This window comes from Trichomycterus rosablanca, chromosome 4, assembly GCF_030014385.1.
Source record: "Trichomycterus rosablanca isolate fTriRos1 chromosome 4, fTriRos1.hap1, whole genome shotgun sequence".
Taxonomy (NCBI): Eukaryota; Metazoa; Chordata; class Actinopteri; order Siluriformes; family Trichomycteridae; genus Trichomycterus; species Trichomycterus rosablanca.
Genome location: NC_085991.1, coordinates 21,249,196 through 21,373,713, shown reverse-complemented (window position 1 = coordinate 21,373,713; position 124,518 = coordinate 21,249,196). Strand labels below are relative to the sequence as shown.

Here is a 124,518-nt window from a genome sequence, read left to right as displayed (position 1 = left end):
TGGCTGCACTCGCCAGGTCGTTATTATTATATTACAATATTATAGCGGCGTTATGTGAGTGGCATTCAGCTCAGCCGATCAGAATGCAGCACCCGGTTTATACTGTACATGTGCGTTCGGATGTTCTGCACTGCAGTTAGTTTTGTATTATGACCCTCTAGTAGCAAGTGGCTAATGCTAGCGGTAAAGTGCGGCGATAACGAAAGTAAAAACACGACAATAAAGTAAAATATTTAAATAACTGAAAGACAATGAAATATCAGAATACGTGTAATCAAAATATACAGTGAGTGCACAGCCAGGGATTTTGGGAATCTGTGTAACCTGCTTAAGGAGGCCCACAATTTTTTTTGCACTGGGGCCCATGAGCTCCTACACTGTAACAAATTTCTGTAGTTTTTACAGTATTACTACTGTAGAATGATAAAATTCTTACTGTAGAACCTGTACACAGCATTTTACTGTAGATCTGCAAAGGATTATGGTCAAGATTCAGTGGTGAACGAATTCTACAGTAAGCATATTTCTGCTGTGAATCACAATACGGTAAGTTTAAGCGGGATTGTTCTTTTTCTGTCAGTTTAAACAATAATCCGTCTTTGGTAATAGTACAGTTTGCATTATATCTAACACAAATATTAGTTTTTTTTATCACTCAGACAGAAAGACATCTTTATATAATCAGTAACAGGTACAGAAATTAGAATTACTTGATAATAGTCACCTACTCTTTTAAAACGCTATTAAGACAGAAAGCAAGCTAGCTCGCTAAACATAGAACTAATCGGCCAGTTGATAAACAACTAGCTAATGGTCTAGCCAAAAGTGATACACTAGAGAGCCAGCGTGCATAACATTACCAAAACAGGTAAGAATTTTAAACAGCACATTTTTAATAGTAGAATGTGTTTATTAATGTAATATCTCTAATGGGAGGTTAGGAATTAACAAAACTGTCAGTCTCCAGTCTTGTATATAAATTTCTACAGCAGTAACAGTAATTCCTTGTTTTATCTTTACAGTGCAGGAAAGAAAACTTTAGCCCAAGATGTAGATTCCAGCAAATGTAAAACAAAGCACTTGCACATTTTTATGGTTTTGTTCAAAACAGCAGTGTTTACAAAAATATGAATGTATTTATTTAATTATCTATGTATTTTCAAAAACATGTTTTAAAATGTTGAAATTCAATAAATGATTTTTGTTACAAATGCAGTGTCTTAATTTTTACAATGTATAGTTATTTTTCGAATATTATTTGTGTTAAATGTGGTAATGTCTTTAAAGTAGTCTGATATTTGCTGTAATTAAAAGACTGCATTACTGCTGTAATAGGTTACAGTAATGTGAAATTACTGTAATAAGAGCTACCGTACTGTGATTATTACTGTAATAAATATTACAGTATTTTATAGTTACTGTAATTAAATTTGCAGTATGCGTACTGTAAAATTTATTACAGCAACTTACCGGCTAATTGCTGCCAGCAAGTTACTGTACATTTCACAGTGTCCTTTTTACAGTGTAGTTACGCCACTGGTGAACATCGTCCTAATTACTGATGTTAGATTTTTTAGTCACACCCATTGCTAACAGGTGCTGCAATCAATGATAACCAAATTAATCATATAAAGTAAATTATATGCTTATACCTCTAAGACCCATAAAGACATGATTTAATGAGTTTGGTGTGAAGAAACTCCAGTGGACTGTACCACTAAACAGAACCATTGATTGTGCTAGACATTCTTGTCCAACATCAGTGTCTGACTTTATTTCAGTAATAGGGCACAAATCCTTACATTGAAAGAAAGCTTAAACTGCTGAGAGAAAAAAAAATTATTTAATGGTTGAAAAAGGTCTGTCATTAATTTAATTGTGCAGGAACCTGGGCTAAAATGGGCAGCTCTGCTACTAAACCAGCACCTTAAAGCTTGACTGAATAGATCGTTGAAATCTTGAAGAATTTTTATTTAGTAAACTGATCTACTGAACAACTCGCTCATTTAGGTTTTTATGAATTCGTATATATATATATATATATATATATATATATATATATATATATATATATATACAGTATATATACAGTACAGGCCAAAAGTTTGGACACACCAGCCAAAAGTTTGGACACACCTTCTCTTCAATGTTTTTTCTTGATTATTTTTATTTTCTACATTGTAGATTAATACTGAAGACATCCAAACTATGAAGAATTATGTAGTGAACCAAAAAGTGTTGAACAAACCAGAATATGTTTTATATTTTACCAACTCTACCTCTGCACAACCCAACTGATGGTCTCAAACACATTAAAAAAGCAACAAATTCCAAAAATTCACTCTAGACAAGGCACAAACATTCATTGAAAACCATTCCAGGTGGAAACCTAATAAAGCTGGTTGAGAAAATTTCAAAGAGTGTGCAAATCTGTCATTAAAGCAAAAGATGGCTACTTTGAAGAATCTAAAATATAAAACATATTCTGGTTTGTTTAACACTTTTTTGTTTACTACATAATTCCATATGTGTTCCTTCATAGTTTGGATGTCTTTAGTATTAATCTAAATTTAAAATTTAAAAAAATTAAGAAAAACCACAGGAATGAGAAGGTGTGTCCAAACTTTTGGCCTGTACTGTATATATATATATATATATATATATATATATATATACTGTATATACTGTATATACTGTATATAATTTTTTTTTTTTTTTTTTTTTTTAATCACAGTCACTTGTACAGCAGTCAGGCAGAAATAATCAGTGTATATTACAGTGCAGCTGAAAACGTTGTGTTCCCACTGATTTACCTGAGCCAGCAAACGGTTCTTATCAGCGAGTTCATTTTCATCCAAAATAACCGACTCACGGAGTCGACTCGCTGGCAAACAAGACAGTACTCACATTATGACTGCCGCTACCTCAGCCGGTGTCTGTGAATGTTGCTTGGATATAAAACTAAGCGGATTTGAGATTATGACCAACAACTAGCCCACAAACACACCATAGTGTTCTGGTTTGGACTGGGGAGGTAGCAGTGCTGGTGTTGGTTTGGGACGAGTGGTTTATAATGACAATGTTACGGTTCTGTCACAGAGGCTAATCATTTACGGCAACGTGAAGAAACACACCAGCTAAACTACTGCTTTTATATACAAGGTAATTATACATTACAGTAAATTAATATTAATGTTAAGAATATGTTTCTTCATAATGTATGAATAGCGTTGTTTACATTTATCTGTATGACATAATTACTTGCTTTTGTTCAGCTAGCCGGCTAAAAGCCAAGTCATATGATACAGTGGCTGACTGTCGCTGTTTAGCACGTTAGCATTAGCTAACTTCAATGGTCCTGAATTTCTATACAGCCAGCGGGGTAGCTATAACAAATCATATATTCATAGGTTAACCAGTTTAATATTTATTGTATACTAAAGGCATATTAGATGATACTACGCAAATACAAATAACTAAATGATTCAGATCTACGAGAAAGTGAAAGTGTCAATACAATCGTCTGTCGCTAATGCCAACGTCTATTTTCCTGCTTAATTAACCTAATTAACATAATCCGGATTAATTGTTTAATCTACAAAACTTCATTTCATTACCGCTGTTTCAGTGTCTTGTGTTTATAGACCTTAATTTACATAAACAAACTGGTTTCCCACAGTGTTTCACTTGTAAAACAGTTCCTCACACAACTGCCAACTCATCATTTCTTTGACAATAATGAATGGTAAAATGAATGGTAGAGTCTGCATAGTATAGTGGAACCTTTTTTGGGGGACTTTCCTACTGGCTGGAAAAGAAATTACATACAGTCCCTGACACAAGTCTTGTCGCTTATCCAAGTTGTAGGAACAACAAATAATAACTTGACTTGTAGTTGATCAATTGAAATCAGAACTGGCTTATATGAAAGGCAAAGCCCTCTAGATTATGCTTATTATACCAAATGAAAGTTTTGTATCATTCATTGAGCTTTATCATTTAATTAGGACAGAAAGGTCAGATTTTGCTTGGACATAAGTCTTGTCGTATACAAAAATAATGTTGAAATTATACATATACTTTATTTTGAATACACAAACATGCTACAATAACATTAGAACATAAAGTCATGGTGCCTTGGAAAAAAATATTAATATCGTGTATGACTTCCATGGGCTTGGAGGACTGCATCCATAGGTCTTGGCAATGACTCAAATAACTTATTGATGAAGTCATCTGGAATGGCAAAGAAAGCAGTCTTGCAGGAGTCCCAGAGTTCATCAAGATTTTTTGGTTTCATTTTCCAAGCCTCCTCCTTCATCTTACCCCAGACATGCTCAATAATGTTCATGTCTGGTGACTGGGTTGGCCAATCCTGGAGCACCTTGATCTTCTTTGCTTTCAGGAACTTTGATGTGGATGCTGAAGTATGAGAAGGAGCACCATCCTGCTGCAGAATTTGCCCTCTCTTGTGGTTTGGAATGTAATGGGCAGCAAGAATGTCTTGATACTTCAGGCTGTTGATGTTGCCATCCACTCTGCAGAGCTCTCGGACACCCCCATACTGGATGTAAACCCAAACCATGATTTTTCCTCCACCAAACTTGACTGTTTTCTGGGTGAATCTTGGGTCCATGCGGGTTCCAACAGGTCTTCTGCAGTATTTGCGGCGATTGGGATGCAGTTCAATGGATGATTCATCAGAAAAATCAACCTTCTGCCACTTTTCCACTGTCCATCCTTTCTGCAAGCTGTGGGCCTTGGCAAATGTGACACGATTTTTTTGTTGTCTTCTGTTTAATTCTGGTTTCTGAGCACTAATTCGGCCATGAAGACCACTGCGTGAAAGAATTCGACAAACTGTTCTTGTAGATACAGCGTTTTCTGGTGACCAGTTCTCATGTAGCTCCGCTGCAGTTGAAAAAGGGCTGGCCCTAGACTGTCGAAGCAACAAACGGTCCTCTCGAACAGTTGTCTTAAGGGGTCTGCCTGACCTGGGCTTGTCATGAACGTCCCCAGTTTCTTGAAATCTTTTTCTTATTCTCTCCACTTGACATTTGGATACATTAAAGATGTCTGCCACCTCAGCAGCAGACTTGGTCTTCAAGGTCTTGATGATCAGCACTTTGGTTTGTGGTTGAATCTTTGGCATGTTGTCAGAGGTCAGGTTGCACTTCACATGAAAGTCTGGTGTGCTGGGGTTCTTTTTATACACACCTGGGAATGTGTTAATTACATTATTTGTCCCAGGTGAAGCTCTAATCTGTGATTGGTTGAATCATTTGAAGACACGACAAGACTTTTGTCCTTGCAAAAACAGATGTTATGGGCTTTACCAAGCTGTGGACATCAGGACACTTTTAAACTTGTTTCATTTTGCACCCAGTTATTAATGTGAAAGCCCTTGACATTAAAGTGAACCATTTATTGTAACAATTGATTGATTACAAATAAAGTTATATACCATGTTAAGTTACTATGTCCTTACGCGACAAGACTTCTGTCAGGGACTGTATGTACCACTGATGGCGTTATTATCTCAGTTATTTATGTATAACTTATTCTTCAGCCTTTCACTGACACACCATGTATCTGTTGTTTAATGCTGCATAGCCTTTTGGGAGTTTAGTTCTTTCATATAATTGCTGACACGATCCTGTCATTGGTCAGTATTTCTCTGCCCTGAATGGTTTTGAGGAAACATCCTTTCCTGTGCTGAGAATACACAGAAGTTGCCTCTATTAAACCTAGCCAAACATAACTGTTCCTCTTAAAGTCTTTCTATTTAAACAACTTAGATCTAGTTTTATGACTGATTACTTAGAGCCCTGAAATAGCGAGAGAGCTAATGACCTTATTTGGAGATATTAAAGCACTTTACAATGTTTAAAAATCATTAAAAAGCTCCATCCTCATTTTGTACATTTAAATTTATCATGAGTAACATGTACAATCACTTTTGTCTTCAGATTTTCGTAATGCAGAATTTGGAGTTTAGAGACCCTTTATACTCTCTTATACCCAGTGGTATAAAAACCTGAAAGCTATACTTGATTAAAAGTACAAATATCTTACTAGAAAGTCACCTCTTAGAATATTACTTGAGTAAAAGTTTTGAGGTATCAGATGTTTATTGTACTTAAGTATCAAAGATAATTTTTCTGATATTAAATGTAATTAAGTGGTGAAAGTTGTGCCAAATCATGATTACAATCACCTGTTGACATCACCTGTTTGAAATAACGTCATTATATCGTTTTTTTTTTTAAACCTTATTACTAGCCCTAATTTGCCCCGTCCCAACTGTTTTGGAATGTGTTGTAGGCCTGAAATGCATGTATATGTATATTAACAGTTTAAATGACAAAACATGAAATATCTTGGGTTCATATCTGCAGTGGAATAAAAGTCAATGTAAATGTAAGAAACACTGCATCTTTTTTATTTGCATTTTCTATACTGTCCCATTTTTTTTGTACGTTCAAGTCATAGATATATCCCAATAACCACTGAATTTTGGCGGAATTAATTTGAAGCAAAACTCAAGAGAATTTAACAAAACGTGTGTCTTTTTTTAAAGATGTGCATTTTCCTGAATACCATGAATCTTTCCTCTGTCAGTGTAATACAGAAGTTACCTGAAGAAACAATTGTCGGCAGATAAGTTATTAAATTATGGGCATGTGTACTGAATAAATTCCAACCAAATTTAGTGTAACGTTATATCTGTGATTCAAATGTAATCGAAAATGTACCGGGGAAAAAAGTATACATTTTATTTAGGAAATGTAGTGGAGTAAAAGTGAAAATTGACAGAAATTTAAAAACAGATACTTAAGTACTGTAACAAAGTATTATTACTTTGTTACATTACACCACTGGTTATACCCTTTTTATTCACTTTGATGACAGGTCCCACACTCCTTCCTCTGACTTTTTAACTCTCCAAAAGTAAAAAAAAATGTAGAAAAATACTGATTTGCACATTATTTCATATATTGACAGTGTGTGGCATTGTACTTGATTGCTGTGATACATCCGATTCAGATGTACAAACCAGTTATGCTGTTGTACTAAAAAATTGTAACAAAGTAAAAAAAAAAAAAGCATTTACATTTCAGTTTTAAGTTGTTTTTAGAATTAGTTGTGGGAGTTTGTCTTGGTCGATGCTTAGAGTTTGTATATCAATATTATATTGAAAATGAAAAGCAAACAAAGCAGAAATGAATCAGTCTGGTTTGGAGGTTCTAACATCTACAGTTTCATTCAGAATCAGCACAAACAAGCACAGCTCAAGTCTGATTTAAAGCACTGGGTGTGCCTACTCATAGACTGGTTTTAGTGTGTGTTTTTTAGATTTGTCTGCAGCTTTTTCCCCAACACTTGCTTGATATTTTACTGTAAGCTTTGATCACTAGTAGCAGTTGCAGTAGTAGTGACATTAGTAGTATCTCTAATTTCCTTCGGGATCAATAAAGTGTCTGTCTGTCTCTCTCTCTCTCTCTCTCTCTCTCTCTCTCTCTCTCTCTCTCTCTCACTATCATCTATCTATCCATCTATCCATCTATCCATCTATCCATCTATCCATCTATCCATCTATCCATCTAGTACACTTGGTAAAAGTTTGTGCCTTGTCTGGTTTGTTTAATATGTGTGCTCTTACTAAGACATTCCTTGTGTGTGTAACGTATGTGGCGAAATAAAATGATTCTGTTTCTGAACAGTAGTAGTATTTAAAAACAGGAGCACACGAAAAAATTTATGAGCACATATTTTATTTTTTGGATAGGTAGCATCATACATGGATTAGAAAATGATATTAACTGCATTATAAATGTATTTTATACTGCTTATGTGCTTTTAGTGCTTTTTTCTGAATTTTTAAAAATATTTTCTTTATTAAACATTAAACAAAATATCTTTTGAAATTGTTAGCCTGTGATATAGATTAGGGATGCACCGATCCGATATTAAGATCGGATATCGGTCCCGATATTACCAAAATGAGATGGATCGGATATCGGATAATCAGGCCGATCCATGGGTCCGATACGTTCACTTTAGTTAATTTGCGACGCATGCTAAGCCCATAAAGGACGTGCTGCTGACGTATGGCGTATAACACAAACAAAAAGAGCAACATGGAGCGAGCTAAAGAGTCAGCTGCATGGAGGTATTTCACGCTTGCTATGCTAACAAGTTCGAAGGCAACATGTTTATTACTCATGTTTAGCTGCTATATTTTATTTTGAATGACTGTTTGCACTAAATATTTACGGATACGTTTATTTGAAAAAGTTATTTAAGCTACTACTGTTTTTCTCATTGTCAGCAGCCACATTTTGGGTGTGTTCAAAAACCTAAGGAGCTGCCTTGCTGTCTTACTGTCTACATAAGCGGCTGCCTCAGTAGAGAGGATTCTAATAAGTCATCAACTCATAAATCAGGTTATTCGAACGCGCTACTTACACAGCGATTCCATCGGGTTTAGCATTTAGCATCTTGCCATTAAAAACAATGAACTGAGGTAGCACAGCGCTAACGTCAATATAACATTTCCCTTCATGTACCGATAACGGTTACATTTCCTGACAATCTCGAACTTGCAAATAAAAACACTCGGTATAAGTTTATACAAGTTAAAAATCAGTAATATTTTATTTACATTTGATAATAACTCCATTCGTTTCTCCGCCCCTTTCAGTTATGTTTATTTTTCTGCAATGAATGCTGGGATTGCTTTGGTCACCAAGGCAGCGTCGGATGTTTACTCGTTGAGTGAAAATAACACTGAAATATTAAGATGCCTGTTTATTATTTTATTGACAAATAAATAGCAGTTCAGTACATTTATATCTGTGTTAATTATATTTTGTTTTGCAAACTTAGTAATGTTTAAGTCAATCCTGATGCCTTAAGTCTTTCCCACATAATAAAGTATACGGTTTATTAATTCAACAATGGTATCGGATCGGTATCGGGTATCGACCGATATGCAAAGTATATGTATCGGATCGGTATTGGAACTGAAAATGTTGGATCGGTGCATCCCTAATATAGATTATTAATTCTATATAGTACGAACACTAAGTAAATGACACATACTTTGACAATACTGTTTACCCACTTTTGTTTGTCTGGAATGTCATAAATCTTAGTGTTACAGTGAGGGCAAAATTCCATTCCACTCTGTCCTTGATGCTAGCTAGATAGCTGCTTTTACAGAAGTGCACACTTGTCTTTAGTAAAATTATTAACTGGACCACACTGTTTTACAGATAGGAAGACAGTGTATATCTAGTTTGCACTTTTTCTTGTCTACACTCCTCCTCCCCCTTCCCCACATACGCAACCTTTTATCAGCAGCCTACTTACCAAGAAACATACTGTCTTATCTGTCACTAAAGCACTGACTCCGTGGCCCCATCCTCATTGGACATCGTGTGGGTGTTTTCTTGCTTGATTGGGTGTTTTTTTAATTTTCTGGCTGGACTCACTGGACACGTTTCAAGTAATGTTTTTTAAAAAAAGTGTTACATAAAGCTTATCCACTAATGAACAGTTTGTACCTGTTAGGGTCGATCGAAGGCCAAGTACAATCAATATTTGAGATAGTAAAAATGATGGCAGGAAAATAAAAGTGCTTAGTGTAAGAGGGCAAATAGGGTACATGATTTAAAATGCATTTGCAATAATAAAGTCATGAAGAACTGTTTGCACTCCTGGGAACCCCATTGCAGTGGAAGCGAGGAAGACAAGTGTGAGCAAGACAAGTCTTTATCCCTCAAGGCATCTTGGTCCTTTTTGTAAGTAAATCAAAAGCCCTAGAGCTGAAAATAGGCTCATGTTTAATTACTTATCAGTAGAAAAATGTAAATAAAAACAGATAGCAAAGATTCTTTTTGACATGTACATCAGTAAGTTTAAACTAATTATATTTTTATAATAATTAATGTTATATGTTCATTAAAACTGTTAGTAAATGGGCAGTTTTTTGTTATATCACCTTTTCATTTTAACAGCTTTCTTTAATATTTTGGGAACTGAGGACACCAATTGTTGTAGTTATGGTAGCTGTGAAAGTGCATTTTAACCCCCATTTTTGCTTAACACATCTACTGATTAATCTGGGGTCAGTCTGTTGTACATTATGTTTCATGATGCATTTCATGTTTTCAATGGAAGGCAGGTTTGGACTGTAGGTAGGCCATTTTAGCACTTGCAGTCGTACTTTGAAGCAACGCTGTTTTAGGACTTGCAGTATGTGGTTTGGCATTGTTTTGCTGTAACCAGCAGCTACATAACTGCATATATTGTTTCAAAATGCTTATATACCCCCAAGCATTAAAAACAGGCACAACTTTACTGCATGCTTAAATCTGTCACAATTTTTATGCAATCACCCTATTATAATTAGTTGAGCTGCTAGTGATTGTTTTAGATTACTTACATTGACTGTTGCATCTTGCAATCCCACATTTCCATGCAGTGGAAATGACTTTGTGTTGATGTTGTGTAACACATTGTCTATTAAAATGTTTTTTTTTAATTGTTATTATAAATATTTACTTAATATTCACTATTTAGTATTTGTTTTTTGTTTTTTGAGATGATGACTGCATTTTATTGTTATGATCAACATTAATTTAATGGCATTTTTGCATTTTAAAGTCTGCAGAAATGTCAGGTTTTTGGACTGTTTAAATATATACACTGATCAGCCATAACATACATTAATAAACACATTGTCCATTTTATATTTATTTTATACTATATAGAAGCACTTTGTAGTTGTACAATTACTGACTGTAGTCCATCTGTAAATGCAGCAAAACCAACAAAAACATTTTAGTATGCAGTGACAACTTTCTTTTTTTTAACAAATACCAAGTAAATGCTAAAGGATTTTTTAGTTTATCATGTTTATGTACCATGTGTATGACTAAATTAATTATGTAGTTTAAAAATAATGTTTTACGTGTAATTTTACTTGTATGAAACAACTACACAGATAATTGCAGATACAAAAAAATATTTTTCATACACATTAAATTTTTAATACATTAAAGTGCAGCTCTTGTTGAAAAAAGTGCCTGATCTGACTGACAATGCTATTTGTTTAGAATGCCAGCATTATTCTTTAACATATGAAGGCACTTCATCACTTTTTTGAATTTCATATGCACTTTGCTTAAGGGAAACATGTAGCTCTTGGTCAGTATACGATTATTGTGTACTATGGATAATGAATTATAAGCATAACGTTTGTATTTGCATGTGCGTCCAGACATGCCTCTATGAAATGTGTTCCTATACTCTTCTATTGTTTGTTTAAAATGTGATTCGCATGTTCTGGATCAGCCTCAATGGACTGTCAGACTGTAGATGCGGACCTAAGATGTAAAATTTGGTGTTAAATTGGTTGCTTTGGAGGCTTTTTTTTGTGTTTAACCATTTCAAACTGATGTTCTGAGACAAATTACACCTTTTGGGGATATTTAGCTACAAAACACTAGAACAACTCTTAAATTCAGCTGATAAGCTTTTACAACTTCTTTAACCCCTATTTAACCATTTAATAACTTTTTAATTATCCCTGTCATGAGTATTTTGATTATAATCCTACATTAAACCACATCATTTTAGGACTGGTGTGTTTAAGAGGTGATAAGCAGTTAAGAAGCTGAACTGCAAGGTCACTGGTTCAAGCCCCAGCACAGCCAAGTTGCCACTGGCTGGCCCCTGAGCAAGGCCCTTAACCATCAGTTGCTTGCATTGTTTTTGGTAGTTGGAGTCATTTTGGGAAAAATTTGTCTGCTAAAACGCTGTAAATGTATTAGTGCCTGGATAAAAATGTGCAAATGTGCATTTTAGGAGTATAACTTATTTTCATATTGCAATATTCCACCATTTATTACTATGAAAAAGGTCTGTAAATAAAAATGGCCTGGGTGTATGTTTGCCCCTAGACATTGGCTGTTGCGCAAAATAAAAGTAGGTTAGTCCTCAGAGCAAAGTCTGTTGAACAGCTCTCTAAATAAGGAATGTCCTAGTTTTAATAATTTATCCACGTAGTGCATAGTTGTTTTTTTTCTAACAGGCCAATCCAACATGGCTCAAGGTTTGACAAATGTTTGTGGTTTTGTTGCTTTAAAGCTACAGATCAAATACTCATTGTCGCTTGGTCTGATTGGACATTGAGGTCATCACTCTTTACTGTATTTTCTTCTTTTTTTCTCCCAATTTAGTTCCAATTATTCAATTCAATTAAAAATTAAGAGCTCGAGATCTCAGCAGTGGTGGGCTAGCGTTAGACTGTTGTGCCACTTGAGTTCCCCAGAATTAAATTTTTATTACCAAGGTCAATGTAAAAATGATATAACATAATAAAAAAATTCACTAAAACTAAGTTTTGTTCACTGTTCTCTCTTTTTATCACTATGCAGACACCATGAACTACGTGGGGCAACTGGCAGGCCAGGTGCTTGTGACGGTAAAAGAGTTGTATAAGGGCATTAACCAGGCTACTCTGTCAGGCTGCATCGATGTGGTGGTGGTACGGCAGAAGGACGGCACCTACCAGTGTTCCCCTTTCCATGTGCGCTTTGGCAAGCTTGGAGTGTTGCGCTCTAAGGAAAAAGTGGTAAGTAACAACCAGAACACTACATTTTAAAGCCCTGTTGGGACACAGCTAAAGTGGGTTGAAGAAATGTATGGTGCAAGTTCTGTTTTACTTTGCTTCCTTGTAGTCTTCGTATATTATTGTCTGTATCTTTAGTTGAACTCAAATCCCTGGACAAACATGTTAAGTAGTCTCACTAAAAGTAAAGGATCCCTTATCACCACTAGGTCAGCGAGTTGTAACATTATCTTTGCTGCAACTGCTGAAAAGATTTTGTTGTCAATTGTGAGGGTTTGACCCGAACCCCCTCTCGTTGCAGAATAGAGAAATAGAAAGCTTGCTTTTACCACATCCTTTCTAAACTGAAGCTGTTGTTTTTGTCTGTGTGTTTCCTAGTATAGTTATATTTATGGGCACATGCAAAGGCTCAAAAAGTACTTTGATGCACTTTAGTTCTTTTTAACGTTCTTTTTATAGATTTTGAAGGTTATTGAATAATGAGCTTGACTGTCTCCTGAATTACTGGTTTTGTACACCAGAATATGTCCAGTTAATATGGTTTTAGATTATTTGTCAAAAAAAGCATTTCAGAATATGTCCAGTTGATATGGCTTTGTTTTTACTGTTACTATCACTTTCACGTTTTAATCCCAAAGTACTTCTAATACCAAGTTACTATATTCCTGGTATTTGATGCTTGCAACACTCGGTGTGGCAAAATAATGGTAAAAAGTTTATAAAATATTGGTGAATTGGTAACATGTGAAGTGTTGTAAGGGAAAAACTGGGGCAGTATTTATTTCAACTTGGCACCCAAAGTTGAGTAACAAAACAAGTTTAGGTGGCTTAAGGGTAAAACAAACCTAGTTATAAAAAAAATTAGGACTCAATGCAAATAAAACACAGATTTCACCATATACAGGTTATACTATTATTAAATGTTTTATAGAATTCAAAAATGTGTGTAAAGGGCAAGCCAAAGACTAACAACATGGCTCATATGGTCCATAAAAGTTGTGACGAAGATTGGATTGGAAGCAGACAGCAAAACACTACTGACAGTTTACAGAACAGTAATCAGATCTCGTCTAGATTATGGGAGCGCAGTAAATAGTGGTTGTAGGAAATCATATATAAAACCAAGGACTCCGGCTAAACCTCTGAGCATTAAGAACATCACCAGTGCAAAATCTGTACATAGAAGCCAGTGAACCATCACTGCACAGTAGAAGAAGCAAACTGGCTCTACAGTGTTGTGAAAACCAGAGCAAATTAGGACAATGGAGCATAAGAAAAAGCAAAGATCCCACAAAGCAAAACCCAGCATAACCCACCCCTTTGAAATGAGAATCAGAAACGATCTTAACATAATAACAGGAAATAAATATAAACACAGTCTGATATGATACACAATTGAGTCACATTATTATGACCACTTCCTACTTTCGATGGTGGCAGCGCATAGCTCATGAAGGAAGTCACATTTCGTGAGCTGGCTTGGTGGGTATATAAGGGTATGTGAGATAGGCTGTGTGCACATATATTCGTTTTTGCTCTCATGGGTGAAACCATGGGTAAAATTGTTTTCCCTGGGGCGGATGGGATCCTCCAGCAAGACAATGCGACATGTCACATAGCTAGAAATATCCAACATTGGTTGTAAGAGCATGGCCAAGACTTCCAAGTACTACCCTGGCCACCTAACTCCCCACACTTGAACTCAATTGAGCATCTGTGGGACCACCTCGATTGTCATGTTCGCTGTATGGATCCTCCCCCATGCACCCTCCAGCAGCTGTGGGATGCACTGCAGTCAGCATGGATCCAGATACTTGTGATAACCTACCAGGACCTTATTTAGTCACTCCCAGCCCGTCTAGCTGCTGTTTGTGCTGCACACAGTGGTTACTTTAGATATTAGCTAGTGGTCATGATATTGTGACTGGACTGTACATAAAGTGCAGATTCCCAAATCATCAAACCATTTACATAGACAGAGCCAAAAGCAAAAACCAAGTAGCTGCAGCAGTGGTAGCAGGTAACATTCAGTATGGCTGGAACCTACCAGAACAGAGCACAATATTTAGAGCTGAAGCACAAGCAATCCTTACTGGAACACATAGAGAGACACAAGACATCAGCGGCCAATTATCTGCACCACACTCAAAAGCATGTTTCAAATAGTTAAGACCCAAGAATCAACCCACCCAATCATAGCAAACATTATGCAAAAAGTATACTTTAAAAGAACAGACATATGTTTTGCTGGGTACCTAGAGACTGTGAACTCAAGGGAAATGGAAAGCAGACACTACCACAAAAACCGTCTCATTCCCCCAACAGACCTAGATGGACTGCAGAATGGAATAAACAAAAAAAAGCAGATGGGAGCAATGTACTGTATATACACAAGATGCAAGACTGGACATACAGAACCTAAACATGCATCTAATCAAAGGAGAAAAAAGCACCAAAATGTCAGACTTTGAGCACCACTTAATACATACTATGGAAATGTTCCTCGTAAACCACCAGGAAGTCCTGAAATTCTTACTATCGTTGTTATAATAAAATAAAATATAAAAAGTGTACTAGCCAGGAAACAGCAATAGCCCAAAAAGCCAACACAAAGCAGGTCAGATACAGGCTAAGCTTAGTTCATATAGCATTCTGCACAATTCAGCAATAATGGCAGGATGTGTTTTCATTAAAAAACAAAGTGTTCCATTGTACAGACAGGAAAATCATTTCTCACTGCAGGACTGAAATGGTTTGAAACAGGTCATCTGTGTGTCCATGATAAATCCCTTTTAGTTTTCTGGTTCTATAATAAAGACCGGTTATATTTTTTTTAGTTGAACAGCAGAATGTGTAGGTGTTTTAGCATGTAGCTGACATCCTTGAAAAAGGAAGAAACTGAAACAACGGGGGCTGAATCAGTTCTATCTCCTCTCAATAAATGTGGTGCTAAAAAAAAGAAAGGGAGTGGTAACTATGGCAACAGGTTTCACCGGATAAGAAGTGGGAGTAGTAGCATCAAGGTTAAATATATAAAGAGGGAGAAAAATGTTGTGTGACTTTTCTTAATTTTTTTCCATTTTTTTGAGAGCCTTAAATAGAGCCTACATATTTGCTCTGTATACTCTTTACTTCTTGTTGAAGTGCCTTTATGTGCAGTCATACTGAGCGCTTATTACGGTGGTTTCTTTTATCTGTTTTATTAAATTTATTTGGATAACAGTTGACACATGTTGGATCATGCTTTTCTCTGGGCTAAAATTTCCTAATGGGTCGGGATGATGGATGGTCCTCGTCAAGACTCACTTCAGGCCATTCTTTATGGCATCGTTAACATTCTGGCCTTTTCTTTTTAGGCAAACGGGCCAGATTGCCTAGCAACCCTGTAACTGAAGATAAAAGGTGGTAGAAAGTGAGTCTGAGCTTGGGGTTAACAGAGACTGAGTGGATTGTGTGTAAAAGGCAAAGACATTTGTATTCACCAGAGGTATCCAGCTCTGTCATTATGCAGGATCAAGTGTGTGATATGATCCCGGCTCTTTGTGGGTGTGCTGGCAGTTGGCCAGCAGCTATAATCACATTCCTAAATAGCAAGTTGCTGTATGTCTTATTACAAATGCATGGTTTAACAGGGAAGAAATGGCTTGATATATAGAAGGTGTATAAACAAAACCTTGTGTTGCCTAATTTTTTGTGTGTGAGCGTGTAAATTTGTTTCTTTCATTTTCACTGCCTGCTTGTGCTTGTTGTAAATAGTCACTTCCCCCAGTTTTTAATCATATGTTGAATATTTTATACTGGTATACCCTTAATGGAAAGTTATACTGTTATACACATAATGGAAAATTACATGAAATATATATTTCTTCTCAAACGTTTGAGATCACGTTAAACTTGTAATTATAATATGAATGTTTACTATTTTTAAAAAAGCACATTTGTGAGTCTCAATAGGAGCCTCTGTTAAATGTAAATGGAATGTGACTTTCCTATAGGGCAGTGTTTGCTCAGCTGTAAAGGTCAGAGTACTGGAGTTTTAGAAGGTTGCTGGTTCAAGCACCACCATCACCACAGTAATGGTGGCTCTTTTTCATGGTATTCAGTCATAATAGTAAGAAGCTTTAAATAAATACATTTGCTGAATGTCGTAAAAATAAACAACATACAACAAATGCGTCTGTTCATGTGTTCATCTTTTGGAAAGCCTTTTATAACTATTTCTAACGCCGCAGTTAGTAGGAAATGAATAACTACAGCTGATGCTTAGTAGGAAGAGAATTGATAACCTGGAACCAGCAGACCTCATGCAATGTCAGTCAGTCAGTGGTATTTAGAAAAGAAATTTTAAAGCTTCAGTTTTAAAAATGGCAGTAATTGATGAGCAAGGATGAACTTTTTTTTTATTTTATTTCTTATTTTTTTTATAAATTTAGCACGTCCAATTTTTCATCCCATCTATCATCCTCTCATTAGTGCGGATTCCTGCTCCTGGTTGGGGCTGACGAGGCCGTTCCACGCCTCCTCCGAAACGTGCACAGCCAATCGACCGTCTTATCACCCACACTTGACGAGTGTAGCGTCGCAGAGTACTGTGCACGGAGGATCACACACTCCGCCACACCCCCTCCCGTCTCCATACAGGCGCCACCAACCAGCCAGCAGAGGGCGCGACCGCCCCGTTCCTGAGAGAGCATCCCCTACGGTCTCAAGTCCCGCCCCCCACCCGGACAACAGGCCAATTGTTGTCCATAGCCGCCCAGCCTCGACCGTGAAGGCAGAGCTGGATTCGAAACGACGCTCCTTCGAAATCCAGCTCTGGTTGCAGCGCATGTCTTTTACCGCTGCGCCACCTGAGCGGAGCAAGGATGAACTTTAAGGTGAAACAAACATTAGTTCAGAGGGGACAGCAGCCTAAAAGGCAACTCTTACAACATGTGTGTATGGGAGTTCGGGCAGCTACAGTGAATTTGAAAATGATTAAACATGTTTTGATGTAACCTTACATTTTCTTAGATTGACATAGAAATAAATGGGGAGCCAGTGGACCTACACATGAAGCTGGGAGACAATGGAGAAGCTTTCTTTGTGCAGGAAACGGAGGTGGAGAATGTAAGGGATTTTATTTGCAGGCAGTTCTTCACAATAACATTATTACACCATTATAACATAATTACACACCTTACTAAAGATAACATAAACTGACCTTGCTAAAGTGCTAATAATTTCTAATAAAAGCATTGAGGGCTTTTTTCATAGGGCTTTCTTTTTTTTTTTTTTTATTCAGGAGGTGGTCCCAGCTCACCTGGCCACTTCGCCAATCCCCACTGAGAGTCACATGTTCTGGCTTGGGGGTGACTGCGAACCGACTCAAGACTTTGACAAAGACACTCTGGATCTTGAGGAGCCTCCCGAACCACCTCTAGCCAGCACCAGCACAGCCAAAAAGAAAAAGAGACGCAGAAAAAAGCATAAAGGGGACCCTCGACGTGAGGAGCTGACTCCACCTGCCTCCACTGGCACCTCCACCAACACCTCTGCCAACACAGAGGAGATTTTTGAGATGGACCTGAGTTCTGATGAAGAAGCTGCTTCCAGTACACGGTAAATAGTTACTTTATGATTACCAGCTATTATTAGTCATCATACAGTGAAGGCGTACACTAAATTTTCAAAGTATGTGAACGTCTGACCATATGTTTGTTGGACCACACAGTGTTCTTGAGGACTTTTCATAAGATTTTAAAATATGGCTGTGGGAATTTATGCCCATGTAGTCAAACAAAAGTGTCAGAGTTTTTGTATAACTTAACACCCCTCCCAATATATTTTAGATCCTCTTCAATTAGCACAACAAAAGAACTTGAAGCCAGAGTACCAGCAATTCGTCATTCTCCAGAGACCTACCCTTTTTCTGATGGAGACTGGTTACCTTCAGAGAGGTAGCTATTCAATTTATTCATCATTATTTCTTACACATTAGCAAATACATGGTACTTTCACTCTAATAATGTGTTGTGCATGCTTGTCTCTGTGTTCGACTCATCTTGTTTGTTCTGTGTTAATTGATCTGTCTTTTGCAGTCACGCCATATCAGAGGCCTTTTCTCCAAAAAGCGACTCTGAACTAGTGATCAGACCCTCAGACAGCATGCTCAAAATGGAGTCTCACATGCAGTGGACATGGGGAGAGTTTCCAGAACCCACCCGGGTATGAATGAGCATAAATTCTAGCTGGTTTGCTTTGAAATTTTCATTTAATGTGCTTTAAGTTTCACCAGCCACATTCCCCTGGTATGGATTTATCTTTGTAGCGTCTGCAATTACTACAGCCACTGTAAATTCTTGCTTGTTTTTCATTTTATTTTAATTACCACTGCCTTATCATGGTCATGGTCACAGAGGGTTTATTTTCTGAGTATCACCATATGCAATGCAGAAATGCACCCCAGACCAAACGCCAATGCATTGCTAGGCCTTGGAGATTTCCCCACTCAGTCATAGCCAGTCATGTCTGTATGTAGATGCCCGACCGATTGATAACTCTGGATCCCAGCAGTAGTAAGCTTGCGTAATTCATTGCGCCACCTGAGTGCCTGCTTGCTTTTTTGTTTAGTTAAAATCCCAATAAACAAAACAATTGTCATAAATATTCATATAGCAATTTAATTGAATAGTTTTGTAATGTAAAGATATATTGTATATATTGATATATTGTATGGTTGTGTATTTTTATGACTAAGCATACTTTGCAATCTTTTATGTTCCAATTAATCACAAAAAGAAACAATTCAAAGAATCAAAGCGCAACACTGCTCTGAAATGTTCCTTACAAATGTAGGTAAATTTTACGGTATGTGAAGCTTAGCTCTATTATATTTCCCTAAATGCTCAGATAACCAAGAAGGAGAAGACTGAGCTGCCGAAGACTGTGACCATAACTCCATCAGAGACCACTCACTTCAGGGTGATTCTTAGCTCTGAGGCCATGGAGCCGGAAGCTGAGGAGAAATCCGGCCTGGAACCAGAACCTGTATGCAAAATTGTAAAGCCTGAGCCTCGCACCCCAGTCACACCTATCTCTCCCATAACTCCGTCTGACTGTATGACCACGTCCACCCCAACAGAGCCCCACACTGCTGTCCCTAACCCACAAGGTGGAGTCATTGGGGACGTCTGCCCCAAGACAGACTCCCCATCTAAAAAGAAAGGTAAGCTAAATAGTTTATCTTATCAGTAGTCCCTAATGTAATCATTGCATCATAAATGCAATCATGTAAACCCTAATGTAAACCCTAATGTAAACCTAATGTAAATGTAATGTAATGTAAATGTAATGTAATGCAAATTCTTTAAATAACATTTAATTGCATAAAAAGTTTTTCCTGTTTGGATTAGAACAGCAGTGCTTTTTCTAAATTAGTTTGTTCACCTAGCTGCCGCATGAAATGCCTTCTCAGAGCCATTTGGGACCTTTGCGATGAACTGTATCAGGGATTGTATTCCAAAATATTGTGAAATACCTTCCTATAACAGTGTAGTCTAAGTTTCAGTGGTGGTAGGCAGTGGTCAGGTGCCCTCAAAGTGTTAGTTAAATTGAACAGTGTTGGGAAGTAACCTTTGGCCATGAATTGATGGTTTAGTGCTCTGGGTTAATATTGGTCTGTTGTTTTTTTTTGGATGTGTGCCTAGAGCCAGCTAAACTTTGTGTTGCTATTTACTTCTCAGTAAGAGAGCTGCTTCTGCTCTTTTTACAGGAGTGCCAAAGAGGAGTCAGCACCAGGGTCCAGAGGACATCTACCTAGATGACCTGAATGTGCTTGAGCCTGATGTGGCAGCACGCTACTTTCCTAAGAGGTACACAGGCTAATAATAGGCCATGTGTGGATTTTTAAAATGTCATGTCATCTCTTTCCATTTTTTGATATGAGTTAAGCCTCGCTGTGTAACATTGTTGAGGAAAATGCTGAATCAGCCTTTTAAAGATGTTATTTCTTGCTGACTGCTTAACATGGATTATTCTTATGGTTTTTTAAGGACAGCACTTGTGGTTGTGTGTGTGTTTGTGTGTGCGCAGTGACTCAGACGCCAAGCACTGGATGGATTCAGGAATGCATTCAGGTTCTCAATCCCCCCAGTCGGTGGGCAGTGCAGCAGCTGACAGTGGAACAGAATGCCTGTCTGACTCTGCATCAGACCTGCCTGACGTCACACTCTCTTTGTGTGGAGGGCTAAATGAGAATGCAGAAATATCTAAAGGTACACATGCACATAATTTTAATTTGCTGCCACCTAAATTTGCTGACAAAGAAAGGTCAACATTTATCATTTTTGTGTCTCTTTTTTATTTCAAATTTCAGAAAAGTTTATGGAACACATCATCACCTACAATGAATTTGCTGAGAATCCAGCCTTAATAGACAATCCTAATTTAGTTGTGAAAATAGGAAACAGGTAAGTTTGATTTAAAAATACAATAATTTGATATTACTTTTTTTATATCAAGTACTTAATATTTAAACATGATTTCCCCCCACAGGTACTACAATTGGACATTGGCTGCTCCGTTAATTTTGAGCTTACAGGCTTTCCAGAAGAATTTACCTAAAACTACAGAGGAGGCCTGGGTTAAAGAAAAGATGCCAAAAAAGTCTGGCCGTTGGTGGTTTTGGCGAAAAAGGGCAGACAGCACTATCAAACAGGTAACACTGGTAAAACTATCCACACTCATTCAGTGTTCAGTTGCCTTATATTTAAATATGTCTTACAGGAGTGGACAAGTTATCAAATTAAAAGCTAGGGCAATCCTCCGACCTCCGACAATTTTCTAGACTTACATACATTAAAAAAAAGTACATACATAGTGTAATTTCATCCGAATGCATGATATGAGATCAGCTAAAATAAGTTAATTGCCGATTTAAAATGTATATTAAAAACATAAAAAAAAGATCAGTTTTACACTTAGTTTGAACATTTTGCTCTATTGATTCGAGGCTTGTTTAGAAGTGTAATTACTTATGTTCTTTTAGACACAATAAGTGTTGAATGTAGCAGATCTGTTCTGCGTGAATACCTAAGTGACTTTGATGAGTTAAATCATTCGGGACAGACAATTGGGTTGAAGTATCTCTAAAACATTAAAGGGTGCTTACAGGCAGCTGTGGTGAGTACCCACTGACAGTGGTCTGAGGAGGGATTGGGCAGGCCAGGACACAGGCTAGTCAGGGTGCCCATACTCCTGTTCACCATGGGAAGCACCTACAGTGGCCACTTTGGCATAGGAACTGGACATCAGAGCAATTGAAGAAGGCTGACTGGTTCAATTAATCCTGTTTTGGTCAAGATGATACATCCATTTAACTGATGGCACTTTGAGTGCATTGTAAAATGATTTACCTCACAACATACAAAAGCTGAAATTACTTGCTGGTTATGTTCTAATAGCCAATACCACAGAACGCTTCAGGTGTCTTCTCTCAAGAGTAAAAAATGATTATTTGGGAGTTTTAAGTTGTAGTTTTGTTTGTTTGTTTTATTTTTCTTACATGAATCAGAGGTCCTTTTTCACTGAATTTTTTAAAATCTATGTATGCTTTTTTTGCTTTCACTTTGAATGTAATACACACCCCCTCTGTCACTTGTGTAGTAGCCAACCACTTCTTTTCACATGCATGAGTAGGGTGCCATTGCCAACGACCAGCCAACAGAGTCCGCAATCGCAGCAGCAATAAAAAATCCCCTTAGCCCATCCACCTTCAGATACATCCAATCATGTCTGTGTAGGCGCCCAAACAGCCAATAACAGAGCTGAAATTTAAACTTGCTTAAATGTGGGCTTAAATGCTTACATTTCTTCAGCTGTGCCACCCGGGTTCGAAAACTGTTCCTATAAGTGCCAGATCTGAACGTTTGGGACTCAGTTGGGTCAGAAATAAAAGTATAAAAGTAGTATACAACTCTGTAGATCCTAATAAGTGCATTAATAGACCGCTATTAAATAGAGAGTTCTTAAGTGTTACTTTTTATATAGATATAAAAACAAAGATTTACAGGAAAGCCAATATGAAGCTGCTTGAACCAGGCTAGTTCTTTGCCCACCATAAGGTTGTAGTTTTTATAGTATGTGTCTGTAAAACATACTCTCAGATATTCCAGCATGCAGTTAATCTTTTGCGACTGTGGTCATTGTGTGAGCTACTTATGTTATTCAACCAGTAGAGTTGTTTTTGTAATACAGAACCAGTCCAAAAGGAGGAGCTCTTTAATTATCTCTAAAGCTTCTGTAGTTGCTCGTACATCACACTATCTGCTCTGTCATTTCCTTACATCCTACAGTTCTGTAATTACGACTTTATGGACTGTAGAGTTTTACAGGATTAGTGGGACCGTGATGATGGATAGAAACATCAGGCAGCTCATTACTCTCAAGTTCTTTCATCAATAACTAATGCAGAGGCTGTTGCATGCCTAAAAGCAAGACACTAGGGTCCCTGTACTCAATCACGCAGGTCGTAATGTCTCATTTTGTAATGAAGAAACCAGGCAGCAAATAGAGGAGATTTTTATTTGTCTGCAAGCAATCAGTCTCTATATTGGCAAGCCAGGTGTGTGATTGGGTAGTAAGAATCATTACAGCATGCTGTATTTCTCTGTTGCTGTTTTTGTCATGTAGTCGGAGAGCACTGAAAAACTGGAGATGAAGGAGGCACAACTGAAAGAGAGAGGAGCTTCTCTGGAAAGCCACACCTGCAAGTAAGTCATAACATCACTTCACGTCTGTGTAGGTTAAGGTACAAATTCCAATATTCTGGGTGTTCATAAGCCACACCCGAACTGACTGAGAGTGTAAATAAAAGGTATTTATTAGCATAAAACCAGATGGACCACAGTTGTGTTTGCTGTGAAAGTTCAGTCAGTAGTTCAACTACTAGTGTTGAGCAGTAATTGAATACAAGTAAAATATGGATTTTGAGTCCAGTATGTATCATATAATGTACTTTATAGTTATTAATACATAATTATCTGGTGACTAATTTTATAATTATGTTTTAATTAATACTATACTACAATAAAAAGTTGCATTAATGTTCTTTGGAATTACACAAGGGTGTCTCACACAAAAATACATTTTGTAAAACATATTTTCTTTTATTTAAGGAAAAATAAATTCAACTACCTTATAAAGAAATTGTGAAAAGTCGAGTTCACTAATTGGAATTAGTAAGTGAGGCTGTGCAAAAATAACAGGAAAATGGAATGTCCGATAACATGGCTGGATAGCCTGATATCGATGTGAAAAATTGAGACCTTCCATGCATATCTAAACAAAACCCAAATAATTCCAGCTATTTTCAGGTTTATTCAAGAGTAGCATTCAAGTTACGCACAAACATTTAGTGCAGTGTAAGGATGTATTCCCTGCATAACCAATAAGACAAATACAGTCAAAGCATCATGCAAACCCAAAGCTATGTATCCCCCTGCATTCCTTAGGGCGCATTCACATGAGAAGCGTTTTGCGCTATGCTCACTGCGAGCTATGGCGCAAACCCCCACTTTGCTCAGCGCTTGGCTTGAGCGGTGCGGTAAAACGTCATCAAAGTGCAAATATGAGACGAATATGCGTTTATGTGGAATAACCGTCAAATCCACTCTAAAAGCATCCATGTACATCTATGTTTAGCTATATTTTCTTCACTGTTTCACTTTTAAACTTGTGTTACAGCTCGGGTGCTGAGAAATTGTGAGAATCAGCTTTTTCGAGAGAGTGTAAAGTGCATATTATTAAAAGCTTAACGTTGTTCAATGTACTAAAAGAATGACATAGGAACACTAAACTTTTTTAAATCATTATTTGTCATAAGTTCTCTCCAGTAATTAAGTTCCTCGGTCATTGTCTTAATGCAGTAAGTCATGTTAAGCGTTGTTCATACTGCCTGAGTCTCATTTACCATGTCATATCAAATCATTCTTTTCATTGGAGGTGCCCTTTCTGTGTGGAGTTGGCATGTTCTCCTCTTGTCTGCATGGGTTTACTCCGGGTGCTCCGGTTTCCTTCCACAGTCATGCAAGTGAGCTGAATTGAAGATACAAAATTGTCCATGACTGTGTTCGATATAACCTTGTGGAAACTGATGAACCTTGTGTAATGAGTAACTACCGTTCCTGTCATGAATGTAACCAAAGTGTAAAACATGACGTTAAAATCCTAATAAACAAACAAACACATTGGAGGCGCTTTAAAAATCAGCTGCAAACTGGGTCACGGTTCAATCAGATGAACTTTAAGCGGCTCAGCAAGCACAAAAATTGAGCAGCACCGCCGCCAGGCTCCATAGAAAACGATAACACAGCCAGTGCAAAAGTGGTTTTGCCACTTCTCATGTGAATGCACCCTAATAAGACGGCTGCAAACATTGACATTTTAATTGAACATTCTGCTACATGAAGTGAATCACAGGCTCACGTATTGCCCTTTTCCATGGCATGATATTCTACAGAACAATTTGATACGCATCCTAATCCAGAACAATCCATCTTATATGAGACTTTTGCATAAGCAAGTACAGTACACAATGGCAGTAGAAGTAATGGCAGAGGATGCTCCACTGCAGTTGTTGTGGTCTTTCTGTTGCCCTGCTTAAGGTATATCTAGCATTTATGCAAACTGAGATTTCTTTTCTACCACTTGTGAATTTTACTGTGTATATAAACACATTTATAATCTTCACTCTGAAATTCATTTATTTGCATTGACACATTTACACTCTCTCACTGGGGTGTCTTAGTGGTCGAAATGTAGAAAAATTGCCAACAAACCTGATGCCTGTCATTCCCTGACTGTACGATTTACTGTGTTCAGAGTGGAGTCCAGAGAGTCATCTAGTGATGAGGAGGGCAAGGAAGTGAGTGCGGCCGCTGCCTCTCTGGAGCGTTCAGCTCAGTCTGAGCCGCAGCCCCCAACACAGCCCAGCACGCACTCCTACCGCAAGTCACTCCGTCTCTCTTCTGACCAGATTGTGAGTTTATTTTACTGTTAACACAAAATCTACAGTGGTCTGTGTGTGCATTATTTCTGCTCATATTTAGATATCTATTTATTTATATGTATTACAGTAACAAACCTGCTTTACATAAAAAGTTACATTCAGGCTGTTTGGACAAACCAGCACTCACAGTAATCTGGTTTGATATTGTAGCCTGACAAATCCTACTGCTTTTCCTGGGTAGACTGGTGAGATTAAATAAATCCTCCTCCAACTTTTTGTGTTTATATACTTACAGTGTATCACAAAAGTGAGTACACCCCTCACATTTCTGCAGATATTTAAGTATATCTTTTCATGGGACAACACTGACAAAATGACACTTTGACACAATGAAAAGTAGTCTGTGTGCAGCTTATATAACAGTGTAAATTTATTCTTCCCTCAAAATAACTCAATATACAGCCATTAATGTCTAAACCACCGGCAACAAAAGTGAGTACACCCCTAAGAGACTACACCCCTAAATGTCCAAATTGAGCACTGCTTGTCATTTTCCCTCCAAAATGTCATGTGATTTGATAGTGTTACTAGGTCTCAGGTGTGCATAGGGAGCAGATGTGTTCAATTTAGTAGTACAGCTCTCACACTCTCTCATACTGGTCACTGAAAGTTCCAACATGTCACCTCATGGCAAAGAACTCTCTGAGGATCTTAAAAGACGAATTGTTGTGCTACATGAAGATGGCCAAGGCTACAAGAAGATTGCCAACACCCTGAAACTGAGCTGCAGCACAGTGGCCAAGATCATCCAGCGTTTTAAAAGAGCAGGGTCCACTCAGAACAGACCTCGCGTTGGTCGTCCAAAGAAGCTGAGTGCACGTGCTCAGCGTCACATCCAACTGCTGTCTTTGAAAGATAGGCGCAGGAGTGTTGTCAGCATTGCTGCAGAGATTGAAAAGGTGGGGGGTCAGCCTGTCAGTGCTCAGACCATACGCCGCACACTACATCAAATTGGTCTGCATGGCTGTCACCCCAGAAGGAAGCCTCTTCTGAAGTCTCTACACAAGAAAGCCCGCAAACAGTTTGCTGAAGACATGTCAACAAAGGACATGGATTACTGGAACCATGTCCTATGGTCTGATGAGACCAAGATTAATTTGTTTGGTTCAGATGGTCTCAAGCATGTGTGGCGGCAATCAGGTGAGGAGTACAAAGATAAGTGTGTCATGCCTACAGTCAAGCATGGTGGTGGGAATGCCATGGTCTGGGGCTGCATGAGTGCAGCAGGTGTTGGGGAGTTACATTTCATTGAGGGACACATGAACTCCAATATGTACTGTGAAATACTGAAGCAGAGCATGATCCCCTCCCTCCGGAAACTGGGTCGCAGGGCAGTGTTCCAGCATGATAATGACCCCAAACACACCTCTAAGACGACCACTGCTTTATTGAAGAGGCTGAGGGTAAAGGTGATGGACTGGCCAAGCATGTCTCCAGACCTAAACCCAATAGAACATCTTTGGGGCATCCTCAAGCGGAAGGTGGAGGAGCGCAAAGTCTCGAATATCCGCCAGCTCCGTGATGTCGTCATGGAGGAGTGGAAAAGCATTCCAGTGGCAATCTGTGAAGCTCTGGTAAACTCCATGCCCAGGAGAGTTAAGGCAGTTCTGGGAAATAATGGTGGCCACACAAAATATTGACACTTCAGGAACTTTCACTAAGAGGTGTACTCACTTTTGTTGCCGGTGGTTTAGACATTAATGGCTGTATATTGAGTTATTTTGAGGGAAGAATAAATTTACACTGTTATATAAGCTGCACACAGACTACTTTTCATTGTGTCAAAGTGTCATTTTGTCAGTGTTGTCCCATGAAAAGATATACTTAAATATCTGCAGAAATGTGAGGGGTGTACTCACTTTTGTGATACACTGTACATTACCACAGTCTTTTGACTGTGCTTTAGTTAATATAAACAGAAAGCTGTGCATGAGCATACAAGTTCTGAATATGGCTTGGAGGGAGTGGCCCTGACAAAAAGACAGGCAAGGGAGGTAAAGGTGCTTAGATTCTTATCAAGAGTGACCAGGGTGGACAAAATGAAGAACAGGCCTCCTGTGCAAATCCACTGAAGTATGGGCAAATAATTAGGGGTCATGTTTCCGCCCGACACGAGCTTAAACCGGATGACGTTGTTAAAGGAAATTAATTGGAAAAAAAATGTGGACAGAAGGATATTCATATGATCCTAAGAACAACATAGCCAAAATATTGAGGTGGAAGGATCATGATAATGGACTAGTTCTCTAAAACCAGTACTGGGGAATCACATAGCTGAGGAAAACATGAATGATTACCAGAGCACATGAGCGGAGAGGCTTTTAGTTAATAAGACAAGGAACTTAATTTGTTAAGGAAAACGTTTTGCATAAATACGGGCAAAAATGCTAATATTTATAAGTATACAGTGGAAAGATGTGTGTACTTAAAGTTGATATTTACACTGGAAGAATATTAACTTACAAACACAAACTTGTTTTTCCTCCCACTGGTCTTGAATTGGCTGCTCTTGGGTTGTCACAGTGGATCATTATTTTCCCCATATCTGAATTGGTGTAGTTCTTAGGCCGGATGCTCTTCATGAGGCAACCCTCCTTATTTTATCCGGGCTTGGGACTGGCACTGAAAGTGCACTGACAAATACACCTAGCAATGGCTAGGATGTTTGTAGGAGTCATGTCTGGCTGGTAGCATTGCTAAGATTCAAGCCCCAGATATCAGGCATGGTGGGTTATTGTGATTTAACGCTAAATCCACCCGAGTCCCCTATGGTTACTGAAATGTATCATTAGTTATTACTAAAATATATCAGAACAAATAGAAATAAGCTTTGTTAATAATACATATTTTGTTTAATATCATTTATATTACAGTATCTTTCCATGTAAAACTAGGCTTAAAAAATGAAAACCGCTTCAACTTGTGTGGGTTATTCTTCATATGCTCAGTGATTAAGTAGAATCAATAAAGGAAGCGCATCTTAATCAAGCCTGTTCTTTGAAATTGGATTTTAAAAGCTATCCTAAAAGCTTCCATTATTTACACTAATGCAGCACAGCGTCTCATCTTGGATCGCATGCTTAATAGTTTATTTAAATTACAGCACCCTCTACTGGCTGTTCTGTTACCCAGCCCTACTTCAGTAATGAATTGCATTGTGCCAGCGGTAGAAGCGATAGGATCTAATGAGCACTTCTGTTTAACAGGCCAAACTAAAGCTGAAGGATGGTCCTAATGATGTTACCTTCAGCATAACCACCCAGTATCAGGGCACATGCCGCTGTGAAGGCACTATCTACCTGTGGGACTGGGACGACAAAGTCATCATCTCGGACATCGACGGCACAATCACAAAGTATGTACAATAATTCCAAGTCTCTGCTAGCTAACTTCTAAAACAAAACATTGAATTATTTGTCTCAGTTCAAGTCATAAAATGTTAGTGACTTATTCAGTATCAGCCAAACCTGACAAAATAGATTTGTAATGTTTTCAAAGTCTTATATCCAAAGCAAAAAGAGGCCTGAAATAAACCAAAACATGTACATGTGGTTGGTATCCCAAACCCCTTAATGCTGTTCTTAATCTATTTACCAGTCACTTTATTATATATATGAAATACCAGTATATCTGCTGACTTATGCATTTCTCCTATTATGTGGTAGTGGCCCACTGTATAAAATCATACAGACATGGGTCCCTCAGCTGATGCTCAGATTTAATAACAGAATGTGGAAATGTGATCTGAGTGACTGTGTCATGTTTGCTGGGGCCAGTGAGGCTTGTTAAAGTAAATCAAACCGCTTGTTTATGATTTTGAAGGGTATGGTAACTGCTTTTTTATAGCCGTGGTGAGCAGGAACACACTGACCACACAGGGTTTTTTTTCTGTCAGCCAGAAACAGAAATGTAAAGCATTAGGCCAAAAATATTGCCACCCTTGCACTGCTTTAAAAAAAAAAAAAGCACCACTTCTCCCATGGTTGAAATTACTAACTGTATTTAATATTTTTTACTTTTGGTTGCAACAGTAAAACACAAATTATCTGAAAAGATATAATAAGTACTCCAATTTTTTCTGGATTTTCCCCATTTTTCTTCCAATCTAGTCATTTCCAATTCCCAATTGTGAATCCACTGCCTCTTGCACAACTCCGATTTGATTAACGAGTGCCGGATCACCACACGCCCCCTATGACATGTGTCCAAACTGCATCCGCTTCTTATTACCTGCTACTGACGGGTTCCCACACAGAGCCATGCAATACGGCTCTTTGTTACCTGCATTCATGTAGGCGCCCAGGCCAGTCCTGGAGATCACATTTCATAGTGACAACAGGAAGAAACCCTGTCTAACCTTTCCTGCCTGCACCACCTGAGTGCCCACCCCTCTATCTTTTCTAAAAGTATCTGGTTGGACTCTGTTTTATAAGGAAACATGCAGTGATGTTTCAAAACACATATAATTGCAAACCATAATTTAAGAGGAGGTAACCATTAAAATATGTTTTTTTTTTTTAACATAGTGTTTATGTACTGAAGATATTTGACTTTATACTGAATCTGGAGAGGAAATCTTATTTTTGTCGGTCATTGATGGTTTACTGTCTAATAGTGGCTCACTCACTTACCCACAATGACTTGACAATTATCTATTGAGGCAAAGCCAGTCTTGAAAAGTGAAGCAAAAGCACAATTAAATGGATAATGACTTATGTAATGCTGCACTTGATTTTTGAGGGCACCCATGTCACTTTTATGAGCTTGTCTCAAGTGCGGCTACTTTTAATTGCCTTACACAGATATAATAAAGGTGTGTTGATGCAAAAAAACGACAGTCTCTCGCCTCTGGACTTCTGTTCTTTTAGAGCTGTGAGTGGGCAACATAGCAAAATTAGCAACGTGACCAGCGCTTATTATTTCTCAGGCATCCGCAGGGCATCAGCAAGGCCACGGATTTAAAGTAGCAGACGGGCATCACCATAACGAGCAAATTTATATCCAGCTCTACTGCACAGCCAACCAGGCTGGGTGGCAGATAAAACGTTAAAATCACAGAGAGCTTCCTCATTAGTAGATGACACAGCTTCAACCTCACTCAAACAGTTGGAAGATTTCTTAACTTTTTTAGCTTAAGAATTTCTTTACTGGGGAGGAGAGGATGCATTTGCTATATTTGGGAGTTGCTATATTTAAACACTAAAATGAATAATTTGGCTGCTTGTTAATCTGTGTGTGTGTATTTGTGTGCCTGTTTTTGCAACTTCAGATCAGACGTGTTTGGACAAATCCTGCCTCAACTGGGGAAGGACTGGACTCATCAAGGCATCGCCAAGCTGTACCACTCTGTGGCTGAGTAAGTGTATCAGAGAGACTTTTTGTCTGATTAGTCATTTAACAGCACAACAGCTCAGCAGGAATTTCTCATGGTTGTAGCTTTCTCTAAAGAACCACAATACCATACTGTCCACATGTATTATATTTTTAATCATGTTTGTGATTTGCAGGAATGGCTATAAGTTCCTGTACTGTTCGGCGAGGGCTATTGGCATGGCCAATATGACTCGCGGCTATCTGCAGTGGGTGAACGATGGTGGTACAATTCTGCCCCGTGGGCCCCTCATGCTTTCTCCAAGCAGCCTCTTCTCTGCCTTTCACAGGTACACCACCTACTCAGACAAAAATAATTAAAAAAACTAGGCGACAAATGGAGCAATAACAAAAGCTTTGTTCAAGTCAAGTTTGTCTTGGAGAATGTCAGTATTTAATACCAGTGAATATGATATACAATTATATTAAACACCAGAACAGCTTAAATGTGCCCATTTTGGGTGCTCGGGTTGCACAGCAGTCTAATACGGCTCACCCACCATGACGGAATCTACAGCTCTCCAGACCAACCGGCACAATTGGCCATTACCCAGTACTGTTAGGTCCAGACAAAACTATGAGGACTGTTAGGAAAGTTAGGAAGTTCCCTACAGTGGAAGTGGGAAATGTCTGTATCTTTAGAAGATATGTTACAATTAAACCCTGACCAAAATGTTCATGTAAGTACATCAAAGAGAAAACACTGCAAGATCATTGCAACATAAAATTTGAGTGTCTTTTTTGCTAATGAAATATGTCCAGCAACCATTAGATACAACGGAATGGTTTAAAAAGAAAAATAAATTTTGGAAATTGCCAAATCAGAGTCAAAATTTTTGTGCAGGTCAAATTAGAAGCTATATAAAATAAGTGGCACTAAAGGAGATTACTATTATTGTCAAGTGTTGTCAAGTCCTGGTGACCATATGCCTTGTATTAAATACAAGGTTTCGCATACTTTCCCAGCATAGTTGATAATGAAATAATCAATATGTTTATCAAAGACAGCAATGTAATAGTTGGTTTGCTGTTACCATAGGCAGATGGGCTTTTTGTATTTTATAAGCAATGGGTGCATAACTCAAGAAGTTTTTTCTTTCTGCAGCAGTACATTTATATACTTTATATTTTGCTAAGATGTATATGGTATGCTGTCCTTACTTTGTGCTCTTGCATTTACAGAGAAGTGATTGAAAAGAAGCCAGAGATTTTTAAGATTGAATGTCTTACTGACATCAAGAACCTGTTCCATTCCAACAAAAATCCCTTCTATGCTGCATTTGGAAACAGGACAAACGTGAGTCGAATTGTTCTGAACTATCTTCTTATATTTAATATCTGAGTTTAGCTGCTGTGGCAGGTAAAACATGAGGATTTATGCTTCACATGTGTTCTGCCAGGTATCCAGCAGTGTGATGACAGGAGGTTGTGGGTATTCTGTGTAAAATAAAAAATAAAATACAGCCTTAACCATGAACAAAACTGTCAAAATTTAACTCTGGTACACTGTCATATTCATATGATTTTTTTAAAGCCTGTCATGAAAATTTTATGCATTTCCCCTTAGTCATCTGGAGGTGGAGCTCAGTGTGGGCCTACATGAGTACAGTGCACGTAACTAACTGCAGAGGGCAGAATGCTCAGCTCACATATGGCACCAATTATGGCATGTTACAGCGCTATGTGATCGAATAGATATTTTAATGTATGTTGTAAGTCTTGTATTGTAAAGTACCTGGCAGTATTCAGGCTCAAATTTCAGAGAGGCCTGTCTGGGTGGAGGACATCATAATTTGCTGGCTCCTTTTACAGACATGATTACATCTGTTTTTTAAGCCGTGAACATCAGTGTTTCACTTTCTGACATGTTTATGTACTTGTTGGAAAGATTTTCCATAGCCTGTGGTGTAAGTCTGGTTCTTTTCTTGTAGGATGTGTTTGCCTATAAAGAGGTTGGCGTGCCTGTCTGCAGGATCTTCACGGTAAACCCTAAAGGAGAACTAATTCAGGAGCAAACCAAAGGCAACAAGACATCGTAAGCACATACTTAACTTAAATCTACAGAGCTTTATTCTAATTCATTTTAATTAATTCTAATTTTTTGTTCAAACCATGGCCACGAAAGAGGAAGAACTGTACAAAAAAACATTAATCTCTAAATACCACCAATGAACACCAAACCCTTTCATTTATTTTATTCACTTATTCATTCATTTTTTAACCAGTGCTTTACACATCCAGCCACTCAGAACACCACCTTACCCAAACCCACCCTCCCCTTCCCCAGCACATACCAACAAAGCTTTATCAATGTCAGACAGAAGTTTCCAAACTTAATTTCTATATACACAGATGGCTCGAAAACCCTCAGGTACACAGGTAAGGCAATACTACCACAACTTTGGAACTTCTAGAAAATGACAAACTAAAGCAAGAATGTGCTCTGACATAATGGCCTGTTTGAAATCACTGGAAACCCTGTCACCAGACCACCCAACCCTAAAAAACATCCTGAGGAAAATCCAGTATACAATTGCAATGTATACTTTTGCTAGATACCAGGACACTGGGGGCTCACAGAGAACAAACATACCTATCCTCAAGTCAAAGTTAAGTCAAAATTTATTGGTATAGCACTTTTTACAATAGACATTGTCTTAAAACAACTTTATAGAATCCAGGACTAACAGACCAAAAACCCCTGTTGAGCAAGCCAAGGGGCTATCCTGTCATGAAAAAAACCATAAGGGTTAAAAATAATAATAATAACTAAGTTCTTCATCTTGGTCAAGCTTATGCTGGGAATACTTATGGTAGGAATACAACCTAGGTCACCAGTCTATCCCAAGATAACTTGCACATGTATTTTCTAAGAGCAATGTGAGAGTTACCAATCCACATTCTGCATGTATCTGGATGTGGGATGAAATTATAGTACCTGGAGGAAACCCACATGGACACTGAAAGAACATGACAAATCTATTACAGACTGTGACCGGTGATAATAGTTGAACCCAGATCCCCAGGACCAATGCTGCTGTGTAGCACCCACTCTACCAGTGGTGGTTCAAATACTGGACTGCTGTAATGGTAATGCCAGACAGCTACTAAACTGGGTTCATCACTTGGCTTTGTCTTCATATAGTTTGATATGTTGTCTTTGCGTCTGCATGAGTCTAAATTAAACCTTCAAATAATTTTCCAGTATGTGGATTGACTGTGTATGCAAGGTGTTTCCATTATGTCCCCAGTGTGTCTAGGCTTTAGATTGCAGAGCAGAATGATGAAATGACAGAATGATACAATTAATAAATGAATACATAAATGTCCAAATCCTGTTTACACTTATTTGTTGAAGGTAGCTCTGGTGGTCTATTACACTTAGCAGGCCAGCAGGTTGTCTACACAGGCATGATTAGTTATATATACCGATTAGCCATAACATTAAAACCACCTCCTTGTTTCTACACATAATGTCCATTTTATCGGCTTCACTTACCATATAGAAGCACTTTGTAGTTCTGCAATTACTGACTGTAGTCAATCTGTTTCTCTGCATGCTTTGTTAACCCCCTTTCATGCTGCCCTTCAATGGTCAGGACTCTCCCAGGACTACTACAGAGTAGGTATTATTTGGGTGGTGGGTCATTCTCAGCACTGCAGTGACACTGACTTGGTGGTGGTGTGTTTGTGTGTTGTGCTGGTATGAGTGGATAAGACACAGCAGCACTGCTGGAGTTTTTAAACACCTCACTGTCACTGCTGGACTGAGAATAGTTCACCAACCAAAAATATCCAGCCAACAGTGCCCAGTGGGCAGCGTCCTGTGACCATTGATGAAGGTCTAGAAGATGACCAACTCAAACAGCAAAACAGCAGCAATAGATGAGCGATCGTCTCTGACTTTACATCTACAAAGTGAACCAACTAGGTGGGAGTGTCTAATAGAGTGGACAGTGAGTGGACACAGTATTTAACAACTCTAGCAACGCTGCTGTGTCTGATCCACTCATACCAGCACAACACACACTAACACACCACCACCATGTCAGTGTCACTGCAGTGCTGAGAATCATCCACCACTTAAATAATACCTGCTCTCTGGTGGTCCCGTGGTGGTCCTGACCATTGAAGCACAGGGTGAAAGCAATCTAAAAAAGCATGTAACAGAGTTGGATGGACTACAGTCAGTAATTGTAGAACTACAAAGTGCTTCTATATGGTAAGTGGAGCTGATAAAATGGACAGTGAGTGTAGAAACAAGGAGGTGGTTTTAATGTTATGGCTGATCAGTGTATTGGGTGCGGGGGTTAGATGGATTAGCGCGATGTCCAGGGTAGTCCCTGAACTAATATTTAGTGGCATAACAATTGTTTCCAAGATCTGTGTTGCATGGAGTCGACCAACTTCTGGCACCTCTGAACAGGTATTCCAGTCCAGGATGATTAGACTACATTCCACAGTTCTTCTGCATTTTTGGGTTTTGCCTAAAAAAAAAACGTGTTTCAGATATCAGAACACAAGTTCTCTATGGGATTGATGTCAGGGGATTGGGCTGTCCACTCTATTACCTCAATCTTGTTTGTCTGTAACCAAGATGTTTTGGGTCATTGTCAAGTTGAAACACCTATTTTACGGACATTTCTTCTTCGACATAGGGCAACATGATCTCCTCAAGTATTCTGATATATTTAAACTGATCCATGATCCCTCGTATGTGATAAATAGACGTAACACCACGGTATAAAAAAACATCCCCATATCATCATTTTGTACCACCATGCTTTACTGTCTTCACAGTGAACTTTGGCTTGAATTCAGAGCTCAAGGGTCGTCTGACATACTGTCTACGGCCACTAGACCCAAAAAGAACAATTTTGCTTTCATCAGTTCACAAAATGTTGAGCCATTTCTCTTTGGACCAGTCAATGTGTTCCTTGGCAGATTTGAACCCATTCAGGACACGTCTTTTTCTTAACAACGGGACTTTGCAGGAGTTCTTGCTGGTAAATTGGCTTCACTTAATCATCTTCTGTACTCACTGGTAACTTCAGATGTTCCTTGATCTTTCTGAAGGTGATCACTGGCTGAACCTTTGCCATTCTGGCTATTCTTTGATCCATTCAAACAGTAGTTCCACGCTTCCTTTTGCATCCTTCAGGTTTTGGTTGTCACTTCAAGGCATTTGAGATCATTTTAGCTGAGCAGCCAATAATTTGCTGCACTTCTCTGTATGTTTTTTCCCTCTACAATCAACTTTTTAATCAAATGACTCTGTTCATCAGAACAATGTCTGGAACAACCCATTTTACCCAGTATTTCAGAAGGAAATGCGCTATGACCAACATGTGCAACATTTGCCACCCTCCTACCTTAAATAAGGGCGAACATTGACACCCGTTCTTCTGCAGAATGAATGCCGTCACCAGTTGAACTTCTCACTGCTATTATTTTGAACAACCCACTTTCAATCAATGCTTCGATTACTCAGAATAAGCAGCATGCATGTGTTAATTGTTGGGTTTGTTTTGTTTTCATTACTCTACTACACTATCAAGTAAATTATTTGTAGAAATATATTTTCTACTAAAAACGGTGGTTTATCAGGTTAATGATGTGTGACTGCTATTTTTTTGAACACCACTGTATATGACTGCCTCTTGTACTCACAAAGTAAATCAAGCACAAAAAATTTTCCTCTAAATATTTGACTGTTTAGTTAAAACACACTGAATGAGTTTGTGTGTGTTCTGTCATCTTGCTGTCTCTGTGCAGGTACAGCCGGTTGAGTGAACTGGTGGAGCATGTGTTTCCCTTGCTGAATAAAGAACAGAGTTCAGCGTTCAGCTTTCCCGAGTTCAGCACCTTTTGTTTTTGGAGACAACCCATCCCTAAGATCAGTCCTGAAGACTTGCTCTTGTAGGCCAGCCTTAACCTGTTTCAAAAAAAAAAAAAAAAAAGGAACTGTTTCTTTCTGTACAAACTCAAATTTTTGGTAAAATAATTTACCAGATTAAGTGAATTAACGTTCTTTGAAGGTAAAGCATTGCAAGAAAGTTCTCACACCCATAGCTGCAACTTGATACCATTTTTTCATCAATATCTGAGCCATGCTGTGTACCATTTGGAATAATTGTATGGGATATCTGTTCTAATATGAACAGTACAGTACAGTAGTTAAGCTGTTGAAGCAGATCTAAAGGTCACATTGAACCTCTGGGTGGGCTGCACACATCAGGGGGATAATTAGCCTGTCTGAGTGCTAATTTGCTTCTCTGGTTTGTAATAGATGTTCTTTCTAATTTATATGATGAATGCTTTTCTTAAAAGCATCTAACCTGGCCCCATTAATTATGCGGACATACCCGTGTTAATTACTTTCATACCATTAGTTGTGGTCTGTTTAATTTTTTGGCAGGCCAGTCCTTACACCGTGTAGGTCTTTATCAATACTGTGGTGGTCCAGCGTAGGCCAGTGTTTAGTCTTGAGGCCTATGTGGTCACCGGCCACACTATGGGTGCAGTAATACAGCATGTTTAGTAGAGAACAGAAAATGAAGCGTGTGAGGAAACATAGGATTACAAAAGAAATTAATAATAGTATTTATTTAATGCTAATATATTTATCTGTTTATAATAATGAACTATTATGGCATAAGAATGAATAATATTACTGCCTCTAAAACGTGGTGAATGAAGTCCTGGCTGCCTGTGTAATGCTAAAAAATGAGGCATGATCAGAAATACCTGACTTGTCTTTTGGTGCTGCTATTGAAGTAAGTGCTAATCAGCTGCGTTGCTGAATATGCTGTTTTTTTTTTTTTATCCCTGCACAGCTTCGGCCTGATGATACACTCAGGCTTTCAGCTCCAGCGTTTAGGCCCACCACATTAAGGAAAGCTTGCATCTGTTTTCCAGGTGTTTTCCACTCATTAAGAATTTCTTTGTCATGCTGCTTTTGCAATGCCTTACCGATCGCACTTTCAGCAGCAAGCCAAAAGAACACCGGGGATCCTCTTGCACTTGACGAAAGGACTGCATCATCATTGGAAGCTATTCAGCGGTCCTCAGTTCTTATTTTCATGATAGTAATAAGAGATAATGTGCACATTTTACTGTTGATTTGGTATAGCTGGTAAATTAGACCTTTTTTGATAGGCTGAAAGTATATTAGTCACATTAACCAGTAAATACATTTATTGCGTATGTTTAGTAAAGTTCTAGTAAGGGTATTATAGTCTTGACAGGCAGGCTAAAAAAATGTGTTGATAGTGTGCTGGTAAAGACCGTCTGTAGTTATAGAGGTATTTTGTAACAGTAATACCATCAAAGCATGTACAAATTGTAATGTGTTTTTTTAGTAGAATGCAGCTAATTTCCAATAGGAATCAGCCTTTTTTATTAGACATCTGCTAATTGAGGTGTCTGTTGTCAATAGAATATTAAGACAAGCCGGTCTTTGCCTGACTAACTGCGTATCGTGTTTGTTTCTAGGTTCTCTTCTAAGTTGTTTTAGGTTCACTGTACGTTGAAGAGGCTTGCACACACTCCGCACAAAAAACGAGTACTTTATTTCCAGAAGAACATGTACAGGTTTAACATTTTTTGGAGGAAATACAATAGGCGTGGTTTGGCTGTTTGATTAGTTAGAGCACATTTTGTCTTTATGATGTGTAGTGAGTAATCTGTCTGTTAATGATTAACAAAGTGATTCCATTCTTTCTATGAAAGTAAAACTTCTTGTGTGGGATGGACACACTCATTTAGGAGGGTTGTTAAAAGATTAAAAAAAGACCTTTATAATTACTGTTCATTACTCTTGATTTGGTGTTTATTTTATATGTTTTTATTTGCTGATGCTGAAGTTTGTTTTGGTGTTTATGTAAAGATTGAAGTTACCGTGTAAGACCATATAAATACCTTTTAACATATACTTACTGTATGAATTTATGGAGACTGTTTTGGAAAATGTTTATAAAACCAAAAAACTATTAAAATGCATTTATTACAAAGTGATTTGCTAATCTACTCATTTCTTCCATCTTTACTAAGATTTTATGTGAAGAATGAAGGGTTTTAATCGACAAAATGCAGAGAAAAAAGGCACATCAGTGACTGGAAAAAAATGAAATGCATTTTGTACATTGTGAAAATCAGTACATGTTTTTGGTGATTAATACCACAAGTCAAACTTTTTTTTTAAGTACAGTGTTTTCACATAGCCTTTATATCTGTGTCTTATCCAGTTGTACAAGAAATGTTGCAATAAATAAGATGGACTATCCAAACAATAGTTCATAGTGTCTTGTGTAAAAAGAATAAGAGGGTTGGAAGAACATTTTCACTTTCAGCCTCTGTAAGAAGTCAGCTCTTGGCTTGATCCTTGCTATCCGTCATTTCAAGAAGCTAGTTTAGAAATGCTTGAAATTCTAGCATTCTAACCCCTTACTACTTATCACTGTAGTTATCTGTAAATACAGGTGTTGTACTTGGTGTTCGCCAGTGTACTAGAGGTTTTTTCTGCCATGATTTGCTGTGCAAATATTAACAAACATTTGTTATTTCTGGGACAGACTGGATCTTTTATTCGGAGCTCGATCTAAGAATTTTCACACAAACCATAACTTGTACCATGAATGTGTTTCTACTGTCATTTCTCCTGCATTGTAGTGTGCTGCTGTATTACAAAATATGTCCGACCACTAAATAGTGGTGAAAAGAGTAGCCAAAAGTACTCCTCCAAATAACTACTACTCAAAGTAAAAAGCCTTAAGTAGTATGTTAATGTAAATAAATGCTACCATCGTGCATATTAATATCTATTAAATTATAAAGAACGGTAAACCTGCATATTCTTGCTGCATATGACTTATGAAACAGGGGCGGTGGTAGGATAGTGGTTAAAGTACTGGACTAGTGATTAGAAGGTTGGTGGTTCAAGCCCCACCACTGCCCAGCTGCCAGTCAGGCATCTGCTTAAATGTCATAAATGTTAGCAGTGCTTCATAGTCAAAAGTTTTAGATTTTTTTTATATATTATTTATGCATTTTCTGCACTTTTTTCTCCCTTTTAGCGCATCCAATTGCCTGATTGCATCATGCTTCCTCTCCACCAATGCCGATCCCTGCTCTGATTGAGGAGAACGAAGCTACGATGTATTCGAGATCCCAGCTCTGGTTCCAGCGTGTGTTTTTACCGCTGCGCCACCTGAGCCGCCATGATTTTTAGATTTAACTGAATTTAAACCTCAACATCATTAGCTTAGCAAATAAATGTTGTGCATGATGGGGGATTTTGAAGCACAGACCTAATCCCAAATGACTTCCTCTTTAGTATTCAAGCACTCTACATGGCGTAAACACAACATGCGTAAAGTAATTCATCACAACGGCGGGATGAACAAAGCTGAAGAGTAAAATCATTTTCCTGCTTTTACAAATTTATTCACGTAGGAGTAAATAGTCATCGCAAAAGTAACTTCAGTAGCTATTTGTGTATTGTTACCACCATCATTGGTTGTAACTCATATAAAACCTTTGAATTACGGTTTACTAGCTTGTAATGATTCACTGTAATCTGATCAGAAGTCCAAAACATATAATAGTCGATTCATTTTAAAGTATATGTAATATCTATAAATCAGCTTTTTACATAAAAACAAGATACAGAGAAATTGTGTAACAAGTAAATATCTTGGTGCACTGCTTTCTTGGATTGAGAACGTCGTCTGGCACCTTAGCTGTTTGCTGCAATTGTTTCTCAAGGCAAGCCAAAGCTAAGCAATGTTTTCCTTAGTGTTTTTGGCTTGTGTATGTGTCCTCTGTAGTGTGTGTTTTCTGTCTGGATGTTATCTGTGAGCCTGAGGCGAGTACAGAAATACGGCGCTGAACGTGGAGAGGATCTCTCTCGCCTCGGAGAGGGCAAGCGCTCCGGCTGTGCGCACCAGTGCTACATGATCTCCTGCCCGCAGTGAGAGGACGAGGCTGAGTGCCGCTGAGCCGCCACACTGACAAGGTCTTGATGCGCGGTGTTCATCGAGCCCCCCATAGCCTGCCGAGTCCAACTTCTGCACTCTGTGCTCGGACACTGAAAGCACAGCCTCGACCCGCTCACGCCGAGGAGCTACGAGCACAGCCGATACCATATAACGTCCGCTCACGGGCACTGTGAAGATTCCTGTGGAGTGTGCAAAAAACAATATTCAGCTGCCAGCTAAGTTATGCACTGACTGCTTCAGTTATTTTTCAAAAATATACGAACAGCCATGTTGAATATTAATTTGGTGGTGTGCTCTATAAGCATTTTGGCATGGTCTTTTGACTCCCTTTTAGTGTCTACAGCTGGTGATTTCTATGTGCCCATATAAATATAACTATTAAGCTTTACCTATTAAAAAGTACCTGAAACATTGGACCCTGTCACTATGCTGAATTTGACCTGGATGGTCAAATTTAATCAAAGAACCACAACGAGAGACTGCTGGAACACGATGCCAGTGTCTGAGCAAGATTTGCATTACAATAAGCTTTGAAAATAAATAGTAGGAAAGAAGCCCCTGGTCCAAAACTAAGCATTAGCCTCTACGCCAAGAGTAATGTAAAGCAGCTTATATAATGTTTTTTTTTGGACAAAAGTGTGGTTCAATCATAAATTCACACAAATGATTTAAATCTCAAAACGAACTTCTGCTGTAGAAAGTGTGTGTGCCAATATTCCTGAAGGAAAAGCCCCAGGGGAAACCTTACAGTGGCTCAGAAACACCTAACTGGGAGTAATTTTTTTATCTTCTGATTAGCCAATGATTTTTATTCAGTTTTTACCAAAAACATCTTTTGCAATCCAGCTCTGAATTGTAGGCGACTAGACTTTTTCTTGCTAATATTTGTAAAGCAACCATTAACAAAGTAATAAAGTGTACACTGATCAGCCATAACATTAAAACCTCCTCCTTGTTTTTACACTCACTGTTCATTTTATCAGCTCCACTTAGAAGCATATAGAAGCACTTTGTAGTTCTACAATCACTGACTGTAGTCCATCTGTTTCTCTACATGCTTTGTTAACCCCCTTTCATGCTGTTCTTCAATGGTCAGGACCCCCACAGGACCACTACAGAGCAGGTATTATTTAGGTGGTGGATCATTCTCAGCACTGCAGTGACACTGACATGGTGGTGGTGTGTTAGTGTGTGTTGTGCTGGTATGAGTGGATAAGACACAGCAATGCTGATGGAGTTTTTAAACACCTCACTGTCACTGCTGGACTAAGAATAGTCCACCAACAAAAAATATCCAGCCAACAGCGCCCCGTGGGCAGCGTCCTGTGACCATTGATGAAGGTCTAGAAGACCAGCTCAAACAGCAGCAATAGATGAGCGATCGTCTCTGACTTTACATCTACAAGGTGGACCAACTAGGTAGGAGTGTCTAATAGAGTGAACAGTGACTGGACACGGTATTTAAAAACTCCAGCAATGCTGCTGTGTCTGATCCACTCATACCAGCACAACACACTCTAACACACCACCACCATGTCAGTGTCACTGCAGTGCTGAGAATCATCCACCACCTAAGTAATACCTGCTCTGTGGTGGCCCTGTGGGGGTCCTGACCATTGAAGAACAGGGTGAAAGCAGGCTAAAAAGGTATGTAGAGAAATAGATGGAGTGTAGTCAGTAATTGTAGAACTACAAAGTGCTTCTATATGGTAAGTGGAGCTGATAAAATGGACAGTGAATGTAGAAACAAGGATGTGGTTTTACTGGTATGGTTGATCGGTGTATATTTATATAGTTCCATTTAAAATATTTGCAATTTAAATAGCTCAACACAACTAATGTAACAAGCATTTGTCCAACCTCAACACAAAATACCACTTTTATTGACTACTGCAGTTGAATTATAATTATTCAATGACAAGAATCGTTAATACTTAGTAGAGGGATCATAGGGCCAGCTGTAGCCTAGTGGTTAAGGTACTGGACCAGTGATCAGAGGGTCGCTGGTTCAAGCCCCACCACTGCCAGGTTGCTGCTGTTGGGCCCTTGAGCAAGGCCCTTAACCCTCAGTTGCTCAGACTGTATACTGTAATTGTAATGTAAGTCGCTTTGGATAAAGGCGTCTGCTAAATGCTGAAAATATAAATGTAGTAGAGCACTCTTTTGCTGCCAATGAGATGCATGGCCAGACACCAGCGTCTGGCAGCGTTTCTGAGGAACCTTAACCCATTCCTCATGGGCAATGGCCTTCAGTTCACTAATATCCTTGGTGCATTCTGTAACCACCTTTTTCAAATCCCACAAAAGATTTTCTACGTGGTTCACGTCAAGCGACTGTAACGATCACACCAGAATCTTCCAGGACTTCTTATGTAATCGAGCCTTGGTGGACTTGGTGAAAGGTCCAATGATGTCCATCTTCAGCTTCTTCAGAGAAGGCATGACATTTTCTTCTAGGATTTCCTGATTCATAATTAAATTCATCTTGCCCTCCACACGCTGCAGCCCCAGAGCATCATTGAGCCACCGCCATACTTCACTTTAGGCAGGGTGTTCTTTTCAATGTATGCTTTATTCCTTCTCCTCCAGACATACTGCTGATCCACAGGTCTGAAAAGTTCCAGTTTTCTTTGATTGCTCCACAGAACAGAATCCCAAAACTGTGGCTTATTTATATGATTTTGAGCATATCAAACTTTTCTTGTGTTTTTGGGTCAGTAGAGGTGTAGGTATTGAGTTGGGGCATGGAAACCTTCAGTGTTTAATATGAGCCTTACTGTGCAAACTGAAATGTCAATGGTTTTTGACCAGCTGCCTCCTCAGGAATCTGGTAGCAGCGCTCTTTGTACCACCTCCAGGTAGTGTAGCCAGTGTTTCTTTAACTTTCAATTTGTAAACTATTCGTCCAGCTGTATCTCTAGAAACATTCAGTGCCTTTGCTATATTTTATATCCTTTTCATGGTTTGTGCAAGGCAATTATATCTTCTCTTAACTTTTTGAACTACTCTCCTAACTTTGCCTTATTTCTAACATGCAATTAAATGTCACAGTCGACAACCCCCTAATGAAGCCCTTGATTGGTTGTATCAGGTGTGCTTGAGACAAAACCTGATTTGCAAATGTGATGCAAATGTGAACTTATGATTGCAGTTGTCATTAAAAGTGGCATTTTTATATTAGTTCTATTAGCTGTGTTGAGTTCTTTAAATTGTCTTTGTTTGATTGGTTTTGATTGGCAAAAAGCTAAAAGTTTGCAAATGTTGCTAATAAACATAATATGCAGTGGGGTTAAATAATTTTGACTGTGAGTGTAAGACTTGAGGTGAATGTTTTACCTGTTTCAGGATTGTAGTGTCCTCCATCGTTAACCAGAACCTTATTGAAGCGGATGATACCAAAGTCACCTAACAATGCCTGCTGTGTGAGACCAGCTGAGAAGGAGAAGGGCTCTTCATACAAATGTCTTTCTGATGCTACTGTAAAAGAGGTACAAAAATTTGTGTTCATGTAATGGATTATGTCTATATGCTTAATACATTTATACCTTAAGGGTTTTACTCAGCAGTTCCACTAAACATGGTTTTTTACAGACTGTTTTAGATGCTTAAAATATGCTTTCTAACCAGACTAAAACAAGGAACATCTGTCAATCCTGTGTGATAATAAAAAAAAAAAAAAAATGCAGCAACATAGCCATACCAAATATCATATAACAAACTGTGGATAGGGGGTGGGAATAAAAATCCTAAATTAATGAGTCTGCTGTTTTCATATTTTACATTTTTGGCGTTTAGCAGATGCTCTTATCCAGAGTGACTTACAGAAGTGCTTCCATAGTGAACATTACCTTACTCTTGTTTAAGTAGACAACAGTCTTACAATACTAATCTGCTGAAACCCTGTTAGAACCAAAGTGTTTTTTTCTTGTGCAAGAGATGAATAAGAGCATTAGTAAGTAAGTACAAGTCAGCTTGAGTGCTTAGTAAAGAGGTGGGTTTTTAATCGTCTTTTGAAGACAGCAAGAGACTCAGACAGACAAGGGAAGCTTGTTCCACCACTTGGGTGCAAGTACAGAGAAAAGCCTTGATGCATGTCTTCCTCGAGTTCTGGGTGAGGTTGCAAGTCGAGCAAAACTAGTGGCTCGGAGGTTGCAGGGTTTGATTAGACCTCGAAGGTAACTTGGGGCTGGTCTATTTTTGACTTTGTAGGCGAGCATCAGTGTTTTAAACTGTATGCGTGCAGCTACAGGTAGCCAGTGAAGAGAATGCAGCAGTGAGGTGATGTGGCAGTGTTTAGGTTGGTTAAAAAGTAGGTGCCTGGGTGGCGCAGCGGGATATTCCGCTTGCACACCAGCACCGAGATTTTGAACTCCCCGGTTTGAAACTTGATGTTGCCACTGGTTGGCTGGGCGCCATCTAGTGGGCATAATTGGCAGTGCCTGCGGCAGATACTAATTGGCCAACATATCCGCCTGTGCAGAATGCATGGACGAGAAGAGGAGGGCTGTGCACGTGTCGAAAGAGGCGTGTACAGCGACGTGCTCTCCTTGGATGCAATCTGGCATCTCTCAGCAGCGGAAGACAAAATTGAGTGCGCTAAATGGGGAGAAAGCCAGACAAGCAGCTGCATTGTGAATGAGCTGCAAGGGTTTAATAGTGGACATAGGAGCACCTGCCAGGAGGGAGTTGTAGTAGTCCAGCCGTGAGATTACAAGTGACTGTACAAGAATCTGAGTGGCTTCCATGGAGAGAAATCATATCAACTTATAAAAAGCAAAACATAAAAAAACAAAAAAAAAAGTTTTTAATATCTGCCAACAGTTCCTACTTCATTCCAGAAAGGAAAACCAAGTGTTTAATTGTACCTGGAGTTGCTACAAGTCTTTGTGCAGGATTCCATTTCAGTTGGGAAACTATAAAAAACAAAGCCCCATTAATACTGATGAATGACATGGTACGACAATACTTAATACATTTACCACAATACAATGTAAAGGGTCAATCTCCTGAAACACTCAACTGTATTTAGTATTGTTAGGTTTGAATATTTCCAGAGGTCGAATTATACAGTGACAAAGGAAGGGTGAGGGGGTGTCAAACCATCTAAACAAAGTTCTTTTTAGCACTGTGACAGTTTTCTTCGCAACCTTTGTAACAAATTTGTACTTCAATAATGAAGAATTATTTTTATTAGCAGATGTTTGTTAATCTTGGGACAGATCTTGTTCAGAAATTACTACAAGTAACATTGTAGTCATGTGTATCAAACAGGATACGCCTGACCACAAGAGTCTGAATACTTTTGTAAATAAGACATTTCAGTTATCAATTGAATACCATTTGAAACACTTTAAAAACACATTTCACTATGGGACATTATGGTTGATACAGTGTTGACTAATGGACATAAATGCCAATTATATCAATTTAAAAACCAAATCCACAACACAAAGTGTGTAAAAAGTCGAGGTCCTTAAATACTTTTTGTGTCCACTGTATTTGACCCATTATTTTCATGAAATCAGAAAAACCTACAATAAACTTGTGAAAGAATTCAAATTTAAAAAGGTTTTTAAACAAAGCAGTGTGTGTTGCAGACGTTATTGAAAATCTCAAGGCATGTAAAAGTTTTGACTTCAACTGTAATTATTTAATTATCTACCTGCCCTTTGTTGGGGTTTATATGAAACCGGATTGACCTGAGGATAACCTGCCATGAGAGAAAGAGAGGAAATGAGTGATTTTGAATGATTATTGAACGTATTAACAGTTTGCATGTTATCCTACCTGGACCACCTGCAAATCCATTTACAGGTTTCCCAGAGTAAATAGATCCGCGCTCTCTTCGAATGGGGACATGGCGTGCGTATCCAGGTGGTCCGGCTTCTCCAGTCACAAGGACATGCTGGTTTGGCTGTAAATGCGGAGTTGACGGCTGCACTGGACCATAGGGCTGACGTGGGATTAAGGGTACAGCAGGGGGCTGGTGAACTGGATTTCGGGATATATCGGGAACCGTCCTCTGGGGAATTATCAGAGGGATTCGGATATGTGGTATATACATTCTTGGTGGGATTAAAATCCTTGAATCTTGTAAATTCTCCTGGCCTGAGGACACTCCTGTGAAAGAGAGTGCATGTGTTATGACTCAGCTTGTGAAACAAAGGCTGGCAGATCAAACATTTATGCAAAAAGTATATGAGAGCTAGTGATGAATACAATACAATACAAATTACAATACAAGAGAAATGAAAAAAAGTGACTAATCATACAAGGATTTTCACTCAACTCTGATAAAACTTATTTTAATTATATTTCACTGATACATGCTGACAATTTACTGTCCTTGCTCTTTATAAAGCGCAGGAAGCAATGTGCTGTAGGCAAAGATTTTAATTTTGATAATTAATTTAACTCAGTTGCACATTTAAAACAGGGTACACTTTGTGCTCTGTAATCTGTTTTTCCTCAAGAGATGCTTCATCAGGAGACAAGATTATTTCCTCAAAATACTTACAGTCCCTCATTACACTCAGAATTGTAGTCTCATGCCTGAGTATTGAGCCATTAATGATTTAACTTTATATTATTCTCATGGCTGTGTCGCCCAACTGCGGATGTCTCCTCTGACTGTAGCATGCGTCACTCACCCCACAAGGGTCTAGTCAACTCTGTAATTGCCTATTTTTCTCTCTGCTCCCAACTGATTTAAGTAAAACAAAGCAGCAGCTTGAATCCCATGAGTCTTCCTCTGTATCGGTCATGTTGTGCATTCAGGCTGCACCCGGCCCGAGCTCCTGCGTCACCATTGTTCACGTAACACCAGGTATCTCAGAAACACACACGTAAAGCCCATTTCCCTTAAGATAATTGGCATCTGACTGAGAATGTTCCATGGGTCTGCTGAAGAGATGAAGGAAACCACATATTGTCTAGTGCAATGCCTGAGATACATAGATATATTATGTTCAAGTTTAAGTCTAATTCAAGTCCAGAGGGAGAGTTGGCCAGCTACCAAGTTTATAAAAGCCATCTTTTCCAAGTGTCATGTTGTTGTCATATAATATTTTCACAAATATTGTTTCTTTTGGGGCGGCACGGTGGCTTAGTGGATAGCACTGTTGCCTCACAGCAAGAAGGTCCTGGGATCAATCCCCAGGCGGGGCGGTCTGGGTCCTTTCTGTGCAGAGTTTGCATGTCCTCCCCGTGTCTGTGTGGGTTTCCTCCGGGAGCTCCGGTTTTCTCGCACAGTCCAAAAACATGCAGTCAGGTTAATTGGAGACACTGAATTGCTCTATAAGTGAATGGGTGTGTGTATGTGTGTCTGCCCTGCAATGGGCTGGCGTCCCGTCCAGGGTGTTACTGTGTGCCTTGCGCCCATTAAAAAGCTGGGATATCCCCCCTTCCCCGCGACCCTAATTGGATAAGCGGATAAGAAAATGAATGAATGAATAAATGTTTTTTTTTGGAGTGATGTGTTATAAATTTACAATTCAACTTAAGTTTTACTAACTATGGTCAGAGGCTAAAAACTGTCTTGGTTAAAAGTATAAAAGTAGTGCTGGGAGGTAAATCAGAGTAAGAAAAACAAGTGAAAATACCCTAATATACCAAAAATGAAAGTTTTTCTCTATGTGTGTATTTTAAGAAGATTCAGGTATCCAGGAATGCAACAGAACTGAGTTAAAGATTTTGTCTACATACCATCTGGTGGGTTAATAAACCTATTGAAAATTTTAGTTTCACAACTGACTTTAATTTTTATAAATGAGTAGCTCTTCCCATTGGGACAGAGTTTGTCAAAGGGTAGTGTAGAGTGGTGATCAAAGGGTTTAAATCCATTATACATTGTTTTACTTCATGTATTGTTTAAATATTGTTTCTTTTGGGATATAGATAATATAAACCGATAGTTTGGTTAAGTGAATTTAATTTTTAAAGTTTCGTCTTAATGCTCATTTACTGTCATCGTTTAGAGAGAGGGACGTCAACTAAAAAGTGACAGACGACTGACAGTCATTTAACTGTAATAACAGTGCCAATGTATTGCTGAGTTATTCCGAATATGTGTATCTATTACCACCTCGGCTGGCTGGTCAATGGTACCTGCACAAAGATGGGGGATAATAGAGATTGATGTGCGATATGGATCCCCATAAGAACCCGCCAGGTGCAAGTCAAAAGAAGCAGACGGCTACTGCACACATGTTGTTAGTTATGGCCTTCCTCGGTCTAAAGTGGGTTAGACATTTGCATGTTAGGTTATAGGTTCAAACTATGTTCCTATGAACTGAAAATGATTCTGTTCAGGCATTTCAGCCACAACCATTGCTAAAAAGTGCATATTGTTAATTATATAAAATAAGTGAACTGCTTCCCACTTTGTGGTAACCTTCTGGTCCAAGTAAGTGCCTAACCTCACTCTTTTGCATTTTTCAAACTGAAAAATATCATACAGAGACACACAAATAGAAATTTTTAATTAATTTCAAATTATTCTCCAGGCCACCCAGGAAGGATGGGGTCACTGCTGAGTCTGGTTTTTCTCAGGGTTTCTTCCTTTAATTTAAGGGAGTTTTCATCACCCTTGGCTTGCTCAACAGGGGTTTTTGGTCTATTTGTAATAGATGCTGTAAAGTTGCTTTGAGACAATGTCTATTATAAAAAGTGCTACACAAATAAATTTGACTTGATGCTACAAACTACAACTTCATATTATTGCCTATGGTTTTGGAACAGGATGTACAAAAGGCTCATGGTCAGGTGATCACACATGGGATATGCTGTATAGTGCATATAAGATCTAACACTGAATCTAGTTCTTATAATATCCTGCATAACAGAATCTGTGTTGAAGAACGTGGTTGTGATCAGTGCTGTAAAGACATGCTGTAGACAATAATGACTCAGATGCAGTGTTTATTTATGGAGGAGGGGAGTCATTAACCCACAGCAGGAATTTGGAGTTGCCACTGCCTTCTTTATGGAGGCTATGTTTATAAATTAGCAAGCTTTAGAGGCAAGATTGAAAATAGCTTTATCAGAAAATCTGGGTCTGGAGGTAATTTTAACTATTAGTTTGGACACTAAATGGAAGGACAGGATTGGCAGCTCTGCCCAGCGACAGACAGACAGACAGACACACACACACAGACACACACACACACACAGTGTTATTAACGACCAGATTTCTGCACCCTGCCCTAATGTCCAAACCTTGGTGAAGTAATCTTGCTGTCTGTCTGATCCAATCTGAAAATGTCCAGATGGGGCTCTGGACCTTGGCTGAGAACTCTGACCCAGCAGGGGAACACCTCCCATTCTCAACTTAAAATTGATTTCTCCTCTGAAGGACCAGTTATAGTAACAAGTATAATAGAAAAATCTCCCACATCCCAAAGCGGTTCACTTTGCATGAGTGCTGCAGCACACACACACACAGGGAAAAGGTTTTCTGGCCTCCTGTACTTGTAAGATATCAATCGGCAGGACGAGAAGGACAGGAAAGAGGAGAGGAAAGAAGCAGATAAGACTTGGGAGTTTGGTAATATATGCAACACATAAATCCATTTTAGGGAGCATTTCATAGTCCTAAAACATTTGGTTTGGGTTAGATTTAGATTAGGTTATTCCTCAGAGAAAAGGTTATGAATTCAGGAAGCCAGGAGCTGATATCAAGTGAGTATCCTTCTGTGAGTTGTGAAGTCATTAGTAAAAGCCAAAAGTCTTAGTTTTTTGTTGCATCAATCAGCAATAACCTTAAAACCACCTCCTTGTTTCTACACACACTGTCCATTTTATCAGCTCCACTTACCATATAGAAGCACTGACTGTAGTCCATCTGTTTCTCTACATACCTTTTTAACCTGCTTTCACCCTGTTCTTCAATGGTCAGGACCCCCACAGGACCACCACAGAGCAGGTATTATTTAGGTGGTGGATCATTCTCAGCACTGCAGTGACACTGACATGGTGGTGGTCTGTTAATGTGTGTTGTGCTGGTATGAGTGAATCAGACACATCAGTGCTGCTGGAGTTTTTGAATACTGTGTCCACTCAGTGTCCACTCTCCTACTGTGACACTTCTACCTTGTTGGTCCACCTTATAGACTAAAGTCAGAGACGATCGCTCATCTATTGCTGCTGTTTGAGTTGGTCATCTTCTAGACCTTCATCAGTGGTCACAGGTAGCTCCCCATGGGGCGCTGTTGGCTGGATATTTTTGGTTGGTGGACTATTCTCAGTCCAGCAGTGACAGTGAGGTGTTTAAAAACCTCACTGTGTCTTATCCACTCACACCAGCACAACACACACTAACACAACACCACCATGTCAGTGTCACTGCAGTGCTGAGAATAATCCACCACCCAAATAATACCTACTCTGTAGTGGTCCTGTGGGGGTCCTGACCATTAAAGAACAGGGTGAAAGCAGGCTTACAAAGCATGCAAAGAAATAGATGGACTACAGTCAGTAATTGTAAAACTACGAAGGCCTCCTATATGGTAAGTGGAGCTGATAAAATGGACAGTGAGTGTGGAAACAAGGAGGTGGTCATAATGTTATGCCTAATCTGTGAATTTTAAAAAGCTTTAAAAATTACATTTGCAGTGAACTTTAGAAACAGTAAAGAAATTCAGCAAATAGCCATGAGAGTGATTTAAGAAAGAAAGCACATACTTCCCACCAGATTGTGTTGTCGCTGAGGGAGCAACTGTATAAATTAGTTTCAGAATTGTGCAATGGTGCACCCCTGCCACAGTCTGCTTAAAAGAATGAGTAATGCGTAAACCTTTGAAACAGAAAACCAAGTTGTTTTGTGGCTATGGCACTTAACTGTTGCATGAGTAAAGTTTATGTTCAAAAATGAAGAAATAACAATTATAATTGCATTATAAAATTGTTTGGAAAAAAAACAACCTATAAGGCCTGTGAATACTCCTCCTAAAATGTCCCTAACTGCTTCATTCTAGTCAGGGTTGTTTTGGGTCAGGCACCACCCAGAAAAACTGGGTGCAAGGCAGAACAACATTCTGGACAGATTCTTGAATTTAAAAATTATAGAAACTTTAAATCATTGGATTTAGACACAAGAGCTAAACAAACAGAATATTCCTAACCACTCAACCATCTACAGTGTATCACAAAAGTGAGTACACCCCTCACATTTCTGCAGATATTTAAGTATATCTTTTCATGGGACAACACTGACAAAATGACACTTTGACACAATGAAAAGTAGTCTGTGTGCAGCTTATATAACAGTGTAAATTTATTCTTCCCTCAAAATAACTCAATATACAGCCATTAATGTCTAAACCACCGGCAACAAAAGTGAGTACACCCCTAAGAGACTACACCCCTAAATGTCCAAATTGAGCACTGCGTGTCATTTTCCCTCCAAAATGTCATGTGATTTGTTAGTGTTGCTAGGTCTCAGGTGTGCATAGGGAGCAGGTGTGTTCAATTTAGTAGTACAGCTCTCACACTCTCTCATACTGGTCACTGAAAGTTCCAACATGGCACCTCATGGCAAAGAACTCTCTGAGGATCTTAAAAGACGAATTGTTGCGCTACATGAAGATTTCCAAGGCTACAAGAAGATTGCCAACACCCTGAAACTGAGCTGCAGCACAGTGGCCAAGATCATCCAGCGTTTTAGAGCAGGGTCCACTCAGAACAGACCTCGCCTTGGTCGTCCAAAGAAGCTGAGTGCACGTGCTCAGCGTCACATCCAACTGCTGTCTTTGAAAGATAGGCGCAGGAGTGCTGTCAGCATTGCTGCAGAGATTGAAAAGGTGGGGGGTCAGCCTGTCAGTGCTCAGACCATAAGCTGCACACTACATCAAATTGGTCTGCATGGCTGTCACCCCAGAAGGAAGCCTCTTCTGAAGTCTCTACACAAGAAAGCCCGCAAACAGTTTGCTGAAGACATGTCAACAAAGGACATGGATTACTGGAACCATGTCCTATGGTCTGATGAGACCAAGATTAATTTGTTTGGTTCAGATGGTCTCAAGCATGTGTGGCGGCAATCAGGTGAGGAGTACAAAGATAAGTGTGTCATGCCTACAGTCAAGCATGGTGATGGGAATGCCATGGTCTGGGGCTGCATGAGTGCAGCAGGTGTTGGGGAGTTACATTTAATTGAGGGACACATGAACTCCAATATGTACTGTGAAATACTGAAGCAGAGCATGATCCCCTCCTTCCGGAAACTGGGTCGCAGGGCAGTGTTCCAGCATGATAATGACCTTAAACACACCTCTAAGACCTCTGTCTGCTTTATTGAAGAGGCTGAGGGTAAAGGTGATGGACTGGCCAAGCATGTCTCCAGACCTAAACCCAATAGAACATCTTTGGGGCATCCTCAAGTGGAAGGTGGAGGAGCTAGAAGTCTCGAATATCCGCCAGCTCCGTGATGTCGTCATGGAGGAGTGGAAAAGCATTCCTGTGGCAACCTGTGAAGCTCTGGTAAACTCCATGCCCAAGAGAGTTAAGGCAGTTCTGGGAAATAATGGTGGCCACACAAAATATTGACACTTCAGGAACTTTCACTAAGGGGTGTACTCACTTTTGTTGCCGGTGGTTTAGACATTAATGGCTGTATATTGAGTTATTTTGAGGGAAGAATAAATTTACACTGTTATATAAGCTGCACACAGACTACTTTTCATTGTGTCAAAGTGTCATTTTGTCAGTGTTGTCCCATGAAAAGATATACTTAAATATCTGCAGAAATGTGAGGGGTGTACTTACTTTTGTGATACACTGTATTAAAAATAATTACTTCCTAATTATAAAATGTTTAAAAATGGCAAGGATAAACATTTAGTGTTGTATCATTGCCAACTACAAACTTTAATGTGCTGCAAATAATATAATCACATCCATTTCCTTCCAGCAAAGACCATTCTCAGCACTACCATGACACTAACATGGTAATGTCATGAAGAGAAGAATAGTGCTCCAACCAAACAGTATTCTCTCATCAAAAAGCATCCATTGATAAAAGACTGGATGAAGATTAACTCACATTGCACATGAAAAGAACAACCAGCTCTAGTCTCTAACTGTACACATATAACCAGAGATAACAGGGTATGTGTTCCTAATAAAGAGGCATGTAGGTTTAATCAGTTTTAAAGATAAAATCCCAACCATCCAAACACCATCTGGTCAATGAGGGTCCAGAGGGTGGGCTACAGTCAGTAATTGTCTACCCACAAAACAAAATGTATTTGTATGGTAGGTGTAGCTTATACAAAAAAACTAAATGAATTGACATACCAGATAAGTGCACCTAATTATGTGTAAAAGCTCTACACATGTATGTTAACATGAGGTAAAAAGATCACTGTGACAATGTAATAGAGCACTGATCCATCTACTGCAAATACTGTAAACACCAATCCAAATATAAACTGCATACTGCCAAAACAATGGAAAACAACTACAAAGAAAACAAACTGAACTTATATGTAGGTAATAGGACTATTCTGTCGAATGCAGACAGCATAAGGTGCCTGGTGCTAATGAAAAACCCTGTACTCATTTCATTTTTAGGTTTTACAACAGCTTTATCCTGGCTAGGGTCGTGATGGGTCCCGTTTTCCTGGAGTCACAGGGCACAATGCAGTAATTTAAATCAACAGTTTGGGTCTTTGTCTGCTAAAATGCCATCGTTTTGGCCATGTCAAGTATAAATATGGCCTAAGTTGAGACATTTTGTAAAATGCAATAAAAACAAGAAGTTGATTTGTAAGTTCTTATAATATTTTATTTAACTGATAAAAGTACACAAAAAATATTTCCAATGTTTTATTGATCAACTTAATTGTATTTAGTAAATTTAGAATTTAATGCCTGCAACACACTCCCAAAAAGTTGGGACAAAAGCATGTTTAGCACTGTGTTCTATGCCCTTTCCTAGTAATCAGACCTTTTAATGGTTTGGACAATGAGGACACTAATTGTCACAGTTTGAAATTTTTGCTCATTTTTGCTTGATACGAGACTTAAGCTACTCTGCAGTCTTCATGGTCACCACTGGCTGATTCTCCTCTTCATGATGCACCTTATATATTCAATAGGAAACAGATTAGGACTGCGGGTATACTCAATGTCTATAAAGCTTTGCTGTTGTAGCTTGTGTAGAATAAAGCCTGGCTTTGACTTCTTGGATAAAGACGTCACCTATCCCAGTATCCTCCTCTGCTTCAGTGTTTCCATTCACACATATCCAAGTCACCCATGCTGTGGGTACTATTGCATCTCATACCATGCTCATAACAGTAGATGGTCCTTTTCCTCTTGTGCATAAAACTGGATGTCTGTTTTTTTTTTTTTTTTTTTTTAAAACAAGTTGGAATGTGGACCACAGTACACATTTCCAACATCCTTCAGTTCATCTAAGATGAATTCAGGCCCAGAGAACTCTGTTATTGTATATATATTTAATGTATGGCTTTCTATTTGCATAATAATGTTTAAGGTTGTGTTTCTTGATGCAGTAGCAAATCGTGTAAAGTGACAACAGCTTTCCAATGCACTCAGGAGCCCAATAGGCTATATTTATTACAGTAGCAGTGCAGTCTGAGGGCTCAAAGATTTCAACAATTTTATAATCTTTTTACAATATTGTGTATGGTAGATGGGAAAAGATCAAATTTATTTGAAATCTTGCATTAAAAAATGTTCTTTTTGGTAATAAAGTTTGGCTAAAAGTGGTGAGCCACAACCAATCTTTGCTTGCAAAGACTGTGCCTTTGGTGGATTCTCATTTGTTTTTTCAATCATGACACCCTCACCTGTTACCAAATCACCTGCTGGTCAGTGTGACTTCAATATTTTTTTAATTATTCACTGTTATTTCACCTCTTACCTACATTTCTGAATGAGTTGCAGACAATAAATTTTAAATTTGTTTATATTTACAAAATACAATCTAAAGTTGATCAGCCAAAACATTAAAAGTAATTTCTTTGTACTTCTTGTCAGTTAAATAAAGGTTCAAGTAAATGAACAAATCACAGGTTCTGGTATTTATGGCATTTTACAAAATGTCTCAACTTTCCTGTATTTTGTTTAAATAATCAGCCAGCTCAAACCAATATGTTTCTTCAGGTTTAAACATTATCACTTCCAACCTAATTCTCAAAAAACTGATGCCATTTTTACTTCCCGGCTCATTAAAGCAGATCTTACAAAAAGGTTATAGTCCTGCGCAGAAATCTAATATACGTAGACTGGTATTCATGCTTCTGTGACTACACACATTTGCATTAACACCGGCTCTGTTGGGTGTTTGGGAAGCTGAGAGGACTTGATATCCACACATGCTAAAATAATGACATCACTTCTTTCAAGGAAGCTCCCAGAAATCAGCGTCCTGGCGTCTGTGACATCATGACAGGCTCATAGCCCAACATCTGCACTGGGGTGGGGTGGGATCATGAGACCGGTTTACAGCACCACACCTCTGGAGGCCCAGTCAGAGACTTGCCTGCTTAATGAAGACCAGAACTCGGCACATGCACGCTGTATGTTCTGAAGTAGAGCACCAACAGCAAGAGACAGTTAGAGAACCGCAACAATATACAACGACATTCAGGGAAGGATGAGGAAAAAATCATTAATTCCTTAACTACAGAAATAAGTTTTGTACTCTGTGCACCAGGAAGTTCTTGTGACTTTTGAATTTAAGGGGCACATGTTGCTATGAGACAATGTCCATTGTAAAAAGCACTATACAAATAAATCTGACTTGACCCACTGTTTTCACCAAGTAAAGTCATTTTACTCTAAACACCCAACTATTCATTAATGCAAAACCTTTTAGATACCACAGTGCATGCAAGAATGTGCAACTGCATAACCCTATTCATGTTCCAACCCTCTTTTTGGCGCATGTATACCCCCAAAACAACCCTCATCCCTGTCTTTTGCAACCCTGGGGACATGTAAACCCTTGACCATGTCTGGATCTCATTACACCTGAAGTATGTACACACATTGACATGGTTTAATTAGTAGAGAGAAAGTAACTACAAGAAATTATATAAACCAAAAGATTTAATTAGCATCTAGATGTTAGGTCAAAACCTGTTTTTCCTTATTTGAAATACACTATGTGGTCAAAAGTATGTGGATACCTGACCATGAGCTTATGGGACATACACTGATCAGCCATAACATTAAAACCACCACCCTGTTTCTATACTCACTGTCCATTTTATCAGCTCCACTTACCATATAGAAGCACTTTGAAGTTCTACAATTACTGTCTGCAGTCCATTTATTTCTGTACATACTTTTTTATGGTCAGGACCACCACAGGACCACCACAGAATAGGTATTATTTAGGTGGTGGATCATTCTCAGCACTGCAGTGACACTGACATGGTGGTGGTGTGTTAGTGTGTGTTGTGCTGGTATGAGTGGATCAGACACAGCAGCGTTGCTGGAGTTTTTAAATACTGAGTCCACTCACTGTCCACTCTATTAGGCACTCCTACCCAGTTGGTCCACCTTGTAGATGTTTGAGTTGCTCATCTTCTAGACCTTTATCAGTGGTCACAGGACGCTGCCTACGGGGTGCTGTTGGCTGGATATTTTTGGTTGGTGGACTATTCTCAGTCCAGCAGTGACAGTGAGGTGTTTAAAAACTCCAGCAGCGCTGCTGTGTCTGATCCACTCATACCAGCACAACACACACTAACACACCACCACCATGTCAGTGTCACTGCAGTGCTGAGAATGATCCACCACCTAAATAATACCTGCTCTGTAGTGGTCCTGACCATTAAAGAACAGGATAGTAGGGGGCTAACAAAGCATGTACAAACAGATGGACTACAGTCAGTAATTGTAGAACTACAAAGTGCTTCTATATGGTAAGTGGAGCTGATAAAATGGACAGTGAGTGTAAAAACAAGGAGGTGGTTTTAATGTTATGGCTGCTCGGTGTATATACACATTAATATGAAGATGGCCCTTACTTTTTTTGAAAAGGCTTTCCAAATTATTTTATGCTCATTTAATAAAAAAGCATTTTTATGGTCAGGCAATGCCATATTACCAACATAATAAATTCCACAGGTGTTTACTGGGGTTAAGGTCAGGGCTTTGTTCAGGTCACTGAAGTTCCTCCAGACCAAACTAATCAAGCCGCATCTTTATGGAAGCTGAAAATGGCAGGGGCCTTCATTTGGTGAAATTAATCTCTCTTCATCATTATTAGGGGTGTCCATATACTGTTGGATAAAATTCATACAAATACACATATTACAGATAAGTAGTGTAGCAACAATTCCATTTCCATTTTGCATTTTGTCATACAAATCACCAGTATGTTTCAGTGCCCTTGACCGACTTTGAAGAGACCGATGTGTTAACCACAGCTAAGTATGAAAAATAATACCACCAATCCCACTGTGATTTCAATGTTGTGTAGTACACACTAATTGAGAAAAATTATGATAATGCCAAACTTCCTGGCTAGAAATCAATCCCTGAAAGAATGCACAGGTTAGAGGTCCTGACAGATGCACAGGATAGAGGTCCACTACTTACTTATGGAATGCCTCTGATCCTTTTTAAAACAGTGTAATGCATGTCTGGAATGGTATTTCGCATGTTGGATCATTCTGCCTGCTCTTTGAGAAATAAAATTTTTCTATTGAGAAATAAAAGAGGTGGGTGCTTAATTAAGAGTTGGTGCTTAAAGCATCCTAGAAAGGTTTATTTATTCATTTATACATTTTCACTTACCACTTCATCTGGATTAGAGTCGACTAAGACCATCTAAAAACACTGGGTGACGTGAGAATACCCCCATCGTTTACAAAGCACACAATATTGAAGTTGCCAATCTACCTTTTGCATATTGTTGTCATACCAAAACATTGGGGCTGTGTAACACTAATGCTACCAGCTGTGCCAAGGTGTTTCCTTATTTAGATATAATAATGTTTACATCTGGTGATTGGGAAGGTCTTAAAAGGCAAGTTACTTTATCAATGCCCCTAAATAACTTTAGCAATATGTATGGGGGCAAATTGAAACCTCTATGTCATCATGTTACAGGTAGTAGGCCTTATCAGTAAGCAATAAGCAGATACACTAAAAAGTTGAATGTAAAAAAAAAATCCTAATTGCATTTCCACACACACAGTGCTATGAGAAACAAGAGGGATTATGACTAAACAACAATGTGACCTTGTTAGTGGAGTTAATCGGAAAAAAAACATTTGCTTAAATTTGCTGCAGAGCTTAATAATTGGACTCTGGAGCAATGAAAAGGGTCATGTGGTCTAATGAGTTCATATTTACTCTATTCCAGAGCAAGAGGACAAGAAGGGAAGGGCATGAAGTGATGTTCCTATCATGCATTGTGCCTATTGTACAAGTCTCTGGAGGCAGTGTTATAATCTAGGGTTACTACAATTGATCAGGTTGAGGCTTAGCAACATTATGTGGCAGTAAAATGAAGTCAGCTGACTACCTGAATGCACTGAATGACCAGGTTATCTTATTAATGGATTTTATTGATGGCATGGGCAGATTCCAGGAAGTCAATGCCAAAATTTAGAGAGATTAAAGCTAAAGGTGGTCCAATGAAACATCAGTGTGTGCAGTGTTTTGGCCTGGCAGTGTACACTGTGTTATATCATGTTAGGACTCTTATTGAACACTCGCAAACACTAGCAGTGCTTTCTGTTTTTTTTCTATTTTATTTATGCATTTTCTCCCATTTTCTCCCAATTTAGCATAGTCAGTTTGTCTTCCGCTGCTGGGGGATCCCTGATTGCAGTCGAGGTGGGTATATTGCTGCTCACACCTCCTCCGACCCACGTGCAACCCTTTGCAGAATCCTTTTTCACCTATGCACTCTGCACAGGCACCTCTCTATCTGCCTACACAGCGTTTAAAGACCACACCCACATGGTCTGGTCATCCCGCCCTAGCAGAATCGTCTCTGCTGCAGGCACTCTACTAAAAAAAACTCTACCAAAAAATTTTTATTTATTTATTTATTATGATAATTATTATAATAAATGTGTCTTAATAAATGTAGCCATTTTATGCTAAACAATTCCTTTCTTCTGCAACCCCAATCATAGGGACAGCAGTAGCCTAGTGCGTAGAGTTTTGGGCTATTGATCAGAAAATTGTTGATTCTAATCCAGGCTTTGCTATGCAGCCACTGTTGGCCCTTACCCCTGTCTGCTCCAGGTGCGCTGTACAAAGGCTGACCCTGCGCTATGATCCCAACTTCCAAACAAGCTAGGATATGTGAAAAAGGAATTTTGTTGTACTGTACAGGTGTATATGTATATATGTCAAACAAAGGCGTTCTTCTTCTTTAGGTAGCTTTAAACCTCACATTGTCTCAGACTGTATAAAATGCTTTTGACTACAGGGTCCACATGACCATTTTGCTGTCTTTGATTTGACATGCAATGCAAAAATAGTAAACCAGGCATTCCGCGTAAGCCCTCATTACTCATCACACTCATTACAGGTTGTTTGATTATATGTCCTCTTCCTGTAGGGGTCCGTGCTTCTTGGCCATAACCACCAGACATTAGTCACTGCTAAAAGTCTTGCACACAATAATAAAGTACATGCCTTTTGTACCAAAAACGTGGGATGTTGTTTAAATATTTGCTTGACTTACCTTGCTGTTTTGTTGTGTGCTCCTTAAGGTTTTCCATCTGAAATTTCAGTATGTTGTTTTTGAGGTTGCGGATCTCCCCGGCCTGTGACTGCAGAGTAGAGTTCATATGTGCCAAGTCTCTCTCCAGACCCTTTTTAATGTTCTGAATTTGATTTGTTTGATCATCCAGCTTTCCACACAGCCCTTCCAGTGTAGCCACCCTATTGTCTACTGCAGAGACACCTTCAGCTACCCCTGCTGCATTCTTCTTACAAAGGCTTAGCTCTGTGGTCAACTGGGTGCTCAGTTTATCTAGTCTGTCTCTGAGCTCTTCCACCTGAGTCGGACTTGGCTTGCTCTCTCGACTGGACAGAGGAGGTAGCACTGATGGTCTGTGAACCCATCCTACTTGCCCTGCCAGGCAACAACTAGAGTTCAGGGTCTGAAGATCTTGGCTAAACTTGCTCACTGCATCTCCCAACCCTGTCACAGCTCCGGTCAGGCCACTCATATTATCCGCCAAAGGCTTTAGCTTTTTATGAATGTCTTGAATGCCATCACTGTTCTGCTGTTTCACAAGTTCCACATGATCAACCATGTCTTCTAATGTAATAATTTTGGCTGCATTGTCTTCAACATTAGTGTTCAAGACATCCAGGTCCTTCATAATTTTTTTTACATCCTTGGCAATACTTTCCTGACCCACTAGTTTTTGAGGATCAATGGACAGACCGGACTTGCAATCAGTGGAGCAGATCTTCCCGATAGAATTAAATTTGTCCTCCAGCCCCTGAATAATATACTTGTTATTATTAACCTGAGTTTGCAATGCATTAACAGACTCACTGAACATTCCTGGGAAGGAGTTGTTGCTCATGTCAACCAGAATGGCTGTAAACTGGTCTTTCACAGAACCCAGTTTCTCATTTAAAAGCTGCCGAATCTTTGCAATCTCATCTGCTAGTTCTTTGGTTAGCTTCTCTTCGACATAAAAGCAATATGTCTCTGCATTCTTCTCAGTCACATTCATTCGGTCCTCCAGCTCAGCCAAGCGCAGGCTAAACAGATCCTCCGGCTGAAGTGTGGACAAGTGCTTCAGTTCATTGTCAAAACGGGCATTTAAGACTTGATGAGCTTCTGCCACGCGCTGAATTGCCTGTCGTACATCGCTGTCATCATCTTTTAACTGAGCTGTTTGCCTGTGCGTGCGCACCAACCCATCAGACATGGCCATATCCAGGAGTAACTCATGGAACTCCTTTCTGAGGTCGGCCTCCTTTCTGTCCAATATTTTTGTCAGGTTGTCGTAATGTCTTTCCTGGCTCTCTCTGCATGTCTTCTGAAGAGACAGAATCCTGTCATCGCATGTACTTTTTAGCTTGGCGATATTGTCCTTCATGTCCACAAGCAGATCATTTTTTAGTTTCTCAAACTTAGTGTCGATGTAGTCCTGGAGTATACCAATGTCTGAGGAGGAATCAACAGTAACAGCTGGTCCCTGTGACGCTTCCATAAGCATTTGGATCTGACCAACATGTGCTGTCAAAGTGTTTCGTAGCTCCTCAATAGCCTCATCCTTGCTCTTCAGAGCATCGGCCATATCATTAAGCCTGGCCAGCACGTGTTCCATGCCCCTGTCTTCTTGGGAGAGCCCCCTTGTTGTTTGGTGCCCATCCAGAAGCACTGCACTTTCTTCTGTGCCACCTGTTCTTGCATTGTCTGGTGAATGCATGTTGTTAAGAAGAGTGACAAGCATTTTGCTGGCGTCCTCCTGTAAATCAGTACGCAGGTTGGCAGACATACTACCCATGGCTGCCTGAAGGTCCAGCACTGTTTGCGAGAGACGCTGCACTTCTTCCTCCAAGTGACGAGTCTTTTCAACCCCATGGTATCTGTTGTATTGAGCTGTCTCTCTTCGCTCTGGCCCTTTGCGAGGAAAAAAAACAATGGTAAGTTATATAAATGAAAATATTGCATTATTGCACAGCAGATTTATCTTGGTAATCAAATCTGAATAACAGCTGTCACATGTGTAACCAAATAGAAAGAGAAGACAAAATCATACTCTGGGTATTTCGAGGGTATTCAGGATGGAGCTGAGGATGTGGCTGGTTTTCAGGTATTATATGTCGATTTGGAGTGCCTTTAAGTTCTTTGCAGTCTGGACCCTGGTACCCTGGGCAGCACCTCCATTCCAGCTCAGTAACAGTCTTATAAGATATCTTGTAAGTGGGTCGTAAATGGGTCCGATACCTAGAAAACAAAAGTTTTACCAACTTATTTGCTTTCTTAACAACAAATAATGTAAAAAATAAAGTGATTTCTATTAGCATGCAGCTGACTGAGGAATGAAAGTCTCTGAAATAGTTAACTAAAAATATGTGCACAATACTAACTAGTCCCTATATATTTATCTTACAGGATCTGTACATATTCATTATATTTACATTAAATAGTTTATCATAGCAGTTTAGCCCAGAAGTGCCTCAAATAACCACAACATTCATCATTTTTGTTGTGTCCTTTATAGAGCTGTTCCAAATAGTATAAACAAAAAAAGTTCACTATTAATGCTTTTATTACTTTTACCCTAGGCAGTCCACACTATACAATTAAAATTACACCCAAGGTGGTAATTGACTAGCTGATGGTTCAAACTAGCAAGCTGGCTAATTACTCACAAGTGAAATTTTAGTTGCCAGATATGTAATAATATGTAATAATAATAATTTTGTAGGTGATATTAAAATTGCATGCTGGTTTAGTGTATGTGACATAAGCACACAGCTAACAGCTTCACCAATTAGTCATAGCTTGCTTTAGTAATGTGTCAAAAAAGTTAGTGGTAATACAGTGATAATAATGATTTTATTATTCAAAGTAATTTCATAATATCTTTTAAATAATAATGTTGCTACTGCATTGTGGTAAATAATTTGTCCCAAAAGTTAAATTTTTTTTGGCTCAAGATTGATAAAAAAAAAAATCATAAAAATATCTGTGAGAAATCTAGCCTTTAACTGAAGTTTTTTGCAATTGTTAAAATAAAAAGTTGGGTTTAGGTACTCCAAAAATGTTTTGTGTGAATTTGATCATTTTGGATCTTTGTTGTGCTTGAAGATCCATCCCAGGCTCAGCCTTAGTTTCATGGCAGAGGCAGTCAGATGTTTATTCAAAATCTCAGGTTACTTTATGGTTGACATTGTCATGTAACTAGGTTACAGACAAATAAAAACAACCCTAAAACATCACTAATCCTACACCTCCTTCTTCAACAGTAGGAATTTGTATTCCTTAGAAAGTGTATTTTCTTAGTTGTAACTGATTTTATTCTATTTATTTATGCATTTTCTCCAATTTTTCTTCCTATTCAGCATAGTAAATTTGTCTTCTGCTGCTGGGGATCCCTGACTGCATTCGAGGAGGCACAGTCCACGACCCGTGCACAGTCCTTTGCGAACCCCTTCTTTTCGCACATGCATTCTGCATGGACGCCTCCATCTGCCAATCAGGGTCCTTGCACAGCCTTTGAAGACCCCACCTACATAGTCCAGTCAACCTGCTCTAGCAGACACAGTGGCCAATTAGTGTCTGCTGCAGGCACTGCCAATTATGTCAGCTAGATGGCGCCCAGCCGACCGGCGGCAGCGCCAAGTTTCGAACCAAGGAGTTCAGAATCTCTGTGCTGGTGTGCTAACGGAAAATCCCGCTGCACCACCTGGGTGACTATTGGATAATTTTTTACCTATAATTAAAATCCTTTTTGTGTGGCAAACAAGTTAATTACTGCTTTAAATGGTTTTTTTTATTATTATTTACCTATCGGCCTTTTAGTGAAAGTGGGCATTTCAGGCATATTTTTGTTCTCTTTCTTTTCTACCAAGAATATGAGTGACTAGAAGAATTTGACCTACATTACCAGAAAGAAATTAAACAACTTCTCCATTTTGTTGTTCCAACTTGAAATTCAAACAGGCTCAACTGGTATTTTTGTCATTTGATGTAATATATGTAATATGTGTACTTGAAAATGTTAATAAAAAAAGTCTCCTGGGATATTTCTGTAATAGAACTGCACATCTGGATCCCAGTATTTTTCCCTCATTCTTTTTTTAGCAAAACTGCACAAACTTTGATATCACATCAAATGAAAACAACTGATTTTAAAAGAGTAGCATTGACAGTACTTGTGTACTTGGGTTGTACTTGTGGAAAGTAAATTTCCACCCCAGTTTTAAATCTCTAACAGGTTTTTTTCTAGTATTGTTATATGTTGTATTTGTACGTTTTTATTTTGCTTTTAGCCCGGTCTAGTCCCCCAGTCATTGCTGAGTTACCCGGTCATTACTGATGGAAGAACATCCCCACAACAAGATGCTGGTTGTTTTATAACAAGCGCAATGCTTTATATGGCTCTTGTAAATAAATTCGCTTTCTTTTTGTCCACCCATAATTATCCTTCCATAATTCTCAGGTTTGAGTGTCTTGGTTGTCCTGTGAACAGCTTTTCTCAAGTAACCTTTGACATTCTAACTGCTAACTAATGTCCTTTTTATCCTGTTTTTGTAGTTTTTGTAGTTGTTTGTTAGTTGTTTTTGTAGTTGAAGTTTTTGTAGATGGTGTGCCTTTTAGCCAAAATCTGTCCATTTTCAAAAAATAAAAGTACTCTGTGACATGGTTTTAAGTTTGGGACTAGGGGTGGGTTTATAAAATCGATTTTTCGATTCGAATCGATCTTTATTTGAACAATCCGATATCGATTCATATAAACGCGATATCGATCTTTTAAATACGCCCCTTTTTACGGTGCACACGGAAATCTGTTACCCCCTTTCATTTCGCGTGACCAGCCAGTGTTTTTTCATGCAACGAGATCTGACCTGCACATCAGTTTAGCATGGCAGAAGCTCAAGTTATGACCACTACACAACTTTTTGCACTGATTTTCGCTCGGCGACAGGATTTCGCTGGATTCGGGAGGAACTCGGTGTTCGCTCTGCGATCAAAACTCGGCTCTCAATCAATGTGTGATGTTGTGATGGAAACACAGGGGAGATGTTGTAAACAGGTGGTGGAGCGCAATATAGTTTCTATCAGAATACATCAGCAAACGAGTTTTACAGTATTTCTGACCTGATCATTCTCTACAAAACAAAATATTTATTAACCTCCAACTCACTATAGAACAAGCCATGCTGCTCGTGTTGCCAAATCCACTCAGATTCATTTATTTCATCAGCGCACAAACTTTCATCTCTCGCGACTTGTTGATGTGCATGTTTGGACGTGGTATCATTAAACCTTTCATGACTTCTCACGTGTGTTTTCGTGACAAAACGTAGTTTTGGAGACCAGAGAAGCTCGCCTGTGATTCCCCCTGGTGATAGATGGTGTAGTGTAAAACCCCCCATCGCCGATCAGTCGTGTAGTGTGAACATTACAGCGACCAGGTGTTAATCAGAGTGTCGTGTAGTGTAAACTTGGCATAAGCTGTTCAACAGCCAGGTGTATGTTTACATTACATTTACAATGTTGTAGCGTGTCAGATATATAAAATAATAATAAAAAATGAATGTTACTGTTTTCTGTTTTGGATTAATTATTTATGTAAACAAAATACACAAATATTTTTAATAATGAGTGTTCTTTGTACAATTATCACATTCGTTCTCTGAACATCTTTACATATTTAAACAAAACCTGTTAATGTAACTCAAATATGCCTAACTGTGTTGAATCGAAATCGAATCGAATCGGAAATCGAATCGAATCAGGACGTTGTGAATCGAATCGAATCGATCCAGGAAATTAGTGGCAGCCCTATTTGGGACATTTGAAAAAACTATGACACTGGATAATTTAGACATTTCCTTGGCCTAAATCAGTGGTCCCCAACCACCAGGTCATTTATTATCTGGCCACACAGAAAGAATAAATAACAATCGCTACAAGAGCAATTACATTTTCAAAACTCTTCAGGTGTTATTGTTTCCAATCACCACTAGGTGGAGGCAGCACTGATTTTCCATTCTATAGTTATTCTATTTTAAATCCTCTCGTTACCGCTGGTCCGTGAAATTATATCTTATATGAAACTGGTCTATGCTGCAAAAAAGGTTGGTGACTGCTGCCCTAAAGATACATTTACAATTAAGTTAACTTTAGATTGAAGTTGTAATACTACAAACTGTACAGTGATGCGTCACCTCATATTTATAACCAAGTTAAACAGAAAGTCATGGCAGACCATATGGTGAAAATAGTGAAAATGTAACAGTTAACATTTTTTATGAAAAATGGCAATTACTCTAGACTGTGTATAAGAGAATCAGACAGAATCAGACATCCAAGTGGTTTTAAACGTTAAAATATTGTTTTGTTCAGTTTGGGAGAAAATAAACTCCTCCTTTTACATTCTTTTACAAAATTATGCCATGCCTGCAAGAATCCTAAATTTAAAAGTAATTTCAATTAATTTAATCCTGTTGAAATTTTGTATGCTAGCACTTGGTTCTCCGCAAATAAAACACAACAAAACGTGACAAACGAACTTAGATCCCCATCAGTGCTGTAAAAAAAAAAAAAGAACAGATAGCATCATTTCCTGTGTTGGGGAGAAGACTGTGTCAGCTTTCACATCTGTGAGATCATTTATGTATGAAAACAATCAAAAACCATGCTCTCATACAAATTCTCCCTGATAGCTACAATGCATATGACTCTCCATGGGAACACAATGTTTTACAGAAACTGTGATGTCAACCTCATTATGAAACCTAATACACAACACTCAAAGCCAGTCATGCATAAACTTTTGGGTTATTTTCTCTTCCCGAAGCAGGATTGATTTTAAATTAGAAATTTGTGAATTGTAAGACGGCAGCCTCTGGGTTCATCAAGTAGAGATTAGTGTGGAATTAAACTAGACTTCTTCAAATGTCATCCGAGACTGAGAGGGTTTTCTCAGGAGATTAAACTTCATGATAAAATGTTTACTGGAAAGGATTTTATTGATGCCACATTTACGTTTATCCTCAATAGAGAAGTACTGGTGCCTCCAGTAGCAATAATTTAAAAATATATTATGATCATTTCAGAATTTACTGAAAAAAGACTTATTAGAGGAAGTGTATTAGAGTCAAGCTTATTATAAATACTATATCTTCTTGGAATCACTGGGCTCAAAGCATGGAATACGTCACAGTTTAAATGAAGGTCATTACACAATCACTTACTCATACTAACTTACAGTACATCAAGGAGCAATTTAGAATAGCCCATCCACCAAGTAGCACGTGATATAAAAAAGAGGAATCTGGCACAAACATATCAAACAAGAACATTCTTACAGACCAAACTTTAAATTAGACTTATACAAACTTCAACTTCAACAAGTGCATGTATGCAATTAGCCAGTCAGGTGCAGGCTTCATAAGAGCCATGCAGTCAGTACAGATGTCGCAAAAGAAACTACAAGTTAACAAGTACTGTAAGACATGGTTCTCTACGTTACAGTACATTTTTTAATCTGTGATCCCACATTTAGTGGTTGTTTCCATTGCCAAATGATCCATACTAAAGTACCCATGCTAAATTTGGTTACTCTCTGTTATAAGGACCAAGTAGACCGTGCACATGGTTGACTGGTCAAACAGAACAGCCACCGGAGTAAGACAATACAAGCTATAATTTTAAAACCCACTGCAATATATTTTATATATTGTATAATTTTATACTATACATAAGTGTGTTGTGGGAAAAACCTTAAACAAGGGCAAACCAAAAAGATTAAGACCACAACAACTGCAGTGGGGCAGAAGTAACCTTTGTGTATTTGCTTATAGCATCTTGTGTTATCCAGCCTGACCTTTAGCAAACTTCTTTAATTTTTATCAGTAATCTTGAGCATATGAACACGGTCAATAGCACATTAGGTACGGCACAGATCGTTCTGGATTTGGACTGTATTGTATTGTCCTGTTGGTTGTGCAATAAATAAGGGGTATAATACACATTGCTTTTGTGTTGACAGCGTCTGAAGAAAATCTTCAATTAAACCCTACTTCATTCAAACCTACCTAGCCACACACACTTTTACGACCACAGATTTTGAAAGCCATATCAAATTATTTTAGAATACACAGCCTTCATTACTAATTTTCACTAATAAGTCTGACTCGGGGGGATGGGGGAGGCCCACTTTTAATGCAAATTAAACATGTTGACCATTGTAGGAGTAATACAGCCGTACTTGTGTCCAATCTCAGATACAGTTAGAAAGTACAACAACCACAATTTGTGTGTGACAAATCCAACAATTTTACTTATTAACTGATCAGCATCAAGCAAATCTATGAGATTATTTGTGCAAACTTTTTCAGTGCTGGCAGACCTGAGAGGAAAAAATCTTAACAATGCCCCATAACCATACTGACAGCTGCAGCAGCTGTCCTGGAAAGGCCACAGCTGCCTTCTTGTGTGTGTTGGGAGCTTACTACAAAGTGCAGGGTTAGTGTGGACACTGAACATGTAAAACACTGCAACCTTGGGAAATAGAGACGAACTGCGATATTGTGACGTTCATTAGATTGTAAAAGTCACAGAACATGAATGATGAAGAAATCTTTTAAAAAATCAACCTTGGCTAACAATTGGCCCTTAGACCACATGATGTGGCTTTTCGGCTCATCACTTTGAGTATCAGTGTTTTGTAGAATAAATTTTTAGCAGCATTTTTGGGTGGAGCTAGAGACCACTTGTGATGTCCATATACTTGTAGTAAACCGGTTGAACTGTTTTACAGGGTAAATATAATTTAATTTCATACATTTATATTAAAAAGACATAATACTTTCTGAAGCATTTTGAATTTCTCAAATAGCCTGCCTGTTCTCCTTTTATATGTTTGTTTAACATTTACATTTTACATTTTCAGCATTTAGCAGACGCTTTGCGACTTACACAGTGAGCGGAACACAATGAGCAATTGAGGGTTAAGGGCTTTGCTCAGGGACCCAACAGTGGCAACTTGGTGGTGGCGGGGCTTGAACCAGCAACCTTATGTTTACTAGTCCAGTACCTTAACCACTGAGCTATCACTGGCTCTATCTGCTTAGTGGCTTTAATACATCGATGCACATAGCTGTTGGTAAGCCGGATCCAAATATGAATTAAATTCCCCGCATTATCTTTCTAAAGCAATTCCCAAGACCTAAGCCGCACCCCATTTAGCGTCACTTACGTCATTGATGGGTCACAGTCGAGTTGGTGTGGCGCGCAGGGCGCAGCTTCGGCTTCGAACACAGCTGGATTGTCTGCACGCACCGAGCAGCTCACATTCTTGTGCACGATGAATGCACACCAGTTTCTGCAAATCCAATGATAAAACTAATTGTAAAAACAGTGTATTCTTGACAGACTAGATTTTTAATGCCCCCTAACGTTATAGTAATAGTATTCAATAAGTAACCCAAACATGGACTGTTATGGGGGATTATTATTACAATTGTGAAAAAAAAAAAAACGTGACAGAAAGCAGTTACACTTGATTTTCTTCAAGCAGTCAATTTGTTTTACTGTTCTGAAAACATACTAAATCATGAGAGCCTATTAAAAGTAACAGATAGTAAAGTAGAAGGACGCACCATTCCCTTTACTTTCCATGCTTGTTTAATGCAATGTCAAGACAGTTAGTCATTCCAGAAGTACAAACCGTCTGCATCATTAATAGTAACTGTAAAACTATCACTCAACCAATTATTGGAACCTGTGCATTACATATAGCAGTTTTATTCCACACATGGCTAATAAGTATCTGAATGAGTTCAACTGAAAACTTTTTAACTTTATTTTGCAATTTCAGAGTCCAATAACCCTTCAGTTATAAATCTAGTAGAATATTTCTTTTCAGCTGCTCAGTAGTTGTTATTTTACATAAAAATGGATACTCACTTGTTTCTGTGTCTATGCGCGGTGTACTGCAGACTCAGAGAGACGCTCCCCAACACCAGCACAACAAAACCCAACACGCTCAGGCAAACCATTATAAACCCCAAACATTAAAAACAAACAAGGACCAACATGAAAACAGTGACCGGGACAAACTTTCCTTAGTGCTGTCTTCCCAAAACCTGTCCAGAGAAAAAAGGAGTGTCCGGCAGACAAGTTTGAGGAAAAAGTTTGTTGCAACTCTAGAGGGTCACGCTTACAGGGTTGCCAGATTGAACTTTAATGATTTAGACCAATTACCATTTCAATCCCTTCTTAGTACACTACAAGCCACCCTAAAGTGCAAATTTTCTAAGGATTTCTAAACCACATTAATTACACTGAGACCAGAAATCACACGTAATTAAATTACATCAGAACAAAGCAACTACCAACTTCAGTTTTAATGAATACAAATAGTCTTGTCTGGCAACATTGTCTAGCAGAATTAATGGAGGCGGGACAAGTGGTCCAAAAAACACAATAGGGTTCCTAAATGCCCCACAGCGCCTTTTAACTAACCACAATGTTGTAAATTAAGTGTTTTAAATTTCTTTGCTAAGTTGGTTTACTATGCCATCGCTGTTTATTAATAGTGAAAAGTAAAGAAGTGCCAGTAGGCTACTTAGTCACTGTATTTAAGTACATGTTAACGTATTTGTACTTCACTTGAGTTAAGCAAAAACTATATAAAAGTAAAAAACTGGAAACAGAATATCATATATTATTCATTTACTTGCACTTACTGCTTTATTTCGGTCAGGTCTGATGAGTCTGATGTAATATTGCTTATTAACACTAATATACCTAAATAAATATTTAAAACAAAATACAATACAAGGACACCGTTTAATTTCTAAACTAATTAAAACAAAAAAATCATTATAAAACCTTATCATTCTTTTATTGTCTGTTTTACCACCACTTTATCCTATTTCGTGTCGCGGTGGCTTCAAGTCACTGGGTGAAAGGCAGGAAACACCCTGGACAGGTCCATCACAAGGCAAACACAAACACACACACACACACACACACACACACTGATACGTAAGTGGACTTTTGTATCTCCAGTTAACCTGATTGCACGTCTTTGGACTGTGGGAGGAAACCGGAGCACCCAGAGGAAACCCACACAGACACGGGGAGAACATGCAAACTTCACAGAGAAAGGACCCGGACCACTCCACATGGGAATCAAACCCAGGACCTTCTTGCTGTGAGACGGCAGTGCTACCCACCAAGCCAGCTTTTTTAATACACTCACTCTCACCTACTTAACTGCTTATCCAATTAGGGTCACGGGGGTTGCTGGAGCCTATTCCAGCTTTTCAATGGGCGCAAGGCACACAGTAACACCCTGGACGGGGCGGCAGTCCACACATACACACACCCATTCACCTATAGGGCAATTCAGTGTCTCCAATTAACCTGCATGTTTTTGGACTGTGGGAGAAAACCGGAGCTCCCGGAGGAAACGAAGACATGGAAAGAACATGCAAACTCTGCACAAGAAAGGACCTGGACCGCCCCGCCTGGGGATCGAACCCAGGACCTTCTTGCTGTGAGGCAACAATGCTACCAAACGAACTTTTTTTTACATACATACATACATACATACAGTGTATCACAAAAGTGAGTACACCCCTCACATTTCAGCAAATATTTCATTATATCTTTTCATGGGACAACACTATAGACATGAAACTTGGATATAACTTAGAGTAGTCAGTGTACAGCTTGTATAGCAGTGTAGATTTACTGTCTTCTGAAAATAACTCAACACACAGCCATTAATGTCTAAATAGCTGGCAACATAAGTGAGTACACCCCACAGTGAACATGTCCAAATTGTGCCCAAATGTGTCGTTGTCCCTCCCTGGTGTCATGTGTCAAGGTCCCAGGTGTAAATGGGGAGCAGGGCTGTTAAATTTGGTGTTTTGGGTACAATTCTCTCATACTGGCCACTGGATATTCAACATGGCACCTCATGGCAAAGAACTCTCTGAGGATGTGAGAAATAGAATTGTTGCTCTCCACAAAGATGGCCTGGGCTATAAGAAGATTGCTAACACCCTGAAACTGAGCTACAGCATGGTGGCCAAGGTCATACAGCGGTTTTCCAGGACAGGTTCCACTCGGAACAGGCTTCGCCAGGGTCGACCAAAGAAGTTGAGTCCACGTGTTCGGCGTCATATCCAGAGGTTGGCTTTAAAAAATAGACACATGAGTGCTGCCAGCATTGCTGCAGAGGTTGAAGACGTGGGAGGTCAGCCTGTCAGTGCTCAGACCATACGCCGCACACTGCATCAACTCGGTCTGCATGGTCGTCATCCCAGAAGGAAGCTGACGCACAAGAAAGCCAGCAAACAGTTTGCTGAAAACAAGCAGTCCAAGAACATGGATTACTGGAATGCCCTGTGGTCTGACGAGACCAAGATAAACTTGTTTGGCTCAGATGGTGTCCAGCATGTGTGGCGACGCCCTGGTGAGAAGTACCAAGACAACTGTATCTTGCCTACAGTCAAGCATGGTGGTGGTAGCATCATGGTCTTGGGCTGCATGAGTGTTGCTGGCACTGGGGAGCTGCAGTTCATTGAGGGAAACATGAATTTCAACATGTACTGTGACATTCTGAAACAGAGCATGATCCCCTCCCTTCAAAAACTGGGCCTCATGGCAGTTTTCCAACAGGATAACGACCCCAAACACAACCTCCAAGATGACAACTGCCTTGCTGAGGAAGCTGAAGGTAAAGGTGATGGACTAAACCCAATTGAGCACCTGTGGCGCATCCACAAGTGGAAGGTGGAGGAGTTCAAGGTGTCTAACATCCACCTGCTCCGTGATGTCATCATGGAGGAGTGGAAGAGGATTCCAGTAGCAACCTGTGCAGCTCTGGTGAACTCCATGCCCAGGAGGGTTAAGGCAGTGCTGGATAATAATGGTGGTCACACAAAATATTGACACTTTGGGCACAATTTGGACATGTTCACTGTGGGGTGTACTCACTTATGTTGCCAGCCATTTAGACATTAATGGCTGTGTGTTGAGTTATTTTCAGAAGACAGTAAATCTACACTGCTATACAAGCTGTACACTGACTACTCTAAGTTATATCTAAGTTTCATGTCTATAGTGTTGTCCCATGAAAAGATATAATAAAATATTTGCAGAAATGTGAGGGGTGTACTCACTTTTGTGATACACTGTACATATTTATCCTAATCACAGCCTGATTTATAGTACCAGTGTATATTTTCGAATGAAAATTTGTTTACCTTCACATTTTGTAGTTCAACAGGCCAATAGTGAATAATCTGTCATCAAAAAGGTGTGACACTAACAATCCTCACAGAATAATAGAAAGATACTTCATATTTGTTATATGATTCTTCGTATGAAATACATAGGGCCTGTACAAAGTGCCTGTACGTTTTGGGTACCCAGAAACTGGAACTGTGCTTTTTTTGTAGGTCACCACTTCAGTACCAAAGATTTCTATTGTGGTGGGTAACTGTACAGGACCTAATGGTAACCAGGAATGGGGAAAATTTCTATATAATTATTTATGCCATATCACACGAAGTGCAACATGACACACACAAATCAACACAATAATAAAACTATGTTTTAATTTTTTCACCAGAAGCAACATTTATGCTTATTATTATCATTACTATAATTGTTATTATTTAATTTTATAATGAGCTTTTTACTATAAATCAGCAGCTTAAATCACCTGTACATTAGCATCAATTTCTTTTTGTTACTGCAAAGTGTAACTTCAGGTTTACATGTAATTTTTTGCAAGATTTTATTATTATTATTATTATTATTTAAATTTATTTAATTAACTGCTTTATCCTTGTCAGGGTCACAGTGGGACCAAAATCCCCAAAAACACCGGGCGTTAGGCAGGAACACCCTAAAAGGGGCTGTAATCCATCACAGATCAAATCCAACCCCCCTTCCCAGACATAGTTAATCATGCCTGGCCAGTTGATAGATTCGAACCTAGATCTCAGCAGTGGTGGATTCATGTAATAGAACGCTGCACCGCTCAAACACCTTTTTGTCAACAGCTATTAAGATTAAAGTAATTTTTGGTTTGGCACTCCTTTTCCCACGCACCTCCCACAAACTGGCAGTGGGTGAATTGCCTGCTCTAAATTGCCCCTAGGTGTTGTTAAGTAATTGTCCTAATGTGTGTTGCCCTGTAATGGTTTGTTTTTAGGAAGCATTGGACCCACTGTGATTTATGACTTTTGTCTGTTTGAATCAGACACTATGATTTAATGTTGATACATACGTAGTCTTTTAGTGTGGTTATGGTGACAGTTCCAGTTGAGTTGGTGGAAAATGAACCAAAGCTAGTACCTCTAGTTATGTTTTTTTTGTTTTTTTTTTTGAGCCAGTTAATGTTAGAATGTGATTAAATATTATACAGGTCAGTGAAAGGTCAGTTGCTGGGAGGAATGTGTAGCAGCCTCAGGCCCACAGGTATATACATTAGAGGCCAGAGGCTCTGACCAAAAATGCCACCCCTTTTTCTCCCATGAATCCCTCACAACAAACACATTTTCATCACTATTATGTTATTTTAACATTCCTGGCACCATGGGACACATTTACATTGTTTACATTGTTTTTAATACCAAAAAATGTCATTTTAGTATTGGTTAAGTATTAAAAATAAATAAATAAATAAATATTTGTATACATGTCCGTCCACAAAATTGGGAGCTTCATTAGTAAACTTCATAGTTGCGTTAGCACAAAGGTATTGGATACCTGGGTTTAAACCTTTGAATGCCTGTGAAGCATTTTCATTTTATCGTATTGACTCTCACCTTAAAAAACATGCCAATAAATTGACTGGCTGCAACAGATTGATGCATTCTACACTCTGTATTCCTGTCCTATATTCTTGCATTGCTGGAGCCACAGGGTAAAGCTGTCACTAAAGATGAAAGAATAAATTATTTTTGTCAATCATTACTAAATTTGTTGACAGTGTCAACCATGTGGGAAGAAGTTTTAAGGGCGGGGGGCTGAATTAAGTGTGAATCAACACATTTCAAAGTAATCTCACGTCCTAACTGTCATGTTGGTGCGCTGATGTGTAGCTAAATAATAATAAATTTCATTTTTGTGGGATGTTTACAGTACATTACAGTTAGGTGTAACAATATTTTGGCTCACTTTTATGTCACCATATAAAGATTAGCTAAGTCTGTGTTGTGAATGCGACACTGTCAAGAAATTTGGCAGACTCTTGGGCATTTGTAACACAAACTTCGATTAGGCAATCTATTGTTTAGATTACACGATTTCTTGATGAATATTTAATAAATAAATTATAAATAATACCTGCTAATAACAAAAGCAAAAAAAAGTATTCATGAAAATAAAACAAATGCGGGACGATCAGGTGATGTAGGGAGCAAATGCATAGGCTGTTTATTACAGTGCATGATCAGGGAGGCAATGTTAAGTATTTGGTATTTGAAACAGATTTCTTCTGCTCCATATGTAGTCTGATACAGTGAGATTCATGCTGATTTAGTATGTGGATGTTCTATATTCAGATTCTTAGTTTTTCTTGTCTCAAATCACTTAATTTTTAGGGGGATCTGCAGACCTGTCAGGCCCAAACTTTTGGCACCTATGGACAAAATAATGACTTCAGGCCTACTATGGCAACCTACTATTTATCCACTATGTCTGTAACATATAGGTGATTATTACACCCAACAGCACTGATGTCTCCCTGTACTTTAGAAATTATAATATCTACTATAATTCTAATTATTTTATAATTATATGTAATTATTTTAGATGTACCTTTGTATACTTAAATGTGGTTTGCATAAGCTTTTTATGCACAGCAACTGTCACTGGGCTTCTAAGTGACTTTTAAGTTAATGGATTATCATTTTCAAGAATGAAGGATGTATAAAGACAACATTTTCAATAAAAAGAAAGCTTGAACACTTTCCCTACTGGCTGGTATGTTTCATTGGAGGTATACCTAGCAGACAAAAATATTTAATTGCTTTGCTTTAAGGAGCTTGTTTTCATGTTCCAGATGCATCAGGCAATTATAAACAATGTGCTGGTTTTAGTGTAAGATCAGTATGTATTTATGAAGTGAAATGACAAGCCTTCTGTGCAGCATGCCATATAGCAATCATATATTATATTATATTATCTATTTTTAAGGTCTATTCTTCAATGCAATCACATTAAAAATACATTGTAAGCTGCAAAGACAGGCACTAATTAACTCCACCAGGATCACTGAAAACACCAATTGTCTTACAACAGACTAATAAATATGCAATATAAGCAACTGCTTAGGGCCCATAAGCACTGCTGGAGTATTATCGTATCATTATGTTGTAAATAGGAAGTGTTTACACATTAAAAAAAGCAAAGCAAAAACAAAGCAATCAAACAAAAACATGCCTGGTTAATTATACAGTGGATACAAAACATCAGCACACACCCCTGTTATAATCCAGGCTGATGTGATGTAAAACAATCAGATTTATTTCCTCTTTAATGTGACATCTAATCTGTGCAAATGTGTTCAATCTTCAATCGTTAAGAGGGGGAAAACTAAAACAATATAATTGCATAATAATGTGGTTTTATTGACGAATCCTCGTATTAGACCACCATCAATGAGAAGTTTTGGATGTTCTCTTTTAGGGTATGCTGTTCTTTTCTCACCTCTCAAAAAGAATTTGGCTTGGCTATTCTAAGTAGGCCCTATGTTTTAGTGAGTACCTGAATGCGTACATTTGATAAACTGGCGGAGCCACCTCGTCCCTGAACAGGATCCTGCGGCTATTGTGAAGTCCTGTGGATGAGAGGAGTGTTGATGCTTTAGTCGGCCAGCAGAGGGCAGTAAGGTTGCATAAACAGCAGCACGTGGTGCCGATAATTGGCGCCGTTAACAAGCGGCGTCGTTACCTGATACCACTGCGTCATCCATGTTGCGTAGAGACTGTGATAATGGTAAGCGACCAAGTCTGGCCGCTAAAATGTTCCTATATGCTTGATAAGTCGTGACGTGTCGACCTTATGAAACGTCACATCCGGGTCCAAGTTGGCTGAGACCTGTCGTATTTTCAATATACCACAGTGCTGTGTCCGAGTCGGAAAAAAACTACCCAACTGTCTTTCTACCGCTTTTCTTGCAATTAGATATCATGAAGTAATATTTTTGTTCATAATTTAATGTAAACTGTCAAATTGTATATTCATTACACGTGTTTCAAGCTGTTTTTAATTTACATGTAATATGTTCATATAATTTACATGTGATATCCTGGATTTTTGATTTTTATAAGCTATAAGCTATACTGATTAAAAGTAAAACCAAAGAGTCAGAAATGTCAGTTTTCATGTAATGAATTAAAAATATGACCGCTTACCTCTTGATGAGTTGACATGAAATTAAATAATGACATGAACTAGTGTACTGCACATCTTGTCTATATATATATATAAAATACCTTTTCTCGTCCAGATCGCTATTGAGAAGGACTAGAAGTTTATGACTCGTGTTTGTAAACCCAATTTCCAATGACAGCGACACAGAGTTCCATAAGTTTTCCACAAACATTATTTATTTTAACTTTCTTCTTAAATTGGCTTATCCATTAATCCAAGTTTCTTATAAAAACAAAATAAAAACTCAATATGTTCACAATTGGCGTATAACAAACAAAACTACGGTAAAAAATCTATTGCTCCGCGTCCTCTTTCTTTCCGTATATTTTATATATATTTTCCGTATATAGAGCCAATACAATTCTGCCCTCTTAAGGGCTAACCAAATAGGACTAATGAATAACAGCATACATTGATTACCAGGAAAAATTATCAATAGTTAAAATACCAAGTCTCCACTTCAAATAAGTATTATTTAACCAAACAGGAAATATTTATGACAATAAACATAGAAAATTACAATTAGTGCAATATTGCTTTTACAATATATATAAAAAGGTTCAGAGGTTCAGCCTTATCTTATCTTATCATATCATAGTTGTTTGCGTTTGGACCCGGAAATGGTCCGAACGTCACGTGTGACGTCAGACTTAACAAGCCCATTCCCCTGTGCAACACTGGCAAAAGTACAAGAGCCTGCTATTTTACACTCTTCTTTAGCAGATGATATGGGACAAAGGCCTTTTATTGAAACAAAGTGCTTTTCACTGTGTAATTGTATGTAGTGTTATAATAAAATAGCATTAACCCTATATGATGATGCTATTTTCTGTATCGTTTCTTTATTTGGTTTCACTAACTGCTTCATCCTGATCAGGGTTGTGGTGTATCTGGCGCTGGAAGACAGAAATACATTGTGAACAGGATGCCAATCCATCACAAAGGTACAAACACACAATCACTCAATGTTTCTAATTTTAGAGTTGTCACTCTACCTTGTGCATGTTTTCTCAACCTTTGCAGGGCAGTAGTGTTTAAGTAACTGGACTGGTAATTAGTTTACAGTTTCACATTACCACTGTTGGGCATTTCCTTCCGAAGTTCCATAAATGAAAATCCCTGGACACAAAGAGAGCTCCTCAAATGCAGTGACCAGAGCCTGTGACCCTCTTTGTCTTACGTCAGGGTAAATGTGGGTAGGAGCCATCCAGCGGGTACAAAAAGAAATATACCCAATCCAGCTTCTGCATGTTTTTGTGAGGTGTGAGGGAATCCATGTGAACATGATAAGAACATGTAGATCCTCACAGACAGTGAACGGAGGTGACATATGGTATTCTGGGCCCATGTTGCTTTGTGGCACCCTCTCTACCAGCCGAGCCACTGCATTGTGATTTTTTATTTGGTTTATATATTCATTTTAACAGTCTAATTCTAGTCAGTGGTGTTGTGGACTTGGCATTACCTGAAACCACTTTTGGGTGTAGGGCAAGAACATACCCTGGTCAGGGTAGCAATCTATTGCATGTTGACACCCACTTACACACTCATTCACTCACCCAAATCAACTTGCAATTTAGAGTAGCCAGTTAATACCACAGAGTACATAGCACAGTGCAGTATTGCAAATGTATTGTTTTGGCATGTTTATTTTTTTAATTATACATTTTAAACTAAGTGTTCATGGTACAGTGGGCTGCTAACAGCAGCTACATGTGCACTTTTATACATTGATACATTTTATTTTACCATTCCTTTTTCCAAGACTGTCACAACACACACCATTAAGCCATAACAATAAATCCATCTGCCTGATAATAAGTCGGCCCCTTAACCTGCTTGGACAGCTCTGACCCGTCTAGACATGGACTCCACAACACATTTAAAGGTGTCTTGTGGTATTTGGCACCAATTAATTAGCAGTTAAAGTGGCGAGGCGGGGTCTTCATTGAGCAGACATGTTTGTGCAACACATCCCACGGATGCTCGATGGGATTAAGTCAACCCCAAGTTAAGGCCCCAAGTCAACACCTTGAACTCTTTGTCATGTTCCTCAAAAATTTCTGTAAATTTTATTTGCAGTTTAGCCAGCTGCATTAACCTGCTGAAAGACACCACTGCCATTAGGGGATACCACTGCCAAAATGGGATGTACCTGGTCCGCAACAGTTTAGGTAGGTATATGTCAAAGAAGCATCCACATGAATGATCAACATCCACTGAGTACAAAAATATGAATGCAAACTAAATCGATAGGAGATGTAAGAGATACAGGCAGTAGAATATACGGCTGTCAATACTGCACCTTTATATGGAGTTTCATGCCGATAATGTGATTGTCCTCAATATTACATTTGTTTTAAATTCCTATTCTCAGTTTTTTTTCCTCTTTGCTTGCCCAAGTTGCAGCCCCCATTCCTGCAGTCATGGCAAATCCAGGTGGGGCTGCAGGCCCAGTAGCCTTCCACTTCTGGCGCCTGTGTAGCGGTATATTTATTTTATTTACACATGTTGGCATTAACAATAAACTAGCTAGTAAGTCTTTTAAGTAAAGACAATAATTTGTTCTTAATGGTAAATGTATAATACTTGAGAATATATAAAAGTGAAATAAAACCTAAAATAGCAGCACCATGACTGCATGCTACCATACTAAATAGTACGTGGGTAAACTCCCCTTGTGCTTCTGCATGACAGACAGGTGTGCGATCTGTTCCGCATGAGTCACGGTGCTGCACACAGCTGCTGCACGCTCTCTGCCATTAGCGTGTCGCCTGTTGGCCGCGACTCTGCACCACAGATCGGCCGGCAGCCCCACAGCGCTATCAACACGTGCTCTTGCTACAAAACCATCACTGCAAAAGTGTCTCATTGTTCCTCTGTTAGTGTGAAAATCCTCCTCCTCCTCCTCCTCCGTCGGCTTCTCCTCCCCCGCGGCGTCTCGCACGCCCCCTTACACAGGACACTTTCTGTTTAACAGAACTAAACGCTCGTCTCTTCACGCATTGCATCCAGAATTGTATGACAGTATCCCACTGTAGTTTAAAGCTTTGTTCTCTCCTTGTCATGGGTATTCCCAAGATGCTCTGGTTTCCTCACATTTCCCAAAAGCATGCAGAGGGTGGTTCGGTTACTTTTTATTGATTCGAGGTGTAAGTGACCTGGTGACTGTATCATGCCCTGAAATACAGTGTATCACAAAAGTGAGTACACCCCTCACATTTCTGCAGATATTTAAGTATATCTTTTCATGGGACAACACTGACAAAATGACACTTTGACACAATGAAAAGTAGTCTGTGTGCAGCTTATATAACAGTGTAAATTTATTCTTCCCTCAAAATAACTCAATATACAGCCATTAATGTCTAAACCACCGGCAACAAAAGTGAGTACACCCCTTAGTGAAAGTTCCTGAAGTGTCAATATTTTGTGTGGCCACCATTATTTCCCAGAACTGCCTTAACTCTCCTGGGCATGGAGTTTACCAGAGCTTCACAGGTTGCCACTGGAATGCTTTTTCACTCCTCCATGACGACATCACGGAGCTGGCGGATATTCGAGACTTTGCGCTCCTCCACCTTCCGCTTGAGGATGCCCCAAAGATGTTCTATTGGGTTTAGGTCTGGAGACATGCTTGGCCAGTCCATCACCTTTACCCTCAGCCTCTTCAATAAAGCAGTGGTCGTCTTAGAGGTGTGTTTGGAGTCATTATCATGCTGGAACACTGCCCTGCGACCCAGTTTCTGGAGGTAGGGGATCATGCTCTGCTCAGTATTTCACAGTACATATTGGAGTTCATGTATCCCTCAATGAAATGTAACTCCCCAACACCTGCTGCACTCATGCATCCCCAGACCATGGCATTCCCACCACCATGCTTGACTGTAGGCATGACACACTTATCTTTGTACTCCTCACCTGATTGCCGCCACACATGCTTGAGACCATCTGAACCAAACAAATTAATCTTGGTCTCATCAGACCATAGTACATGGTTCCAGTAATCCATGTCCTTTGTTGACATGTCTTCAGCAAACTGTTTGCGGGCTTTCTTGTGTAGAGACTTCAGAAGAGGCTTCCTTCTGGGGTGACAGCCATGCAGACCAATTTGATGTAGTGTGCGGCGTATGGTCTGAGCACTGACAGGCTGACCCCCCACCTTTTCAATCTCTGCAGCAATGCTGACAGCACTCCTGCGCCTATCTTTCAAAGACAGCAGTTGGATGTGACGCTGAGCACGTGCACTCAGCTTCTTTGGACGACCAACGCGAGGTCTGTTCTGAGTGGACCCTGCTCTTTTAAAACGCTGGATGATCTTGGCCACTGTGCTGCAGCTCAGTTTCAGGGTGTTGGCAATCTTCTTGTAGCCTTGGCCATCTTCATGTAGCGCAACAATTCGTCTTTTAAGATCCTCAGAGAGTTCTTTGCCATGAGGTGCCATGTTGGAACTTTCAGTGACCAGTATGAGAGAGTGTGAGCGCTGTACTACTAAATTGAACACACCTGCTCCCTATGCACACCTGAGACCTAGTAACACTAACAAATCACATGACATTTGGGAGGGAAAATGACAAGCAGTGCTCAATTTGGACATTTAGGGGTGTAGTCTCTTAGGGGTGTACTCACTTTTGTTGCCGGTGGTTTAGACATTAATGGCTGTATATTGAGTTATTTTGAGGGAAGAATAAATTTACACTGTTATATAAGCTGCACACAGACTACTTTTCATTGTGTCAAAGTGTCATTTTGTCAGTGTTGTCCCATGAAAAGATATACTTAAATATCTGCAGAAATGTGAGGGGTGTACTCACTTTTGTGATACACTGTATATTGGTACCTTGTTTGTTTACTCAACTGGTTTTATCTTTGCACTTAGTAGTAATTCAAAAACATGCCAATAGGTGAATTGGCTACTCTAAATTGTCTACATTTGTATGTAAATGTATGATGCCCTGAGATGGACTAGTGTCATTCCTGGCTGTAGCCCAAGTATGTTTTTTTTTTTTCCAAAACATGCCTGTTGCCGGACTGGCTGTTTTAAATTTCCCTGTGAGTGATGCTTTGTCATGGACAGTGGAAGTGCCCTGGTGCATTCCTGTCTTGTGCCCTGTGTACCATTTGCCAGTAAGTGGATTATATAGATAAATATTCCTTCCGAAATACCATAAATGAAAATCCCTGGACACAAAGAGAACTCCTCAAATTTAGTGACCAGATACTGTGGCCCTCTTTGTCTTAAGTCAACTAAGACTGTGGGTTGGGAGCCATCCAGCGGGTACAAAAAGAAATATACCCAATCCAGCTAAATCAATTCAGATAGATGTAAGCCTGCATGTGGAATATGATGTCATGATGTCATGGTTTCTGAAGATAACTGAATTAATGTTCACATTTTGCCAAAACTGAAGGACTGGTTACTTTAAATTGCCCCTTAGATGTGAATGAGTGTACACCAATCAGCCATAACATTAAAACATCATAACATTTATAGAGTGGACAGTCAGTGGACATGGTATTTAGAAACTCCAGCAGCGCTGCTGTGTCTGATAAACTCATACCGACACAACACATACTAACACACCACCACCATGTTATTGTCACTGCAGTGCTGAGAATAATCCACCACCTAAATAATACCTGCTCTGTGGTGGTCCTGTGGGGGTCCTGACCAATGAAGAACAGGGTGAAAGCAGGCTAAAAAAGTATGTAGAGAAACAGATGGACAACAGTCAGTAATTGTAGAACTACAAAGTGCTCCTATATGGTAAGTGGAGCTGATAAAATGGTCAGTGAATGTAGAAACAAGGAGGTAGTTTTAATGTTATGGCTGATCAGTGTATGTGTGTGTGATGCCCTGTTGTATATTGGTGTTTTGACTTTCCAGTTGTGTTTCATAACAACACTGATCAAGAGGAAGCAGTTCTTTAAAAATGTTCAAACCTCCCAAAAACATGAATAAGTATGTGAGTTTGAGCTGTCTGGATATAGACCAGGTGTATTTCTGCCTTGTGCCCAGTGTTTCCAGGTAAGGCCCTTGATTCATTTACATTACATTTACATTTTTGGCATTTAGCAGACGCTTTTATCCAAAGCGACTCCCATTACTGTGACAGTATACTGTCTAAGCAATTGAGGGTTAAGGGCCTTGCTCAAGGGCCCAACAGTGGCAACCTGGCAGTGGTGGGGCTTGAACCAGTGACCTTTTGATTACTAGTCCTGTGCCTTAACCGCTAGGCTACAACTGATTCACCACAATCCTGATCAAGACTGATCAAGTGCTGAAGATGACTGAATAAATGTTACCACCTCAAAAAATGATTCCCTTTTCTAAATTGGAAATGTGCCCAGTTTACCACCTCCTGAAAATGGCATTCTAGATGAATGTTTACCCTGCAATAGACTGGTGTCTGATCCAACTTCTAAAGAATGCTAAAAGGTGGATTGGCAACCTTAAATTGCTTACAGATATAAATACATATGTAAGTAGGTGAGTACCCTGGTCAGTACAGATCAATGCATAAGTTTCCATCTTCCCAATGAATGCCAATATTTGCCTATGTTAAATTGTCCTAGGTGTGAATGGGTACACCTGTGTGTGAGTCATGCCTTGTAATTGACTAGCAGTTTCAGGGGTATTCCAGCTGTATGCCCAGTACATCAGGGATAGGTTTCGGAGGCAGCACAACCATGATGAAGATGAAGCATTTATTGAATAGTGAATGAATGATGATTCACATAAAATCATTATTTACAGATTAGATTACAGTAAATACTTTAGCTGCACTTTCATCAATTTCCTGTCTTTTCAAACCCAAAAGAACAGAAACCTCACATAAAGGATTTACTGCTAATATGCAGGGATCTACCGATTCCTACTCAGTGTACCTCTGGGAAATTAAGATTCCAATATGATGGCGTCACTTCCCACAATATTCAAATTAGCTGTCTGTTTTTTTTTATCAGATCTCCCAATAAGACAAAAAAGAACAATATTGAATCACAGCATTAGTGATGTTGTTTCTAAAAACAGTAAGTAGTACAAGCAGTGTGAGTCCTGGGGACATGGGGTTGATCCATGACTCAAGTCTCTTTCTGTGTGGAGTTTGAAATGATTCACTTGTGTACATATGGGTTTTGTCCAAGTACTTTGATGTCCTTTTACACCCTCCCAAAGTCACGCAGAATGTGGATCACTTACCCCAAATCCTCCTCAGGTGTGGGTGAGAGACAGGTGTGCATCAGATAATATTTGAGTGTGTGTGATTTTCTTTGGACACCCTGTATAAACAACCTGGACAATGAACTGATGCATTGTCCAGGGTGTATATAAGGTTGTGTATTTCAGCCTTTAGCTCAATGTTTCCAGATAGGCTCTGTACATACCATAACAGACAGGCAGACAGGATGAATGTTTTTTTTACTGATTGCAAATGTGTAGGTGATAGTTTTAGTGAGGTTTTTTAGGTTATGGGCAGCATAGTGGCAATACAAGTCATGTAGGTGCCACACAGCTCCAAGCTCTAGTTTAAACCTTGCCAGTAGTTACAGTTTGTGTGTTCGAGTACTTATTTAAGAAAACTTTTTCTTTTAATTGGGCTAAAATGCAACATTTTAGTGATCTCCACTTCAAAGTGGTATTTTCCTAATTAGTGGAACACTTTGTATTAATTTTTTTAATATATGAGCCTATTATAGCCTATTTATAGTCTCTATTTTTTAGTCTACTATTTAATGAGATATTACATTTCAAAGAATCGCGTTAAATATAATATAACGATGAACCACTCTTTCTGACATTAACAACGATCGTTACCAGTAGCTTTTACCTGATAATTAACACATTCACCTACACAAAGACACGGTCTGTACACACAGTCTTGTACTAAGCATGCCCATGTTCTGAATAAATCAGAGGAACATGCTGAGAAACACATCCACACACAAGCAGCTATTTGGGGCTCCACAATTTATTGACTTTAAAATGTTAATATGGCTGTTACCCTTACTCCTGAATTTTTGATTAGGACCCTGAAAGACACATCACCCAAAATGTTAATGAGGTGAGATTGTGTGCAGGCGGGAAGGTTCCTGTCACTCACTGGACAAATAGTATGGATCAGCTGAATCTATTAGATCCCTTGACAATAATGAGACCAGCAAAGGGCACCGGACTGTGCTCTGAGTCCACAGAGTGCCGGAAAGTCAGGATAATGAATCTGAACACATTAGCAAGTGGATGAATCATAATGAATCATTTGTATTTTGTGGGGCTTTTGGATCTCTCTTGCCACACCCATGTATCATAGATGTTACCAAATGATAGTTCATGATCAGACGTTTTGCTGAAGAGGTGTGCTAAAATGATAATTATAAAACGGATAGTTCCGGTCCTAAAATCTGATTGGCTGAGCCGCGTTCGAAGCCGTTGTAAAATCCCCGATAAACGCAGACCTATGACCACCTCACATCATTCCATATTAATACGCCACTGAAAAGAAAAAGTTAATGTTATTTTCGCCCTCATGTTGCCTAGCAACACTGTTAATCGAACTACCTTGCGTCACGGAAGAATGCTTTATTGCAAGTTTATACACAATAAATACATTTATGAATTAAACATTGTTGTATTTATTATATTTTATGTTGACCGCCGTTTTATAAAAGCAATAAACCACTCGAGACCGTGCGTTACTGCTATGATTTTAGCACGGGAAAGAAGTTTTAGGCACTCCGCTTCGTGTCGTGCCAAAAACTTAATCCCCGTGCTAAAATCACAGTAACGCACGGTCTCGAGTGGTTTATTGCTTTAATAATGTTTGAAAACCCCCATTGAATCAAATATGTCACCAAAATAGTTTAGTGATTTTATTTCAGATTTGTTAATGTGGAGGATGTAATACCATAACCATCATAATCAGACCAAAATGGATTTGTTTGGTTTGGTTTAAAGACATTTTTTAAACAGCCTTTATTTAGTTTTTTAACTAATTTATTTGCATTAAAATTGAGTTCATTGGTATGTTGGGTGCTGCAACTTTACTAAAACCAGTGCTATATACACTGATCAGCCATAACATTAAAACCACCACCTTGTTTCTACACTCACTGTCCATTTTATCAGCTCCACTTACCATACAGAAGCACTTTGTAGTTCTACAATTACTGACTGTAGTCCATCTGTTTCTGTGCATGCTTTGTTACAGTGACACAGCAGTGATGCTGAGTTTTTAAACACCTCACTATCACTGCTGGACTGAGAATAGTCCACCAACCAAAAATATGTCCAGCCAACAGCAACCTGTGGGCAGCGTCCTGTGACCACTGATGAAGGTCTAGAAGATGACCAACTCAAACAGCAGCAACAGATGAGCGATCGTCTCTGACTTTACATCTACAAGGTAGACCAACTAGGTAGGAGTGTGTAATAGAGTGGACAGTGAGTGGACACGGTATTTAAAAACTCCCACAACACACACTAACACACCATTTACTATTTTTGCACATTGTCACACTTGTTTCAGATTATTAAACTACTAATATTAAACAAATACATTGTATGGCCAAAAGTAATTGGACACCTGACCATGAGCTTGCTGGACAATTAAAAAATGAATGGTATTAAAACAGAGTGACCTCTATATGATATTTCCAGCTATAACAAAAGCCACTCTCATGAGAAGGCTTCTCACAAGACTTTGAAGTATGTCTGTTAGCATTTGTGCCCATTCAGTCAAAAGTGCATGTGTATGACTTGGCACTGACGTTGGTCAAGAAAGCCTCAATTAATGTGCCAGTTCATTCCAAAGCTGTTCAGTGAGGCTGGATTCAGGGCTCTGTGCAAAGAAGCGGGCCACTTGCAAATAAGAGTGGCCACTTGTCGACAATAAAATGACGCTAACTATGAATGTGTTAATGGGTGAGTATATGTTATCCAATGATGGATAGGTGTGCAATAAATTCAGTACAAACCAAAAACCAAATTGACTTTTTGTATATTATTACATCTGCGCTGTCGCAGTGGGTTGTGCTGTCACCTTACAGCCAGATGAGCCTGTTTTTTGTGTGAAGTTTGCATGTTCTCTCTGTGTCTGCAAGGGTATTCTCCGGGTGCTCCAGTTTTCTTCCAACAAGTCCAAAAACATGCAGTCAGGCCAATTGAAGCTACAAAAATGTGAGTGTGTGTTGGACTGGCGACATGTCCGGGGTGTTTCCTGCCTTTCGCCCAATGAATCAGACCCAGTGCGACCCTGACCAGGATAAAACAGAAAAGGAATGAATTTATAAATTATTACATCACTGTTTAAATATACAGTGCCATCAGAAAGTATTCATACCCCTTCACTTTTTCCACATTTTGTTACGTTACAGACATATTCGAAATCCGATTTGAGTATAGTTTTCTTTTTAAAAATCTACACGAAATAGCCCATAATGACAAAGTGAAAACATGTTTTCAGACATTTTTGTAAATCTTTTAAAAATGTTAACATTTAAACAAAATAGGTACATAAGTATTCACACCCTTTGCTATGACGCTCAAAATTGAGTTCAGGTGCATCCAGTTTACACTGATCATCCTTGAGATGCTTCTACAACTTGATTGGAGACCACCTGTGGTAAATTCAGTTGACTGAACATAATTTGGAAAGGCACACACTTGTCTATAAAAGGTGTCACAGTTGACAGTGCATATCAAAACAGAAACCAAGCAATGAAGTCAAAGGAATTGTCTTTAGACCTCCGAGACCGGATTGTGACAAGGCACAAATCTGGGGAAGGATACAAAAAAATGTCGGTGGCATTGAAGGTCCCGAAAAGCACTGTGGTCTCCATTATTTGGAAATGGAAGAAGTTTGGAACCACCAGAACCGTCCCTAGATCTGACCGCCCCACAAAACTGAGTAATCGGGGAAGAAGGGCCTTGGTCAGAGAGGTGACCAAGAACCCAATGGTCACCAAGGCAGAGCTCCAGTGTTCCCTTGTGGAGATAGGACAACCATCCAGTAGGTCAACCATTGCTAACACACTCCACCAATCAGGCCTTTATGGTAGAGTGGCCAGATGGAAGCCACTCCTCACTAAAAGGCACATGGCAGCCCGCTTGGAGTTTGCCAAAAAGCACCTTAAGGATTCTCAGACCAGAGGAATCAAAATAGAACTTTGGCCTGAACTACAAGCGTCATGTCTGGAGAAAAACAGGCACTGCTCATCGCCTGGCTAACACCATCCCTACTGTCAAGCATGGTGGTGGCAGCATCATGCTGTGGGGATGTTTTTCTGTGGCAAGAACTGGGCGACTAGTCCGCATAGAGGGTAAGATGACAGCAGCCAAATATAGAGAGATTCTTCAAGAAAACCTGCTCCAGAGTGCTCTGGAACTCAGACTAGGGCGACAATTCATCTTCCAACAAGACAATGACCCAAAGCACACAGCCAAGATAACAAAGGAGTGGCTTCAGGAGCAGTCTGTGAATGTCCTTGAGTGGCCCAGCCAGAGCCCGGACTTGAATCCAATTGAACATCTCTGGACAGACCTAAAAATGGCTGTCTACAGACGCTGCCCATCCAACCTGACTGAGCTTGAGAGGATCTGCAGAGAAGAATGGGAGAAAATGCCCAAAAACAGGTGTGCCAAGCTTGAACAGACATACCCAAGAAGACTTGAGGCTGTGATTGCTGCCAAAGGTGCTTCAACAAAATATTAAGCCATGGGTGTGAATACTTATGTACCTATTATGTTTAAATGTTTACATTTTTAATAAATTTACAAAAATGTTTGAAAACATGTTTTCACTTTGTCATTATGGGCTATTTCATCTAGATTTTTTAAAAGAAAACTATACTCAAATCGGTTTTCAAATATGTCTGTAATACTTTCTGTGTGAATGTGAATATGTGAATACTTTCTGATGGCACTGTAGATGCATAGACTATAGACAGCTGACAGTAGACTAACAGCAAATATATTACTGACCTAAACAACATCTCATCATGCAGCTTTCATTTTTTATCATTCTGATCTGCAAATTTCAGTGCAGCATGACTCTTAATTCACTTTTTAACATTGGCTTGGCTGCCTTTACTTCCTAGTGCCTTTGCTGTGGTAAACTCTGCCGTCAGTTGTCTCAGCTTTCTGCCCCCTCAGTTGACCCACCATATCTAATACTCCACAGCTCTTTTAAAACTCATTTTGCCTTGTCAAACAAGTCAGCCCTTCTCACCACTTTCAGATGTCACGTAAAAGGATAACCTTGAGTGTTGGCATGATGTGACTGTGCTTGCCTTCTTTGCTTTAATTAAGTGGTGGTGCTTGCAAGCGGCTACGGTTCATTGTACCTCAGTTCTACGTAAGGACGCATTTAATGCGTATGTGGATGATTCACGCTTTAAAAGCGAGATGTCAGTAGGCATTAACGAGAAAGTGCTAGATGCTGTGTTTTAATTCTATTGGAATAGAAAATAGAATTTGCTGTATGCCATTGATTTGTTTTGAGGACATGTATTCCATGCAAGGATTATCATATTTTCTACAAAAGGTCTGTTTATGTAATTAAAAGATCGGAACATGTACTACAGCTATCATGAATTTTAGGTTTATTGTGAATTTGTGAATATTGTGAATATGATGTGTAAAATAAATGTCCACTTTTATTATAAATATGGTAGTGTAAAAAGTTTTATAATCGTTTCTTCATTTTACTTCATGGCATAGCTTCTTATCGGTTTTGATTGAATGTAGTTGAGGACCTTTCTGTGTACATATAAATACTCAGGTCAGACAGAAAACCCAAACTGTCCCCTAGGCTGAGATGATATTTACCTGGATTGTCAGTTGAACCATCAAAAACAGCTGCCATGAATCAGAAGCAGCTGGAACACAGCTAATCCTATTCACGCATGGCTAAGCAAGCTTTACCTGGCTCTGGGGTTAAAGTTTATTGTTAAATAAAGAAGGGTCTTACTCCTGATTTTGTTTTTTTGTGATCAACATCAAATTGGCAGACCTGTTTTTATGGTTCTTGGATTACACCTGACCAAACAAATAAATGTTCTCTTAGCATAAGGAAAGTCTGTTTTTTTCCTACCTTGTTTAATGTACAGTATTGTATAGTGTGTGACTGTTATTTGTTATTAATGTTGTGTCAAATTGTAGCTATTATAGAGTACAATAACATTATTTAGCTATTTAATTGCATAATTTAAGAACAAAATGACATAGCAATAGTAATGACACAATGAAAACTAAAATCACCAACCCACTAAGACCTGGACTTAAAATCACACTAAAAAGTAAAAAATTTAAATCACCGGCTGAGGCAATTTGCATGAATTTCATCATGACAACTCTCAATGTGATCCAATATAGTGTATGTCCCCCACATTCCTGTGTGCACTCCCTGTGTCTGGACATGCTCCTAATGAGACGACGGATGGTGTCCTTCCAGACCTGGATCAGAACATCAGTGTGATTAGGACAGTCTGTGGTTCTACTTTACAGCATCAAGTGCACTATTACATAAGGTCTCAGAGATTCTCAGTTAGATTCAGGTCAGATTCAGGTACATTTGATAGATAAATAGATATAATTGCCATTCTCATAAATCTACATTTACATTTAATTACCCATAATGACAAGGTAAATTACCTATAATTTCAGTTCATGTCATTTTCATGCTTAAACACCCGTTTATCCTGGTCAGGGTGGGCTGCTGTATTTTCAAAATCACTGCAGTAACACACCCTGGACAGGATGCCCTTTCATATTTAATCATGTCTGTATGTAAACTGACCATCCAATAGCACCACTGGGGATTTGAGCCCTGGATCATAGCAGTAGTGGGCTAGTATAATTTACCAATGGGCCACTGGAGCACCATGAATTACCAATAATGAAAGTAAAATTATATTTAGCCATATAGTTTTTAAAAAATTAAGTAAAACTAAAAAATCACAAAAGTAATCAGACTCTTTCCAAAAATCTTTCCAAATTGTGATCAGAAGCATCCTGTTTGATTCTTGAGGTGTGTTGAGAATTCAGTGAGAGTCCACCTTTTGCAACTTGACTTGACTGGACAAAAGGGGCAGAGAAAGGCACACACGGGGGTCTATAAGGGCCCACAATTTACACTGTATTATCAGGACAAAAAACAAACTATGAGTCCAAAGGAAGTGTCGGTGGACCTCTGTGATGAAATTGTGGTAAAGCATAGATTAGGGCGAGGATATGAAAAAATATCTAGAGTTACGGATATATAAGCAGCACACAGGTAAAGAGAGGGGTTCACCTGTGATTAGAAAGAGAGAGCCAGCATTTATGACTTTGTAGTCATTGGTTGTGCGTACATTGTCTGAAGTGATCATGTCCATTGGTATACTTACCTGTTTTGTTTTTCGTCCCAGTGTGCGCACGTTTGTATTTGTGTAAAGAGCTGTATTTATTGGTGTATACAGTGCCTTGCAAAAGTATTCAGCCCCCTTGAACTTTTCAACCTTTTGCCACATTTCAGGCTTTAAACATAACGATATGAAATTGTAATTTTTTGTGAAGAATCAACAACAAGCGGGACACAATCATGAAGTGGAACGAAATTTATTGGATATTTTAAACTTTTTTTTAAAATAAAAAACTGAAAAGTGGGGCGTGCAATATTATTCAGCCCCCTTGCGTTAATACTTTGTAGCGCCACCTTTTGCTGCGATTACAGCTGCAAGTCGCTTGGGGTATGTCTCTATCAGTTTTGCACATCGAGATACTGAAATTTTTGCCCATTCTTCCTTGCAAAACAGCTCGAGCTCAGTGAGGTTGGATGGAGAGCGTTTGTGAACAGCAGTTTTCAGCTCTTTCCACAGATTCTCGATGGGATTCAGGTCTGGACTTTGACTTGGCCATTTTCACCTGGATACGTTTATTTGTGAACCATTCCATTGTAGATTTTGCTTTATGTTTTGGATCATTGTCTTGTTGGAAGATAAATCTCCGTCCCAGTCTCAGGTCTTTTGCAGACTGCAACAGGTTTTCTTCCAGAATGGTCCTGTATTTGGCTCCATCCATCTTCCCATCAATTTTAACCATCTTCCCTGTCCCTGCTGAAGAAAAGCAGGCCCAAACCATGATGCTGCCACCACCATGTTTGACAGTGGGGATGGTGTGTTCAGGGTGATGAGCTGTGTTGCTTTTATGCCAAACATAACGTTTTGCGTTGTGGCCAAAAAGTTTGATTTTGGTTTCATCTGACCAGAGCACCTTCTTCCACATGTTTGGTGTGTCTCCCAGGTGACTTTTTATAGATATCTTTGAGAAATGGCTTTCTTCTTGCCACTCTTCCATAAAGGCCAGATTTGTGCAGTGTACGACTGATTGTTGTCCTATGGACAGATTCTCCCACCTCAGCTGTAGATCTCTGCAGTTCATTCAGAGTGATCATGGGCCTCTTGGCTGCATCTCTGATCAGTCTTCTCCTTGTTTGAGCTGAAAGTTTAGAGGGACGGCCGGGTCTTGGTAGATTTGCAGTGGTCTGATACTCCCTTCATTTCAATATGATCGCTTGCACAGTGCTCCTTGAGATGTTTAAAGCTTGGGAAATCTTTTTGTATCCAAATTCGGCTTTAAACTTCTCCACAACAGTATCTCGGACCTGCCTGGTGTGTTTCTTGGTCTTCATGATGCTCTCTGCGCTTTAAACAGAACTCTGAGACTATCACAGAGCAGGTGCATTTATACGGAGACTTGATTACACACAGGTGGATTCTATTTATCACCATCAGTCATTTAGGTCAACATTGGATCATTCAGAGATCCTCACTGAACTTCTGGAGTGAGTTTGCTGCACTGAAAGTAAAGGGGCTGAATAATATTGCACGCCCCACTTTTCAGGTTTTTATTTCTAAAAAAAGTTTAAAATATCCAATAAATTTCGTTCCACTTCACAATTGTGTCGCACTTGTTATTGATTCTTCACAAAAAATTACAATTTCATATCTTTATGTTTAAAGCCTGAAATGTGGCAAAAGGTTGAAAAGTTCAAGGGGGCTGAATACTTTTGCAAGGCACTGTAAATAAAGGAGGCGGGGAAAAGAAGAACATCTGTGTCCTTACCGTTCCTTCAAGTTCCTCAGACTGGTCGCCCGACACTACCCATGGGGTTCACCCCGTCACACCAGGATTTTAGTAGCATCAATAAGTTTAAAACTGAAGAAGCTTTGCACAACCTTAAACCTTCTTAGAGGAGGTAAGATAGAACCCAATGGTCACTCTCTAAAAGAGTGTCAAAAGTCCAGTTCATGGGCGCTCAGGTGGCACAGCGGTAAAACACGCTAGCACACCAGAGCTGACATCTCGAACTCATCGGTCCGAATTTCAGCTCTGCTACCGGCAGGCTGAGCGCCTACGTGAACAACGATTGGATTGTTGTTTAAGGAGGGTGCCAGAGAGGATTCCTCATAACTGATGTAATTATGACCCTGCTGGCTAATTGATGGCGCCTGCACTGAGACGAGGGATAATGTGTGATCAGGGTGTGGCTCTCTGTACACAAAGCTGATCCACGTAAGAACTCGCCTCGTGTAGGTGAAAAGATTCAGTCGGCTACTGGACACATGTCGAAGGGCGCGTGTGTTAGTCATGGCTCTCTTTAGAGTGGAGGTCAGCATCATTAGAGAGGAAGCGTAATGCAATCGGGTAATTTGATACGACTAGATTGGAAGGAAAACCGGAAGAAAAATAAAACAAAAGTCTTGTTCATAAAGAGAAAAATCTATGAAACATAAACCAAGCCTTTACGTGGTGGCAAGAAATGACAGAAGACACTTTTGAGTAAACAGCACATGATGGCATTTGTAGTTTGCTAAATGACATGCAAAGAACTTAGTACTTTTATTTTTGACAAACCATTGCCAGTGTGTAATCATTAATTATTAGTGTGTTCTTTTAAAGACAGACCTAAAGATAACATTATTGTATAAAGAATGTTGCTGGTTAAATTAGTTTGGCGTCTAGATATATTATTATATCAGCATACATTTAGTGATCCCATTTTACTTCATTTTCCATAACTCATATGTAATATCATATGACTATCAATCATTTGTCTCTATTACTCACCGGACTCTACAGGTCCCAACAGACTGGGTAAGTGATGTCATAAATTGCTACATCATCATGGAGCGTATGGCCTCGCCACACTCATCTGCTCAGAAAATCTGACTAATACGTTTTTGACATCACTTCCAACAATTATGATTAGCTTGGACAAAATGTCCTGAGCTGTGGTATTGAATTATCAAAAGATTTTGATCTGTCATTTTCAATCAGCATAGCCACGGAGGCATAATTCAACCTTTATGTAGACTTCTGTACTCTACTTACAGGAAAACGCGTGTATAAACAAAAGATAATAGAGAAAAAGATCATTTTCAAAAGCTTCAAAAAATACACGAGTAATTAAAGCTTCCTGCAACATCACCTTGCACTAAAAGCCTTTAAAAATGTTAACTGTGGTTTAATGGTGCAAATAGATAATGGTGAGGTTTTTTTTATAAAAACGTCATTTGCAGCCAGGCTGTTGTTTGAAAGCTCAGAGAAGCACTTTGCCCATAGTACAAGGTCAGAGACAGTGGAGTTGGTGATCAGTTGAGACAAATCAATAATTCATGCTAAAGAGCTAATGCACATGGAGACAGGCAGCTTTTAGCACATGTCTACCACCCAAACTGAGAATTATGCTTCATTGATAATAAAAAAGGAAAACAAATGGGTCACTAAAATAAAAAAAATGATGCACGTTGCTTTACTAGTTCCAGGTTAAAGCTGCTCTTGACACTGTGGCTGAATCTCAGAGGTGGAGGAGGATTGTGAGATCTGATTGAAATCAGATCACCTTTATTTGATTAATGTTCTATTCCCCCGAGGTCTGAAAAGAAGACTGTGTGACAAGACAATATTACAAAATTTATTTTTATCGACCGGAGAATCACAAAGTCAACAAAACCAGAAGAAGAGGAAAGATGGGGAAAACAAGCTTATTGCAGCCTTTACCCACAAAAGCCTCCCGACTTATCCTCATATTGCTGTAATGCTTCAAAAATCGATGCTGGGCCACGTAACAGGTCAAGTGTGCAATCTGTCCAGGAAATAACAAAGGCGGAAAGCAGCAGTGTCGTCCCATGGGAACTAGCGGCTGGACAACACAGGGTTAATGCATTCCCCACAGTCCCAGCCCCTAGCACATGTGAAGCAGTGTTTTTTCAGCCCATCTTGAATGCCAGAAAAAGAAAATGAGCTAATTATCTCATTATCAGTGACTGGACCAACCGTACGTTTCCTCCTCCTGGCCGCCTCCTGCCCAGTCCTTGCTCATTTCCAGTACAAGGAATCGCAGAACACTGCTTTCTTGGGCATTAGCCCGTAATCACTAGAGTGACAGATAAAGTGTGCTTCATAGTGACTTCGTTACCAGGTCATAAGACAAGGTCATAATATTTTCATCTGTCTTTTAAGATTGATGCCTAACAGACACACATGTCCAGTACTGGGTTAGCTACTCTACAATTATGCTATGTATAAAGCTATATCTTTATGGCCAGACCAAAGAAATTCTTTAGATATCTTGTGTACATCATTAATTCAAAACTTTAGGAACATCCACCTAATATGCTGTCAAAACAGCTCTGACCCGCTGAGACATGGACTCCCCCAAAAATATGAAGAAGTCCTGTGGTATCTTGTGCCAGCACATTACCAGAAGGTCCTTCAATGTTTGTATGTTGTAAGGTGGATCTTCCTACTGAGAATTCTGTCTCTTTTGCAGCTAAATAATGCAAACATGACCAGCTGTCCACATGATCTTAGAGAAAACAGGATTTGTCAGATCAGTTGACCTTCTGACCCTTAAATGCTCTAATGTCCATTCCTAATGCCTGTGTGCCCACTGAAAGTGCTTTTGATGACAGACAGGAATTGGCATGGGCACTTTGTCTGGCTTGTGACTACGCAGCCCTTCATACATGAGGGTTCGGTACACTGTGTGCTCTGGCACATTCAGCTCATCACTAGTATTAAAATTATCTGCGATTTGAGCCAGAGTAGCCCTTCAGTTGTTCTGTACCAGACACCATATCCTTCATACTCACTCAATCTGCCAAAAAGTTTGTTTAATTTAAACATTGTACAGATTTGTCTTAATGCTCATGTGTAGATTTTGGATGCTTATCTGTGCTTCTTTTTTAGCGCCGGTGTTTTGTGTGGGGTGTAGTAACAGAGATGATTGGAAGCTCCTTCACTGTAATTGCTACTTATTCTGTGAAATCTTTCCAACCATCCTTTCAAACATGTGGCAACATGCATTATTATAAAACCAAGTGAATTTGTATCAGTATATTTCTATATTTAAAGTGGATATATGCATTTAGAGTTTATTAAAATCCAGCGCCCAGAACTTGTGGATGAGACTCATCACTCTTCGGAGTGGAGAAACGAACTTCCCCTGTGTGTTCTTCAATGCTGTTATTCATGCTGTTCTTCAATGGTCAGGACTCATATATCATATATTGTGTACCTCTGCTTATATGTACATTGGTCACTGAATACTGTACATACATATATGTACATGTCCATACATTTTCTGTATATTGCCCTTATATAGTCTTATAGTTTGTATATTTTTGTGTTTATTGTTCTTGTGCATTGTCTGTAACTTGTACATTGCTTGTATACTGGAATTATATTAGAGAGATACCATCAGCCGGAACCAAATTCCTTGTGTGTATCCACATACTTGGCCAATAAATCTGATTCTGATTTCTTTCTGTATGGTAAATCCGTCAGCAACGAGGGTGTTATAAGGAAATAACAAACCACCCTTACATTTAAAGATAGATGAAGAATTCTGTTCGCATGAGCACTTGGGTAACTGCAGAAATCCACTAACACATTATCCAACAGATCACACACTACTGCAGAGCTACAGAAGGATGGGTGTCATTGTTTGTTAGGATTGTTCTGTCATGCAAAAAAGCAATCAGAGATTCAATGTTTAAGTAGAGCGAGGAACGCATTGTACTTGTTGATTAAAAAAAAAGTGTTCCCAAGGAAACACAGATGAAACTATTAAAATGGTTTCACTTGCAACCTTGGTTACTGTGTAGTTGCAGGGTAGCACAAACCATACATATTTGCATTTTCTCTACCTGGATAAAGACAGCATAGTCTTATTAGTATCTATATGAGATGATCACAAAAATGCAGCACATACCCATAGCAAGAGAAATAATAAATAAATAAATATAAGCTTTTTGAATAGCTTTTACTAAGCAAGTCATTGCAGAAACTGAAAAGATGATGATTAAAACACATATAATCAGAATCAGAATCACTTTATTTCGCCAGGTATGTTACACATACAAGGAATTTGCTTTGGTGATACACACAATAATACACACAATTGTAACGCTTTATGGGCTAGACGGACAGGAGGGCGGACACACATGCAAAGATGTGATATAGAAACTATATTTAATAATAATAAATGACAAAACAGAACACTACACAAGACACAGATACAGACAAGAACCTATGCTAAACTACTAAACAAACAAACAAAGCTAAACAGGTACACAGAACTAAACATAGACTAAGCTAGGCTAAACAAAGACAAAGGCTAAATGAGACTGATCATACTAAATGTGCTAAACAGGTTAACAAGGACTAAACAGAGGATAACACACACAGGCTAACAAACAGGGGCTAGGCTAACAGACAAAGACTTAGGCTAACAGACAAAGACTTAGGCTAACAGACAAGGACTAGGCTAATAGACACGAACAGGCTAACAGACAAGGACTAGGCTAATAGACACGAACAGGATAACAGACAAGGACTAGGCTAAGACACGAACAGGCTAACAGACAGGATCCGGAAAACTGACAGAATATCGCAGAGTAACTAACGGACAGAGATACCAGGACAGAGATACCAGGACAGAGATACCAGGACAGAGATACCAGGACACAAACAGAGTTACACCGACAATAATCTCCAACCTGCCCATTGCCCCAGCTCTCCTTATAAATGCTCCTTGATGAGGAGCAGCTGGGGCTGATTATCTCAGGGAGCCAATCACCTGTGAGGCATGGCAGGGGAGTGAGTGTGCACACAGAGAAGAGGGGCGTGGCACATATGAGCACACCGAGGCTAGCAGTGTGACAGATGCCCCTCCCAAAGGCACTACACCTGGAGTGCCTTAAAAAACAAAAACAAGGAGGTCCTGGGCCCTGCGGGGTAAATTTGAAGTCATTAAAAATGTCCTCAGGCAGTCGTGATAAAAGTTCAGAAGCGCCGTCGGTGGGTGCTGATAAAGAACCAGGAGCACCCTCTGGGGGTGCTGACTTGACAGGAGCGCCTTTGGAGACAGGAGTGCCCTCAGGGGGCTCCAACACGGAAACAGAAGCGCCAACAGGGGGCTCCAACTCAGGAACAGAAGTGCCCACAGAGGACACCAACTCAGGAACAGAAGCGACATCTAAGATCATCTCAGAAACAGGAGCGCCATCGGGGGGCACCATCTCAGGAACAGGAGCGCCGTCGGAGGACACCAACTCAGGAACAGAAGTGCCGTCGGAGGACACCAACTCAGGAACAGAAGTGCCGTCGGAGGACACCAACTCAGGAACAGAAGCGACATCTAAGATCATCTCAGAAACAGGAGCGCCATCGGGGGGCACCATCTCAGGAACAGGAGCGCCGTCGGAGGACACCAACTCAGGAACAGAAGTGCCGTCGGAGGACACCAACTCAGGAACAGAAGTGCCGTCGGAGGACACCAACTCAGGAACAGAAGTGCCGTCGGAGGACACCAACTCAGGAACAGAAATCAACTGCGGTGAGCCTGGCGAAGAGGCTTCGGGAGTCAGCTGCGGTGAGCCTGGCGAAGAGGCTTCGGGAGTCAGCTGCGGTGAGCCTGGCGAAGAGGCTTCGGGAGTCAGCTGCGGTGAGCCTGGCGAAGAGGCTTCGGGAGTCAGCTGCGGTGAGCCTGGCGAAGAGGCTTCGGGAGTCAGCTGCGGTGAGCCTGGCGAAGAGGCTTCGGGAGTCAGCTGCGGTGAGCCTGGCGAAGAGGCTTCGGGAGTCAGCTGCGGTGAGCCTGGCGAAGAGGCTTCGGGAGTCAGCTGCGGTGAGCCTGGCGAAGAGGCTTCGGGAGTCAGCTGCGGTGAGCCTGGCGAAGAGGCTTCGGGAGTCAGCTGCGGTGAGCCTGGCGAAGAGGCTTCGGGAGTCAGCTGCGGTGAGCCTGGCGAAGAGGCTTCGGGAGTCAGCTGCGGTGAGCCTGGCGAAGAGGCTTCGGGAGTCAGCTGCGGTGAGCCTGGCGAAGAGGCTTCGGGAGTCAGCTGCGATGAGCCTGGCGAAGAGGCTTCGGGAGTCAGCTGCTGTAAGCCTGGCGAAGAGGCTTCGGGAGTCAGCTGCGTTGACCCTTGAGAAGAGGCGTCCGGAGTCAGCTGCGTGGACCCTTGAGAAGAGGCGTCCGGAGTCAGCTGCGTGGACCCTTGAGAAGAGGCGTCCGGAGTCAGCTGCGAGGACCCTGGCGAAGAGGCGTCCAGAGTCAGCTGCGAGGACCCTTGAGAGGCGTCCGAAGTCACTTGAGAAAACACTGGAGAAACGTCATTCAGCTGCGAGGACCCTGGAGAGGCGTCCGAAATCAGCTGCGAAAACACTGGAGAAACGTCATACAGCTGCGAGGACCCTGGAGAGGCGTCCGAAGTCAGCTGCGAAAACACTGGAGAAACGTCATTCAGCTGCGAGGACCCTGGAGAGGCGTCCGAAGTCAGCTGCGAAAACACTGGAGAAACGTCATACAGCTGCGAGGACCCTGGCGAAGAGGCGTCCGGAGTCAGCTGCGAGGACCCTGGCGAAGAGGCGTCCGGAGTCAGCTGCGAGGACCCTGGCGAAGAGGCGTCCGGAGTCAGCTGCGAGGACCCTGGCGAAGAGGCGTCCAGAGTCAGCTGCGAGGACCCTTGAGAGGCGTCCGAAGTCACTTGAGAAAACACTGGAGAAACGTCATTCAGCTGCGAGGACCCTGGAGAGGCGTCCGAAATCAGCTGCGAAAACACTGGAGAAACGTCATACAGCTGCGAGGACCCTGGAGAGGCGTCCGAAGTCAGCTGCGAAAACACTGGAGAAACGTCATTCAGCTGCGAGGACCCTGGAGAGGCGTCCGAAGTCAGCTGCGAAAACACTGGAGAAACGTCATACAGCTGCGAGGACCCTGGAGAGGCGTCCGAAGTCAGCTGCGAAAACACTGGAGAAACGTCATTCAGCTGCGAGGACCCTGGAGAGGCGTCCGAAGTCACTTGGGAGAACACTGGAGAGGCGTCCGAAATCAGCTGCTTGGACCCTGGATATGCGTCAAAAGTCAGCTGTTTGGACCCTGGAGAGACTGGACTCGGCTGCGAGAACACTGGAGAGGCGTCCGAAATCAGCTGCTTGGACCCTGGATATGCGTCAGAAGCCAGCTGTTTGGACCCTGGAGAAACTGGACTCATCTGCGAAAACACTGGAGAGGCATCCGAAATCAGCTGCTTGGACCCTGGAGACGCGTCAGAAGTCAGCTGTTTGGACCCTGGAGAAACTGGACTCAGCTGCGAAAACACTGGAGAGGCGTCCGAAATCAGCTGCTTGGACCCTGGATATGCGTCAGAAGTCAGCTGTTTGGACCCTGGAGAAACTGGACTCAGCTGCGAAAACACTGGAGAGGCGTCCGAAATCAGCTGCTTGGACCCTGGAGAGGCGTCAAAAGTCAGCTGTTTGGACCCTGAAGAAACTGAAAACACTAGAGAGGCCTTGAAACTGTTCGACTCCCAAACTTGAGTACATGGGACAGGAGCCGGCAAACAAACAGAGAGACCCCCGGAGCCCTTGGGGTCGAAACAAGAAACAGGACCATAAGAATTTTGGCTGGCTCCTAACGTGGACATGGGACGGTCACGAGCATGAGTAGCGGGCACTGGCACCCAGACCACATCATCAGTGGGCACTGAGGGAATTTTAACCTCCCCAGTGGGCACTGGATGCCAGGTATAAGCTGCAGTGGGCGCTATGCTGCGTGAAAATTCTCTCCTCATGAGGCCCTCGAACACCTTAGCCGAGTTCAGCACAACTCCCCTGTCAGACCACAGCTTCCTGGCCCACTCACGAGCGGGGCCCCTCAGCCTAGACATCATAAACCGAACTTTATCGGTTTCAGCTGGCTGGGGGTCCAAAAGGTTCTGCAGGTAGAGCTGGCTCTGCAGAAGGAAGCCTTCGACGCCTGAGTTGCTTCCATCATATGGAGCTGGCCTACTTAACGGGAAGGTCTGAGGGAACCTCATGGTGTTAAAATCGGGAAACGTGTAAACCAACAACATCTCGCTGTGTCCTTTAGAGGGAGATTATTCTGTAACGCTTTATGGGCTAGACGGACAGGAGGGCGGACACACATGCAAAGATGTGATATAGAAACTATATTTAATAATAATAAATGACAAAACAGAACACTACACAAGACACAGATACAGACAAGAACCTATGCTAAACTACTAAACAAACAAACAAAGCTAAACAGGTACACAGAACTAAACATAGACTAAGCTAGGCTAAACAAAGACAAAGGCTAAATGAGACTGATCATACTAAATGTGCTAAACAGGTTAACAAGGACTAAACAGAGGATAACACACACAGGCTAACAAACAGGGGCTAGGCTAACAGACAAAGACTTAGGCTAACAGACAAAGACTTAGGCTAACAGACAAGGACTAGGCTAATAGACACGAACAGGCTAACAGACAAGGACTAGGCTAATAGACACGAACAGGATAACAGACAAGGACTAGGCTAAGACACGAACAGGCTAACAGACAGGATCCGGAAAACTGACAGAATATCGCAGAGTAACTAACGGACAGAGATACCAGGACAGAGATACCAGGACAGAGATACCAGGACAGAGATACCAGGACAGAGATACCAGGACAGAGATACCAGGACAGAGATACCAGGACAGAGATACCAGGACAGAGATACCAGGACAGAGATACCAGGACAGAAACAGAGTTACACCGACAATAATCTCCAACCTGCCCATTGCCCCAGCTCTCCTTATAAATGCTCCTTGATGAGGAGCAGCTGGGGCTGATTATCTCAGGGAGCCAATCACCTGTGAGGCATGGCAGGGGAGTGAGTGTGCACACAGAGAAGAGGGGCGTGGCACATATGAGCACACCGAGGCTAGCAGTGTGACAACAATAGTCCACATAGTAATACAAACAATACACATAATAGTACAGATAATTACACATGTATGACATGTAACATAAAACATATTTAACAGACCCGACAGCACACGGACTGTTAACCAGTATTTACCAACATTTGCCCAAGAAAACAACTTTGGTTAAAAAGTGTTACAGCTCTGGGGAAAAAGCTGTTAGCGTGTCTGGATGTGTTTGTTTTTATTGTCCTTCTGCCAGATGGAAGAGTTTGAAAAAGGTGATGTCCAGGATGAGAGGGGTCTGCTGTAATTTTGCCTGCATGCTTTAGCACTCTGCTGTTGTAAATGTCCTGAAGCGTTGGCAGACTACATCCAATGATCCTCTCCGCTGTCTTAATTATACGCTGGAGTTTGGCTCGTTCATGTGATGTTGAGGAACCAAACCAAATGGTGATGGATGATGTAAGGATGGACTCTATTATTGCTGTGTAGAACTGGATCAGCAGACTCTGTGGCAGGTTGAATAATGTAAAAGAATAATGTAATCAACACTGTAAAAGTGTAAAAGCAACACTTACTTAAAATGAACATGAATATACAACATGTAAGTTCATTTTAATTAACAGACAGCAAAAGAGTATCAATATAGATCTTCTCCTATAGTGTACAATAAACTGATCTTTATTTTTGAATTTACATTGCACATTTTATTTTTATTAATTGATGCTTTTATTTAGCTGCTTCTACAGAACTTAATTAATAGTATATAAATATGTACATTATGACAAAATAGCAATAGTAATACTAGTAATAATCATAAATTAAATAAAATAAATAAAATAATATAGTAATAATCAGCTATTCCAAAACTGGATGGGTGACACGCACTTACACAGATCAGCCATAACTTTAAAACCACCTCCTTGTTTCTACACTCACTGTCCATTTTATCAGCTCCACTTACCATATAGGAGCACTTTGTAGTTCTACAATTACTGACTGTAGTCCATCTGTTGCTCTACATACCTTTTTAACCAGCTTTCACCCTCTTTTTCAATGGTCAGGACCCCCACAGGACCACCACAGAGCAGGTATAATTTAGGTGGTGGATGATTCTCAGCACTGCAGTGACACTGACATGGTGGTGGTGTGTTAGTGTGTGTTGTGCTGGTATGAGTGGATCAGACACAGCAATGCTGCTGGAGTTTTTAAATAACATGCCCTCTCACTGTCCACTCTATTAGACACTCCTACCGAGTTGGTCCACCTTGTAGATGTAAAGTCCGAGATGATCGCTCATCTATTGCTGCGGTTTGAGTTGGTCATCATCTAGACCTTCATGAGTGGTCACAGGACGCTGCCCATGGGGCGCTGTTGGCTGGATATTTTTGGTTGGTGGACTATTCTCAGTCCAGCAGTGACAGTGAGGTGTTTAAAAACTCCATCAGCGCTGCTGTGTCTTATACAGCCCAACACACACTAACACACCACCACCATGTCAGTGTCATTGCAGTGCTTAGAATGATCCACCACCCAAATAATACCTACTCTGTGGTGGTCCTGGGAGAGTCCTGACCATTGAAGAACAGCATAAAAGGGGGCTAACAAAGCATGCAGAAAAACATACGGACTACAGTTCCACCACCCACAAACATAAAGAAGATAATTTGGATACTCTAATTTGCTCATAGATGGAAATATGTGATTAAATTATTGGTATGTGATAACTTGTGATGGACTGGCACCTTGTCTAGGGTGTATTCCTGTCTTGCATGCAGTGTTTCCAAAAAGGGCTCCAGACCAACAGGGACTATGATCTGAATGATGTGGTTAAACAAACAAACAAACAAACAAACAAAAAGCAAATTATAAAGTATACACTAGACTGCCAGTCTCTGGCTCCTGAAATTCAATAAGTTATGTTTGATTTTCAACAAGCCCAAACAATATAGAGAAAGAAGGAAGTCAGTGCTGTAATAAAATGACCTGCCCAGTCAGCTGACTCTAACCCAGTCAAGCCATAAGTGAGTGCAGATCATGCATTCAAATAGCAGTGGTATAGAAAGTGATTGTGGAGCTGTAATGCAAAGAACTGTGTGCTGTGGGAGAAGTCAAATTCACCTCCAGAAAATTAAAAAAGCAGCTTTTGAATGTAGAATATTGGCAAGAGTTAAAGCTCCTAAGTCATTATATTAGTGCCATTTTAGTCCAAAATATTTGATCTATACAACCGCAATTCTAAGTTGTGACACAAATTAAAACAGTACAAGAACAAGATATTTTAGATCCCTACTAATACACTCAATTGTTTTCTACACATGCTTACTTTAAAACCGATAGAAACTGCATGTTTAAAAGAATTGGACATGGGCATGTTTCATACATTCATGTTTCTTTTAACCACATTTTGTAATCCTTTGGAAACACCAACTGACACTAACTGTTGAGATTGTAAAAGTGGATTTTTTTTTCTCATTCTTGTTTGATAATACACTTAAGCTGCTTAACACTTCAAAACAGGTCTTGATTGCAGGCAGGCCTGTTTAGCACCTGCACTCTCTTACTATGAAGTAAGATTCGCTAAATCTTATTTAACTAACATATTTTTTAATGAATTTTCTCCCCCTTTGCTCTCAACTTTTAGTGTATCCAATTACCAATTGTATTATGCTTCCACTCCACTGCTGCCGATCTTGCCCTGATTGAGGAAAACGAGACTGACACACGCCCCCTCAGACACATGCGCAGTAGCCGACTGCATCTTTTCACCTGCACGAGGAGAGTTCATATGCGGATCAGCTTTTGTGTACGGAGAGCCACACCTTGATCAACGCATTATCCCCCGTCTCTGTGCAGGCAGCATCAATCAGCCAGCAGAGGTCGTAATTGAATCAGTTATGAGGATTCCCTATCCGGCTCTCATCCTGTATGAACAACGGGCAATTATTGTTCATGTAGGCTCCCAGCCCAGCCAGATGGCAGAGCTGAGTTTCAAACCGAGGAGGTCGAAATGTCAGCTCTGGTGTGCTAGTGTGATTTACTGCTGTGCCACCTGAGCTCCACTTTGTTATGTTTTTAATTGTTGTTTATTAATTAATTAATTCATTCATTTATTTAAGTATTTTACATGCATAATATATTTAATTTTGAAAACTTAATGCAAAATTATAATTAGGCATACTGTACATTGTTTATTTTGAAATACTATAAGCAAAGTAAAAACATTTGTGTGTTCGCAATTCATTCAGTATACTGTGTAAAGAACAAGTGAATTTTTACTTGACGAACTGATTTGAGTTACTGAGTTCAGTAAACAAAATATATTACACATTACACATAATTTAAGTAATAAAACATTTATTTAAACACATTTTTATTTAAAGAACAAAGTTAAAAAAGCACTTGTTTTAAGGGCTTGTCATCCAAAAGATATATTTTATCCAAAAACTATTTTTAACTTTTATAGTCTTAGTTGAGGTTAGTGTTCATTAATCCCTAAAACAAAATAGATCAGTATTCATGCAATGGTATTAAAAAAAAACCTCAGCAAACCCTCTTTAATAAAGCACCTGTTTGATTTCCAATCATTCTGAGACAATCCAAATAACTGTTTACACAAGGGTCTTATTATGTCTACGGAAAGAAAAATGGTAGTTGTTGATAGTAGTGTAATAATGTAATAAGATTTTCAAGAAGATATAAAGGTCACTTGTCCTTTAGTTTAGGCTGAGATGTAATTTTGCAGAATGATAATCCAAAAAACTAAAGCAGGGTCACATCAGAATGGCTGAAATAAACAAAGTTTTAAAGTCTTGACTTAACCCTAACAGAGATGCTGTGGCTAGACCTGAACTGTGTTCTTACAAGAGCTGTACAACAGTAACAGCAACAACATCACATTCTATGATAATAAAAAGTCTCATATCACCATGTGTAAAGACAGGCACTGTCTGGACTGGTGTAAGTCTCACTGCTATTAAAGAAGTGTAAACATTCTCTGGAGTCATGAATGATGTTTTACTGGCTGGCAGTCTGATGGATGATACTGTGCTTGGCAGATGCCTGGAGAATAGTTCCTTAGGTGTCTGCCATCAATAAAGTGTGAGGAAGGAGAAATATTGCTCTAGAGCTGATTGTTTTATGATCCAGTCTATGCCCCCTAGTACCAGTGATGTCAAATGTCTTGCACAGTGGTGTCAAACATCACAGCATGTAATGGTATTCCAGCCACCTCTGTGATTTCTGCTTTGTGGAACTTTGGGGAAAGCCCTTACTGTTTTGCCTGACAATATCCTGACAGGAGAGTAAAAACTTCTCCTGCCCTGTCTGGACTTTAACCCTATCAAATTCTTTTAAGATGCATTGGCAATTAAATTGCAATGCAGAACCTACATCACAACACCAGTGGTAGCATTATAAATGCTATTGAAGCAAAATTTGGGAACATTTCTATTCAGTTTAATTATAAGTTGATCAGGTGTCCAGATCATTGTGGACATATTGTTTACCTACATCAGGGGTGTCCAAACTTCTTGTTGGGGGCCCAATGGAGTAAAAATACTGGTAATGGGCTGCATTAAATGCCTGTTTACAGAACTGTCCTCCCCCTTTACTGAATCAGTCTTTCTTTATTCGTCATTCAGTTCTTCTCTTACTGGTGTGTAGGTGTAACATCCTCCTCTGTCTTTCCTATAGCGTTATCAACCTTTTTAGCAATGTATGTACCCTGTCTTGTTTTCATGTCTGTGTTTCCCACACTGCCTACCTCATTAGTGATTTGTTTCCTTTTATTGTATACACCGGTGCCCTGTTGTTCTCCTTTAATTAGTGTGTGTATATACGTATACCTCAGTTTTTGCCTTTGTTCTGGGCTAAGTTTTGCCATTCCTTGATTTATCATTTCCTTGATTTTTAGTTTTGTGTCTCTGTTTTTCTTTATCCTGTTCCTATGTCTTGTTTTCATACCTTGATTATTCTTTAGTGTTTCCCGGTGGTGACTTGTGCTCATTTTTGATAGGACTGGCACCGATCTGATACTCTGTATTGGTCCAATATTGGCCCAAATCACTGGATTGTTTGTAAAGCAAATAACACACGAAGATACATTCCAACAGAGCGCCGTTTATTGCCAGCTCACTCAGCAACTGCCGTAACAAGGTGCATCTTGATGACATCATTAACAAGTGCCACTGATCTACAACTCATCTGCAACAGCCATTTAGAAATTAAAACAGTGATCTACTTAAACTTTTAGCATTAAAAAAAATCATATACTACTGCCACATCTAAAAACACTGTTTAAACAATAAAAATCGCTTTATAAATGATAAATCGCTCATCTGAGACAAAGAAATCAGTGCAATCTTGTCCCGGCTTGGAGATCTCTCACATCCTCAACGATTAATTCATTAATGTTATGAAATAAAACAAACTACACTGTTTCCCGTTTAGCCACCTATGTCCTCTTCAAAATCCAGCAGGGTTTAATCATCTAAAAACGTGACAGAACTTTAACGGAAAATCTCAACTCTGCATCAGTTCTAATTGGTCCATCACGTTTGATTGACATCCATATCTTCCAAATTGTAGACACTTTGGAAGACACGCCATAAAGCGAGATGTGTCACATGAACTACAGCTCGAACGTAAGTGAAACCAAAAATGCTGCTAAATGTTGTGTGTGGAAAAGTTAAAATAAAAACAGCAGTTTTGTATAACTGTGATGTTGTAGGTTCTGTTTTCATTCCTTTAGAATATTTGTTTAACAGTCTGAGCATTATTATTTAGATACAGTGGGGTCAAAAAGTATTTAGTCAGCCACTGATTGTGCAGGTTCTCCTACTTAGAAAGATGAGAGTAATTTTCATCATAGGTACACTTCAACTATGAGAGACAAAATGAGAAAAAAAAATCCAGGAAATCACATTGTAGGATTTTTAAAGAATTTATTTGTAAATTATGGTGGAAAATAAGTATTTGGTCAATAACAAACAAGCAAGATTTCTGGCTCTCACAGACCTGTAACTTATTCTTTAAGAAGCTCTTCTGTCCTCCACTCGTTACCTGTATTAATGGCACCTGTTTGACCTCGTTATCTGTATAAAAGACACCTGTCCACAGCCTCAAACAGTCAGACTCCAAACTCAACCATGGCCAAGACCAAAGAGCTGTCGAAGGACACCAGGAAGAAAATTGTAGACCTGCACCAGGCTGGGAAGAGTGAATCTACAATAGGCAAGCAGGTTGGTGTGAATAAATCAACTGTGGGAGCAATTGTAAGAAAATGGAAGACATACAAGACCATTGATAATCTCCCTTGGGGTCAAGATCTCATCCCGTGATCATGAGAACGGTGAGCAAAAATCCCAGAACTACACGGAGGGACCTGATGAATGACCTGCCGAGAGCTGGGACCAAAGTAACAAAGGGACCATCAGTAACACACTACACCGAGAGGGACTCAAATCCTGCAGTGCCAGGCGTGTCCCCCTGCTTAAGCCAGTACATGTCCAGGCCCGTCTGAAGTTTGCCAGAGAGCATATGGATGATCCAGAAGAGGATTGGGAGAATATCATGTGGTCAGATGAAACCAAAATTGAACTTTTTGGTAAAAACTCAACTCGTCGTGTTTGGAGGAAGAAGAAAAACCCAAGAACACCATACCTACTTTGAAGCATGGGGGTGGAAACATCATGCTTTGGGGCTGTTTTTCTGCAAAGGGGACAGGACGACTGATCCGTGTTAAGGGAAGAATGAATGGGGCCATGTATCGTGAGATTTTAAGCCAAAACCTCCTTCCATCAGTGAGAGCATTGAAGATGGAACGTGGCTGGGTCTTCCAGCATGACAATGATCCCAAACACACCGCTCGGGCAATGAAGGAGTGGCTTCGTTAAAAGCATTTCAAGGTCCTGGAGTGGCCTAGCCAGTCTCCAGACCTCAACCCCATAGAAAATTTGTGGAGTCCGTGTTGCCCAGCGACAGCCCCAAAACATCACTGCTCTAGAGGAGATCTGCATGGAGGAATGGGCCAAAATACCAGCTACAGTGTGTGCAAACCTGGTGAAGATTTACAGGAAACGTTTGACCTCTGTCATTGCCAACAAAGGTTATGTTACAAAGTATTGAGTTGAACTTTTGTTATTGACCAAATACTTATTTTCCACCATAATTTACAAATTAATTCTTTAAAAATCCTACAATGTGATTTCCTGGATTTTTTTTTTCTCATTTTGTCTCTCATAGTTGAAGTGTACCTATGATGAAAATTACAGACCTCTCTCATCTTTCTAAGTAGGAGAACCTGCACAATCAGTGGCTGACAATACTTTTTGGCCCCACTGTAGCTAGTTTAGCCATGGTGCATTGAGACATGTATTATTACTGCTTAGTTGTTTGAGAGGTATCGGACATAAAAAAGTGGTATCGAGCCAGCCCTAGTTTTTGATACTGATTATGGCTTTTGCCTCAGTTAAAGAGTGTCACAGTAGCGCTTTAAAAACAAATATTATTATTCATTTATTTCAATGCATTCATTTATTTATTTGCTTTAGCCTGGTCAGGGAGCTGATCCATCATCATTTTGACTAGAAAAAAATTATTAAAAGGACAAATATTTAAATGAAGAATTGCTCAGTAACTTTAAGAATTAGGGTAAACAAATATAAGTGGTCATACGGCCACCCCCTCCACCCACTGCACAAACAGAGCCACACATACACCAACAAACTGAATTTTTACTTATTTTCAAACTGAATCCCACCCTAGACGACTAACTCATACGTACTAAATGACAGGCTGAATGACCTAAGTGCATCAGCTTCATGGTTTGCGTGGGCTGTCACAGAAAAAACTGAGGTTAAACTAGGAGAGTATATTTTACCCTGTATAAGCTGACATCACACGTTTAGGCCTCTGCCTCATGAAAATTAGAATAGCGTTTTCATTTCACCCCAGGGTGACATCTACGTAATGGGAAACCATGCAAGCTCTATCAATGAAACGGAATAGATTTCTATTTTGGATGCACGCATTGATATGCAAAATCTGAAAAATGAACAGCCAGACAGATGCTTGTGTTATCCAGATGACACTGTTGCCTTCGAATAGCTAAATTTTTAGTCTCTAATTAAACAAACAAATGGCAAAATCAGCAATCTGTATCACCCTTATTATAGCGGTGGTTTATAGAATTACTTTAGTTTAACAAGAAGTTGGATTGTATTATAATTAGTGTTATTTGATTTATTTCTGGTGACTAACTGTGGCATAGATTTCCTACAGTAGGGCAACTTGTGGCCCTGTAGACTGTCAGAGGATGAACTGGGTTCCTGTTAACTGTGTATTATATGGATACATAGTACATAGTAATGACATAGAACACAAAAAGAGTTACATCTGCTCAGCAATTAGTCTTGGTGAATTTTAATTAAACACAGGGCTGGGCCTTAATACAAACATGACTATAAAATAATAAAAACTTGTGCAAACCAAGTGCTTACAAAGCTTATTCCAAAAAAAGCAAAACATTTAAAATGAGCACTATTAATTAAAGTAATTTAAACACATAAAATCCTCAAAGAAATAGTTTAATGAGTCTGGTGTCCAGCCCAAAGCACTGACCTTAACCCTTTGGAACATCTTTAGAATGAATTAAAATGTTGATCGCGAGCCATTTCTCATTCATTATCACTGCCTGACAATACAAATGTTCTTTTGACTGAATCAGCATAAGTTCCCAAGGGCACAGTCCTAAATCTTAACTTTAGCCTAAGCTTATTTGTTCATTTTTGTTTAGGTTTTTGTAGTGAACCAGTACTTTAAAAAGTATATCATGGTAAGATCAAAATCATTCCTGGTTACAGCTTCTCAAATGGCACAGCGATGTAATGCAGTAGCACAGAACTGAGATTTCAGCAGTGCCTGACCTGGCTGGACATCCAACAGACACATTCGGCCATGTTTGTGGGTGGGAGGTCAGATAGGGTTTTTTTTTTTTTACTGCCACCCACAAGACTGGCTGAACTCTGGCCAGCTAACTGTGTGCATGTCAGAGGAGGTGCATGACAATCAGATTGGTCCAAGAGGCTGAGGATTGTGATATGCAACCAAACAGTTCTATATTTTCTGTGCTTTATTTATAATTCAACATAAATGGCTACAACAATAAAATAAATAATTTTTATGTTGATGGATGGGCTTAAGATAAAAATGTTTAAAGCTAATTGCAGTTGTCTTTATTGCACTGTTCAATGTTGTTTTCACAGCACCAAATGGTTGCATATGCATATACAGAGAATGAGTGACAACTAAAAGAAAAACAAAAAGTATTTTAATAATTTGCCACCACAATCCATAAGAACAGCTCCAATTCAAGTGTCTGTAACCATACTGGAGGGATGGAACTTTCAATTAGTCATCTTCATAAAACCACTTTCAATTAGTGGTTTGATGATTAAAAACATTTAAGACCATTTCATTTTCAGCCCCTGTTTTGTTCATTGTGAAAAGAGACTTTGGCATCCTAGAAGTGACCACTCCATCAGAGTAGAAATGCTTCATCATACTGATTGAGCAAGTGTTAAGAGTAGCTTTGTATTATTTTCCAGTGGACCCGAACCATGCCAGCATATTCTTTCCAAAAAATAGATTCTATCTTTTTAATCTTATTTCTTTATTACATTTTAATAAGTTGCACAGTCTGTATATTTGGCAATTTCCTTAATGTGAGAGGAAGTAACAAGTAAATGCTTGTTGCTTCTTCTTTTATTTTCTCTCCTAGTACAAAAATCAATAAAGAGCAAGCATGGAGATAATTTCTTAATCAATTCCTGAAAGCAATCTGCCAAAGTATTACATATTATATTAAATTATATATATATATAAATATTGTATATACTGTATATAAGACTGAGGAAACACACATCTGTTTGATTTAGGTGTCACATAGAGGTTTTCATTTTCTTCTTATTCCTTAAATAAAATCACTTTTATTGCTTTTCCCCTCTACCAGTGCAGACTGTAATGAGGGAATATTTCCCTGGAGTGAAGATCACGCTTTTGGCAAACTTTGTTAAACAAATAAAATAGCTGCCTCTTATTGCCCCATTTCCAGACAATTACATGGTATGGAAATGAAACCAAATGACAGTAATTCTAGGAAATCAAAAATCTTTATTATGCTAACCACCCTGTTAGTTGGCAATTTTAAAAAAGCAATTTTAAAAAGCATTCACTGCTGTGAATGTTTTCCAAAAAAATCTGTGTTTGTACACATAGACAGGTAGTTATCTGCATTTACTTTGTTACATTTGCTTAAGTAACTTTTTAATAAATTGCACTTAAGACAGTAGTTTAAATATTACTTAATTTGTAACTCTAAAGTTAATCTGTAAAGACAAGAACTTTATTACTTTCAGCAGTGTACCATCTGCTACTCCTTTATCTGTGATTGAATTTTATATGTTATTCTACTGGGATTGGGGTGGCATGGTGGGTAAGTGAGTAGCACTGTCGCCTCACAGCAAGAAGGTCCTGGGTTTGATCCCCAGGTGGGGCGGTCCGGGTCCTTTCTGTGTGGAGTTTGTATATTCTCCCCGTGTCTGTGTGGGTTTCCTCCGGGAGCTCCGGTTTCCTCCCACAGTCCAAAGACATGCAAGTAAGGTGAATTGGAGACACTAAATTGTCCAACACTGTGTTCAATATAACCTTGTGAACTGATAAACCTTGTGTAATGAGTAATTACCGTCCTGTCATGAATGTAACCAAAGTGTGTAAACATGACATTAAAATCCTAATAAACAAAGAAACAAACTACTGGGATTGTACTGAACTAAGTGGGAACTATGTGGGGTCTAGGGTTAAAGTTTTCATACATGAAAAAGCATATGTAGTAAAATAAAATTATTTAGCATAATTTAGCATATTGACATGTGTGTTAACAACAAGACTTGCATTCTGGTGGTTATTGAGTTAATTGGCAGATTTTACCTAAAGCAAATCTGGACATCTGTTTTCTGTATGATTTTTTTTAAATTTTGAATTCTGTTATAGCCTGACTTTGCAGTTTTAAAAATATGCACTATATTACCAATGCACTATGCACTACACTACCTATCAGTGGTGTGTCCAGACAACTAAGCTTAAACAAAACAGACCTGGCAACCCTAAATATGATTCTGTAAATAATTTTTGAAAATGTAAAACATTAACACTTGTCTTCCTGTTTCACAAATATTTCCTACCTGATAGCACCACTGAATTTAACTCCTGGATCCCAGTAACAGCGCAATTTACTGCTGCGCCACCCAATCTCCCCCTTCTTTACTTTATTTATTTAACTAATTGAGATCAATTTCAACAAGGTATTGAAAAAGCTGTCTTCAAATAGGATAAATGCCTTATCAGAACAAGTTAGAAGAAAGTCCTTCGAAACCCGGCCTCAGGAGATCACACTGGCCTCCCTTTCTTTTTCAAGTTGATTAACCACCTTTAGTCCTGTATTAGCCACAGGAGGGATGAAAAAGGAGCTCATTAAGAAGTCTTGCAGCAGGTCTGAAGGATCATCTTGTCTGTTTCTCCCAGGACAACTAACAAGATTCTACATCAGAAGAATTTTCTTTACTCTGACTGAAACCTTGATAAAAAATAACTCTTTGTTTGTAGTTTAGCCTTTAATCCTGACACCTTTTTTTTAAATTGCAGCAGAGACCATAAGTGTAAAGAACTTTATAGCACATTAAATGGGATGTTTTATTCACTTACTAGATGCCAAGATTAATAGCCTGCAAAAAAGTATATAATCTGCAAAAATGTAAACACTTAATTTTTTAGGTATAATAAATCAAAATGTATAAGTTATAATATGTAATATACACCCATCAGCCATAACATTAAAACCACCTTTTTGTTTTTACACACATTGTCCATTTTATCGGCTTCACTTACCATATACAGTGGGGTCAAAAAGTATTTAGTCAGCCACTGATTGTGCAGGTTCTCCTACTTAGAAAGATGAGAGAGGTCTGTAATTTTCATCATAGGTACACTTCAACTATGAGAGACAAAATGAGAAAAAAAAAAACAGGAAATCACATTGTAGGATTTAAAAAAAAATTATTTGTAAATTATGGTGGAAAATAAGTATTTGGTCAATAACAAAAGTTCAACTCAATACTTTGTAACATAACCTTTCTTGGCAATGACAGAGGTCAAACGTTTCCTGTAAATCTTTACCAGGTTTGCACACACTGTAGCTGGTATTTTGGCCCATTCCTCCATGCAGATCTCCTCTAGAGCAGTGATGTTTTGGGGCTGTCGCTGGGCAACATGGACTCCACAAATTTTCTATGGGGTTGAGGTCTGGAGACTGGCTAGGCCACTCCAGGACCTTGAAATGCTTTTTACGGAGCCACTCCTTCGTTGCCCGAGCGGTGTGTTTGGGATCACTGTCATGCTGGAAGACCCAGCCACGTTCCATCTTCAATGCTCTCACTGATGGAAGGAGGTTTTGGCTTAAAATCTCACGATACATGGCCCCATTCATTCTTCCCTTAACACGGATCAGTCCCCTTTGCAGAAAAACAGCCCCAAAGCATGATGTTTCCACCCCCATGCTTCAAAGTAGGTATGGTGTTCTTGGGTTTTTCTTCTTCCTCCAAACACGACGAGTTGAGTTTTTACCAAAAAGTTCAATTTTGGTTTCATCTGACCACATGATATTCTCCCAATCCTCTTCTGGATCATCCATATGCTCTCTGGCAAACTTCAGACGGGCCTGGACATGTACTGGCTTAAGCAGGGGGACACGCCTGGCACTGCAGGATTTGAGTCCCTCTCGGCGGTGTGTTACTGATGGTAGCCTTTGTTACTTTGGTCCCAGCTCTCTGCAGGTCATTCATCAGGTCCCTCCGTGTAGTTCTGGGATTTTTGCTCACCGTTCTCATGATCATTTTGACCCCACGGGATGAGATCTTGACCCCAAGGGAGATTATCAATGGTCTTCCATTTTCTTACAATTGCTCCCACAGTTGATTTATTCACACCAACCTGCTTGCCTATTGTAGATTCACTCTTCCCAGCCTGGTGCAGGTCTACAATTTTCTTCCTGGTGTCCTTCGACAGCTCTTTGGTCTTGGCCATGGTTGAGTTTGGAGTCTGACTGTTTGAGGCTGTGGACAGGTGTCTTTTATACAGATAACGAGGTCAAACAGGTGCCATTAATACAGGTAACGAGTGGAGGACAGAAGAACTTCTTAAAGAAGAAGTTACAGGTCTGTGAGAGCCAGAAATCTTGCTTGTTTGTTATTGACCAAATACTTATTTTCCACCATGGAAACATCATGCTTTGGTGCTGTTTTTCTGCAAAGGGGACAGGGCGACTGATCCGTGTTATGGGAAGAGTGAACGGGGCCATGTATCGTGAGATTTTAAGCCAAAACCTCCTTCCATCAGTGAGAGCATTGAAGATGGAACGTGGCTGGGTCTTCCAGCATGACAATGGTCCCAAACACACCGCTCGGGCAACGAAGGAGTGGCTCCGTAAAAAGCATTTCAAGGTCCTGGAGTGGCCTAGCCAGTCTCCAGACCTCAACCCCATAGAAAATTTGTGGAGTCCGTGTTGCCCAGCGACAGCCCCAAAACATCACTGCTCTAGAGGAGATCTGCATGGAGGAATGGGCCAAAATACCAGCTACAGTGTGTGCAAACCTGGTGAAGATTTACAGGAAACGTTTGACCTCTGTCATTGCCAACAAAGGTTATGTTACAAAGTATTGAGTTGAACTTTTGTTATTGACCAAATACTTATTTTCCACCATAATTTACAAATTAATTCTTTAAAAATCCTACAATGTGATTTCCTGGATTTTTTTTTTTCTCATTTTGTCTCTCAAAGTTGAAGTGTACCTATGATGAAAATTACAGACCTCTCTCATCTTTCTAAGTAGGAGAACCTGCACAATCAGTGGCTGACTAAATACTTTTTGACCCCACTGTAGGAGCACTTTGTAATTCTACAATTACTGACTGTAGTCCATCTGTTTCTCTGCATGCTTTTATAGCTCCCTTTCATGCTGTTCTTCAATGGTCAGGACCCCCACAGGACCACCACAGAGCAGGTATTATTTGGGTTGTGGGGCATTCCAGCCAAAATGTCATTCCAGCCAATATATCCAGCCAACATTGCCCCGTAGGCAGCGTCCTGTGACCACTGATGAAGGTCTATAAGATGACCAACTAAAACAGCAGAAATAGATGAGCGATCACCTCTGACTTTACATCTGTGTCTGATCCACTCATACCAGCACAACACACACTAACACACCATGTCGTTGTCACTGCAGTGCTGGATGGTGGTGGATCATTTTCAGCACTGCAGTGACAATGACATGGTGGTGGTGTGTTAGTGTGTGTTGTGCTGGTATGAGTGGATCAGACACAGCAGTGCTGCTGGAGTTTTTAAATACTGTGTCCACTCACTGTCCACTCTATTAGACACTCCTACCTAGTTGGTCCACCTTGTAGATGTAAAGTCAGAGACGATTGCTCATCTATTGCTGCTGTTTGAGTTGCTCATCTTCTAGACTTTCATCAGTGGTCACAGGGCGCTTCCCACGGGTTGGTGGACTATTCTTAGTCCAGCAGTGACAGTGAGGTGTTTAAAAACTCCAGCAGTGGTGCTGTGTCTTATCCACTCATACCAACACACACTAACACACCACCACCATGTCAGTATTACTGCAGTGCTGAGAATGATCCACCACCTAAATAATACCTGCTCTGCAGTGGTCCTGGGAGAGTCCTGACCATTGAAGAACAGAATGAAACAAAGCATGCAGAGAAACAGATGGACTACAGTCAGTAATTGTAGAACTACAAAGTGCTTCTATATGGTAAGAGGAGCTGATAAAATGGACAGTGAGTGTAGAAACAAGGAGGTGATTTTAATGTTACGGCTGATTGGTATATATATATATATATATATAATTATGTATGAAAAGAAATTTTGTCCAGGTGGTTAAATTTAATCCAGAAACACCAAAAACTCAGGTCTGCCAATAAATAAGAAGTTACTGTAGCACAGGGCACACTGTCCATAGTCAAGTGTCCCCATAGTCATAGTCAAGTGTTATCATCATGAGCTTACAGACCGCTGTCCAAATATTTGCTTTAAAAAGGTGCATTACAATTACATTGTTGTCTAAAACGTTACCTATCAGAAGTAAACCAAGAATAAATCAAGAATAAATGTAAAATTACAATCTACCTCTGCTTATGTTGATTAAGTACCACTGATTATTGTTTTTTTAACACCTTTATCATTAATAATAATTCAAGATGTTTTATAATCAGAGGTGGAAAGTAACGAATTACATTTACTCGCGTTACTGTAATTGAGTAGTTTTTTTGTGTACTTGTACTTTTTAAAGTAGATTTTACAACCAGTAATTTTACTTTTACTTAAGTATGTTTTGTGTTAAGAATTGTAATTCGCTACATTTTAAATAACATCTGTTACTGAGTAAAAAAAAAAAACGCTAAAAAATCATGTCTGGGAATTCTGCGATGGAAAATAAACTGGTGCTAAAATAAAGGTGCTGTAATCTAGGTATAGAGTAGGGAATGGTGATTTTTAGAAGTGTAACATGTTTGGAGTTTGATGTTTCGTTATTTGACAACATAGTCTGATGTCAAAGAATGGCAAAGTTTTGTCTTACATCTTGAAGGTTTTCTTTGGGTCATTTAATGAAAGTCACAACACCTGTAACCTTGACTTGTTTTGAGTTATGGATTTGCAGTCTGACTGTTGTTTGGTATTTGTTAGTGATGAAAAGAAGGCTGGTCTATAGAATCCACAATTAATGCCAGCTTCAGTGGTTATACAGTTTGAAAAAGTTTTATAGGATGGTCTGTACTAAAATGACACATTACACATGCCTAAATGTTTTAAATGTTGTATCAACATGTTTTTTTCTATTCTATTTTAATTAAAAACAGCTACAGTGAGATACAGGGGTTGGACAATGAAACTGAAACACCTGGCTTTAGACCACAATAATTTATTAGTATGGTGTAGGGCCTCCTTTTGCGGCCAATACAGCATCAATTCGTCTTGGAAATGACATATACAAGTCCTGCACAGTGGTCAGAGGGATTTTAAGCCATTCTTCTTGCAGTATAGTGGCCAGGTCACTACGTGATGCTGGTGGAGGAAAACGTTTCCTGACTCGCTTCTCCAAAACACCCCAAAGTGGCTCAATAATATTTAGATCTGGTGACTGTGCAGGCCATGGGAGATGTTCAACTTCCCTTTCATGTTCATCAAACCAATCTTTCACCAGTCTTGCTGTGTGTATTGGTGCATTGTCATCCTGATACACGGCACCGCCTTCAGGATACAATGTTTGAACCATTGGATGCACATGGTCCTCCAGAATGGTTCGGTAGTCCTTGGCAGTGACGCGCCCATCTAGCACAAGTATTGGGCCAAGGGAATGCCATGATATGGCAGCCCAAACCATCACTGATCCACCCCCATGCTTCACTCTGGGCATGCAACAGTCTGGGTTGTACGCTTCTTTGGGGCTTCTCCACACCGTAACTCTCCCGGATGTGGGGAAAACAGTAAAGGTGGACTCATCAGAGAACAATACATGTTTCACATTGTCCACAGCCCAAGATTTGCACTCCTTGCACCATTTAAACCGACGTTTGGCATTGGCACGAGTGACCAAAGGTTTGGCTATAGCAGCCCGGCCGTGTATATTGACCCTGTGGAGCTCCCGACGGACAGTTCTGGTGGAAACAGGAGAGTTGAGGTGCACATTTAATTCTGCCGTGATTTGGGCAGCCGTGGTTTTATGTTTTTTGGATACAATCCGGGTTAGCACCCGAACATCCCTTTCAGACAGCTTCCTCTTGCGTCCACAGTTAATCCTGTTGGATGTGGTTTGTCCTTCTTGGTGGTATGCTGACATTACCCTGGATACCGTGGCTCTTGATACATCACAAAGACTTGCTGTCTTGGTCACAGATGCGCCAGCAAGACGTGCACCAACAATTTGTCCTCTTTTGAACTCTGGTATGTCACCCATAATGTTGTGTGCATTGCAATATTTTGAGCAAAACTGTGCTCTTACCCTGCTAATTGAACCTTCACACTCTGCTCTTACTGGTGCAATGTGCAATTAATGAAGATTGGCCACCAGACTGGTCCAATTTAGCCATGAAACCTCCCACACTAAAATGACAGGTGTTTCAGTTTCATTGTCCAACCCCTTGTATATCCACTTGTCCTGTTTGCATTACACAGAAGAGACAAAGTAACTAAGTAACCTTTACTCTGTAATGTTTACTCTGAGTACATTTTAAATGAGTTATTTTACTTTTTACTTGAGTAGATTTTTAGACTAGTAACTTTACTCGTACTTAAGTAAAAATTCATTAAAGTAATAGTACTTTTACTTGAGTACAATATTTTAGTACTCTTTCCACCTCTGTTTATAATAAGCTAGCTGTGTGTAGCATATGGCAGTGTATACATCAATTACCAGCCTATTATGTTATCAAAACCGCTTTGACCTGCTGAGACTCCACCACACACCTAAATACCTGTTGTATCTTGTACCAGCACATTACATGCACATCTTTTAACTTCTGTACATTGCGAGCTGGATCACGTAGGACGATCCATTTAATAGTGGGCGGAAGTTAATGTGGACACATTCATTGGTCTGTGGCTATAAAGCCATGTATACAGTGGGTTTGATGCAATGACTCATATTTTGTGGTGACATTACTGTACAAGGTTTATGTTTAACTATCTTCTGTTTTAAATATGCCTGACTAGCTATCAAGCAAATAAAGAATATAAAATATAAAAGGGAAATCTAACAATGGTAATGTAATGCACTGTAAATCAGATTAATACATATTTCTCCCTGGATATGCAACTGGCATTTCAAAATTACTTTTAAATTGATAAATTACATTGCAGGGGCTAAACATGCATTTGACCTAGCCATGTAATTTGCAACCTATCACAAAATATCACAAATTTCATATTCTAAAAAACATGCAAACTACAGTAGATGTCAGGTTGTTTTGGTTTGATGACAAACTCAGTCCTTGTGGAAGTATTTTAGCTTACATATTCTGCATAATTTTGAACATTGGTGCCCTAAGTAAAATAATACCATATTGTTTGAGTTGCTTGATTTTAGCCTTGCAGATCTTACGAAGTAAATTTTAGAGCACAGAATGAACCTTTGGCAACAATTCAGTATAGAATCCATGACTCTACATCTAGGTTGTGAGGATGTGAACACTGCCAAGAGCTATTCAATGATACCACAAAGTCAATATGAAATGCCTGGCTACATTAAACACTATATCAATTATCACAGAGTTAAAGAATATTTGGAATAAACAGATTTACAATGGCCTCACACATAGACTACCCAAAGTAACACTTAAATACAGTGTATCACAAAAGTGAGTACACCCCTCACATTTCTGCAAATATTTCATTATATCTTTTCATGGGACAACACTATAGACATGAAACTTGGATATAACTTGGAGTAGTCAGTGTACAGCTTGTATAGCAGTGTAGATTTACTGTCTTCTGAAAATAACTCAACACACAGCCATTAATGTCTAAATATCTGGCAACATAAGTGAGTACACCCCACAGTGAAAATGTCCAAATTGTGCCCAAATGTGTCGTTGTCCCTCCCTGGTGTCATATGTCAAGGTCCCAGGTGTAAATGGGGAGCAGGGCTGTTAAATTTGGTGTTTTGGGTACAATTCTCTCATACTGGCCACTGGATATTCAACATGGCACCTCATGGCAAAGAACTCTCTGAGGATGTGAGAAATAGAATTGTTGCTCTCCACAAAGATGGCCTGGGCTATAAGAAGATTGCTAACACCCTGAAACTGAGCTACAGCATGGTGGCCAAGGTCATACAGCGGTTTTCCAGGACAGGTTCCACTCGGAACAGGCTTCGCCAGGGTCGACCAAAGAAGTTGAGTCCACGTGTTCGGCGTCATATCCAGAGGTTGGCTTTAAAAAATAGACACATGAGTGCTGCCAGCATTGCTGCAGAGGTTGAAGACGTGGGAGGTCAGCCTGTCAGTGCTCAGACCATACGCCGCACACTGCATCAACTCGGTCTGCATGGTCGTCATCCCAGAAGGAAGCTGACGCACAAGAAAGCCCGCAAACAGTTTGCTGAAGACAAGCAGTCCAAGAACATGGATTACTGGAATGCCCTGTGGTCTGACGAGACCAAGATAAACTTGTTTGGCTCAGATGGTGTCCAGCATGTGTGGCGGCGCCCTGGTGAGAAGTACCAAGACAACTGTATCTTGCCTACAGTCAAGCATGGTGGTGGTAGCATCATGGTCTTGGGCTGCATGAGTGCTGCAGGCACTGGGGAGCTGCAGTTCATTGAGGGAAACATGAATTCCAACATGTACTGTGACATTCTGAAACAGAGCATGATCCCCTCCCTTCGAAAACTGGGCCTCATGGCAGTTTTCCAACAGGATAACGACCCCAAACACAACCTCCAAGATGACAACTGCCTTGCTGAGGAAGCTGAAGGTAAAGGTGATGGACTAAACCCAATTGAGCACCTGTGGCGCATCCTCAAGTATAAGGTGGAGGAGTTCAAGGTGTCTAACATCCACCAGCTCCGTGATGTCATCATGGAGGAGTGGAAGAGGATTCCAGTAGCAACCTGTGCAGCTCTGGTGAATTCCATGCCCAGGAGGGTTAAGGCAGTGCTGGATAATAATGGTGGTCACACAAAATATTGACACTTTGGGCACAATTTGGACATGTTCACTGTGGGGTGTACTCACTTATGTTGCCAGCTATTTAGACATTAATGGCTGTGTGTTGAGTTATTTTCAGAAGACAGTAAATCTACACTGCTATACAAGTTGTACACTGACTACTCTAAGTTATATCCAAGTTTTATTTCTATAGTGTTGTCCCATGAAAAGATATAATAAAATATTTGCAGAAATGTGAGGGGTGTACTCACTTTTGTGATACACTGTAACTTCTTGACTAAACACATTATTTTATCATTCACTGTTTACACAGAAAAAAACAATCATGTGGCTAGTAAATTTTCAAAAAATCAGATGATATTGGATGTGTGGACTCATGAGGGACTTGACAAAAATGTACAACCCCAAATCAGAAAAAAAGTTGGGACAGTATGGAAAATGCAAATAAAATAGAAATGCAGTGTTCCTTACATTTACTTTGACTTTGATTTGTTTGCAGACAGAACCCAATATATTTCATGTTTTGTCCATCCATTCCTGCATTTCAGGTCTGCAACACATTCCAAAAAAGTTGGGACAGAGGCAATTTAGGGCTAGTATGTGGTGAAAAAAACTAAATAATTATGTGATTCCAAACAGGTGATGTCAACAGGTGATTGTAATCATGGTTTGGTACAAAAGCAGCATCCAGGGAAGTCTGAGTCTTTGATTAGCAAAGATGATCAGAGGATGTCCAGTTTGTCAACAAATGCGTGAGAAAATGATTGAAATGTTTAAAAACAATATACCTCAAAGAAAGATTGGAATGGATTTGCATATTTCTCCCTCTACAGTGCATAATATCATTAAATGATTCAAGTAATCGGGAGGAATTTCAGTATGTAAAGGCCAAGGGCGCAAGCTTAAACTGAACGCCCGTCATCTTCAATCACTGGGCTCAGAGGCATCTATGATGGACCATTACACAGTGGCAACGTTTATTGTGGTCAGATGAATCAGCATTCCAGGTCTGGAAAAAAAAAAGATGCTGTGTGTTCCGGAACAAAAACAAAAAGGACCACCCAGACTGTTATCAGCAAAAAGTCCAAAAGCCAGGGTCTGTCATTGTATCGGACTGTGTCAGTGCCCTTGGCAAAGGTCATTTACACTTCTGTAATGGCAGCATTAATGAAGAAAAGGACATTAAGATCTTAGAGCAACATGTTCCCTGACCTGTCCCCTATAGAGAATGTGTGAAAAAATGCGACAACGACGACCCCGTACTGTTGTACATCTTAAGATGTGTTTTCAGGAAGAATGGGACAAAATAAAAGCTG

At 39.6% G+C, this 124,518-nt stretch overlaps 2 protein-coding genes across 3 annotated transcripts; one reads left to right on the top strand and one right to left on the bottom strand.

The window, feature by feature from the left end:
- The first annotated feature begins 2,898 nt into the window (after nt 1–2,898).
- Nucleotides 2,899–39,070, top strand: lpin2 (lipin 2). Of its 2 annotated transcripts, none has more exons than XM_062993951.1 (19): nt 2,899–3,162; nt 12,447–12,643; nt 17,654–17,749; nt 17,925–18,241; nt 18,472–18,579; nt 18,721–18,847; nt 19,532–19,847; nt 20,394–20,493; nt 20,714–20,895; nt 20,997–21,090; nt 21,176–21,338; nt 23,312–23,391; nt 25,502–25,658; nt 28,895–29,043; nt 30,958–31,044; nt 31,196–31,348; nt 32,241–32,355; nt 32,990–33,093; nt 36,834–39,070. In XM_062993951.1, the coding sequence occupies exons 2-19, from the start codon at nt 12,452–12,454 to the stop codon at nt 36,979–36,981; spliced, it is 2,688 nt and encodes an 895-aa protein (XP_062850021.1). In that variant the 5' UTR covers nt 2,899–3,162; nt 12,447–12,451; the 3' UTR covers nt 36,982–39,070. The 2 variants fall into 2 exon arrangements, with proteins under 2 accessions (XP_062850021.1, XP_062850022.1); XM_062993952.1 differs by lacking the exon at nt 2,899–3,162 and adding an exon at nt 9,636–9,806.
- Nucleotides 39,071–39,196: 126 nt separating this feature from the next.
- emilin2a (elastin microfibril interfacer 2a) lies at nt 39,197–70,857 on the bottom strand. The gene is made up of 9 exons (XM_062993950.1): nt 70,668–70,857; nt 69,958–70,083; nt 62,782–62,969; nt 60,738–62,642; nt 46,844–47,176; nt 46,719–46,766; nt 45,922–45,969; nt 44,393–44,533; nt 39,197–41,235 (listed from the first exon to the last, which is right to left on the bottom strand). The coding sequence occupies exons 1-9, from the start codon at nt 70,757–70,759 to the stop codon at nt 40,907–40,909; spliced, it is 3,210 nt and encodes a 1,069-aa protein (XP_062850020.1). The 5' UTR covers nt 70,760–70,857; the 3' UTR covers nt 39,197–40,906.
- Between the last annotated feature and the right edge of the window lie 53,661 nt (nt 70,858–124,518).

Excerpts from the sequence above, each read along its gene's own strand:
- emilin2a (XM_062993950.1), bottom strand. The coding sequence starts at position 70,759 with ATGGTTTGCCTGAGCGTGTTGGGTTTTGTTGTGCTGGTGTTGGGGAGC. Across the intron at positions 62,643-62,781 it reads ATACCCTCGAAATACCCAGA|GGCCAGAGCGAAGAGAGACA; the intron begins GTATGATTTTGT and ends TTCCTCGCAAAG. Across the intron at positions 45,970-46,718 it reads TAAACCCCAACAAAGGGCAG|TTTCCCAACTGAAATGGAAT; the intron begins GTAGATAATTAA and ends TGTTTTTTATAG.
- lpin2 (XM_062993951.1), top strand. The coding sequence starts at position 12,452 with ATGAACTACGTGGGGCAACTGGCAGGCCAGGTGCTTGTGACGGTAAAA. Across the intron at positions 12,644-17,653 it reads TGCGCTCTAAGGAAAAAGTG|ATTGACATAGAAATAAATGG; the intron begins GTAAGTAACAAC and ends ACATTTTCTTAG. Across the intron at positions 21,339-23,311 it reads CAGACAGCACTATCAAACAG|TCGGAGAGCACTGAAAAACT; the intron begins GTAACACTGGTA and ends TTTGTCATGTAG.